The 127,497-nt window shown below is 39.6% G+C and overlaps 3 protein-coding genes across 7 annotated transcripts; 1 reads left to right on the top strand and 2 right to left on the bottom strand.

Moving 5' to 3' along the window:
- The first annotated feature begins 26,762 nt into the window (after nucleotides 1–26,762).
- Nucleotides 26,763–79,395, top strand: LOC103216281 (protein FRA10AC1). 5 transcript variants are annotated; one of them, XM_073019181.1, is made up of 16 exons: nucleotides 26,764–26,976; nucleotides 27,092–27,202; nucleotides 27,545–27,664; nucleotides 29,219–29,295; nucleotides 30,913–31,008; nucleotides 31,137–31,182; nucleotides 34,708–34,784; nucleotides 36,994–37,077; nucleotides 37,643–37,727; nucleotides 42,288–42,333; nucleotides 44,314–44,427; nucleotides 45,591–45,633; nucleotides 48,060–48,178; nucleotides 52,949–52,987; nucleotides 58,793–58,871; nucleotides 59,776–60,011. In XM_073019181.1, exons 4-16 carry the CDS (start codon nucleotides 29,219–29,221, stop codon nucleotides 59,816–59,818), a joined length of 948 nt encoding a protein of 315 aa, XP_072875282.1. In that variant the 5' UTR covers nucleotides 26,764–26,976; nucleotides 27,092–27,202; nucleotides 27,545–27,664; the 3' UTR covers nucleotides 59,819–60,011. The 5 variants fall into 5 exon arrangements, 4 of the variants coding, with proteins under 4 accessions (XP_037865203.1, XP_072875282.1, XP_007961785.1 ...); XM_007963594.3 differs by lacking the exon at nucleotides 27,092–27,202; XR_005244176.2 differs by lacking the exons at nucleotides 27,092–27,202; nucleotides 27,545–27,664 and adding an exon at nucleotides 61,303–79,395 and having other exon boundaries at nucleotides 26,765–26,976; nucleotides 59,776–59,881.
- On the bottom strand, nucleotides 64,230–67,604 carry LOC140712417 (cone cGMP-specific 3',5'-cyclic phosphodiesterase subunit alpha'-like). Its single transcript, XM_073019182.1, has 4 exons — nucleotides 67,533–67,604; nucleotides 67,017–67,100; nucleotides 66,481–66,631; nucleotides 64,230–64,303 (listed from the first exon to the last, which is right to left on the bottom strand). Exons 1-4 carry the CDS (start codon nucleotides 67,596–67,598, stop codon nucleotides 64,245–64,247), a joined length of 360 nt encoding a protein of 119 aa, XP_072875283.1. The 5' UTR covers nucleotides 67,599–67,604; the 3' UTR covers nucleotides 64,230–64,244.
- A 13,721-nt stretch (nucleotides 79,396–93,116) lies between the features above and the next one.
- On the bottom strand, nucleotides 93,117–116,864 carry PDE6C (phosphodiesterase 6C). The gene is made up of 10 exons (XM_007963598.3): nucleotides 116,385–116,864; nucleotides 108,798–108,950; nucleotides 108,602–108,691; nucleotides 107,514–107,654; nucleotides 104,089–104,163; nucleotides 103,038–103,102; nucleotides 102,868–102,934; nucleotides 100,438–100,485; nucleotides 94,861–95,010; nucleotides 93,117–94,267 (listed from the first exon to the last, which is right to left on the bottom strand). Exons 1-10 carry the CDS (start codon nucleotides 116,862–116,864, stop codon nucleotides 93,878–93,880), a joined length of 1,659 nt encoding a protein of 552 aa, XP_007961789.2. The 3' UTR covers nucleotides 93,117–93,877.
- Nucleotides 116,865–127,497: the final 10,633 nt, after the last annotated feature.

Raw genomic sequence — 127,497 nt, 5'->3', positions numbered from 1 at the left:
CCTAGGAGGCGGAGGTTGCAGTGAACCAAGATCATGCCATGGCACTCCAGCCTGGGTGACACAGAAAGAGGGAAATTGAAAGTTTTCAACATGATCTTGGAGAAATTTAAGAGCTAACAAACACCACACCAAAGACAGCAGAAGACAATTTGATGGAGATGAGTGATTTCAAACTAGTGCCGGATGAAGAAGATGTACAGAAAGCAGTTCCAGAAAACAAATTGACATTACACAATCTAGCAGAGTGATTCTGATCATTCATGACTGCTTTGGACTTTTTTTCTGTCATGGACCCTACTAAGATATAGGCACTGAAACTAAACCAAATGGTGAAAAAAAGGATTGGTACCATATAGAAAAATTTTTAGAGAAATGAAAAAGCAAAAATCAAACAGAAATTATAATGTATTGCTGTAAAGTTACACTGAGTGCGCCTGGCTATTCCACCTTCTCTTCCACCTTCTCCATCTTTTCTGCCTCTGCCACCCATGAGACAGCAAGAACAACCCCTCTTCTTCCTCTTCCTCCTAAGCCTACTCAGCATGAAGATGATAAGGATGAAGATCTTTATGATGATCTACTTCCCTTTAATGAGTAGTAAATATACTTTCTCTTCCTGATGATTTCCTTAATGGCACGTTTTTCTCTAGCTCACTTTATTATAAGAATACAGTACATAGTAAATATATCATACAAAATATGTGTTAATCAACTATGTCATTGGTAAATCTTCTGGTCAACAGTAGGCTATTAGTAATTGAGTTTTTGGGAAGTCAAAAGTTATGCGCAGATTTTTGACTCTGCAAGGGGTTAGCACCCCAACCCCTGCATTGTTCAAGGCTCAACTGTAAAGTAACATGTGATTGTGAAGGGTTTTTATTAACAATTTTAGGCATTGTTGTCATGTAATGGAGATGTTTGAGGGCCATAGGGAGAACCCCTAGAACTTTCCAAATCACGCCGATTAAGTGGCCATCTAGTCACACGGTTATTGATTTTCACCTTAGTGTAAGAGCACTTACTCCCTTGTTACCTTAAATTCCTTTTGCCACCCATCTGGTTCTCCAGTTTCTAATTAAAATGTGGAAGTTTCATGAAAATTCGGGAGGAACAGTTTTAATGAAATGTTCGCTGCAGTGGAGCAGATTGTGCTGCTCGTCCGAGGCAGTTCTCAAACTAATTTAACTCTCAGCTCTGTAGACTTCATACAGAAAGGCAGGGGAAGCAAAAATGGAGCTGTGATGAATGATGCCAGTTGAAATGCCTCATGCTTCTGACTCATTTCAGAACCATTATCATTTCGATAGAAACATTCCCTCTACCCTCTATATTTTTGCGAGGAAACATTATTAGAAAAGCGAGGTCCAGAGAGAAGCAATGCATTAATATTGTGATAAGGCTTAAAGACAAAGCAGCACCGGCCATCCAGAATTGTCTTGGTCACTGGATCAAAGGGAAGAAATAGCATTGGAAAAGACGGGAAGGGAAAAGTCTACATACCTAAAGCAGGGCAGACACCGTATAGTAATAAATAGCTGTTACTTACTAAATCTTTACTCTGTGCATGACATTGTGATTATAAATAAATGTTCTCTTTTGATTCTCAGAATTGCTGAATTAATCAGGTGAGGCTCACAGCCATAACAAACATCCCCAAATCTCAGTGGCTTGATATTGTAAAGGCTGATTTTTTTTTTTTTTTTTTTTTTTTTTTTTTTTTTTTTTTTTTGAGACAGAGTCTCGCTCTGTCGCCCAGGCTGGAGTGCAGTGGCGCGATCTCGGCTCACTGCAAGCTCCGCCTCCTGGGTTCAAGCCATTCTCCTGCTTCAGCCTCCCGAGGAGCTGGGACTACAGTCGCCCGCCACCGCGCCCGGCTTATTTTTTGTGTTTTTTAGTAGAGACGGAGTTTCACTGTGTTAGCCAGGATGGTCTGAATCTCCTGACCTCGTGATCCGCCCGCCTCGGCTTCCCAAAGTGCTGGGATTACAGGCGTGAGCCACCGCGCCCGGCCTTGTAAAGGCTGATTTTTACTCATGGCACAGTATGGGCAGAAGGAGGGGGAGGGACTCAGGCTCCTTCGTGAGTAAACTCACCCTCCCTAGGACCCTGAAGTTCTTCACTGGATCTTCTGCATCTCACTGGCAGATGAGGGTAGAGGGAGCAAGTTCACATGGCAGGGACCCCATGGGAAGGTTCTTAAGGTCTAGGCCTGGATATAGCATGCATCACTCCTGCCAACATTCCATTGGCCAGAATGCAATCACATGGCCTGCCTACCTGCAAGAAAAGTTGGGAAATGTGCACTAGGAGTGCGACCAGGAGGAAAAGGAAAGTTTGAGGAACACATAGTCTCTGACCTAAGTACTTATCATTACCCCCATATTACAGATGAAGCTGAGTTTTAGACAGGTAAAGCAACTTGCCCAATGGCGCATAGCAAGTAAATGGCAGAATCAGGATAGGTCTTTGGCATGGTAAGTTCTTGGAAGAGCCCAAGAACCTGAGTAGAAATTATTGAGCTTTGCAAGTAGAGCAGAAACTGTCACATTTACTGAGCACAATCTCCAAACCTGGGCTTTTTTTTTTTTTTTTTTTTTGGAATTTGTGACATTTTAGTGAAATATGTAGACAGTACAGTTTTCAACACTATAATGGAAAGATAATAGCGGGAACAGGGTGAGGACAAGGTAATCTAGAGGTGGTACCTCTTTAAGTACTTGATTCCCCCAAAGGTTCAGGTCTGGTCCCCTGGCTTGCTCCCCAGGTGTTAGATGATAGAACTGAGCTCATCTTCTGCTGCACCCAAACCTGCACCCTTAACCACTGCAGCCTCTCTCAAAGATTTCTTTAAGATTCACTTGTTTAACAGCACCTACTTTGATATGGCTACAGGGACATCACTACATTTTAGACTCGGGTGCAAGGCATTAGATCTTACCCCACCACTTCCCTGTCCCACAGAGCAGTGGTAGTCCCAGTGTGTCACCTGAGGCCTAAGGTGATGAATTTATTTCCCTATGCTGTGTTCAAGCCATGTAGAACTATCAATATCCGCATAAACTCACCATGTTCTCTTGACTCCAGGCCTTTGTACTCATTGTCCCCCCAGCCCCAACGAGTCTAGAATCACTGATGTATACCTAGATGTCGGCAATTTTCTTTAGCTACTCAGGTGGTTCTATTTTATGGCCAGGGTTGAAATCCAATGATCTTGTCTAAGCCAATCATGGCCAATCGCATTCTCTGTGGCCAGATCAGTGAATGAACATACTCCTTATCAATCAACATAGATAGGATTCTGGGGAGTCAATTCTCATGATATGATTACCATCAGTTCTCTGATTGTCATAGACTGTCTTGAGTGTATTTTCAAGGGCCCCTTGTATTGGTCATTTCTCATACTGCTGTAAAGAAAAACCTGACACTGGGTAATTTATAAAGAAAAGAGGTTAAATTAGCTCACAGTTCTGAAAGCTGTAGAGGAAGCATGGCAACATCTGCTTCATGGGAGGCCTCATAGAGCTTTTACTCATGGCAGAAGGCAAAGTGGGAGCAGGCTTCTTACATGGGAGGAACAGGACCAAGAAAGAGAAGGGGGAGGTGCTACATACTTTTAAACAACCAGATCTCATGACAACTCACGCACTCGCTATCACAAGAACAGGACTGAGGAGATGCTATAACTCATTCATGAGAACTCCGCCACTATGATCCAATCACCTCCCATCAGGCACCACCTCCAACACTGGGGTTTACAATACGACATGAGCTTTGGTGGGGACACAGATCCAAACCATATCACTCCTATAACACTTTTAGCTTGTTCCTATCGTATAATTATTCTTTGTTATGCAATAGGCCAGCCTGGGAGCTGCTGTCCTAATGATTTGGAAGACTGTCTACTCCTATGTGCCATTGTAGCTCAGTAGGGCACCCTAGGGTCACCGCCACTCTGCAGGACACAGAAGTGGTGGCAGTGGGTTCCAGTTCTCTGCACCAAGTCTAAAATGTGATAGAAAGGGGAACTTTCAAAGGCATTTTGGTCATGTTCTGAGGAAAGAATGACTGCCGCTTTAAATCTTGACCCCTGTGTACACCATTTGGCCCTCAATATAAAATCCATAAATAACCCTGCCTTTCTACGTCTCCCAGCTCCCCGCCCTGCATGGATTCTGTGTCTAGACAAGTGAAGGTTTCTTGTGGCTGCCCCTGAGTTTCCTGTTACTCTGTCTTTGGTCACACTGTTTGCTTTCCTAGTGTGCTCATCTCTTCCCCTTCCAAACCTCCTCAAACATTACCACCTTAAACTAAAGCTAAGGGTTTCTAGGTTCTCCATGGGAGAGTGCAGTCAAGAAAAGGGTTCTAGGAAAATTTTAGGGTGTGGATGCTGCATCTGTTGATCCAGCCACTTAGGCACCATAGATGTACCTTAGGGACAAAGTGGCTCTGTGTGTGTAAACTAGAAGTTCGGCACCCCACAGGTGCTGTAACATCAGAAGCTCAGACCTGATTAGTGCAGGTGTTCCAAGGGTGGGCACAGTCCCAGAGCAAGAGAGAAAAAGAGAGAGAGAGAGGGAGAGACAGAGAGAGACATACACAGAGAGAGACCATTTCTTACCTAAAAATCTCTAAGAATCTTTTAGGACTGTCGATAGTTATCTGTCTTGATACTGTAGTAATGTTAAAGGAAATAGAGTCTCATTCTAGATAACTGAACTTTATGGTTTTTGCACTGATGTAAAGCAACACAAACAGCAGACAACAGAGCTCTTTGGTGGACTCACCAGACTTTCTGGTTTCTTCTATGAGGCAATATTAACTAATTAACAATGAATAAGTTAATCACTTTGGACTATCTGCTCCTGGTACTTCTATCAGGATACTTCGTGGGACAAGTACCCTGCAGGAGTAGGATGGACTCCCCTGATCAATAAGATGGACTTCAGTCATTACGGTTTGAGCACTGTATTAGTCTATTTTCATACTGCTGATAAAGACATATGCGAGACTGGGTAATTTATAAAGAAAAAGAAGTTTAATGGGCTCATAGTTCCACATAGCTAGGGAGCCCTCACAATCATGGTGGAAGGCAAAAGGCACGTCTTACATGGTGACAGGCAAGACACAGAATGACAGCCAATTGAAAGGGGTTTCCCCTTACAAAACCATCAGATCTGTGGGACTTTTTCACTACCACAAGAACGGTATGGGGGAAATCGCCCCCATGATTTACTTATCTCCCACAGGGTCCCTCTCACAACACCTGGAAATTTTTGGGAGTTACAATTCAAGATGAGATTTGGGTGGGGACACATCCAAACCATATCAAGCACTAAAACAAATGAGACCTTATGTTGCACCAAAGGTAGATGAAGGAGGACATGCCAATCAAATTGATGAAATAAACCACCTTTAATTTTGTGTTTCGTTTACTTCCTCATATTTCTGATGTACTGAAATGATTCAGTAAGTGCATATTAAGGGCTTGTTGTGTGCTGGGCACTCTTGAAAGTGCTGGGGTGTGGCAGGGAACTGCCATTCAGGGAACAGAATGGTCCCTAACCTCAAGGAGCTTCTGGTCTGTACCTAGAAGTTCTTGCTCTGTTTGCAGAATCTCTCTTTTGCTGGTATCTGGCTGTGATAGAGGGAATTCAAAAGCAGCTTTAAAATGTTTCCTGCAGAAGAACAGAGCAGTAGTTATCAGAATGACAAGAGGAGAATTGCTACTTTGACACCTACAAATTGAAGGATGGATGCCTTTGTTTCACATCTGTTTTCTCCATGTGAGAAGCAGCCAGCTCCACCGATTGTGTACTTGTTGAGGGTGACCAATTCATTTTTCTCTCCTGGAAACATGTAATTTAATGTGAAGCATCTATTGATGAACTGCAAGTATGAAGAATTCTCAGGATAATGTACTTGATTTTCCCCTTGAAATGCAATTCACATTTATTAAGTATCTTTTCTATATGAGGCATGGAACAAGGTGCTCCACGCACATAATCTCATTTAAGCCTCACAGTCGCCTCTGAGGTAGGTGCATCATTAGCCAGCTTTTATAGACAGGATAAAAGGAAAAAGAGGAAATGGTAGCCCAGGGTTCCAAAAAGTGCAAATTCATTTCCAGTGGATGAATACGCTTATGATCTTTTTTCTCTTAGATGGGTTATGATAAACATCTTTAATATTAATACCTGCCTTACATTTGCATAATTCTTTCAACTTTTCAAAGCACCTCTTTTATATTTGATTTGATGCTCTTGCTAAGCCCTATGTTGGTAACAGTCTAGAACTCCTTGATGGTGTCTCTTTGAGAGCCTAATCTCTGCAGAGGAACTGGCTTTTGTTGCATAGCTAAGGTTCAGGACTAAGCTAATAAAAATCTTGCTTCCAGAAATCTAATCTACATCTTCATTTGCAAGGTCTCCTTGGGATGGCGTAACCTGCTGTTTAGTAAGAACATCAGTGCTCTCATACCAGTGATTACTGTGGTTACATCTGCCTCAACATTCTCTAAAGCCTTAGATTTTAGAAATATTGGTGTCTTTACTACCTTGTCCTTGTCTGGATCTTCCTGTCATGCCTGAGTTAATGATAGCCAAAGGGAAAGGAATGAAATAAAAAGAAGGAAAAAGACAGCTCTGTGAGCTTGTACAATGAGGTGCATTCATTCTCGGAAAAAAAAAAACAAAAAACCCGAAACCAGCCTGAATGAAGAGGGAGGGGATGGTGGCAGATGAAGCATAAAGCAGGTGCTTACTTAATTGCTGCAGCTGGTGCCAAGTGTTTGGCATAATTTTTCTCCTTATTTTCAATTATTGGCACTGTTACTCATTTTACTTTTTAGCTGAAGCATCTGAGAACAGTCTAGGAAGCTTCTCTGCTCCTCTCACTTTTACAGGAAAGCAAGCAGGCATTTTTTTCCCTGAAAATATTGTAAATAAACACAATCCTTGAAATTTTTTCTTGTGCCCCAAAACAGCTCATCGACTACAGAAGGAAGAGAAATTGGCTTATATGCAACTTGACGTTTTCCTTCTGCCAAAATTACTATGGGTTGAATTTTTAATTTATTTCAAAAGACGATTCAACTGTTCAACCTCATCTATGTGATTTTGGTTTCAGAATAGCATGTCTGAGCCCAGAGCTTCCTAAGCTGTTTTCTTTTAAAACAGAGATTGTTCAATTTTCCAACTGACGTGCCATATCCATTTTGCTATTTGACTTTTTTCTTTTAAGTAGTGAAGCTAAAAGTTGTAAAAATATTGGATGAAAGTCATTTCATGCCCTGTTATTCCACCAGTTTTTAAGAAGAGTAAGCACCGTGCCAAAACCTTATACAGGACAATGTGCAGAAAACAATACAAGGACCCATGAGGAATGCAAAGACAAATTAGATGTGGTGTTTTTCTTTCAGCAGGTTTAGTCCTGAAAGGAGAATAAAATGAGTACAAGGAATAACCTAACAGTTTTGAGGGAAGTAACAATGATATGCTAAAAAAAAAAGAAAAAAAGGAAAAAAAAAGAAAAAGCACATGTATATCAATTACTTTTGATGGCAGCTCTAACATAAAGAAAATAAAAATGTTTCATCTTCCTCCCTTTTAAAGTGATTCTGCTTAGAGAATGCTATTTGGTCACTGTATTTAAGGTGACATTTGAATTCTGAAGCTTTTATCTCCTATTGACTCTATGAGAGAGAGAGAGAATGCACATGTGCACAGTTTAGAGCAGAACAAAAATATTTTTATTTTAGAATTTTGTTTCTGATTGCATTTCAGGAAGAGGAATGGAGAAAAATTGTGCCCCCAGAGGTCACTGGGAGATGCTTTCTCACCTTCAGCCATTGTGTTCCCGAGTGCTTAGCCTGGGTAACCCCAAGGTTCCTTTCAATCTTCATAGTCTGAGTGTGATGCCGCACATCTTGTCCTGAATGAATCCAGTGGCTTTCCCATAGGGAGCAAAGGAAACTGAAGGCTTGAGGGAGTATCCAAGGTGCCAGGAGGAGTAGGGAAGAAAGAATGGTACTGGGTGAGATACTCTTGGGCCTCTCGGTTTTCTTAACTTCCTATATAAATACTTCATCATTTGTAGAAAGCCTTAAGTTCAGAGTCATTCACAATTTATACTGGGTCTGATTCTTTTTCATTCCCAGTGTAGCATTGGCTTTTAAGAATGTAGAAGCATGGCCTAGCCAAAAAAAAAAAAAATATATATATATATATATGATTTACAGGCTAGTTAGAGTTTATGCTGAGCTGTGTCGGCAAATAAGCCTTTAAGGTAAATGAAGTAAGTACTAAGGAACCTCAAAAGGAAATTGGGGAGAGTGTGATGTGAGAGTGAGGAATGTCATTTCTCTCTGCGGTTCTCTCCTGTCTAATTTCACAGCCAGCAGCCTGGTCCGGGCTCTGATTAACCACATTTCCTAGGCTGCTGCTGATGCTCTAACAATCTCCAATCTTCAGACTGTTCCTGTCTAGTTTACACATCATTGTCCTTCCTCAAACACTCCCTTCACCAGGGTGCTTTCCTAGGCAGTGATTATTATGAATCCTTGTTACCTGGTACAACTCATCTCTTTTGTTTATTTACTTATTTATGTATTATGATTACATATATTTAAAGTATACAGCATGGTGTTTTGATATCCATAGAGCTAGTGAAATGATTACTACAGTCAAGCAAATTTACACATCCACCACCTTGCATGGTTACCTTTTTGTGTGTGTTTGTGGCAGAATCTTCTAAAATCTACATTAACAAATTTTCAGCATACAAAACAATATTATTAAACTCTAGTCCTCATGCAGTCCATTAGAGCTCAGACTTATTCCTCCTACCTAACCACATGTTTGTACCCTTTGACCTACATCTCTTCATTTTCTCCCAATCTCTGCCCCTGGTAACCACCATTCTACTCTCTATTTCTATGTATTGGACTTTTTAAATATCCTACATACAAGTGAGATCATGCCATATTTTTCTTTCTGTGTCCAGCTTATTCCACCTAGCATAGTGTCTATAGGTTTACACATGTCACAAATGGAGATATTTCCTTCTTTTTTAAGGTTGAATAATACTTCGTTGTATACACAAGAATTGCACTACACTTTCTTTATCCATTCATCCATTGATGGACACTTAGATTGTTTCCATATCTTGGCTATTTTGTGAATAATGCTGCAGTGAACATGGGAGTGCAGATTTAGCACTATGAGGTGCTAATTTCATTTCCTTTGGGTATATACCCAAAAGAGGAATTGGTGGATCATATGGTAGTTCTATTTTTAAGTTTTTGAGGAATCTCCATACTGCTTTCCATAATGGTTATACAAATTTACATTCCCATCAGCAGTGTGTGAAGGTTCCCTTTTCTCTACACTTTTGCTAACACTTGTTATCTCTTGTCTTTTTTATAATAACCATTTTAATATGTGTGAGCTGGTAACTTACTATGGTTTTGATTTGCTCGTCTCAAATCTTTAGCCCAGGGTTCATGGTTCTTCATCCAGGAAGCATGGTATTAAAAAATAGGAGACTGAGCTTTAGTTTTGGCCTTTGCAGCTTTAAAGCTGTATGATTTGGGGCAAGTTGTTGAACTTGAACTTCCCTTGCCTTCATTTTCCTCTTCTGTAAAATGACTTGGGATTGAGGTCTCCAGCTCTAAGTGATCTCCTGGAACTGCTGGTCAAACATGGCCATTTTGGTATCACGTTTCCCAGGAGTGCCCAGATTCAAATAAGCTAGTCTGTGGTCCTATTAGCACCTACCAGAAACTTGGCAGACCTTGGGTCCCAAGTTTTGGTTTTAAAAATGTGGTCCCCATAGCTTTCCAAGGCTACCTTCCGTTCTTCAAGGCTCCAGACAAGTCAATGGCCTTAAGGGCTCTGAACAAACCTAGGTGCTTCCATCCTATCTGTTCTGGCTGAGTCATTGCCCAGAAACCCCTGGTCCCTTACATTTACCCCATGGCTATCAACTCCAATGGTGGTAACTTCAAAAGCCATATTGTTGGCTCCAGTGGCCTTTGCCAATGTGTTGATTTATTTTAAAGCTCCAATTGTTCCCCCAAGAGTATTTTTTTAAATTTTATTTATTTATTTATTTTTATTTTTTGAGACAGGGTCTCACTCTGTCATCCAGGCTGGAGTTCATGGCTCACTGCAGCCTCAACCCCCTGGGCTCAGGTGATCCTGCCACCTCAGCATCCTGAGTTGCTGGGACTATAGGTGCTCACCACCATACCTAGCTAATTTTTGTATTTTTTCTAGAGATGAGGTTTCGCCATGTTGCCCAGACTGGTCTCAAACTCCTGGGCTTGGCTGAGTATGGTGGCTCACTCCTGTAATCCCAGCACTTTGAGATGCTGAGGCAGGTGGATCACCTGAGGTCGGGAGTTCAAGGCCAGCCTGTCCAACATGGTGAAAGCCCATCTCCACTAAAAATACCAAAAAAAAAAAAAAAAAAAAAAATTAGGTGGGTGTGGTGGTGGACGCCTGTAATCCCAGTTACTTGGGAGGCTGAGGCAGCACAATTGCTTGAACCTGGGCGACGGAGGTTGCAGTGAGCCGAGACCATGCCATTGCTCTCCAGCCTGGGCAACAAGAATGAAACTCCGTCTCAAAAACAAACAAATAAACAAACCAACAAACAAAACAACTCCTGGGCTCGAGTGATCTGCCTGCTTCAGCCTCCCAAAGTGCTAGGATTACAGGTATGAGCCACTGTGCCTGGCTCCAAGAGTACTTTTTTTTTAACAACATAATTTTCATCATATACATGCACTCTATTATAGGCTATTTTTTTCATTCAACATTATATCACGGATACTTTCTCTCATTGTCCCATGTCTGGGCAGTCCTGGGAAATGTGATATCAAGATGGCCATGTTTGACCAGCAGTTCTGGGAGATTACTTGGAGTTGAATTCCTGGTATTGTATTAACTTTTCACCTAATGTTGGACATTAAAGTGTTCAGTCTTTGGTTATTATAAATATCCCAATACATATAACCTTTTGAATTATTTTTCTAGTTGAGACTCAGATGTGTTGTTATTGTGAGATATAACTTTCTTACTTTTTATGTCATGCTGTAGTTTGGCGATCTTCCTCATGTCCCTAGCTGATTCTTAGGCACTCCTCTACAGCCGGTGTCCCTGGCCTCAGGCTCCCCTGCTACCCCCATATTCAGCAGATGGCCTTGCCTAGGGCACTACATAACTTTGTCTCAAAGATCCTGCCTCTACAACTATTCCCTAATTTAGTAGTTCTCAAAGTTTAGGGGCATCAGGAACACCTGAAGGGCTTGTTAAAACACCGATTGCTGGGCCCTCCTCCGGAGTTTCTGACACGGTCCCACGCCGGGACCAAACGTAGTGAACAACTGCTCTAATTCTTTCATCTGATCTCAGGGGAAACGGTTTAGATTATCTGACTCCACCCCATGACCTGTCCTCTGAACCTCTTTCCCATCTTCACTGGGACCAAGCTACCACTCCTAATCTGTTTCCTTTCAGTGGCTTCAATACCTGCACCTTGGAACCCTCCCTTACTCCATCCTTCAAGGGCTCTCTTATTACTGCTATCTCAATTAACCTTTCACTTTCCAACATTACCCAACTCTAACCACTAACCCAAAAATCTTTCCTCCTGCTCCTGGTTTTTCTGAACTTGAACTTGTGGTCTTTGCCTGCTGCTTCAGCGTCTTATCCACGTACTTCCCTTTTCATTTCCAGAAATTTCCCAAGGATGCTCTATTGAAATTATCTGGAAAGTTAAAAATGACTCCCTTCTTTCCAAAATCGATGGCCTTTCCTTATTATGTAATAATAGCAGCCAATATTAATTGACTTCCAATTGTGTTCCAGGCGTTGTGCTAAACATTATATAGACAGAAACAGAAGTATCTCATGTGAAGATTATTATGTCAATCTTATGAGGTAGGTATTATTTTAGAGATGGAAAAAACTAGGTTCAGAGAAGTGAAATAATTTGCCCAACAGACCAAGTGAAGGAGCCAGGATTGGACTCAGCTCTGCTTCCATGTCCTATGTGTTTAAACACTTCCAGAATAAGCACAGACTCCCTGAGCACCTATTAAACTGCCAATTCCAAGCTCCAGTGCCAGAGGCGCTGACCCAGGTGCGCCCAGCGCCTGGGAATTGAAGTTATTAATAGTCCCCCTAATGATTCTGATATGTGTGATCCCAGAACCACACACATTTTGAGCAATGGTCCCTCTGTATTCACATAAAATAATTGGCCACTTCCTCTCCTTAAAGACTTCGCTCGGTTGCTATGATACAGTTTTTTTTTTTTTTTTTTTTTTTTTTTTGTCCCTTGGGCTCTCTGATTCTGTTGTTCTCCATCTCATTCTCTCTCTCCTGCCCATATCACTGCCCCCCAGAGTCTGTGCTCTGCCTGCTCCTCCCTCTGCTGTCCGTCCCCTGAAGCCCATCCTCTTGCTGTGCTCCAACTCAGGCAGATGGTCCCCAACCTAGTGCCAACCTCCTGGCAAACGCCATGGAGCAGCATGAAATAATTTTGGAACAGCGAAGAGCTACAGTCCAGGCCCTGGACAAAACTGTGAGACAGGTGACATTGATCCTGGTGCCCCAGCACCCCACTGTGCCCTTGGTCTTTCCTCTTGTTCATAAGATCTCTGTGCCTTGCAGTTTTCTAATCAAATCAGTTCAGCCAAAGAGCTGATCATTTTACGCTCTCATTCTAATGTGTTAACTCTCCAAGTCATTTGCATTTTGAAAGCCTTTTATCTCTCTTTGGGGGTTCAACTGTTGTTCATGTATTGAAGACTTTTTAGGCTTCACTTAGCAGATAGTGGGAATTTAGAGGGAAACTGGGACTGAAGAGCAAGGAGGAAGGTGAGCAGGTTTGGAAGCAGACTCTTTCTTCCCCTTGAAATGTTTTGAAGTTTAGAGCCAAAAGCAGAGAATAACACTGCTGGGAGGGCAGAACTTGGCCTCTCTTGCCTCTTGCATATTCCAACGCCCCGAGCAGGAGCAAGCCATAACTGAGTTGCTGCAGACCTGTCCCTGGAGGTGCAGAAGATGAGGACAGACTGGAGAGCTGGCGGCTCTGCTGGCTTCCTGCCACCCTACACTCGGAGTGGCTGACCTCTTCCTCTTTCAAGTCTCAGCTTAAATGTTCTCTCTTCCAAGCAGTCAGTCCTGATCATGCTTACGGGGGCCCTTCCTGGTGATTCTCTGCGTTTGGTAGTTATCCTTCATTTCATTGATCATTGTAATTATTTTATTTACTAGTTCTTCCTGTCTCCATTTGTAGAGTAAGGCTAAAGAGGGCAAAGACCATGTCTGCGTGTTCCCTCTGTGCTCATAGCACAATGCTAGTTCATAGTCTATACTGAGTATTTATAGTAGGAATGGATGGGTAGTTACACCTCCACCACCAGGCACTCAAGAAATAGTTCTTGAGCTTAACTCAACCCTCCCCCAGTAGCTATCCTGGTGCTGAAAGACTTGAGGCGATCAGAGAGCATCATGCTCACCCCACTGCTGGGATGAGGTGGGGAGTGCAGGGAGGTGGCGTCAAGAAACGTTAGGGAAGACTTTGAAGTAGGCAAAAGGATTACTGGGTGTCCTGTCTGGAACTCTGTTGAGTTTACATTTTTATGTCTTTGAGCTATTTTACAACCTTGTAAATTGTAGAAAACTGACAGTAATGCAAATGATTATTTATTTAGTTAGTTATTTTTATTATACTTTAAGTTCTAGGGTACATGTGCACAACGTGTAGGTTTGTTACATAGGTATACATGTGCCACGTTGGTGTGCTGCACCCATTCATTCGTCTTGCCCATAGAGATGCAAATGAATTTTTTCTAGTGGAGGTGCAATTGGATGGACTGTGATGAGGAGAGACTGGCAGAGGAAGGTGTTACCAAACCAAACTTGGGTCTACTCGGCCCGTGCAGCAAAGCAAAACACTGACACTGAGATTTGCAGCGAGAAAAAGAAAGATATTTATTGCAGCGTACCAAGCAAGGAGAATTGGACAGCTAATGATTAAGACCTGAACTCCCAGATGACTTACAAGCAAGGGTTTTTACAGGCAAGGGAACATTTCAGGAAAGTAGAAGTCGCAGGCAAAATCATAAATACCTGGAGGTTATACATTCATTTGGACCAAAAAGCATGATATCTTCAAGCAAGAGCTTACAGGTCATAGGTGGGTTCAGAGATTCCTTGATTTGCAATTGGTAAAGAAGCAAGGCTTTAGCTAAAAAACTTGGGGCCAGCAGAAAGGAATGTTAAGTTTTGGCCTTTAGGTGTGATGCTCTTCAGGCCCCTGAGGAAGAAAATTAGAACAAAGAATGGCAGTCAGAGTGTAGTTCTCAGCTTCCCCTTATCCAAGATCTACAGGAGGGAAGTCAGCATTTTCTATCTGATGGGGCTCCAGGTTTCTGAAAAAACAATTCAAGGTTCTGTCTTTAGTTTCTATAGGGAATGAAACATTTTGTGACTCTGGCTTACTTGGATGGCCTTTTTTTTTTTTTTTTTTTTTTTTTTTTTTGAGACAGGGTCTCACTTTGTTGCCAGGCTAGAGCGCAGTGGCACGATCTCACCTCACTGCAACCTCCACCTCCCACGTTCCAGTGATTCTCCTGCCTCAGCCTCCCAAGTAGCTGGGACTACAGGCCCCTGCCACCATGCCCAACTAATTTTTGTATTTTTAGTAGGGATGGGGTTTCACCATGTTGGCCAGGATAGTCTTGATCTCTTGACCTCGTGATCCACCTGCCTCGGCCTCCCAAATGCTGGGATTACAGATGTAAGCCACCACGCCTGGCCTAGATGACTATTGTTTAAGTTTTTATTACCTTCTTGCTTTGTGGATGATTCATTTACTTCTCTAATTGCTGGTTGAAAGGTGCCTGGAATCTGCCTTGAATGGATTCAAAATTTTTCCTTTATCTCTGGGGTTTGGGGCCTAGTCTTGCAGCCTAGTTCACATTTCAGCTCAGTTACTAGCTGTGTGACTGTGGAAAAGGTAGAGATAACTGAGTTGGGGCATCAGTTCCAACTGATGACAGGCGCCTAAGAGAGGTCCCTGCTCTGTCTCAGAAATGGGGTTAGTTTGGAGCAGAAACTCCAAAAACTCAGTTTTGGTCACATTAAGTTGGAGATAGCCATGAGGAGATGTTAAGTGAGGAGGTGACTATGGGAGTCTGGAGCTCAGTAAAGACGTCTGGGCTGGAGGTATTAATATAAACTGGGACACGTTGGCATGCAGATGGCCCTTTGAGCCATGGAAATGGCTGACAGCATAAGATGGAGAAGAACACCCAATCTCAGCCCCACAGAACAGCAGGGGCCTGAGAAGGCAGTCTCTGAAGAAGAGAACTGAGTGTGGGGTCATGGAGGCTGAGAGGGACTAGTGGCCTCACTCTTGCCCTCTAACCACTCCCTGTCCAGTAACCTGGGGTCAATTCAGCTGCTACTTAATTTTTGTCATGTGAGAGGGCAGCACCCAATACATAAGGGTTCTGGTCATACACAGAATGTTTTTAACAGCAACAGCACAACAGCATGCTTCTTCTTATTATTATTATTATTATTATCATTATTATTATTATTATTATTATTTGAGAGGGAGTCTCCCTCTGTCACCCAGGCTGGAGTGCAATAGTGCTATCTCAACTCACTGTAACCTTCACCTCCCAGGTTCAAGTGATTCTCCTGCTTCAGCCTCCTGAGTAGCTGGGATTACAGGCATGCGCCACCATGCCCGGCTACTTTTTGTATTTTTAGTAGAGGGGGGTTTCACTATGTTGGTCAGGCTGGTCTCAAACTCCTGACCTAATGATCTGCCCACCTCGGCCTCCCAAAGTGCTGGGATTGCAGGTGTAAGCCACTGCGCCTGGCCGACAGCATGCTTGTTGTCAGAAATTTTGCTAAATAGGATAGGATGCATAAGAACACTGCCAAGTAAAAAGCAAATATGCACTTAGTGAGGACAACTTTTTATTTAAAAAGATTACTCCAGGAGAGAAAGGGACTATTGCAGTAGGGGAAGTGTACTATTGCAATGGGGAAAATACTGAGACTGTAAGAAAGGGACTCTCTCTTGAACAGAGAAAAGTAACCAAGGCTAAAAACAACAGGGTGTGAGGAAAGGGAATGAAAGGGTGGACCGATGGGATAGTAGGCCATACAATGTCTTACTCTGAGGCCAGCCTCTTCTCAGGATTGGCTGTGTACTGGCTCAGGCTGGGCGGTGAAGGGGTGGGCCAAAGTGCAGGGACTTAGAGGAAAGAGAGAAATTGAACCGAAGTTTGGTTAACAAGTATTTTGTTCAATTGCTCAGTGGGGGCAAGCAGTTCAGCTCATCATTTATTAGGTAAGGAATGGAAATTTGTTGGTTCGGTATCTAATTTTGCTGTAGGTTAAACACAGGGCATCTGTGCATCTTATCTAAGTCATATGAGAAAGAGTTGTTCTGATGGAGAGCAGATGAGTCCCAAAATTGGGGCTTAGCAGGGGAGGGTTCTTGGCTTCATGCAGGAAAGAACTCAAGGGCAAGCTGGTGGTGTTAGACAGCAACTTTTATTGACGCAGCAGGCAGTGTACAGCAGCAGCAGAGGTACCAATGGCAGTGTGCCCAGAGTAGCAGCTCAAAGGCAAGTCTGCAGTCATATTTATACCCACTTTTAGTTACATGCAAATTAAGGGGAAGATTATGCAGACATTTTTAGAAAAAGGGTGGTAGTTTCCAGGTCACTGAGTTGTAACTGAAAGGGGCTGTAACTTCAGGGTGTTGCCACGGCAATGGTAAACTGACATGGCACACAGGTGGACGTGTCTTAGGGAGAGGTGCTTCCACTTTGTCCCTGTTTTAGCTAGTCCTCAATATGGCCCAGTATCCAAGCACCACCTCCAGAGTTGAGTCCCACCTCCTACTTCAATTCTTTGCAGTAAGCTGTTTCTTAGAACATGCAAAACAAAGTCGGTGTTGGGGGATGGGAGGGGTTTACTTTACCCTTCACTGCCTTCCAGGAGCAAAGGGCTTCAGTGAAATTCAATATTGTCAACGTGCTCTGGGATGTGAATTCTATCCCTCCAGTCTGAGTGACACCTTCATCTTCTCAACCAGCATTGATATTCCTGCCCAGGAACTTAAGAACTGCCCCTTGCTGTGGTCCGGGTCTCAAGGCTCTTCTCTTGGGAGTTTAAGACTTTTGTGTCTTCCCTTGAAGGCGTCCGCATGCCCCTGTGCCTGGCTTACCTGCAGCCTGTCTAACCCCCAGGAGAGGCATCCGAAACAGCACATAACCTCTGCTTCCAAACCACCAGCAGTAAAGGCACAGTCCTGAGGCAAACGAATCATCACTTTGGAAATTTTGCAATCTATGGACTGAATTTATCTCACAGAAGTATTTTTTCCACAGGGTATTTTGCTGTGATTTTTAAACTTGAATTAGATACCTATATAAAAAATCAGGATATTGAATCTAAAAATCTGAATTTTTAACTTCTCCTGAAAAGTAAATTGCTCCAGCAGTTCTGGCCTGTGTTTCTATTGTATGCTCCTACACTGTTTAACAAAAGTTCTGACAATAAAATTTGTTATTTAAAAAGTTCTATTTATGAATACAAGTGTTACTTTGAGTGCTGTTACTTTTATACAGCCTAAGTGAGGAGGAGTACAAATTGCATCTTCTAATCACCACTGTTCCCTGAATCTATTCAGTCATTTATATTTTCTGTGGGCGTTTAAGTATTTCTATTTCCTACCACCAGTTGTCACTTTCAGTACTAGGACAACTAGTCATAGAGATTTTACTTTCAGATAATTTGTTAATCAAGGCATCATTTAGAAAAATTGCTTACTGTTTATTTTGAATTGTCTGAATACATAATAATGATGACATGTATCCTTAAACACATGACCTACTTCACTGGACATTTTACTTGATCATCCCAGCACACTCTCTGCATGGTCAACTTGGCGTTCATAAATTGTGAGATCATGTGATATGGTCAACTCCTACTTGGAGCTTGCTTATACCTTATATAGGGAGAGGGGCTGTGGGGCATCACTGGTGAGTGTAGGAGGCCTGAAAGGAAGTCCTATATCTCCCTCTCCTTTGGACGCAAAGGCAGCACAATTTGGAGCCCAGAGTTAAACTGTGTTTTCAGCATTGTGAACACAAGTGTAAAGTCCTCTGTCTCTGAAGCCTTTCCTTGCTCTCTCTTAGGATTAGGGGCTCCTCCCTTGTGCCCCTGTAGCTTTCTGGGCCTATTCCTATTACTGCCCACCCCATTGTATTGTAATTACTTGTTTCTGTGTCTGTGTCCTACCTAGAGGTGAGTCTTGAAGATGAGAATGATGTCTTTCCCATGATTATAGCCCCAGGCCCATTGAGGCCTTGAGGAATGATCCAGAGACACAGCACTCTTCAACCTTGATCATTACAGTAGGTCTCCTCACTTTGCATTTTCCTAAGGGAGGCATGAAACCTTCATACCTGCAGATATTATATGACAGAAAATAAGAGCATCAGTTTCCCAGTGATGTTTAGCGTTCCTGGTTTCTGCCTCTCGTCTCATCTGACCCGGTAAGTGTCTCCCTATCTCTTAATCACAAGCCTCCTTATCCACAACTGTCTCAGAGAGGGGTTTACCAGACATCCTGTCTCTGTTCTCATCTCCTGGGATCAGGCCAAAAATGACAATCAATTCATTTGGCTAATTGGTATACTGCTGTCTCTCCACTTTTGCTTCCCAATGTCCATTCCAGGCACAGGATTTGTGCAGTGCAACCTCTCAGGCAGCCTGCTCCAGGCATTTCCATAAGCAAGGGCTTGACCTTTGGCCAGCTTGCAGATCACTATTGGGCTGTTTTGTCTCTATTCAAGGACAGAGCTTTACTATGCAGGTGTGGCGCTACCTCTTTCCAGATCTGAGCTTACAATTGTACAGAAAGTGCGGGCTGACCTTGCCAAGTGTTCAAGGCCTGGGCACTTTCAGTCCTTTGGATGCTGACTAGAGTCTTTCTCAGCATTTACAGAGCTCCCACGGGCCTCTGTCTCAATGCCTACAGGAAATTTGTCTTTGAGGATGTAAGCACTTATGTGGCATAATGTCCAAGGCCCCAGAAAATTCCACCTATCCACTTCCTTTCATGCCTGAAGTTGTTTAAATCACCAAAACTTCCATTTACCAAAGTTTTAAAAACCTCTAGGAGCAAGTAAGTTTTTTAATGTAAACTTTTTATTGACTATCACACTCATACATAAAAGTGCACAAATTATGGCTGTGAATGAACCACTCATGTAACCAACACCTGGACCAGAAACAGAACTTTGCCATGTCCTCAGAAGCCACCCCTTCTTCCTTGTATCCCTTTGTAGTCCCTTCCCCTCCCCTCATCAGGGAAACTACAATCCTAACTTGGAAAAAGATAGATTACTTGTGCTTGTTTGTTTGAATTGACATATACAATTATAAGTATTTACCCTGTACAACATATTGCTTTGAAGTACATATACAATGTGGAATGACTAAATCTAGCTAACTAATATATACATTACCTCACATAGTTGTCATTTTGTTTATTTGGTTTTGTCTTTTATATAAATGGGATCTTGTCGTATGTACTCTTTTGCATATGTAATGCTGCTTTTGCTCAGCTCAATACTCATGAAATTCATCCATGCTGTTGCACGTAGTTGTAGTTTGTTGATTTTCATCACTGCATAGTATTCCACTGTGCAAATAAACCACCATTTACTTAACTATTCTAATGCTGATGGACATTTGGGTTGTTTCTGGATTTTTATATGCAAATAGAAGTCTTACGAACATTCTTGTTCTGGTCTTTCAGTGAATACATATACACTTCTCTGTTGGAAATACATTGAGGAGTGGAACTGTTGAAACCTAGGATAGGCACAATCAGCATTAGTAGGTACAAGGTACTATCAAACATCTTTTCCAAGGTAACTGTACCAATTTACACTCCCATCACCAGCATATAAGAATCACAGTCATGCCACATCTTCTCCAACACCAGATCTGTATTTTCCATTGAGCCATTCTGATGGGTGTGTAGTGGTAGTGGTGTGCTTACTAGATATTTATCTGATAACTAGTAAAGATGAGCACTTTGTTTTATGTGCCTTGGTCATTTGGCTATCTTTTGTGTGTATATTTTCTGGTCAAGTCTTTTGAGAATTTTTCTATTAGGTTTCTGTCTTTTATGTAATAATTTTTTTTTTCTTTGAGACCGAGTCTCACTCTGTCACCCAGGCTGGAATGCAGTGGTGCAATCTTGGTTCACTGCAACCTCTGCCTCCTATGTCAAGTGTTTCTCGGGCCTCCGCCTCCTGGGTAGCTGGGATTACAGGTGTGTGCCACCATGCCCGGGTACTTTTTGTATTTTTAGTAGAGACAGGGTTTCACCATGTTGGCCAGGGTGGTCTCAAACTCCTGACCTCAAATGACCCACTCACCTTGGCCTCCCAAAGTGCTGGAATTACAGGCAGGAGCAACCATGCCTCTTGGGCTGTCTTTTATGTAATGATTTTTAAAGATTTTTATATATTCTGATAATTTGTTGGATATACATATTTTAGATATTTTCTCCCACCCTGTGTCTTAACTTTTCATTTTCTTAATACAGTATTTTAAGTGAACAGAAGTTCTTTATTTTGTTTTCCTTATGATTAACTCCCTGTGTGTCCTATTTAAGAACATTTTTCTTGCCCTAAGGAAGTTATCATATCATGAATATATTTTCCTATATTTTCTTTGAAATTGACTTTTGTATACAGTGTGAGGTAGAAATCCATTTTTTTACTGTATTATTCAGTTGACTTGGGTCTATTTATTGAAAAAACTATACTTAACCCTATACCATTAATCATAGGACTAAATTATGTATATAGGTCTGTTTCTGGATTGTATTTGAGAAACAGTTAATTGTTAAACTTTTTCTAATTATTTTCTCAAGTAGCATTTATTATGTACTTACTATGAATGAGGCATCACATTATGCTAAGCATTTCACCTGTATCGTTTCATTTTAAATTTCATCAATCCTCTATGAGATAGGAACTGTTATTATCCCTGTTTATAGATGTGAACATCAAACGAGTTACCCAAGTTCTCCTAGCTAGTACATAGCAGAATGCAGGTCTAGTTGACTTTAAAGTACGGTTCTTTACTGTTTCCCAGAGCAGCCTTTGAGGGGGAAAGGAACAATAACATTTTGGGGGTTGGTGGCGGAGAAGTGATGGATAGGAGTGAGGACCTATAAAAAGATGAACAGGTGAAGAATGAAGAAGTAGAGTATGCTAAAAACGAAGTCTGCAAGTATCACACTTTTGCTTGGAAGAGGTACTTTAATCGTTTGTGTGTTTTGTTATAGTGTCAAATCCCCATTTGAAGCCAACTTATCATTTCCCCAAGACAATGTAATTTTTTAGTCACCTCCTCCATTTTCATCAGAGGCACTTATGTTATTTCAGTGTCTTCAGTTTTGGAGGGACCTTTCACTTCTGTATCCTTTGTGCCCTATACTCAGTGACTCATATCTTTTATCACTTATTTCTTCAACTCACTCTTAAGTGAAATTTTCCTTTTCCATTCCCACCACTTCCTGCACTCTATCTATATTGCCTCCTCTTTAAAACAATAGTGAACATTTAAGTGAACATTTACTGAACATTTAAGTCTTACCATGTGCCAGGCACTAGCCTAAACACTTTAAATGCAACATCTAATTGATTCTCACAAGAATACTGTGAAGCAGTTACTGTCATTATTCCCATTTTACAGAAGACGATGAAAACTTGAAGAACATTAAGTGATGCTCAATGTCACATAACTGGTAAATGGCAGAGCCAGGATTTATATATAAATTTGATTTCAGATATCTACCAGTCCAAACCACCACTGTATTCTTTACAATACTTCCCTAGCTCTAAACTAATCTCTGCACCCTAGCATTTAAGAATGCCCCAAATCTGGCTCTAATCTCTCTTCCTGATCTTTCTTTCACTAATCCTTTTCAAAAATTCTTCTCCAGCTCAAGTGATCTACTCAAATTCCCCTAAGGAACCTGTGGATATTTCCACCTCTAATCTTTTACCGAAACTCCCTTGCCTTGACTGCCCGCTCCTTTCATCTCCTCTCCTCTTAAGATCTACATTTAAGTCATAACTTAAGTCCCACTTCCTCTACAAAGCCTTTCCTGCCTCTTACTAATCCCTCTGTCTCAATTTATCTGGTACCTTTCCTCCATAGAAATAATTTCTAATTTTTTTAAGTATCACAAACCACCACGGGTCTTATTGAAAGGCAATATGTATGGTGGTCAATAGTGTGAGCTTTGGGCTAAGCGCTGTGGCTCGCACCTGTAATCCCAGCACTTTGGAAGGCCGAGGTGGGAGAATAGCTTGAGCTCAGTAGTGTGAGATCAGCCTGAGAAATATAGTGAGACCCTGTCTCTACAGAATTTTTTCAAATAGCCAGGTGTGCTGGCAACAGCCCATGGTCCAGCTACTCAGCAGGCTGAGGTGGGAGGATTGCTTGACCCTTGGAGTTGAGGCTGCAGTGAGCCATGACTATGCCACTGCACTCTAGCCTGGGCAACAGAGAGATAACACACTTTCTCTACCTATTTCTCTCTATATATACATATATGTGTGCGTATATGTATGTATATATTTAGTATTAGTTCTCACATTGCTATAAAGAACTACCTGGGACTAGGTAATTTGTTAAAAAAAAAAAAAAGAGGTTTAATTCACTCACAATTCTACAGGCTGCACAAGAAGCATGGCTGGGGAGGCTTCAGGAAATTTACAGTTGTGGTGGAAGGTGAAGAGGAAGCAGACATGTCTTACATGGCAGCAGTAGGAGAAAGAGAGCGAAGGGGGAGGTGCTACACACTTTTAAACAACCAGATTTCTTAAGAATTCTATCACAAGATAGCACTAGGGAGATGGTGCTAAACCATTAGAAACCACCCCCATGATCCAATCACCTCCCATCAGGCCCCACCTCCAACACTGGGAATTACAATTCAACATAAGATTTGGGTGGGGACACAGAGCCAAACCATATCATATATATATGGTGTGAGCTTTGAAGTCAGTTATATTTGTGCCCCCATTTGCCTACTCATGACTCTGGAAGTGTTATATAATTTTTTAAAAATATGTTTTCTTATTGTACAATGGGGATAATAATAGTACCTACTTCATTTGTTCAATAAATATTCTGAGCACCTATCATGTGTCTGGCACTGTGCTGAGCACTGGGGATTCCACACTGAAAAAAAGAGGTATGCTTCCTGCCATTGTGGAGCTTGCATCTCAGTGAGGGAAACAGGGCTAAATTATTACTGTGTATGTAGCTAAGTGCAATGAAAAGTAATGTGCATATTATCAGTAATCCTATCTAGTCTGTGGGAGAGGTGCTCATAAAAGGCCTTTCCTTCACGTAAGTTGAGTTTTGAAGGATAAAGAGGAGTTAGGGAGGCAAAGAGAAAGGGTTGAAGACCATGCCGGGTAGAGGAAATGGTAAATTTGAAGAGGCATGCATGTTGAAGAAACAAAGAAAGCCCAGCGTGGCTGAGGTCTCATCAAATGTTATGGAGGTTAAGTGAGAGAGCAGATGGTTCTGGATATTAATTGGTATATAACAAACAACCTCAAAGCTTAGTGGCTTGAAAAAATAATACTTACTCTGATTATTAATTTGCAATCTGGGTGAGACTCAGTGAAGTTACCTCATCTCTGCTCCACTCCAAGTCAGCTAAAGAAGTAGAGTGACAAACCCAGGCAGAAGCTCTATCACCTTTTGCAACTTAGCCTCAGAAGTCTCTTAGCATTACTTCTGCTGTAGTCACTGACATGCCCAGATTCAAAGCTGTGGTCATACGTATTAGCTTACCATAGAGTAGTGTTAGCATCATATTATTAAAAGAACATGTTTAATGGGATATATTGGTATATTTGGTATATAATGTATATATTGGTATATTTTTGGAAAATGCAGTCTTCTCAAAGACATACAGTATTAGTAGAATGCACATTCAGCCAGTCGCAGTGGCTCATGCCTGTAATCCCAGCACTTTAGGAGGCCGCGGCGGGATCACTTGAGGTCAGGAGTTCGAGACCAGCCTGGCCAACATGGTGAAACCCTGTCTCTACTAAAAATACATGGTGGCTCACACTTGTAGTCCCAGCTACTGGGAAGGTTGAAGCAGGAGAATGGCTTGAACCCAGGAGGTGGAGGTTGAGCTGAGATGGTACCACTATACTTCAGCCTGGGTGACGAAGTGAGACCCTGTCTCAAAGAAAAAAAAAAAGAAAAGAAAAGAATGCACATTTGCTGGGCGCGGTGGCTCACGCCTGTAATTCCAGCACTTTGGGAAACCAAGGTGGGTGGATCACCTGAGGTCAGGAGTTCGAGACCAGCCTGACCAATATGGTGAAACCCTGCCTCTACTAAAAAACACAAAAAAACAAAAAACAAAAAATGAGCTGGGCGTGGTGTGCGCCTGTAGTCCCAGCTACTCGGGAGGCTGAGACAGGAGAATTGCTCGAACCCAGGAGGCAGGGGTTGGAGTGAGCCAAGATCATGCCACTACACTCCAACCTGGGCGACACAGCGAGACTTGGTCTTGAATTTTTTAAAATGCACATTCATAGTTTATATCAGAATTATTACTTGGTATTATCACCACCATCATCACCCAACTTCCCTCATCCTCACCATATACTTAATATAGTATTTTGTTGCTTTGAGTTACACAGCATTAGTGCACATTTAAATTTTTCATATCCGTTGAAATAACATTTTATAAATTAGGAACAACAGGTTCATGCACTTACTAGACACTTGGCATATGATAGAATATATTGTTGTAGTTACTCCACATACTGTCTTTCTTACTAGTCAACCTTCAAGGTAAGGAGTTGCTGTTACATGCCTGTAACTCTGATGTCTGGGACAGTGTCCTGCCCAGAGTAGGCACTTAATAAATGTTTGTGTTTTTTATTGTTGTTGAGCTATAATTGTGAACTTGAGATTTCCTAAGCAGGTAGGTTTTCTATCCTGTATTATTTTTAGTTCAGATCATGCAATCTATGCCTAATATATATTTTCTATTTACTCTTTTTCAGTAACTGCTGTCTCAAAGTAAAAAATGGAAATCTTTGACTGAATGGACTGGTAGCAACAGATCTGAAATTCTTAGAAATGTTGGAACCAGAAGCTACTTCCCACACAATCCATGAAGTGGGGGAGAGAGAGAAAGAGAAAGAGAGAGAGAGAAACTGGGTCTTGCAGAGAGACAGAGACAAATACTACCCAGTTCTTGACCCTCACCAGGTTTGTGGCTTTAGGTTCTGTGCCTCTCTTCCTCATGTGTGAAATGAGGCTAATAACACAGCAGCACAGGGTTGTTGGAAGAGTAAAATGAAGCAACAAACAAGAAGATGTTAGGGATGGTAGAAAAATGCTAATAAATGTCAAATATGGATAGAAAGGAAATTGAATATGAGGTACAGGTCTGTTTAATTTTATTAATAATAAAATAATTATATATTTACCAAAAAAGAAACTGCTTGACAAAATAATTCAATATACTATAACGTTAAATTCTAAGGCTTCCTGTTGCTTTAACTTTTTTTTAGTAAATGTTTTTGTTGAAGTATAATCTGATTGCATTTTGGAATAATTTAATTTACAATAATTTAATTTATCTTATAGCCTTTTAAGATCACATTCACTGCAATGGGTAAAGCAGAATGTATCCATAATTTATTGTCGGGGTTAGAGACTTGAACTGATAAGGATATCGTTATCTACTGTTTAGGGCAAAAGATGTAAAATGAGTGTGCATTAAGTGCCAAGGTTGTCTCTAAAAAGGGCCCACTGTAAAAGCCAGAAGCGTGCCAGTTCAATTCAACAAATATTTAATTAGCACTTGTGATTTCCAAGGCACCGTTTTGGGTACTGAGGAGGAAGCAAAAATGAATAGCTGCTAATGCCAGCGAAAGACAAGACATGAACCAAGCAACTAGACTGGAAAGAGTGGGGCGTCATGATGTAGAAAAGGCAAAGCACAGGAAGAACCTAGTGGCGCTTAAAATAATCCAACTTTTCCTGCCTTTTTTCTTCTTTTTAAGATTCTATTTTGGATCCCTTTTCGCACGTGCCAAGTCGCTTGTCGGCAGAGAATCCTCAACCCTGAGAAATCTCTCCTCCCTATTCTTTCTTTCCTCACAAATTCGATGAGCTCTTCTGCCATCAGCACTACTTTTGGAATGGTATCTATTGTGTGGGTGGTGAAACGATGGAAAGATATTTTTGTTCTAATTATGAGAACTGTTTTACTGGGGGAAGGAAGGAGAGGCTGATCTGAAGCGCTGATGAGATGCTCTGCGAGGATCCTCCGAGGAGGCGTTACTAAGGTTACTAGAGAGAGGACGGCAGGTGATAGGCAGGGTAAAACAAAATATATTTTCAAATGAGAGGCGTGGGCTGAGCAGGAAGCAGTGCCAGCAGTACTAGATGCCGGATTCCCTAGAGGTGAAAGGAAGGCGGTCCAGGGAAAAACTGGGAGCGGCGACTTGGCGAAAGCTGAGCGCTTCTTCGTCCCTTCCGGGCCGTTTCTCCCGCTGCCCTTGTTTCCCGGAGCTGTTCTGGCTGTAGCACAAGATCGGCGCACTCGGGCGACGGTGCCATTTAGATGTAACACGTGGTCGTGTAGGACCGGAAGTGGTGCCCAGTCGGGACCCGTAGGGAGAGGCGGGTAGCGGGCGACGGCGGCGGCGGTTGTGGGGAGGCTGCGCGGCCGGGCGCATGGGACCTGTCCTGCAGCGGCTCTCTCAGGCTGTGGGTCGTCGCTGCAGCTGCCGGGAAAGAAGGAAACGACGACTCCGGGGGCGAACTTGGCACACAGGGAGGAAGGGAAAGGGTGTGTGACGAGGGCTGTGGGTATATTTGGCATCAGGGAGAAGGACCTCAAAACTTGCTTTTCATATAGTACTAGTTGATTGTCGGTTTTTGTTTGGTTTTGTTTTGGATGACAGATTCTGGAGACACCTGGCATCTCCGTTCTTGAGTTTCTGCCGGCTCTTGTCAGTTGATTCGTAGCCTGCAGCGAGTGAGAGCTTTTTAGTTCAACCAGTGAGTTAAGAAAGGTATGGGTTGGATGGAGCGGCCAGCTAATAAAGAAATGGGAGAGTAGGAGCGAGAGTAGGAAGTGGTGTCCTGGGGCGAGGGACAAGATGATGATGATGATAGTTAACATTTATTGGGTTTCACTATAGAAGACAACGATAAAACCCTTTAGATGAGGTAACTCATTTAATCTCCATTCCTATGAGGTCAGTCATCTTACTAGCCTCTTTTTATAAATGAGGACACTGAGGCTTGGAGAGGTTAAGGAACAGGCCCAAAGAAAGACAAATGGAAAGTGCAGGGCCAGGCTGTGAATTCTAGTAGGCTGATCTCAGAATATATCTCTCAACTCCACGCTACAGCTGACCCCGATCAAGATGGAAAGAAAGTGAGGACATAGGACAAAGAGTGAGAGGACAATATGGCTTGAACAGATGTGATAAGACAGCTGGAGTTGACCTAAAAAAGGGTGTAAAATCCAGGTGTGTAAGGCAATAACAGATGTAAGGGAGGGTAGAGTTGGAACTGTGGCTTTCTAACCTTCGTCTCCAACCTTAACTAGCATCTTCCTCTAGGATTTTAGTGGGACAGAGAAGAGAGGTATATACCCACACACCTAAGTTTGAAAGTGGAGTTACAGACTTTAAAGGTTGTTAAAGATTTAAACAACTTAAAGATTATTTCTCGTAGCTACCTTATTTAATAGATGAAGTCCAGGGAGATGAAATGACTTATTCAAGGTAGCCAGGACTAGAAACATGTCGTTTATCATAGATCCAATGCAATGAAGTTTAGGGAATTCTTTCCTCTTTTTCCTGCTGCACTTGCTGTCGTTATATTAGTTTTAATAATTTGATATATCATTTAACCTGGACTGTTCCTTCCAGCCATGTAAATTAGTTATTTGTGACATCAAATAGTCAAATAATCCATCCATCCATCTTAGTGTGTGTTCCAAATTCAGTGTAAAGCTGGAACCAGGAACTTCTAATACAATTGAGTGACAACTGACGTCTTCCAGCATTTCTAAGAGTTTCAGTTCAAAAATGAAGTCCCAGCATTTTGGGAGGCTGAGGTGGATGGATTGCTGAAGCCCAGGAGTTCGAGACCAGCTTGGGCAACATGAGGAAACCCCTTATCTACAAAAAAAAATTTTTTTTAAGTTTGACAGCTGTGGTGGTGCATTCCTATAGTCTCAGCCTGGAGAGACTGAGGTGGGAGGATCAATTGAGCCCAGGAGGTTGAGGATGTTGTGAGCCATCATGGTGCCACAGCACTCTAGCCAGGGCAACAGAGCAAGACTCTCCAAAAATAACTAGATAAATAAAATGAGACAAGAGAAAGCTGACTAGTCCAAAGGGAAAGGTGGTTTACCTTAAAGAAACTCAAAAGAAAGTGGAAATCTCTACATATGTTGAAAAAGATTACAGGAAAATTTTCATCAATTGATGATGTACTGTTCATAAGTACTGTAATTCTCCTGGAATGTAGTAAATCATATTCCAGAGAGGAAATTTGGAGTAGTTGAAATTGTGGGCACAAGAATCAAGTAGAGCAGATTAGCCACTTACTGGATTTGTAAAATAGATTTACTTTACTTTGATTACTTCTTTCCTAAATGAAGATAACTTTCTGACTTGCAGAATTAGAAGCATTGTTTGTAAAGTACTTAACACAAATGTCTGGAACAAAGTTGGTGATAAACACACAGTGATTACTACTACTCTGAATCAAAAGTGAAGCATTGCTAAACCTTGTAAGCAGTCACTGCAGCTTCTAGGCCTGGTTTTCCATGAAAAGATCAAAGAGTAGCCTTCTTTGTTCACCTAATGACAATTAAGGGTGAAAAATGTTGATGCATTTTCTGAAAGGTGTGTCTCTTATTTAAAAGTGAATGAAAGTTTTAGATGGCTAGATGGCCTGTGAACAGGAATCTGCCCACAATGATCCTTTAAAACTGTAACTTATTTTTTAATTATTCTGTTTCCTGGACAATTGGCAACCTAGATTCTACATAGCTTTGTACTCCTTTACAGATGCATGGCCATGGAGGCTACGATTCTGATTTTAGTGATGATGAACACTGTGGAGAATCCAGCAAAAGGAAAACAAGGTAAGTAATTTTTTTTATTGATCTGTTTCTCACATCCTTTCTAGATTAATATGAAGCATAAATAACTAAGAGTGAAATTTTTGAATTGTGTTTACATGTGAAGACAGTTGCTCTAGTGAAGTTTTCATTAAATTAATACATTGATTAAAAATTGGAGAACAATTGTGGGAAAAATAAAACATTAATTCTGTGAAGGGGTTTATTGAAAGGGAAAGAAGAGTTTCAGATTTCTGGAATCTTATCAGAAATCAGTGAAACCTTTTCATTGCATATATTTTTCATTCAACTGTCAAGGACTGTTTATTTGCAAATGTAGCTCAGAAGGGGCGTGAATGGTGGTCTTTTGCCAGTACTTGCCTTCAAAGTGAAGTTAATATGGAGGATGAAAGTATAATGCAGCACAGTTCTTATGGATACATGAATGAGCAGACTAAGAGGTCATGGGAAGAAGCTCAAGGAAGGTTTTATTGAATTGCAAGAAACAAGAACTCTTAGCACATAAAGCCTGTGCATTATAAGCAGGATACGTCTTGGTGGAGCTGCTGTGCGTAGGAGCATTGTTCTTAGCTTTCAGTGCATAGAAACTCAGTTTTATACTTTGACTCAGGAGTGGTTGACTGATGTATACTAATCAGACTTACACACCAGGCTGTTGACTAATTTTTGCTAAGCAAACTTATAGAAATTGGCTTATCATTTCACACTGAGAGCAATATATTAGGCATACTCACAGTGTCTGAACATTTTTGTAGGATACTTAGTCTTTGTGATAACTCAAAGGATAGTACTAATTATAATTACATTTTTGATGCTTTACATTTTCTAGATTTTTCATTCAAAAATATTACTTTGTAAGAACAGAATTTGAGCAAATCTAGTTGGATACTCTGCTCCAGGATTATATTCATCACTGTAACTAGGGCTGATCGTCTATGGCAGGGTGTCCAATCTTTTGGCTTCCCTGAGCCACATTGGAAGAAGAAGAATTGTCTTGGGCCACGCACTACAGTGGAGCACACACAGTTGTGAATCTGTTGGCTCACACTGTTGGCCTGGAGCAGTGCTGGGCCTGCATAAAATACACTAATGATAGCCAATGAGGTTAAAAAAAATTGTGAACAAATGTGTTAATGTTTACAAATTTGTGTTGGGCCACATTCAAAATTATCCTGGGCCACATGAGGCCCACAGTTTGGATGAACTTGACCTATGGTTGTTTTCTCTATAATCAGCCTTGCTTTTTGCTTATTATTAATTACCATAAACTTCCTTATCACTATGTTACAGATAGAGAATTAAGAAACAAAGAGATATATAATCGAGTCTTATTAAGATTAAAGTAGTAATTGACAGAATTAGGATTTGAATCAGGAACCTAGGTGATATGACACTAGAGTCCATGCTTTTGTTAGTTTCATCTTCCCCATGTTATGGGTATTAACGTTAAGGTATTAATTAAGCTATTTAAGGAAATGTAAAATATCTCATTGAAGATCAGTGAGTCTCCTTAAAGCTAAGACTTACATTCTTTAAAGTATATTCCAATTATGAAAATATAAAGAATTAGAAAATAACCTTTGGAAAAAATGAACTCTTATTTTCTTCTTAATATACCAGGACAGTTGAAGATGACTTACTGCTCCAAAAACCATTTCAGAAAGAAAAGCATGGAAAGGTGGCCCATAAACAAGTTGCAGCGGAATTGCTGGATAGGTATGGTATTTCAATGTCAATTCTATTTCTTGGTTTAAGTTGCTTCATCAACTATGGACTAAGAGATTTGATTATGTTAATTTGAATATAGACATTTTGAATTTTCTTAAAAAAATTTGTTTTAACAGGGAAGAAGCAAGAAATAGAAGGTTTCATCTCATAGCTATGGATGCTGTATCCTTTTTGTATTTCCAGATTTTTATAACTAGTAGAATATTTTAAAGTCTGCTTTTTTGTTTTATAAAATTTTGTGAAGTCAAATAGGCCTTTTTATTTTTAAAGATAAGTATTTAGTGATGTAGGATTTTGCCATTTATACTTTTGGGTACAATTCTCTTTTAGTAATATATAGGAAAGATTTAGAGACAAAAATAATGAAACATATTACTAGTACTCTATAAATAGGTTTATAAAGTACATGAATCTGCAAATATATTTTCCTAATTGTTTTTTCAAGCTTTCAACATTTCCTTTTCCTATACTTCTTTAGTCTCATTTTAATTTATGTTTTTCCTACCTGGTTCTTTGCTATTTAAGGTCTCTATAAAACTTGTATTTAAAATTAGGTCTATCCAGCCTGTCCCTGGATCTAAGGAAAAAGTAGAAATAAAATGAGGCCTGCCTGTGGACTGTCCTCAGGCCTGCCATGGCTTTAATTTTTAGGCATGACTTAAAGCTATCTTTAAGATAAACCCTGCCTTCTGGTTATAGCCATTTCTCAACTCAGTTTTTTAATAAGACTGGCTAATGACGCTTAACTGCTACGCTGGCCATCCATACTGCTGTTGAGAATATTGGAGAATTAAAGAAAGACCAAGCAAGAACTGAAGTATCTTTGGGTATTTATTGCTGTGATCAGAATTGGGAGAAGGAGACAGTGTCAATTTGATACGCCCCCTACCTGTAATCATCTGTTTCACTGTGTTATTCCAATATTTTTCTTTAAGTTAAAGAAGTACCGTTGTGTCACTAATTGATTTATTCCTCTTATCTCCTAACCCAGTAGCTTAGCTTTTCCATGGATCTCACCTGCCATTTGTTCCTTTAGCATTTAAACATTTGCTCTGCCTTCTCTGACACCCACTGCATTGGGGGCACCTAGTTAGAGCCTGGTGAGAGTGAAAGTATAGACACTCCTTTTCTGGCATAGGTGGAGATGGAGCCACAGTTTTTTGGTTTGTTTTTTGTTTTGTGTTTGAGGATTTATTTTATTTTATTTTTTTCTTTATTTTATTTTATTACTTTAAATTCTGGGATACATGTGCGGAACATGCAGATTTGTTACATAGGGTATCCATGTGCCATGGTGGTTTACTGTACCTGTCAACCCGTCACCCTCGCCCGTCCCTGCCCACAGGCTCCAGTGTGTGATGTTCCCCTCCCTGTGTCCATGTGTTCTCATTGTTCAGCTCCCATTTATGGGTAAGAACATGTGGTGTTTGGTTTTCTGTTCCTGTGTTGGTTTGCTGAGGATGGTGGCTTCCAGCTTCATCCATGTCCCTGCAAAGGACATGATCTCGTTCCTTTTTGTGGTTGCATAGTATTCCATGGTGTATATATACCACATTTTCTTTATCTAGTCTATCATTGATGGACATTTGAATTGGTTCCATGTGTTTGCTATTGTGAATAGTGCTGCAATAAACACACATGTGCATGTATCTTTATAATAGAATGATTTATATTCATTTTGGTATATACCCAGTAATGGGATTGCTGGATCAAATGATATTTCTGGTTCTAGATCCTTGAGGAATTGCCACATCGTCTTCCATAATGGTTGAACCATTTTACATTCCCACCAACAGTGTAAAAGCGTTCCTGTTTCTCCACAACCTTGCTAGCATCTGTTGTTTCCTGACTTTTTAATAATTGCGATTCTGACTGGGAGCCACAGTTTTCTTTGGGTTGTTTGACAAGAGTAAAGTAGTTATTGTCTAAAAGTTGTCTTGCTGAACTGACTCTTGGTCATTTGGTTAGAGAGAACAGGCTTTTGTTGAGGCTTTTTTAGTCCGTGCCTGTTGGTGTTTCCAGGTTGTCAGCTTCTTTACCTCCAAATCTAGGATATATGAGACAAAAAGAAAACCTAGGGAACTTGCTATCATGTCATACCATAGGTCTTCAGGAGGTCCCTAGTGGTATGCCTTCTTCCCTCTACCTTTTAGAGTCTTTTTATATTTGATATATAATTTACAAGAATTTTAGTTGTTGTTAGTATGAGGAATAGGGAGAAGTACATCTTTGCCTACTCCATCTTCCCGGAAGCAAAAGTTCCACCCGCCACCTGTTCTTGTACATAAAATTATATTGGAATACAGCCATGCTTCATTTATATGTTGTCTTTGGCTGCTTTCATGCTAAAATGGCAGAACTGAGCATTTGCAACAGAGACCATATGGCTTGCAAAGCCTGAAATATTTACCATCTGGCCCTTTGCAGAAAATGTTTGCTGACCCCAGCTCTAAGAGGTTACATGATTTGCCATGGTCACGTGACCAGTTAGTGGTAGATCGAGAGCTGGAATCCAGATCTCCAGATATTTGGCTTTTCTTTCTGTCTCTCTCTCTCTTTCTTTTTTTTTCCCCCCTGAAATAGTAACTGGTTTGTTACAATATAAAAATATCACTGTCTGATTAAATTGTCTATTAGTACACATTATGATCAATTAAATCACTGTATATCTTTAATGTAATAGTCACAGAGTATTGTAGAAGGCGAGGTTAGCTATTATATGCATGTTTGGCTCTAGAGAGAGAGCTGTTGAGCTTTTTAAAACAGTAAAATGCTCATATATTTTGTTACACTGCTTTGAAAGTAAACATGGCATTTTATTCTTTGAATTTAAAAGACAATATAAAAACTGATTTTTTATATTTGCTTTTTTTGAAAGTTTAATGTTAGGATTTCATATTATAAAAGTTGCATCTTCTACTTAGAGGCTTTATCATTACTAAAATAGATAAATTATATTTTATGATAATGAAAGATAAATTCTACTCTACTTTTAGAAACTATAATTTTTAAATTTTTCATATTGTGATTATTAGAATGAGTGGTGGTAGGAGGCTATATGCAGTTCAGCAATAGAATAAGAAGCTGTCTTTCTCCCCAGATGGAGATATATTTTTATCACAAGAGTAGTGTATGCTTGAAAAATATTCAAAAGAAAGCCTCTACTTTACAATCTTCACTTTCAACAATTTAATATATACCCTTCTAGATTTTCTGAATGTATAAGCATGTATACTATGTGAATACTTTTATATTTTATTTTTATTTATTTGTTTACTTTTTTGAGACAGAGTCTCGCTGTGTTGCCCAGGCTGGAGCGCAGTGGCCTGATCTCGGCTCACTACAAGCTCCGCCTCCTGTTTTCACGCCATTCTCCTGCCTCAGCCTCCTGAATAGCTGGGACCACAGGCACCTGCCACCACGCCTAGCTAATTTTTTATATTTTTAGTAGAAATGGGGTTTCACCGTGTTAACCAGAATGGTCTCGATCTCCTGACCTCGTGATCCGCCCACCTCGGCCTCCCAAAGTGCTGGGATTACAGGCATGAGCCACCACGCCCAGCGGTGAATATTTTTTAAAAAACTAAATAGACTCATACTATGCTTTTTTTTTACCCCCAATCGGCAATATATTATGACACCAAACAACTCCTGAGAGAATAAAATCCTTAATTTTTTGCATTTCAGTATCAAAGACATACAAAGTTTGTAAATGACTACATTTTATATTATGGTGGCAAAAAAGAAGATTTCAAGCGTTTGGGGTAAGTATCAGGAAGTTTACATAGAAGGGAATGTGGGTTATGGAGAACTTTAAAGACCCACAGCTACTGTGCCTTCTGATTCTGTCATTCTTCCCTGCTTTCTATTCCAGTTTGCCTTTTTTTTTTTTTAAGATGGAGTCTCACTCTGTTGCTCAGGCTGGAGAGCAGTGGCTTGATCTCAGCTCACTGTAGCCTCTGCTGCCGTGGTTCAAGCAATTGTCCTACCTCAGTCTCCCGAGTAGGGATTACAAGCTCCTGCCACCATGCCTGGCTAATTTTTGTATTTTTAGTAGAGACGGGATTTCACCATCTTGGTCAGGCTGGTCTTGAACTCCTGACCTCGTGATCCACCCGCCTTGGCCTCCCAAAGTGCTGGGATTACAGGCGTGAGCCACCGTACCTGGCCCCAGTTTCTTTTTTATATTATAAGGTAGAGATACCATCCACAGGTCCTAACTGAGTAGCTCTTCATGAATCCAATTTCTTTGAACAGGCCTCAGGTAGACTCTATACGTGCTGAGCTGGGCACAACCCTGGTGATAAAAGGATATGTGAGGTATACCATGTGTCTTCTTGGCAAGGATCTTTGAAATAAGGAAATTTTTAGACCTTAATGTTTGGGATTGCTTTTTAAAAAAGGTAAACAGCACATCAAAGTCCTTCCCATGTTTGACTCTTCTGTCAGAACTTCTTGTTTTGTTTTGTTTTGTTACTGTTTTTGTGTTTTTTTGTTTTTGTTTTTGTTTTTTTTTTTTGAAAAGGAGTCTCACTGTCGCCCAGGCTGGAGTGCAGTGGCGCGATCTCGGCTCACTGCAAGCTCCGCCTCCCTGGTTCACGCCATTCTCCTGCCTCAGCCTCCCGAGTAGCTGGGACTATAGGCGCCCGCCACCTCGCCCGGCTAATTTTTTTGTATTTTTAGTAGAGACGGGGTTTCACCATGTTAGGCAGGATGGTCTCGATCTCCTGACCTGGTGATCTGCCCACCTCGGCCTCCCAAAGTGTTGGGATTACAGGCGTGAGCCACCGCCCCTGGCCTTGTTTTTGGTTTTTTAATTTTTATTTTTATTTCAATAGTTTTTGGGGTACAGGTGGTTTTTGGTTGCCTGGATAACTTCTTTAGTGGTGATTTCTGAGATTTTAGTGCACCCATCACCCGAGCACTGTATGCTATTCCTAAAATGTAGTCTTTTATCCCTCACCTCCCTCCCGGCCTTCCCCCGCCTTAAGTCCCTAGAGTCCATTATATGACTCTTTTGCCTTTGCATCCTCATAGCTTAGCTCCCACATGTCAATGAGAACATAGGATATTTGGTTTTCCATTCCTGAGTTACTTCACTTAGAATAATGGCCTCCAGCTCCATCCAAGTTACTGCAAAAGACATCGTTTCATTCCTTTCTGTGGCTGAGTAATATTCCATGGTGTGTGTATATATATACACACACCACATTTTCTTTATCCACTCATTGGTTAATGGGCACTTTGGTCGGTTCCATAGGTTTGCAATTGTGAATTGTACTGCTATAGTGTGCACAGGTCTTAGAACTTCTTAGTTTTATGTGAGGTTTTTTTTTCCCTCTAACAATTTTCTGAGTTGGTAGTGCTCTGAGAAACTTTAGTACCATCTCATTTACCCGCAATTTATCTCCCCTATCAATTTATCCTGTATCTCCCAATAATCACTTTTTTTTTTTTTTTTTTTTACCCCCAGACTGTTAGCATTTTATTTTGAAAGATCAATCCCTTTGGCTCTCTTCCTCCTTTACTCAGTCTTCTACCTAGGAAACTGTAGTAAAATGAGATATGGAAAACTTTTCATATTTTTTAAAATTAAATCTCAGCAGAGTGGTGTTTTATAGACTTTTGGTTAGATTCTGAAACTTATTTTCATTCACTTTTCTTTATTCATTTAGTGTTTAGTCAGGTTTCTCATTCTAGCTTTGGTAACTTAGCACCATTTGTATAATTGAAACCAATGCTACAGACAGATTCCTTATCCATTTAACTTGCTTCTATAGTACTGTTTTTTATAAGTACCTTTTGAAAATACTGAAGTATTTTTATAAATATATGAACAAATGTATATACTCACAAAAGAACTATATTCATGTGTTATATTTTTAATAAAATTTTCCAAAACTCACAGAGCTATTTAACCTAAATTTGACTACTTTTGTTTTTGTATTAAATTGAAAAAGTTCTGTTTTCCAGGGAAAATGACAAGACAGACTTGGATGTTATACGAGAAAATCATAGATTCCTATGGAATGAGGAGGACGAAATGGACATGACTTGGTAATTAGCCATCAGAGGCATAATGCATCAAATGCTTTAGTCCTGTTTCTCCTGTTTTCTGAGTGGTTTTTTGTCACTTAGTCAAGGTGTTCAGCCCCTTCATAGAACAGTTCAGAATCAAGGACATAAAATCATACCTAGGATTATTTGGTTCTTTTGGTAATTTTTGGCGGTTTTAACTGACTTCTCAGTGTTTGACTTAGTCTTCAAAAACATTATTTTTTACAGTATTGTGTGTTATCTTGTAATATGCTATTATATGCTGCTGCTTTAATTTTTAAAGTTTTGGAAAAAAGTCATACCTGAAAATGTTTTTTTAAATCCAAACATTACAAAGGGTAAACAGTGAAGAGTGATTCTCCTTCTCATTTGTGACTGTCATTCTCCAATTTCCCTCCCTGAGTGAACCACTTTTGATAGTTAGTATCCAGATATTCCATGCACATGTAAGTAATAGTTCTCTTAAAACTTTAATATTTATGTCATATGTATTCTTTGACATCACTTGAAAGTAGCAGACCGTGGTTGAGTTTCTAAATGTATATTTATATTTTTATGGATCTAGGGAGAAGAGACTTGCTAAGAAATACTATGATAAATTATTTAAGGAATACTGCATAGCAGATCTCAGTAAATATAAAGAAAATAAGGTATGCTTTCCACATATTTATAGAAAGAGGTTCTTATTCAAGTAAAATACTAACTTTTATTATACTGTCATGCCCCCCCCCACATTATTCTTTTAAAGATGCTAATTAGACTCAGTTGTCCTGCATTTATGATGTGTCATTTGAACCATTTAACCTCTGCAGCTGTGGAGTTTACAAAAGGCCTATGGAAATTTAGAAGGAAATTTATGCTTTTTTTCTTTTGTGAGCTGAGGCATGAAAAGTCTAAAATTAAACACAAGTGGATATTGGATCCTGTTTCATCCTGACTCTAGTCTAGAGCCTCTAGTGATTGTGATGAATTATTTAACTCTACAGAATAATGTCTTATTTCACAGATGATGTTTGAAATTGATAGATTTTAAAAATTGATTACCATTTATAGAGATCCAGATGTACATCTTCTATTACGTAAATGTCTATTCTAGTAAAATTAACATTTCAATCAGTGCTAATTAGTAATGTCAGATTTCCTTTCCCACTTTACATCTTACTTTAGTTAATATTTTTATTTTTGGTTGGGTGTGATGGCTCATGCCTGTAATCTCAGCACTTTGGGAGGCTGAGGCAGGAAGATTGCTTGAGGCCAGTCGTTCAAGACCAGCCTGGGCAATATAGTGAGACCTTGTCTCCACAAAAACTGAAAAAAATTAGTGGGGTGTAGTGGTTCATGCCTATAGTTCTAGCTACTTGGGAGGCTGAGGTTAGAGGGTTGCTAGAGTCCAGGAGTTTGAGGCTGCAGTGAGCTATGATCGTGCCACTGCATTTCAGTGTGGGTGACAGTGAGACTCTAAAAAATAAAAAGTTATTTTTATTTCTATCTCAAACGTCAAATTGTGGCTGGAAAAGGTGACCCAGGAGCAGATCTCAGTTAGAAATGTGAGAGGAGGGAAGGTTGCATAAATATGTGTTGTAGATACTATATGTTTGTATTAAGACAAAAACCTGTTTAAAAAGCTATCTTATATTTATGTATCATGAAGATTTCTTTGTCATTTAAATCGTTTGATCTCATTAGAACCAGGTTTATTTAATAATTTTTTCAGTAGTGCCTTTAATAAGTGTGTTGCTTCACAGTTTCTTATAGAAAGTAGTAATAATGTTCATTTTGTATACCCTATTTATAAACCCATGCACTTAATATATCCCCAAAACTTCTGTTTCTTATAAACTAGTTGTGGACTCTAGTTCACAGCTGTCTTCTCTGTACCGCATCTGATTCAAAAAGCACCACAGTAATTGGAGTTACCTAAAGTTACTATATTGTAAATCAAGTGTGAAAATTATCTCTTTCTAGGAGCATGTAACAAAGGAGCTTTTTCAGCCCTGGCTTATTCATGGATTGTTCTTAAGTTGTTGGGTTTTTTTTCTTTTAATTTTCCCCATCTCCTAATACCATCATAATTCTTCAGTATTTTGTTGTTGTTGTTCAGTATCTATTGAAACTGGACTAGGTACTGTGGATTAATAGTACTCTTAAGAAAAAACTAGTCTAGTTGAGGGGAGAAAATATACATAAATAAAAATTAAATAATTGAGTTCTCAGTTTTTTAAAAAATAATACCACTAGAAATTGTACTTTAAAGAGAATAAGCTTGAAAAAAAATGTATTTTCCTGCTAGAACATGATGAGTGATCGTATTTGAGGGTAAATGCAGCAAGAAATCAGATATGACTCACAGATTCTGAGCACGGATGCTGAGGAAAATACAGAATTTGGAGGGTGATTTTTTTTTGCTGGGGGGAAGATAATGAGTTTGGTTTTGGTATACCATGTTCGAGGTGTTGGAGAAAGAGTAATGCCTTTGGTTCCCTCACTAGGATGCATTTTCTCTTCCCTTTATTTATACAAAGACAGTGTATTATTCACTTAATTAAAAACAGCTCCTAATATATACAGTAGATTCTTTTAGAGCATTTTTAGTGAATTTCCATCTTTGCCTCTTACTCCTATTCCTTTCTTTATTGCATTTCCCCTTTTTAGTTGGATCAATGTATCAGTTAGGATTAGGTCCAGCTGCAGGGACAGAGAACACTCCCCGAAAAAAACCACTGGCTTGAATGAGCTGGAAAGTTTATTTTTCGTATACATAAAAGTTCAAGTCGATGGTCATAAAGTCAGAATCGTTGTTTACTGCTTGCGTACGTGACCTCATTGTGATGAGTGCAGAGTGAGAAGAAAAGGAGGCTCAGCACCAAATCCTGAATAACTTCAACTTTAATCCAAACTAGGACATTTATGTCAGGAAAGAATATACAGTCTTTAACTAGTAGGATATAATGTAATTTGTTTTGTTACATTTATTATTTCCTCATAAGATTATAACCTTCTTGGTGACACACTATTTTAATAATCACTTTTTATCCTCAGTGGAATGCCAAGCCCATTAGATAGTTGCTTCGTAAGTTATCTGGTGAATAGATTAATGAATGAAGAAGAAAGTTTGGAAACTATTACTGTTACACTTGGCTGTGCTTCAGTAGACATCCTCACATATGTTGGATGCAAGCAATCTCCACATACATATATAGGCTAAAAAATAGAATTAAACAGAGTTATCCTGAAATTTTATTTTTTCCCCTAGATTTGGAGGATTTTATTTTTGTTGGGTTTTAATCAGAATATTTTGAAATATTTTGAGCCTTTATTTGCATTTAAAATACAAAATTGCCAAATTCAAGTAATAGATTGATGATTTTTTAAAAAAAATAATTGAAATTGCCAGGCACAGTGGCTGTTGCCTGTAATCCCAGTACTTTGGGAGACTGCGGTGGGAGGATAACTTGAGGCCAGGAGTTCAAAAGCAGCCTAGGCAATATAGTGAGACCTTATCTCTATAAAAAATAAAATTAGCCAGGCAGGGTAGCACATGCCTATAGTCCTAGCTATTTGGAAGGCTGAAAACAAACAAACAAAACAAACAACCCACAACAAACTGAAGTTAGCAAGGCATTGAACACTTTATCTGAATCCTCTGTCTTACTATAGCAATCCTGTGAACTTAAGGTTGTTACTATTTCCATTTTTATACATGAAGAGGAAGTACAGAAGTTAAGTAACTTTCCCAGGGTTAAGACCTAATGAGTGACAAGAGCTTCTTGAGTTGGGTACAGGTATGCATGTTTCTAGACTTGAGTGGTTTTTTGTTTGTTTGTTTTTGTTGTTTGTTGTTGTTATAGTTTTTGTTTGTTTTGAGACAGGATCTTGCTCAGTTGCCCAGGGTGGATGGAATGCAGTGGCATGATCATGGCTCACTGCAGCCTCTACCTCCCGGGTTGAAGTAATCTTCTCAAGTGTATTTTTTGTTTGTTTTTAATTTTTAGAGCATTTTTAGGTTTACAACAAAATTGAGCAGAAAGTACAGAGTTCCCATATACCCCCTGCCCTCATGCATGCATAGCATCTCCTACTGTCAGTGTCCCACACCAGAGTGGTACATTTGTTACAATCAGTGAACCTACATTGATACATCATTATCATTTGAAGTCCATAGCTTACATTAGGGTTCACTCTTGATATTGTACATTCTACCGCTTTGACAAATGTGTGATGATGTATGTCTACCATTATAGTATCGTAGAGAATACTTGCACTGCCCTAAAAATCCTCTGTGCTCCACCTGTTCATCCCACCTTCCTAATCCCTGGCAACTACTTTCTACTTCATTCATAGTTTTGCCTTTTCCGGAATATCATATAGTTGAAATCATATATATGTAGTCTTTTCAGATTGGGTTCTTTCACTTTGTAATATGCACTTAAGTTTCTCCATGTCTTCATGGTTTGATATTTCTTCTTACCACTGAATAATATTAATTGTCTGGATGTACCACAGTTGTTTATCCATTCACTTAATGAGGAACATCTTGGTTGCGTCCAAGTTTCGGCAATTAGAAATAAAGTTGCTGTAAACATCTATATTTAGGCTTTTGTGTGAACATTAGTTTTCAGCTCATTTGGGTAAATACCAAGAAGCATGATTGTTGGAGTCTACTAGTTACTATTCTAAGTGCTTCATATGTATTATCTCATTTAAACTTCTTTAAACCTCTATGAGTACCAAGGAAGTAGGTACTCATATTTCTACTTTACATATATGAGGAAGCTGAGGCAAAAAGAGATTAAATAATTTGCCCTGTACTATACAGCTGTTAAGTGGTAGAGCTAAAATGCAAACATAAATAATCTGACTCCAAAGGCTGTACTTTTTGTACTAGAATATACTACCTCTTTACTATACCATAACCTCTTTTTTTCATGTCAGTCTTACAGAACAGGACATCTTATTTGTTAACTTAGGTATCTTGTGGTCTGGCACCTATAACTTTTAAGCTATCTTAAAGTCGGTTGTTCTTAACAGATAAATTGCTAATTGTTCAGTGTATTTTCTTCAAATCCTATAAGAAGAGAAAAATCTGTCGTGGGAATTACATTTATTTTTTAGGTTGGTGAATGTCATTGTTGGTTCCATGTTTAGATTTCTGTATAATTTAAATTTAATTTAAATTTACATTGACATAAATGTAATTTTTTTATTGTCAGTTTGGATTTAGGTGGCGAGTAGAAAAAGAAGTAATTTCAGGAAAAGGTAATTCTTTAAAATTTTTACTTTTTAATAGGATTAACTTATTTCGTTAAGCTTCTGAATTGGAGCAAGAAATTCTTATCTACAAAAGTAAAATTAGAGAAGGTGTATTCATGGTACATTATTAGCAAAGGACAGAATATAATGCTTTAATAATTATTACCTTTATAATTTTGCCTTTAGAACATTCAGTTGAATGTTCTACAAATTTCTAAATATGTAGAAAATATTTAACAAATTAAAGATTTCATAGCAAGACAACTTTCAACAAAAAGAAAGCGTTATTCTTTTCTGTTCTTTGTTAATTTTTGGAATAATGAATTGGTATTACTGTTTTCAACCAAATCCACATTTTGAAAGTAGAAGTATCATTTTAAACCCAATAGAATTTTGGGTCAGGCTAGTACTCATTTTTGGAAGTCCCTGAGATTGAGCCCAAATACTTAGTCTAATAGCAAAAGACCGGACATTTGGTAGGCAATCAGTAAATGCTTTTTCTATGCATTATTGTAAATCTATTCATAATATTTTTCCTGGAAATTGTGTATCTCCGTACTGTCTCTTGCTATAAAATTAGCTCCTTACTGAGTAATTGCATTTTAAGTGTTAAAGTACTGAAAACTATGTAGTAGCATTAAGGAAATAATTTTAAACTTACTTTAAAAAATATTTTAAATGGAAAGATTGCGTTTTTAAATGATTAAATATTTATGCTATCATTGTAGCTCATATATATCTTCCATAAATTGGATATGTTAGGTGTGAAATTGGATATGCCATGAAACAACATTAAGGAAAAAGAATAAATTTAAAGCTATTTTAACTTTTCCTAGGGTTATACTTTAGTGTATGTTTTTATCTAAAATAATGAGAAATCCTGAAATGTCTATCACAATTTTAAGATGATGTACTTTTATTGAATGAGATTTTCAGGTGAGTTTATAATGTTACCTTTTAAAAAAAATTGATGGGTAGTCTCTACATTCATATAACTGAATAAAGGACTAGTTAGGGAAGGAAAAGAAAGCTACTGTTGTGATTTCTTTTATAAAGTTATAATTTGGTTACTATTTTAACAAAGCCTTACCTACTAAAAATATAGATTTAATAAAATACTCATTTGGAATGAGTTTAAAAGGCTGATTTAGAAATCAGTCTTTTTAGGGTGTAATTTTCTAAATTCATTTTGATAATTTCTTAATTTTTATGAAAAAAGATTTGCTGGTTACAGATTTGCACCTGTTGGCGCAAATTATTGTGATATAAATTAATAAAAGTTTGTCTTGTCTTTTTGCCAAAGTAAATTACTGTTGAGTCGTTTCTCTTTTTTTCTCTCAGGTTATCAGTTAGTCTTTTTTTGGAGGTTTTAATATACTGTGGACGTGGTGATGTGGGTGATGTTAATAATAGTGTCAAGTTATACTAAAATTTAGAGTATCTGGTTTGACTACATATTGTACTTCGCCTCAAAGTGCTAGAATTTTTAATTGTGTTTTCAAGGCCATCTGTGCTAGTATTTCAATGTCATTATGCTAATACTTAAAAATATGAACTTTATTATGACCGTTAAATATTGAAAGGTTTCACCCAGCTATAAGTGCGTGTACTTTGGAAAGTGTGTTTTTTTCTTTTGGGGTATTTGTGAGTACATTTTTTGTTTGTTTGTTTGTTTGTTTCCTTAAACCAACTTTCTGAGAAATATGTCCATTCTTTAATAGTGTCTTTCCAAAGTGTAAGATTCCCTAATAGGGAGTCCCTAAAATGTCTATCTAAATACAGTCTATCAAGCAAGAATTCTGTGACTGATTTTTTTGGTAACAGGACTTTGATTCGATACTTGTTTACAAGTTGGTTGAACGTATTACTCTGGCCAGTTTTTAAAGGCTGACTATGGCTAAGTTACATATTTTAGAAGTGCATTTTAGGGATAATACTAAATATTGTCACCAACTACCATAGCTAATATTCCTTTCCTTTCTGCAGGTCAGTTTTTCTGTGGAAATAAATATTGTGATAAAAAAGAAGGCTTAAAGAGTTGGGAAGTTAATTTTGGTTATGTTGAGCATGGTGAAAAGAGAAATGCACTTGTTAAATTAAGTAAGTTGATTTTAGGGGGGATACGATTGATTCTTCCAAGTTTGTCTTTAATTTAAAATTAAAAATATATAGACTTTAAAATTCGAATACAATTTTTAACATATCTTTCTGGAAGTGCTCTTTTTTCTTGGAACTTCCCAAAGTCTCAACTTTTGAGCCTCAAATTTTTACATTTTTAGCATTACAATGGTGTTTCAGTAAAAAGAATTCTAATGTCAAATGTAAACTGGTAATTTGTAGAGTGGGGCTCTGTCCCCATTCACGTGAGAATGCCACCACATTACATAGCTAGGAGGCACAATATCAGAAAAGGCAGTGTAAAATCTCACATTAGCTGATTACTCAGTGATATTGTTGTAGCACAGATAATAAATAAATTCACTCTGTTTGACAGTATTAATAAAGAAAACTTTAGGAAAGCGTAATTGTTCTTGACCTCAGTCTTAAAACCATAGGGAATAAATACTCCAGAATATAGCAGTTTCCCTTAGGATGCATGTTTTAGAGTCTGTCATTCTTTTATTTATTTTTTAAGCTAGTCTTCATGTGTCAGCTGTTTCTCTCCCTCATCATATTATTGCCTTTAGCCTTCTCTGGGTTCTAAGTAAATGTGCCTTCAGAGTTTCCTGCTCATACCTAATAAAAGTCAAGAACGTCCCCACATGCTACTTATGCACGTCAATACAGGCTGGTTTCTGAGTTCCTTCTGGAAGTGCTCAAGAGGAAAAGTCAGCCAGTGTGAACTGAGATTAAGGCAAAAAAAAAAGAAAAAGGAACTATTTGAAAAGTTCCTTTGCATTTGAAAGTTCTTAGAATACTTCAGAGGAAATGACTATATCCACATTATTATTAGATATCTTTGATGTGAGACACATGTTAACGTGCCTGTGGAACACAGTTTGTTTTTAGAACAAATTGACAACACATTTTTCTAAAATAGTGTTAGAATGTTTTTGATTCCTCAAGCAATCTAGTATTTTTATTATATGTATGTGTGTATGTATTTGCATTTTTGAGGTGATGAAGGTCGGATTGTTTTCTTCAGATTGTTTCCCCTCTTATAGTAATGGGAATATAAAGAAAGTGCAAATTTATGATATTAAAACTAGATTAGCAGTGTGGTTATTCAAAATCAACCATTCATTGGTGTCTTTTCTTTTTAGGGTTATGCCAAGAATGTTCCATTAAATTAAATTTTCATCACAGGTAATGTCTTTTAAAATGCCATTCTTAATGTTTGGTAATCCAGGACATAGTCATTTACCTGCACTAAGTGTCTAAATGTAAACTTGGGTGGTTGATGGTTGAATTGGTTGATCATGTAGAAAATCTGGCATTGTCGTATGGCTACGTAAACCAGGAGTTGAGAAGTCCACCATGCCCTATTCTTGCCAAGCAGTTTTAAATGTAAAGGCCTATGTAGGTGGGGTGGTAGATGGATGTTAGAGTTTTTAGTTTGGAGCCAATGTCCTGACACTTTAATGTTAGAAATTACGTTGTAAAGCAGACTTCATAAAGCAGTTCTTGTGTCTCATTTAGACAGTGTTTTAGCTGGAGTTTGCTGTTCTTACAAAGGATTAGACACCTCTATACTCATTTTAACGTTAAAATCAAGGACAGGCGTGGTGGCTCATGCCTGTAATCCTAGCACTTGGGGAGGCCAAGTTGGGTGGATCACTTGAGGTCAGAAGTTCGAGACCAGCCTGGCCAACATGGTAAAACCCTGTCTCTACTGAAAATACAGAAATTAACTGGGTGTGGTGGCAGGTGCCTGTAATCCCAGCTACTGGGGAGGCTGAGGCAGGAGAATTACTTGAACCTGGGAGGCAGAGGTTGCAGTGAGCCGAGATTGAGCCACTGCATTCCAGCCTAGCAACAGAGCGAAACTCTGTCTAAAAAAAAAGAAAAGAAAAGAAAAGAAAAGAAAAGAAAGTTAAAATCAGGCTTTTATTGAATGAGCTTTACTGTATCTGCCACATTGAATGTGTGGGAATACCAGTGACCTGCAGTCATGGGGTTTGTAATCAGACCTGCGTTTTTAATCTCAGCTTCTCCACTTACTAGGCTTCCTCTTGGACAAACTGCTTAACCTCTGTAAGACTTAATTTTATCACCTGTAAAAATGAGGCTACTCAGGCTATTGTGGGGAATAAAGGAAAGTGCATGTAAATTGCTTGCCACAGTACCTGGCATTAAAGATGTTCAGACTGATTTTTGCAACTTGCCTTTATGATGGTCAGGTTTTATGCCCTGAATAACAGTTAAATTAGTTCAACTTTTGCAACTTTATAAAATGTATACATAAGCATATTAATTTTAGAATAGCTTTCTTTTTTTTCAATCACATGGGTTGTCAAAAAGTAACAGCTTTGTCATAAATGTGCCTATATAGTACTTTAGCTGTTAAAAATAAATGTTAAATAATATTTTTAATTCTTAAAATTAGAATTATTTTTATTATTTTCATTATTCTTTATTTTTTTGAGACAAGGTCTCACTCTATTGGCTGGGCTGAAGCACAGTGGTGTGATCATGGCTCATTGCAGCCTCAGCCTCCTGAGCTCAAGTGATCCTTCCATCTCAGCCTCCAGAATTGCTGAGACTACAAGTGTACATCACCACACCTGGATAATTTTTTTTTAAGTTTTTGTAGAGATAGTGTTTCCCTGTGTTGCCCATGCTGGTCTCAAACTCCTGGACTCAAGCAGTTCTGCCTCAGCCGCCCAAAGTGCTGGGATGATAGGCATAAGCCTCCACACCGAGCTGGAACTTTTTTAGATTACTGGAATAGCCTAAACCTTTATTTCCCCTTCCCATCAGTGATACTGAAAGAAACCAGAGATTTGTTTTGACCTTGACTTTTGAACTTCATTTCAAAATGGAAATGATTCTTACGAAATAGGCAAAAGTGGTTACTGCATTAAATACTATTATAGCATTTGGTATATGTCTCTATCCTCCTTGCCAGTCCCAATTTCAGCATTATCACCTTTTCCCATTTAGTATTTCTTTTTTTAACCTATTAAAATTAAGTAATTGCTTGCCAACCTTGTAAACCTGGCCTAGAAGAGATAAAATGGCAACAATAAGAGTATAAATTATAAGTGGCCTGATGTTGATATATGAATTAACAATAAGCCCTTTCCGTTTTCATTCCATTATGCTTTTACTATATTCCTTTATTCTTAAGAGAAGAAATTTCTATTTACTGGTGGCTTAGAGCTGTTCAGCAGTTTCACCTTATTTGTGCTTTTTTAACATGTAGGTGGATATGGATTATGTGAAGAGAAGTGAGATTTGTTTTTGTAATTTTGTTTTAAAAGGCTAAGTGATAGAATATAGCAAGAAGAAAACAAATACAATTATAATTTGTATTTACTATGATTGTATACAGAACTTATAGAAAATAATTATTTGTCTCAGTGTTAAGACTTTATTGTCTTACAGAATAGTTTTAATTAATATACTAGCCTAAAATATTTACAGACTCACTTAACATTCCTTATTATATAAATCACATTTAAAAAATAAGTATTTTAACTGATTTTGGTTTTTTGTTCATATGATGGTTTTTATTTTTGAAAAGGTCAGTTGGAAAAGTTAACTTTAATTTTATATTGTTTAACATAAAGGAGAAAAGAAATCAAGTCAAAAAAAAGAAAAGATAAAACCAAAAAAGATTGTGGAGAGTCATCACGTAAAAAATCCAGATTATCCTCTGCAGAAGAGGCCTCCAAGAAAAAAGATAAAGGTAAAAGGAAATTAAGATAAAGCATCTACTCACATTTATGAGCATGAAATATAATCTGCCGTGTTTCATTCATCTAATTGGTGAATGCAGTTAGAATTTTATTTTATGGTAATTGAGAGGAAACTGAGAATTTAGATATGAACTTAAAGTGACTTACAGGAGTTTTAAGAACTCCTCTAAATTAATTAAGGGTTAATTTTAGTTCATTTTTGGCAGATAGTATAATATTGCCAACAGTTTTCTAATTCCTGGCTTTGTCACCTACAGACTTGTTACTTTGGATAAGTCACTGAACTGCTTTATTTCTCTTATGTGTATAGGGGTGAGGTGAATATCTCATGCTGGTCAAGCTTGTTGTAGAAACTCAAATGAGAATGTGAAAGGCACTTTGATCAGTGCCTTTAAACAGTCTGTAATCTATAAATCAATATAAAATTATAATACTGATTTTATTTATAATGCCTGTGTGATTTTTTTCACTAGTTTATGAGGTTCTAGAAATGAGAAAGATTGTCATGTATCTGTGTTCTCAGAACCTAGCATAGTGCTGTGCACATATACTTAGAACTGCCTGCTTTTTCCTCAGCAGTCCTTAAGCTCTCTAAGACTCAATTTCTTTATGTGTAAAATGGTCATGATTCCTTTTAGAATTGTTCAGAAGTTGAAATGAGATAATTCATTAAGCAGTTTGCATAGTACTTGGCACATATTAGCTATTACGAAGGTTACTTCTAGTTGCTTTTTTTGTCCATAATAAAGTAGAGTCAAATCAGCTGTAATTTATAGTGAATCATACTTAATCTAGATAGGTAATTGAATTAGATTCAAGCCAATGTTAATACAATATTTGGACAGGAGAGGGCTCTCTCGCTCCAGCTATGAAGATCATTAGATATGTTGCATTCTTAGAAGCATTTACTTCTTGCACATCATGATATATTCATTATGTAGCAGAGTTTAAATCTACATGCCCTTGTGATACTGCCTACTCCCATAGCTTCAAGTATATGGTGTCACCAAGCTTTAGTCTTCGTAAAATTGATAGATGGTGAGAGGAAGATATTGTCATTTTATTGCTTATTGAGAGGTGGCATTTGTAGCAGAATGCCTTTTTGTCTCTATGTTAATTATTTTCCCCTCTAAGGTAAATTTTAACCAATAAATGTTAAAAGTATCTTTTGAGTCTTAAAAAGTTATTTATCCTTATATGCTGGTAAAATATTTAATATGTCACTTAAGAAATTTGTTGCCCTCATTGTATTATATGTTTATTCTCATCACAACTGTGATACCATGTTAATCACTGCATATTCCAAATGAAAGAACTAGTCTCTACTTTATAAAATGTTACTCAGTACAATCAAAATAGATGAGGTAGATGAATACTGAGGTTCAGGGCTGGGATTGCACCCTTCATATTATGCATACATATGCATGTGATCTTCCGTATAGACATTTTTCCTTTAGTGTTCCATCAGTAGATGACACCTATGTTGACCTAAAAACTAATATCAGAAATCTGGGGATTATCTTTGATACTTTCTTTCACCTTATTATTTATGTTTAATTTGTCACCAAGTCCTGTGAATTTTACCCCCAGAGTACGTATTTCTGAAGTTCTCTCCACCCCACTACAAACCTCTATATTTTCTCTTACAGGCTACTGTTATATTCTCCTTATGGGTTCCGCCTCTGTCCTGCCATTCCACCTTCCCTCCTCTTAATCCATTCTCCATAAATCAGTTATTTCCTGTTGTTTTTAGGCTGATAACCAAAATCCTGGACAAAGCTAAAAGGATCTGTGGGATCCAGAACTTGTGTACCATACAAGGCTTGTTTCTCACTACTCCATACCTCACGTTCATACTCCCCCCATGTAGCCTTTCAGTTTCTGCAAAATGTCAAGCCTCTTTCAATTTTAGGGGTTACATGGATGCTGCATCTTCTCTTCCTAAAACCCTCAGTTCTATCCCAGCTCATCCTTCAGGTCTAAGCTTTTAAATGTCTTTTCCGATCCTTTCCTAATTTCATCCCCCACCTTGAATCTAAATTAGGACTCTCATATGTAATGCTGTCATGGCTCCTAACACTTTCCATTATTACACATATGACGATGTAAAAGCCAAAAAGAGGCAGAGATTCTTCCTACTTTGTTCATTGCTATATCCCTGGCACCCCACTAGCTCATGTTCAGCATAAATAATAGTGAGAGAGTAAAAGACTTTGAAGATTCTTCAGGGATAGAAGACCAAAGCCAGGTGGAATTGAGACATCTCTTTCCTATGTATTCTCTATTTAGAGTGCCTTTGAAAGCAAAGTCTCTAGAAATACAGCTTTTTTACCCCCAACTTGTATGGTATATAACAGAAAATAACAAAATTTTAGCAAACTTTTAGGAAAACCATGTGGAACTCTTTTATACCTTATCTGGGATCATCTAGAATTAGCTTTATCATTGATTTGATTCTTTCTTGCCAGACCACCTTAATTTGGACCAGACTTGAAGAGTAATTAATAAATGCTTAACATCTCAGCTGCGTTCAGACTGTTGGCATGCCTCAAAACAACTTCCTTTAATTTTATTTCTATCTTGCTGGCCTCTCCTTAGCTGAAGCTTTTTTTTTTTTTTTGGAAGACAGAGTCTTGTTCTGTCATCCAGGCCCCAGGCTGGAGTGCTGGAATACAGTGGCATAATCTTGGCTTACTGCAGGCTTAACTTCTGAGGCCCAAGTGATCCTCCTTTCTCAGTCTCCCAAGTAACTGGGACTACAGGCCCACATTACTACACTCAACTAATTTTTGTTTTTTGTTTTTTGTTTTTGCATAGACAGGGTCTTGCTGTTTCCCAGACTGGTCTCAAACTCCTGACCTCAAGCAGTTCTCTCACCTTGGCCTCCCAAAGTGCTGGGATTACCAGCATGAGTCACCACACCCAACCCCCTTAGCTGCTTTTAACTGAAGTTCCTTCTCAGTCTTACATTTAGCTGTTAGAGTTCCTCGGTGCCCTTACCTAGATTTCTCTAGTTTCTCTCTGTACTCCCAGTGTAATCCCATCAACTCTCATAGCTTTAGGTTACTGTCTTAGAAAATGTTAAATAAGTAATAGATGGATGAACTAGGTAGTTGAATGAATGGATAGAAAAAGTAAGAAAAATCAATAACTGACTTTAAGGACCAGTCCGCTTTAGCAGGTATGGGGAGAACAAGATATTGAGGTAGACTGTCTTGGCAAAATGTTCAGAATCTTATCTGTCTCACCATCACCCCTTTCCCAAAAGCTACCTCATCCTTCAGGTTTCAGCTTAGCTCAGTTCCTTGGAAAGGCCCGTCCTGGCACCCTTTCACTTCACTTCTCCAAATAAGATGATGTTCCTCCTACATATTCCATAATACCTCTCACTTCTCCTTTAGAAATACATAATATCCTTGGAATAATTTGTTTATTTTCTATAAGGGAAGGGACTGTGTGACATGTTTACTTTGTTATCTCTAATTCCTGATAGTGCTTGCTCCCATAGTAGGCATTCAATAAATGTAAGCGAGTGAATCAGTGAATTCAACCACATTTTCTCAAAGTCAAAGGAACTTCAGAGATCAGTTCTGGAATCACGACTGAAAGGATATTCTTTAGTTTTGCTTTTCAAAGTATGGTCCTCTGGGCAGCATTTGGGAACTTGTTAGCAACTCACAATCTCAGACCCTTCCAGATCTACTAACAAGTTCCCAGGGTGAATCATATGCACTAAAGTTTGAGAGGCACTGCTGTGTATCATGTGATTGTTCTGTGTTGGTTCAACATTTCCAGGGAAAAGGAACCCACTACTACCAAAAATAATGCTTTACATTTTCAGGTAGTTGTAATTGCTAGCATGTTTCTCTTAACATTCAGCCCAAATCTACAGCTTCCTCCCTTTGGGCCTTGGGCCTCCAAATTAAGCCTAACGTCTTTTTTACCTGTAGACCTTTGGATATTGGGAAGCAGGTATCATGTTCCTCATTAGAGGATGACAGGAAAGAATACATTTCCCATTTCCTTACCCTGTAGTTCTTATACTCTTCACCTGGTCTAAAGGGGCCAAAAACTTTGGGTTATGAGGCCTCCTATCCAGGAACATTGGAGGAATTGTTACTATCTGTCACCTGCCCTTTTTTACTTTATCATCCTTCAGAAATATTGTCCCTGAGGTCTTATTGCAGGAAGCTCTGTATCATGGTGATTTTTTAAAAAATTACACTGATAGATCTTCAGTGCCTTTCTCTCTCTCTTTCTGTCACTGGATGACCATTGTAGAGCTGAGAATTTTTGTTTTATGACATAATTGTATGTGTTCTTTCAGTTACTGAGAACTAATGCTCATCTGCGTATGACTTTAGAAAAGATACTATGAAAAGCAAGTATTTATTTGTAAACTGCTTTCAAATGTTGAACATCTCTATAGGTAATAAATTATTACTTATATTGCAGCTAATCTGTGAGGTTTTCTTTTTAGCAATATGAGATTTTTTTTTTGCAGGTATTCATTATTTTTTTAAGTTTTGTGCTGGCTATTACAGACCAATGAGAACATAAGATATGATCCCTGCCTAAAAGAATGCAACATTTTAATTAGGGAGATAAGACTAAGGAACATGAAAGATTAGAAAACAGTGAACTGCTTATCTGTAAGACTATAAGCAAACTAGAATATTGCTAAGAATTCTGGTTACAGCTACAATGATTGCACTACTACAGGATGATACTTAATAAATCAATGATGTTTCCTTTATCAGGACATTCATCTTCAAAGAAATCAGAAGATTCTCTAAAGAGTAAGTAACAAGTATTTATTTAATAAAAATATGCATTTGAGGTATTTGCAATTTAGATTTCCCATGAATTGTATCTTGCTCTGATGTGAATAATTTTTTGTTTTTGTTAATTATTTTTATACATGAGAAAAACTGTAGAAAAAAGGCCAAAAGTGTATAGGATTTATTCCCCAATTAAGGGCATTAAGAAGTTTCTTATTTTAAGTATAGAGAGCATTAAAAATTTTTCCAGTAAATACAATGGATATATCTTTCAATTTCATGTTATAAAATGTGAAGGAAGAAAGATAAAGGGATGAGGTTGAAATGGATTTAAATTAGTCCTATGGTTTTCCCTAGTTTGGATCAAAACAGATTGGATTTCGTTGAGTATTTACTGCAAATTTTATAATTTTTTTCCCTGAAATATTCCAAAAAGTATTCACAATGACTTATAAAAACATACACAATACATTTTTTTAAGGTTAAAAAAGTCAGAATAATGGAAAAATAAGGTAGAATAGCAATGTAAAGCTACAGTTATACACACAATTGTATTCCAAAAAGTCCTGCATAATTGCAAAGATAGATCACAGATTTGTCAGTGTTCTTCCTAACAACCAAACCTAAGAGCGAAACCAGCAGTAGAAAGATTAATTGTACCCATAAGATAATAATGAGAACTCCTAGAGTGTTCAGCTTTTTCCTGGCAGTTTTGAGAGAAGAGTCTTCTATGGGTTTATAAAAGGGTATATCCATTTGTGTCGTAACAAACAGTAGCTTTGAATCTAAACGGTAATGCAGTGTTGAATTTTTTAAAGACTTGTAGTAGGCTCAAGGCCTAATAATAAGGTGTAGTTCAATAGCATATCTAATTCATTTTATACTCTCTAGACTTATTTCATAGAAATTTAGAAACTTGAGATTTCTAGGCTTACTTGATTATTTTCTTTTATGTTTTTGGAGACGGAGTCTTGCTCTGTCACCCAGGCTGGAGTGCAGTGGCACAATCTCGGCTGACTGCAACCTCCGCTTCCCAGGTTCAAGTGATTCTTCTGCCTCAGCCTCCTGAGTAGCTGGGACTGCAGGCACCTGTCACCACGGCCAGCTAATTTTTGTATTTTTAGTAGAGACGGTTTCATCATGTTGGCCAGGCTGGTCTCGAACTCCTGACCTTGTGATCTGCCTGCCTTGGCTTCCCAAAGTGCTGGGATTACAGGTGTGAACCACCACACCTGGTCACTTGGTTATTTATAAACCTAAGAATTAAGAAAAAAATTTTTTTATGACTTTAAGATTTATTGTGGCAAACTCAGGGGAAAAAGTTCGATAATTATTCCAAATTCCAAAACTCAAATATAAACATTATTTGCATTTAGTGTAATTCTTAAGAAATTTTAAATATTCAATGATCAGAAATTTTGTACTGAGAAAAAATAGAAATTTTAAGATATTTCTTGTTTAAAAATTTAGTGGAGAGGGAGATGATGGAGGTAGTCCTCTAGCTTAGGAATATAGCACATTCCTTATAATTATTTTGCTTGTACCAATTTTGTTTTCAATATATTTGAAGTGTCTTAAAGCACTGACACTTTCTCTGCATGTAAATTCTAATTTATCAGGAAGTCCTTTCCTAAATTAGGTAAAATGTAGTGACAGTTTCAAAAATACTGCCAAGTATAAGATCAGTGGACCAGTGTTATCTCAGAATGAAATCATAGGTACATACTTCAACAAAGGTGTACACAGGCTAAAGTGGGAAAGTGTATTTTAGTTTTCATCCATTTCCAACAGTGAGAGGTATGAATGTTTATGTAATATAGAAAAAATTCCCCTTTTTCAGTTCTAATTTTTTATTATTAAAAAATCTTTTGGGGGAAATTCTTGAATCACTGATTTATATTATTCTTTTATTTCTTCTGCCTGCTTTCTCCCTCCCACTGTCTTTCACCCCTGCCCTCTGAATCCTTCCCTGCCTCCTAGAAGTAACACTTAATGCTCTTTTACCTCCCCTCAGCTAAGTCAAATTATTACTAGTAGAAGCAGGGTGAATACTGTGAAGACTATATCCAATCTGAGAAACCTGTAGCTAGTTTGGCCTTGAAAAAGCAAATTATCCACTTCAAGCTGACCTGCTGTTTGGCAGCCAGAAAGTTATTTACCATAGTAAGCAGGAAACATACACATTGTTATGGTATGCCAACCCCAGATATCCTCTCAGGCGGTCAGTCATCTGTATTACATGGTCTTGGCAATTTCAGACCTCACATTTTGCTATTTATTTTATTTCCATTTGGACAATACGCAGTTACCTTCTTAACTCATTTGACTTCTGGATTATTAAAACCAAATCCATGGAGAAAAACTCAATTTCTGTTGGCACAGTAACAAGTGCTTTAGATATGTTACCTCATTTAATCTAATAATGTGCATATAATATCCTCATTTTGTAGATGAGAAAAATCAAGACCTAGAGAATGTCTTTAAATGAATGAAGAAACTCAATTTTTAAAAATTATATATTTAAAGTGTACAACTTGATGATTTGCTGCCCTTTTAACAAATTTCAAGTATTGTTATCTGTGGTCACCTTGCACATGAGACCGCCCAAGAACCAGAGAATTGAAGCAAAGTGTCCAAGGTCAAATAGTGGCAAAGCTGGGATTAAACAGAAGTTTATAATTCCAAAGTCTATGCCGTTTACCTGTATCATCAATCAATAACTGCTTATCAGTGAAATCAACTGTATGTCTATTCTTTATACCCCAGTTTTGGCATATGCATTGTACAGATCCACATTAAATGATTTCATCTGTCTGTGTTTCACTTCTGTCTGTAAAATGAGTATAAAGAGGCCTACTTTGTTGGATTATTATCAGAATCAAATGAGAAAACTTATGTGTAAAGTATGTGCCTGACACAAAGTCCTTGATAACCTGTAGTTATCATTGTTATCAGAGAGAAGAAAAATACAGACATATAAATCCTGTGTGTGTTCTCTGGAATTGATGAAATCAAAAGTTAAGTCTGTAAAAATCTGACCTGTCCATTTGTTACCATGATTATTGGAGACATTTGCCATTGCTTCAGTAGGGCAAGTTACTAGTTACCATATAATATCCACAAAAACCAAGATGATAGGCCTACTCATTATTCAAAATATGTAGGGAAAATTGTGTACAATTTATTTAGGCACCACACTCTAAAGGGAACATTGAAAACTTGAAGCAGGTCAAGAAGAAAAAAACTGAGATATTGCGAGAACTTGAAATTATGTTGTAGGAAGAATGCTGGAGTAACTGCAGATGTTTACCTGGGAGAAGAGTGAAGGGATGGGAGGGAAGAGGTGAGGAAGTAGACATGGAAATTACTGTATAGAAATTACTGCAAGGCTTCTACTCTGTAAGAGACTTATTTTTCATGACTCTGGGTTGGCAGAACTGCCGAAAGACAGATTTTTGCCTTAATTTAAGGAAAAACTTGTCCCTTAGAACTGCCTGACAAAAGAAATGGAGAAATGGGCTGCTTCTGGAGTAGTGAGTGTTCCAGCATGAATTGAATTGGCACTTGTTAGTGGAGGTGTTGCAGTGAGAGGTTCATTCATTGGATAAGTGTTGGATTAAATGACTTCCAGGTTCCCCTTTCAACTCAGAAAGTCAGTGACTTAAATTCCGATCCCTACTTACCAATAATTACTGAATAGATTTGACAGTGATGCATTCTTTTGTGTTGCCTGTTCTTCCAATTGTTATGTCCTTAGTAACACCCCTCCCGCCCCTGGCAGGTTGTAACAGTTATGATAGCAATGATTTGTAGTGACTGCCAACCCTCAGGGAACCAGGATACTATAGATTCATAGGGTTATAAGGGACCGTAAAGGTCATTTAGTCCAGTCTTGTAGACTTGATTCTTTAGGGATATCTGGCCACTTTTTTAATGGGTATTTTTTACGACAGTTATTTTATAATGTTACTCTAAACTGACCTGATTTTTTAGTAAAATTGATTGACTGGTATCAGAAAGCTGGTGTAAGAAAGCTGGCATGTGGGAAGTACTCTTGGAAGAGAACAAGATAACAGCTGTCCACTTCTAAAGGCCTTGTAGGTTTTGTTCTCTGGCATCATTAACATTAGCAGAGTAATACACTAGTAATAACCTTACTAGGCCTAGTTAGTTTTTCTCTGCTTTCTTTATCTCATATTAGTGAGTTTTCATAAAAATAAGAGAAGATTTTAATTCTTTTTTTCCTTCACATTATCAATTTGGGATACTGGCCATTCCAGTGATGGCTGTCATTGAGCCAGGAATCTTGTTTTCAAGATTAAAATTTTATCATTTGTATGTAGATCATTAGAAAACAAAATGCCCTCCCCCCTTTTGCCATTTTTGCTGGAATTGGTGCCAGAATAGATTCAGTTAGGAGCAAAGTTCAGACACACATGTTGATTCAAGGATCAGAGTCCAACAGGTAAAAGGCTAGATCCACCGTAACAAATCAATGCTCTTTTATTTTTATGTTGTGTTTAACTAAAGGACATTCTGTATTGACAGGCCACATTTGTGCCACTTCTTTTTTAGACTAATAATCATTATTGGAGAGGAATTGTTTGCTAATGTAACTACTTTGTGGATTATAGTGTTACTGCATGATAATTTTGCCATATTTTTTAAATTTTAGTTGACTAATAAAGGTGATTTATTTGAAACATGTCTATTTTGTCATATTTTTATATGTAAATAAAGTGTCTTTATTGTTTTTACTGATTTTGAAGGTAATTCATGCTCATTGTTTAAAATACAAACAATTTGAAAATGTTTAAAATAGAAAGTAAAAGTATTCCAGGCCCACAGGTAATATAATCACTGCTAAATTTGGTTGGCTTTTGCAAACTTATAATACATATATAAAATTACATGTATGTATATAATGTGCATATGGTTTTAACATATATGTTATACTATGCATACTTTTTGTAACTTTAAAAATTTGATATAGAGTGGACATTTTTCTATTGCAGTACATACAGATATGCTAATGTTTTTAAACAACTGTACAGTATTTATTTAACCAGTCATTAATCCCTAATTGGTGGGGAATTAGGTTTTTTTGGTTGTTGTTCTTATACAGTGTGCATCTTTTTACATATGTATCAGAGGTGCTTATTTATATATGTAAATAATCAAATTCCTAAAAGCAGCGTTGCTGGTCACAGGGTATGTGTTTTAAACTGATCTATATTGCCAGATTTTTCTCCAGAAGAAGGTTTACAAAATTTGACTCCCAGCAATGTGTGAGAATGCCAGTTTCTTCACTGAAACACAGGCTTCCTCTCATTATGTAATCAGCATTAGTTCTTTAAAATGTCTGACAATTTTTTTAAAATAATTTAACTAGCTGGTCTTACATACTAGCTCAGTTCTTAAGGTGCTAATCTTAATGTAAACATGTTCTCTACAAATGTAAATCTTAACTTGCATGTCTTCTGTTAACCAAGAAAAAGAAGAAACTAGATCAGAAACAACTATATTGCAAGAGATAATTCACTTATAAGAGTTAATATTGGAATTGCTACTTTAACTCAGTGTAATTTAGAGAAATTTCCATGAGACTTAAAATCCTTGGCCTTTTTGCTGTGACTCTTTGTATCCCTTGGCCTATTTATATATGTTTTAAAAGAATTTATTGTACATGTGAGAGTGAATTCCATTTTTAGAGAGCCATAAAAGTTGAAGCTGAGTTAAATAAAAAGTTAATTATTGGCGAATAGTTCAAAATGTGTTTTAAGTATAATAGATTTTTAAAAATCATCTCTTTTAAATGAACAGGAAACTCTGATGAGGAAGAAAGTGCTTCAGAATCTGAACTTTGGAAGGGTCCACTACCAGAGACAGATGAAAAATCACAGTAAGTGCTGATATTAATAGATAATATGTACCTTTTCAATCAGTTTAGGAAGCTATAACCATGGCTTTATTAATGGAAAAATACAACATCATGGTGATCTATTTAATGCCAAGGACTGCCTAGCCTGGTAAGATTAGAGCTTATTTCCAGCCATTGTCATAAGAGCCAACACGTCCAGCTTCCTCCTGGTAAATAAATCTCTAATCAGTTCACTTTAACAGATGACCCTCTGGTCCTTGCTTGGATTTCTTCAGAGGTAGCTGTTTCCTAAGCTTCCAGAGAAGCCTATTCCATCATACTATGATTATCATAAACCTATGCAAGGGAGCCCCTGGCACGGGAAGTACACTTCTACATTGCTACACTGTTATCACACTAGTCTTTTAAAAGTAAAATAATATTTACTGCTACAAATACATAATATATTTACTATGCTCAGTGTAGTAAAAAAAAAACTACAGCCTAAGGAGATTTACCCAATTCCCCTTAGTCATTTCCCGGTATATCTTAGGCTTACATTTTTCCTTAAAAAGTTTCTTTTTTATTCACTTCTTGAGCAGACTATAATTTAAAATGAGAATGAACAGAGAAGTTATAAAGTAAGCCCAAAAAGTAAAGAGAAGCAATGACATTTCACAAGTATTTCAAAGCAAAATTTTAGGTAATACATTTAGGGAGAGGTGCCAACATATGAAATATTTTTATTTTAATCAATCTGGGTATAGTTATGATTATTCTAGAAACTAAGAATTATTTGATGGCTGAATCATGGGAATATATTGATATATAGCAGAATCAGCCAATATGTTGACTTATTTTATTTTTATTAATCTCATATAATGTATCATGTAATTTTTTTACTCTATTTATCGATCTTAATATGTATGCTTTTTTTTTAAAATAGGGAAGAAGAATTTGATGAGTATTTTCAGGATTTGTTTCTATAAGACGAGAGAGACTTAATGTGAAACTTCATGAAGTTTTAAACTTCATGCAATTTGAAATTCCATGTAAGTTTTTATCTGCAAGTTACAGCTTGTGTGGTGTCTTTGGAAATAAAAATCCAGGTTCTCTCAGAATGTCAGATGCTTTGGAAATTCATTAGTTCAATTAAAGACTTTCCTGTCCTTTAAATATCTTTTCAATTGCTTATCTACAATTCTGTTTTATCTAGCTCCTAGAGGATAGAGCTGGACAGTTTCCATTGCTCCTACGTTTTGTAGGTTTTTTTGCACTGCCTTCATTATTTATCTTCTCTTGCCTTCATTATTTTATTTTATTATTTTTTCTTTTTCTGTTTTTTAGAGCCACCAATACTAGATTTGTTTGTTTTTAATTTTTTTCTTTTGTGGAAACAGAGTCCTCTGTGTTGCCCAGACTGGTATTCAAACTCCTGGCCTTATGCATTCCTCCCACCCTGGCCTCTCAAAGTGCGAGGATTGCAGGTGTGAGCCACCATGTTCTGCCAGTTATTTTAAATTACTAGGATTAAAGTAGATTATGTATATCTTTAACCTCTTTCTTTCCCATTGATAAACTGGCACCCATCTTTTAAGTACCTGCTTTCCCATTACCACCTATTTTCGGCTGCTTTTTGAGGTTTTTAGCTAGCCTGTCTCTTGCTTCCTTCTTAACCTCTACCACTTAAGAGAGTTTGTTATAATCAAATTTGACTTCCTAGTCTGTGGATAATTTACTATTAAGTAAATGATTACCACAGGGAGCCAGTGAGGTCGTAGTAGTCTAAAACAGTTCGTATGTTCACAAAACTGACTCCTCAGCAGAGATTATGCAATAAGATAATAATTTAACTGAATAATACGATGTGCGTATATCTTACCTCAGATACACTCATGCAAATATGAATATAATTCTGATATAGTTTGGCTCTGTGTCCCCACCCAAATCTCATCTTGAATGTGTACTCCCATAATTCCCACATGTTATGGGAGGGATCCAGTGAGAGATAATTTGAATCAAGGGGGCAGTTTCCCCCATACTGTTCTTGTGGTAGTGAATAAGTCTCATGAGATATGGTTTTATCAGGGGCTTCTGCTTTTGCATCCTTCTCATTTTCTTTTGCTGCTACCAAGTAAGAAGTGCCTCTTGCCTCCCACCATAATTCTGAGGCTTTCCCAGCCATGTGGAACTGTAAGTCCAGCTAAACCCCTTTCTTCCCCAGTCTCCGGTATGTCTTTATCAGCAGTGTGAAAATGGACTAATAGAACTTCTATGCAGAAATATATTATAAAATGTTAACTTCTTAACATAAGATCCTACTTGCAAGGGTCTATGGTGGTACTTCAGGAGATCCAAGCATTTTTAGAGTCTATGTGTAAACTTCTGTGTATGTTTTTTGGAGGAAAAGTACATAAATTTCAAATTTTCAAAAATCAGGTTTTCAAAAGGGTTTATTGATTTCTGAAAACAGGTAAAGATCTGCTTTTATAAAGAGCGAATGGATAGATATAGGAGAAGATGCTTGACTTGATGAATAAGAGAAAGAACATATAGAAAATGAACTGAACATAAGCAGGTATTTTATTGAAGATATACTATTTTAAACAACATTTAAACATGAAATGATTGGCATTAAACTGCAAAATAAGTAATTTGTTATCTTATTTTAAAATGGTTATTATCAGAGATTTTCCTTTTATTAAACAGTTGTTATTCATTAATTCCACAAATATTTATCAGGCTTCTATTATGTGTGAGGCACTGAGCTGGGCATGGCTGTAAAGGAACCATCTAGGAAGTAATTAGGCAATCATTTCTGAACCTGTTTCAGAAAAGTAAATCACTGTTGGGTTTATCAGTGTTTAACATTGATAGTCCTCTCACTTCTTGAAGAAATTGTTTTTTTTTAAGCTAACTACTTGTAGTGTGTAAAAATGAATCTATATTTTTGAGGAAAAAGTGTTTGAAATGTCCAGCAGCAAGACTGATATTAGTTGTATAATATATGCAGTTAAACATTGTTATGGTAAAAATATGTCCATTGTTTAGTGGTTGTCAGAAAATAAAATTCCTGCAAAATTAAAATTAAGAATTTAACTAGGAAGAATATCTAAAGACCCTTTAAAAATAGATCAGTGTATTTGATATTTCAAGTAGGTTTATGACATCAGGCTCATTTATAAATTTATATAAAATCACAACACTTAATCCACTTGTGCACAATGACAGATAATGGGAGTCATGTTTTTAAGGAGTCTTGAAAAGGCCTCTAACACGATGAGTTTAAATAGTAATTCTCCTACCTACCTGTCTCAAACTTCACTATAGTGCAGTCAGTGGTAGTCAGCAGACCACTTGTCTGGGGGTATTGAAGTTAGGCCTTCTTACACTCGCTCTTACACGGAGTTCATGTATTTGGCAGACATTCAGTGGTCGACATCTCTAACCTCAATACAATTTCTGGTGACTAAGGAGGGGAAGTTGTTTGAGCTGACTGATATTTTGGGGTCCAAAATTACATAAGGCTAAAGGAATAAAGTTTCTTACATGGTTTTTAAAATAATAGTGATTCTGGAAGTGGAGTTTCACAATTATTTTAAGCAGTGGAAATGAGGGAGCATGCATCACTTAGCTAAGTTGATTACTTTAATAAACAGTACTCATTTAATAAACAATACTCATTTAAGTATGACTTACTGTCATACCTTATTTATATCTGTTTGTTGTAACATGTATTCACATTGTATTCATTCATATTACTGAGTGCCTGCCTTGTGCCAGGCACTGTTCTAGGTGCCAAAATAGAGCTGTGAACAAAACAGACAAAATAGACAAAAATCTTTCCTCATAAACTTTACATTCTACTGTGAGAGAAGCTGTCTTGCAATTCTAAATACCTAACTTATAAAAATAAAACAAATGGTGATTCATTTCTTGGCTGCTCAAAATTGAACATGGTCTTGTCTATTACAAAATATGTAGGTTCATTGATCTTCAGTTCATTAGAATGTAGATAGCTTGTGACAAAAAAAAATCTACGACAAAATATATGGCATAACTATATTATTATTCTGTTTTCTAATTTTATCTATGATTATAGATAACTAAAGGAAGAAATCTTAAATTTTTCTAATATCTGGACAGACATATACCATGCAGTGGAAGTAGTTGATTGCCCTTAGTTTCCCTTAACAATTTAATATTTAGAATGCTTGGTAGGTAGTTCTATTAATCATTTTTAGAAAGTCATCTTGGTTGAAGTTTTTCCCCACTATTTTTGATAACAAGGTTCTTGCATAATCCAATCACATACTTCTTAATGCATAATATTCATTAGCTGCTTTAACTTGCATTACGATTATCCAGTTAGTATCTTGTGCATTGATACTCTTTTTAATGAAACGAATAGTTCTGAACCGTAAAAAATATTCTTAGTTACACCCAAAATAATTGATTTCAAACTTTGAAGGCGGAGTGTAGGACAAAGGCATAGTTTTAATAAACTGCCAAAAAATAGTTTGGTCATCATTCCATTCTCAAAGGTAAAAGTAGAGGAAAGAGATAAGCATTTCAGATGGAATAACATTGAATAAAATGACTTCATTATTTTCTATACCATATTTACAACACTATACATTCTGTATTGTGTTTACTCTTTTATTAAGACATGTTGAGAGTTTTTAGTTCAGGGAGTGGCTCGAGGTGTGAATCACAGTTACAAATGTTATGGGTGAATTGTGTCTCCCCTACCCCTCACCCATTTCATATATTTAAGTCCCAATCCCCAGTACCTCAGAATGTGACTGTATTTGGAGATAAGGCCATTAACGAGGTAATTAAGACTAAAATGAGGTCACATGGGTAGGCCCTAATCCAGTCCTACTGGAGTCCTTATAAGAAAAGGAGATTAGGACACAGACACACAGAGGGAAGACCATGTGAAGACACAGGGAGGAGATGGCCATCTGCAAACCAAGTTGAGAGACCTCCCAAGAAGCCAACCCTGCCAACTCCTTGATCTTGAACTTCCAGCCCCCAAGACTTTGAGAAAATACATTTCTATTGGTTAAGCGCCCAGTCTGTGGTACTTTGTTATAGCAGCCTTAGCAAATAAATACAATTAATGTTTTAAAAAAGAATTTGTGACTAGTTTCAGGATTGCATATTTTTTAATTTAAAATAAATTGGCACGAAAAATGTACCCATTTTTGTCATATTTTGCACTTTTGTTGAACTTTATTTTGCCCTTGGGGTTTTTGGGCTAGCAATATGTATTTTCTTCATAGTCACAGGGTAGTTTTTCTGAAGATCCTCTTACTCTGTTACTTGATGATTTGTTGAAGTTCTTTTGAATATTTTCTGGTTTTCTTCAAAGGTAAAACGATATTTGAAGTTTAGACCAGTTAGATTATATTACAACATTAAACATGTTTTGGACTTTTTGTCATCACCACCTCCTGAATCTTCAGCAGCTAGTAAAATCAAGGAAAGCAGTATTATTAGGAGTTAGTGGATATGTAGTGTTTTTATTCTAACACTCCCATGATAGTAGTGTCAACTTTATAGACTAGTCAGTCATTTTAACCTAGCAAGTACTGTGGATTTGACCATGTAAAAACTTAAATTCATATTCAGAGTTGGTCCATTCAAAAAATAGAATCTGGGTTGGGTGCAGTGGCTCCTGCCTGTAATCCCAGCACTTTGGGAGGCCGAGGCGGGCGGATCCCTTGAGGTTGGGAGTGCGAGACCAGCCTGGTCAATATGGTGAAACCCTGTCTCTACTAAAAATATAAAAATTAGCTGAGTGTGGTGGCATGCACCTGTAATCCCAGCTACTCAGGAGGCTGAGGTGGGAGGATTGCTTGAATCTGGGAGGCAGAGGTTGCAATGAACTGAGATCAAGCGATTGCACTCCAGTCTGGGTGACAGAGTGAGTGAGACTCCGTCTCAAAAAAATAAATAAATAAAAAATAGAATCTGATAAATGGTTGGCCAGTTAACATCTTAGTTTCTCACTGAGACAATGCAATCTGGAAATCTGAGCTTGATCCACAAAGCTCCATGCCTGGCAATACAAAATAATGATCTTAGTCCACAAAGAATTCTCTATGTAGTAGAAAAAAACTCAGAAGTAAATTTTTATGCAAATAAAGTGTAGAGCCATATCCAATGTCAGGGGTCACTTAAAGGACCTGATCATCTCTTCATAATAAAGTTGAGATAAAGGTTAAATGCAATAGTACTAAGAAATACCCTCACTTTTCACTTGCTGGGTAAAAATCACTTATCTTTTTGAAATGCAAATCATATCTTACTTTAAATCTCTTGAATGACACATGAACATTTTTAGCCCAGCTTTCAAGGCAATACAGTATCTGGCAGCTACCTGCACTACCAGCTTCATATGTACTTTGCACTCTTTGCTCTCTAGACTCCAGCCATATCAGCTTAAAAATTTTTCAATTGCACCAAGCTTATTCCTACTCCAAGCCTTTGTACGTATTTTCCTACTTTTCCTCCCCATGCCTGTTTTCAGGAAAGCCTTCTCCATGCCGCATATACACACAAGTGCCTTCTTTGAGATCATTAATTGTGCATTGGTTCACAATGTTTAGTTCTTCCACCAAATGGTAAATTGTTCAAGATAAAGGATCCCATCTTTCCCCAGGGTCTGCCTAACATAGGGCTTTCTAGAGATAAGACGTCTGATTCACATAAGTGGATGGATATCAAGGAATCAGAAACTCCTGTTTTTATTCTGTTGAAGGACATCCTTAACTTTGTTAAGAAAAGTATTTTCTCCTACGAATTATTTAAAATTTCACTAAATGCAGTAGAACTACCTAAAAGGAACATGTCAGGGCCTTTCCGCATAGAGATGATTTCTTTGTTAAGCAGTAACAATTGCTTACAAAACCTTTAGAGTGAGTAACTTTCAAGACAGAAATTAGCATTTCACTTTCAAGATGATGTTTTGGCTATTTGATGAACTAATAGTTAATCGTAAGCATTTTAAGAATCCAAAAACAACATTAAACTTGACAGAGTGACTTTAGGAATAGAAATTTCATGCCAGAAAAAAATGGCACAGGAATCTCATGCCAGAAAAACATCTCCCAATGTGGAGACATTTGGGAGACAGGCAATTTCAACCTTGCTCTACATGTAGGGCTTCCTTAAGCTGAAGATCTATAAAACCACCTCATTACATGGAGAAGAATATTAAACTCAGCGAGGTTAAGCAAGTTGCCCAAAGTCTCACAGCTAATGTATAATGTTGGGACAAAAAGTTTTTTCTTACCTAACCCTAATCCCACAGATTCTGTGGTTTTCATATTATTCCTAAACACCCAGTGTTCTGTAGAGAAGCCACCTTCTAGAAGGATAAAGAAGCCTAGTTCCAACCTCTACTTCAGCTGGACCAGTCAGTTCTATCTGGAGTTATACATAAGATGTTGTTTCTGGTGGGGCTTGGGGGGTGGGGATGGGGGGAACCTGAAAACCAGTAGTCAACCTCTTAAAATTATCACTCTGCACCAGTAAAGCAGGTTTTCTGTTTGTAGTGACTCTTTATGCCTTTGTCACGTGCCACTAAGCTCAGCCTAGCTTCTGGCTAAACTACAGGGAGCAAAAACAGAGCCCATCTAACCTTTTTCGGCTCCTTCTTCTTGCTTTTTTGCCTCCTCTTCAATGACCTTCATCTTTGCATCATACTCATCAGCTAGAGATTTCCATTCTACTCTGTTATTCTGAAGACCACTCAGCATAGGTGTGATTTCTTTGTGAAACCGTGAGAACTCCTAAAGAGAATTTTAGGTCAGAAACTACATAAATCATACAGTTAATTTTCAGGATCTTTCATATGCAGAGAATGAGCTGTAAGGAATTGTTACAGCTCTCAGAGCTGCTAGGATAAGTTTAACCCCGGGCCTGTGAAGTTTGGGGAAGAGACAGGTGATGTCTTTCCTGCCTGCCTAACGAAGTGTTCAATTTGCTCACATCTGAGTTCTCTCCTTTTATTCCAGCCCTGAATGAGATTAGGGTAAAACCTCAAACTGCTTTGGAGAAACAATGACACCCCTGATGGCTTTCCATATGGGTGACTTTTAAATTTTGGTGACAGTTTGAAAGAAAAATTTTCATCCAAATGTTTATATATTTAATTCAAATAATTTGCTTACTTACCTTATATACAAAAGTACAAACAAAATCAATAAATCCAACTTGAAGTTTAGGTAGTTCATCTCTCTTGTTTCTGTCCATCATAGGCTAGAAAGAGAAATAAATCCTTTTAAGACAGGTTTCTAAGATGTAGTGAACAAAACAAACTGATTTGTCCTGATAACTTTGGTTTTTGTTTTTGTTTTTGTTTTTGAGACAGAGTCTTACTCTGTCTCCAGACTGGAGTGCAGTGGCACGATCTCAGCTCACTACAACCTTTGCTTCCCAGGTTCAAGCGATTCTCCTGTCTCAGCCTGCCGAGTAGCTGGGACTACAGGCACGCGCCACCATGGCCAGCTAATTTTGTATTTTTAGTAGAAACGGGGTTTCACCATGTTGGCCAGGATGGTCTCAATCTCTTGACCTCATGATCCGCCCACCTCGGCCTCCCAAAGTGCTGGGATTAGAGGCATGAGCCACCGAGCCCGGCCTGTCCTGATAACTTTTAATAAGTAATGCATTTTTATGTCAAGGTCTTACAATGGGTTGTTGCTGCAATACTGTTCTCTCCAGATCTCCTTGTTCCCAAAATTCATTTGCAACCATAAGTGCTACCTGCAAATGAGAAAGGCTTGGTTCACTAAATCCACTTATGAATAGAGAACTTGAATTTTATTAGTACAAGTGACATTTAAGGATCAAGTTTACAGTCAGTGCTTGAGGCGCTATCAAACCATATGCTCTTAAGTTTTAAAAAGAGGTCATTTACAGATTATATTGAAATGGGAAAGGGGAGCTTTTTCTTCCTACTTCAGTGTTCTAGGCTTATTCTGGGAGTATCTATCTCCCATTTACTATTGCCGCCACTTCTCACCAATGAAAAGGAGAAATAGGAGGATTAAATATTATGCTTTAAGTTCTAATGCTTCCCAAGTTGTTCTTTGTCCTATCTGTTAGCATCTAGTATATATCTGTGAATGCACATGTGACATACACCCATTAGTATGTAGCTTTACCTAATTACAGTGTGAGGATATTCCAGCATTAATTTGTATCACTAAAAAAAAAAATTTATCAAGTTCATTGAACACCTGCTAGCTGCCTTTACATTGGCATGATCCAGGCTTGCCAAGAGGAATATGGCATGATCTTTTTCTTTAAAATGTTCACAGTCTAGTGAAGACAGTCATGTATACAATGTGGTTAAGTGCTATAACAGTAATAGTGTAAGTGCTATGGGTCAGGGAGAAGGGAGTAAAGATAAGTTTCATGAAGGAAGGAGGTAGCATTTATGTTGTATTGTCAAGAATAAGAGTAGCTTTCCAGGAAAAGAGGAGGGGAAGAATATTTGCAGAGATAAAATGGAACGTACAAAGCTTCCGTGAGTACAGTGTGAAGCAATGACATGGGAGAAGGTGATGGGAAATGATTCTGGGAGTGTGAGTTAAGGACAGGCAGTGACAGGCCATGTAAATTTTGCCGGGAAGCTTGAATTTGATTCTCTAGGCCATTGCTCTTTACTCTTGGAGCCTAGGGTTCCTCTGAAATGCTCTAGGACCCAAGAAGGTGGAGGCCAAGAGAGATGAAAGCTAAAGTAGCTTTGCTTTTTTCTCTTTTATAAAGTGATCTTTGGGCAAGTTTTGTTGGGAGAAAATAGACTTTACTTCTTTGGAGAAAAAATGTTGGAAACCTCTGGCAACGGGGAGTATGAGGCTTTTAAGGAGTAGAATGGCTGAGTTGAGCTCTGTGTAGAGACATCATGGCAGCAAGTCAGAGGATGAGTTGTGGAGTTGATGTGAGGATCTATTAGGAGGCTGCCACCACAGTTCTGATAAAAGTCTGAACTGAGGTACTAGCAAGGGTGATAGAAATGATTTTGAAATGAGGGAGATAAGCTCAAGCAAGACCTCAGGTTTCTAGCTTAGGTGACCACATCAATAAAGAACAGAGGAAGAAGAGCAGGCATGTCGAGGTGGAAGGAGAGGAAAGTGTTTGGCTTTGGACTTGATGGTGATAGAGTTCAGGACACCCTGCCCCAAAATATTTTAAGATGATGGAATTTGAGGAAACTAAAGCAGCAGGAAGATCAGTCTCACCTTCCCCCCACCTTCTCCCCTGAAGTAGGTCATAAAACCAGGTAAGGATTTTCTGACCTTCCCCTGGAGCAGATAATAAGACCTTCATTCAAGAGGTGCCCTCCCTATTCCTGGAGGAAAGGAGCCAGAGACACAAAGATGCCAAGAAGAATCTGAACAAATTGTCCTTGCTAAGCTGCCCCATGATTAGATCATACCCTCTTTGTTGAATTCAATTTCTCCGTGACTATCTACTTCATCCAACCTAGCATAAAATACACAAGTTTAACTGTTCCTTAGGGTCTTTGTTTCCTTAGGAAGGCTCCTGTATTACATGTAAAACAAATAAATGTGTATGCTTTTCTCTTGTTAATCTGTCTTTTGTTATAGGGGCCTCAGTCATGAACCTAGGATGGGTGAGAAATAGGTATTTTTTCTCCCCTACAATGAGTTCCAATTATTCTATCTTTTTAAAAAGATACAACCCACTTTAACAGTTAAACCCATTTAATTCTGAGCTCTCTTCTGCTTAGGGGTTTCCCTAGAAATTATTGGAGGAAAAAGAGATTTTTTTCATCCAATTAGTAAGAAAGCAAGTGGTAAACTAGTGCCTTCCCAAGGTGGGGGAAAAACTTCTGTGGAAGGCAACCTTAGACATCATGTCACGGCCAGTGCCTTCTTATAATTCACAGCACATTGAAGAATAGACTGTGGGAGCAAAAACACCCTTGATAGAGGAAAACACTAACGATGCATCCTGATCTTGTTCTGACATCTCATTGATACAGTTTGGCAATGTCCCCACACAAATCTCATCTTGAATTGTAGTTCCCATAATTCCCAATTCATGGGAAGGACCCAGTGGGAGGTGATTGAATCATGGGGGCAAATCTTTCCCTTGCTGTTCTAGTGATATTAAGTAAGTCTCACAAGATCTGATGGTTTTATAAAGGGGAGTTCCCCTGCATACGCTATCTCTTACCTGCCACCTCATAAGACATCCCTTTGCTCTTCCTTCATCTTCCACCATGATTGTGAGGCCTTCCCAGCCATGTGGAACTGTGAGTTCATGTCTTTCCTTTATAAATTACCAGTCTTGGGTATGTCTATTAGCAGCAGCACGACAACAGGCTAATACACTCCTCTATTTAAAAACTCAGACATTTCTTGGATAATTTTATATAAATTGTTTACAGTGTTTCAGTGTTAAAGAATTCTTTCAAGAAAGCATTTTCCTTCCAAAGTTCCTTCTATTTGCCTTATTCCAGGGCCTAATCAAATTACCTACTGTGTCTCACTAATGTTTATAATTTTTCAGAATCTGAGGTTGCCTAAGATTTTTAGGTAGACATTTACATGGGACCTAGGCAGTACCTGACAGTGTGACAGAAAAGAAAACTTAACTGGACTCACCTGACTTTGTACCTCCCAGGGTTTGGTGATAGCAGACAAGTCACATGCGGTCATCATCATTGCCCTTAGGAAGAAAACAAAAAATTTTACACTAGAAATAAGTACAAAATAAGTTATTTTTACAAAAAAAACAGGAGAGAAATACAATTTTAACTACCTACATGATAATCTCTTTTTTGGTTGGATCAACAGTTACATATTTGATGGCTTCTTCCTCAGTTTGCATTTGTTCACAGGCATCAACAATTTTTTGAAACATGGTTCTCTTCCTAGAAAAGATACAGCTGTGAGCAACAATTTTAGCATATGAAAACAGAGAAAAAAAATACATGCTTTTCAGATTTCATTTTCCCACTTTGCATTGTCATGTCCCCATAGCAAAGTCTACAGGGCCAGAAGATAAGACAGCAGAGAATGGTGGTATAACTTTGGCTCAGAAATGGCTTAAGGCAGAAAAAGCACAAACCATAAAGGGGGCAAAAAAAATAGGTAACTGGGAATACATTACAATGAAAAAGTTACATATAAGGCCAGGTGCAGTGGCTCACATCTGTAATCCCAGCACCTTGGGAGACCAAGGTGGGAGGATTGCTTGAAGCCGGGAGTTTTAAACCAGCCTGGGCAATAAAGGAAGACCCTGTCTCTTTAAAAATGAAAGTAAATTTAAAAATTACATATGATAAAAGAGACCATAACCTAAAAATAAAGACCGCAGACTGTGAGAAGATACCACAACACATAGCCAACAAAAAGTTGGAACCCAAAACACATGGATATTCAGCTGGTCTCACTGCTAATCAAGAAACTAAAAATTTGAACAATAAGCTATTATCTCACACTGATTATGTTAGCAAAATAAATTTCAAACGTGCTGAGTTCAAGAGTACTTCAGATATGGTATTTTTCTCTTCTTTTTTCTTTCTTTTTTTTTTTTTTTTTTGAAACAGAGTCTTGCTCTCCCACTCAGGCTGGAGTGGAGTGGCTTGATCCTAGCTCACTGGAGCCTTGAACTAGGCTTAAGGGATCCTCCCACTTCAGCCTCCCGAGTAGCTGGGACTACAGGCATGCTCCACCATGCCTGGCTAATTTTTTAATTTTTTTGTAGAGACAGGGTCTTGCTGTGTTGCCCAGACTGGTCTCAAGTTCCTGGCCGCAAGTGATCCTCCTGCCTTGGCCTCCCAAAGTGCTGAGATTACAGGCATGAGCCACCTCACTCGGCTGGAACTCTTGTACACGCGGGTGGGAGTGCTAACTGGCACAACTCAGGAGTGCAGTTTTGTAATGTAGCATGAATTGAAGACATGCAAACCCTACAGCATTCTCACTTTTACATTTCTTAGAGAAACTCTCATATATATACAAGGACATACAAGGCAGCATTGTAGGTAATGATGAAAAAATAGAAACAATTGAAATGTCTATGAATAGAAGAGTGGGTAAATTAATTATGAATATTCAAGAGTTGAATATTCAGTTAAAATGGATGCATTGGAGCTCCATTTATTATCAATGATAAGTCTTTGAAACAATGTTGCATGAATAAAGCAAGTTGCAGAAAGGTGTGTACAGACAGTATACTTAATGGACAATTTGAAAACACAGAACAGGTCGGGCAAGGTGGCTCGTGCCTGTAATCCCAACATTTTGGGAGGCTGAGGTGGGTGGATCATGAGATCAGGAGATTGAGAACAGCCTGGCCAACATGGTGAAACCCCGTCTCTACTAAAATACAACAACAACAAAAAAAATTAGCCAGGTGTGGTGGCACGTGCCTGTAGTCCCAGCTACTCAGGAGGCTGAGGCAGGAGAATCACTTGAACCCGGGAGGCGGAGGTTACAGTAAGCCGAGATTGCGCCACTGCAATCCAGCCTGGTGACAGAGTAAGACTCCATCTCAAAAAAACCAAGAAACCAAACACACAACAATACCATACAAAAACGTGGATGGAAATGATGAATACACATCAACGTCAGATGGTGATATCTTTGTGGAAGAAGGGAAGGGGTTTTTCATAGTGGAGTAGGTGTGGAATGCCTCAATGGCATCACTAGTTTTTTCCTCCTTATAAAGCAAAATCTGAGGCAAATATGGCAAAATTTAGCATTTGTTATATCTGGGCTATGGATATTTGGATATCCATTTTATTCTTAGTATTTGTCTTCACGTTGAACTATTTAATAATTAAATATTCAGGCCCAGTGCAATGGCTCACGCCTGTAATCCCAGCACTTTGGGAGGGCAAGGTGGGCAAATCACTTGAGGTCAGGAGTTTGAGACCAGCCTGGCCAACATGGTGAAACCCATCTCTACTAAAAATACAAAAATTAGCCAGACATGGTGGTGGGAGCCTGAAGTCCCAGCTGCTCAGGAGGCTGAGGCAGGAGAATTGCTGGAACCTGGGAGGCCGAGGTTGCAGTGACCCAAGGTGGTGCCACTGCACTCCAGCCCAGGTGACAGAGTGAGACCTGTATAATAATGTATGTAATAATAATAATAATAAATATTTAATGAAGAAGGATCAGAAAGGCATAATTTGACAATGCCCAAGCCACTGAATATTTGGATCCTATAACTAGTTCATCTTGTTCTAATCCGTTCTCACCAAGCAACTTTATAGTTCACTTATGAGAAAATGTGGAGATACTGAGTATCTGGTCTCCTTGGCAATACTACTGTTGTAAATAGGCTGGCTCTCTGCTATGTATGACTCAGTTTTGTAAGTTTGGTTAATGTGTGTCAATGCCACCAAAATTTTTCGGCTCCCAGACTTTGACAGAATTAAATTTCTGAGCCCAAAACATTAAAATACCAGATTCTGGACCACAGAGGATTCACCTAGACAAAAAGCCACCTTGAGAGGTCTCTTGGCTTCACTGTTTTGGCAAGGCACAAACTTGGCTGCATATTCTTCAATTCAAACTTCTTCGGCTAGCAACCTACTTAATATTAGGAGCTTATGTTTTTAAAATGTGTTCCTGGATGTCTAGTAAGTTTACTGGCAGGCATCTGTCTTGAAGATACTCTACTTGGTAATCCAAAAGGAAAGCAAATGTGTGTGTGTGTGTGTGTGTGTGTGTGTGTCTGTGCGTGTGTGTGTGAATAAATGCCTTTTAACATTAATGCAACAGATAATTTATGGAAGGCAAAACCACACAGAGTATAGGGCATTCCACTGTGCAGAGTTATGTACTTACTTGAAATATAAAGCCAGGTCAGTTGCTATTATTGCGACCTCGAACAAATGAATAACTGTTTCAAACTGCCGCTTATTTAGGTTCTGGAAGATGTTTAAACTCTGTAAGGTGAAAATTCACAATAAAATGCAATCAATAATTTGCTTCTGATTGAACAAATGAAACTGTGCTTAACAAGAAGAAAATCTAAAAGTCTTTCAACACTTTTTTGTTTGGTTAGTTTTTTGTTTTCCTCGGGTTTTTTTTGTTGTTGTTGTTGTTGTTGTTGTTTGTTTGCTTTTAGTTTTTATCTCATGGACTAAGTAAACCCCTCTACTGTACTTTGAGTAAGATAATTTAATTTAAACTATAAAAATAGATACTGTTAGCCAATATTCATGTCATTAGTATTTAAGTTTTTAGAGTAAATAAATGTTTTCTCCTAGGACCATTAAAATAAATAACAGTAGATTTAAAATGTGCTTGTATTAATTGAGGAGCTTTAATAAAGAATTTCTGGGAGAAGTCCAACTGTCAGACATGTTACTTTATCTACCAGGTAATTTTAGAGTGATCATAGAAACCATTGGTCTTTCAGAAATTACAAATTACACTCATACTCATGTATATGTGGGAAAAAATAATGAAATCCTTCCATGTTATCCTTAAAATATTTCATGCAGTTCTATTTTACCAAGACTTAACTAGACCTTTCTTCAAAGAGTTTCTCTTTACCTCTCTTCACATATGGATCAGCTTCATTTCTCAGTGTTCTAGAAAATGAGAATTAGGCCGAGCATGGTGGCTCATGCTTGTAATCCCAGCACTTTGGAAGGCTGAGGTGGGTAGATGGCTTGAGCTCAGGAGTTCAAGACCAGCCTGGGCAACATGGTAAGACTCCTGTCTCTACTAAAATTACAAAAATAGCTGGGTGTGGTGGTGTGTGTCTGGGGTCCCACCTATTCAGGAGGCCAAGGTGGAAGGATTGCTTAACCCTGGGAACTGGAGGTTGCAGTGAGCTGAGACTGTGCCACTGCACTCCAGCTTGGGTGACAGAGCGAGACCCTGTTTCAAAAAACAAGAAAGAAAGAAAGAAAATGAGAATATAAAGCTGGGGGTGGTTTCTTAAAGCCCAGTTATTCCAGATAGACCATTTTAGTCATACAGGCCAAATGACAGATATATAGTGATTTTGCCAAATTAATTTGACAGTTACAAAATACGGAAACATTCCACTGGAAAGAAAGAGGAGATAGTCTATCAATCTGTATGAAGAGAGAAGTACCATAATGCCAAAAACAATACTGGCCTGAACACCAAATAATAACAGTAAACACTTCCTTAGTTCTTCCTACCTACCAGGCTCTAAGTGCTTTGTGAATATTCTTAATCTCTTCACAACAGACACCAGCACAGAGAGGTGAAGTAACTTGCCTGAGGTTAAACAGCTAGAATGTGGCAGAACTGGTGTCTAAACCAGTGCAGCATGGTTCCAGAGTTTGTGCTCCTAATCTCTGCACCACACTACATTACCTCTCAACAGGGAACCCAGGTTCATTTCCTGGCTTCCCCACTTTGGCAGTTGTATAATCCTAGAGACTTAACATCCGTGAGCATTTGTTTTCTTATATAGGCATAATAACAGCTGCCCTGCCTAACTGCCTAGCACTTAGTCTATGCTCAATTAATATCTGTGGAATGCTGAATCAAATGAAATGACAACTGGGAATGCATTTTAAAACTGTAAATTGCTGTTAAAATGTATTGTTGTATCATTATTATTATTATGTAAAGTTGTGAGGCTAGCTCCAGGTAAAAATAGAATTGCAAACCTAACACCAAATATGGCTATCAGTCATTTCAGAAGATTGAAATATTAGAAAGCAATAATTGTACAAGAACTCATTTTTAGACACTATACTATGCCTTATGTAACTCTTCACTTAAGTCATCTTTTTATAACATTTTCTAGGACAAGAAAAGTGGTGTTTTACAAAGCATATATAAGTAATAGAAAAATTGTGATTTGTTTTGTCAACATAATGAGTTCATCATAGCAACTAAACTTTTAAAATAGCTAGAATGAAACACTGGGTGTTGACCAGTTTAAATTACAATAAACAAAAAGATTATCTGGATCAAAATCAATGTTTTTGTTTTTGTTTTTGTTTTGAGATGGAGTCTCACTCTGTCGCCCAGGCTGGAGTGCAGTGGCACAGTCTCGGCTCACTGTAGCCTCTGCCTCCTAGGTTCAAGCAATTCTCCTGCCTTAGCCTCCCGAATAACTGGGATTACAGGCACCCACCACCATGCCCAGCTAATTTTTGTATTTTTTAGTAGAGATGGGTTTTCACCATGTTGGCCAGGCTGGTCTCAAACTCCTGACCTCAAGGGATCCGCCCATCTCGGCCTCCCAAAGTGCTGGGATTACAGGCGTGAGCCACCGTGCGCAGCCCGAAAATCAATTTCTTACTTGGGACATTTCACAGAAGCCTATTGGACATATCAGTCCAGAATCTCTGAACCAAATCTGGATACAGGTTCTTTTCAACCTGGTCTGGATTACCAGGGAGGGGAAAAGTAAGTGGGGCCATTTTGATCCCTCTTAACCTGCCCCTGATTTTGGAACAATGATGGCCTTCCCTTTGGACTTGGGGTGATCCAGTGGCATACTGACATCAGGGAATCACTTTATTTGTTCACTGATGAACTCATTGCTATGTTCCCAAAGTAATGTTTATTATGTGACTCAGGTACATGCTTGGCAAATTAATAATAGTTAAAGCCAACCTTGATTGCTATACTAGGAAAAAAAGTAGGGGGAAGGGGGGAATGTGTGAAAATGCATTAAACTTTTAGACAAGTTAACATTTATAGCACATTAAATCATTTTAACAAGCAAAACAAACTGCTGAATTCAAAGAAATAATTCCTTGGGACGGAGACTTCCTCATCTCTACCAAGTGTCAGATTGTGCAGAGTATATAATCTACAACCAACCAAATAAATCAAATTTATTATGCACCAATTGTTTTAGTGCATATTGCTTAATTTGTAAACCTGGACACTTGTTGCTATTTAATAAATGTGAAAGAAAAAGCTATATATAAAGAAATACGTAGAAACATATGTGACAAATACTGTTTATTATACCTTTTTCTAATCCAAAATAATAAAACAGCTGTATTAAAGTTGACAGATTATCAAAAATTCTCTTACTTTTCAAAATGAGTCAATACTGGATTTTTAAAAATTGATATAATGAAGAAAAAAGGTTTATAGTCACCATTTCAGCACTGCTTCCTTTGTATATAACACTACAATCTGCATTTCATTCATACCTTTTTCTTCTCACTCATTTTCATTTTTATCTAAAAACATGTACAGGGCTCCTAATTGAAAAACTCTTTCTTAATTCTACATTCTTTTAGATTTTCTCTGTTCTCCCTTTCACACCTGAGGTTCTTGAAAGAAGAGCTTCTAATTGACTTATTAAGTTGTGGATATAGATTCATATAAAAGATCCCATTCCTGTTTTTGTATTAGTTGCTAGAAAGCACTTGGCCAAATTTGTGGCCTATGTCTGATAAACGTTTTGGCCAAATTTGTGGCCCATGTCTGATAAATACAATAAGGTACATTTATGTACCTTATCATACATATTTTGGGTATGTATGGCCTCTACTATGCTTCATCTCATTTTTATTTTTCTATTAGTCCTCATTTTCTTTAGTATTGTATATATTCTTCGAAGCTCCATCAAATCCTCTTTGGAACAAAGTGGGACATACACACACACATGCACACACATGCACACACACACATGCACACAAGTTGGTTTTTTTTGTTGCTTAGTAAGTAAACACAGACTCAATGATCCTTTAATTAGAGCAAGAGGTCTCAAGATGTGTCCAGCACACAGGAGAAGCAAGGAAGTCCTTTCAAGACCTACTTTGATAACACAAAACAACAGTGGAAGAGGAGTTGATGGAGAAGTTATGCTGATGTAAATTTGTATTGACTTCTGATATTCAATCTCCTAGACCAAAGAGATTGCCATAGGTAACAAGAAGTGAAGGAGGGAAGGCAGACAGCAATGACCAGATCCCAAATAGAGGGCCTGGAGCTTCACAGGCTTCACTCAATATGAACTTTACCAACTTCCAGGAAACAAAATCAAAGAGGTGTTGATATGGCTGTGTGTCCCCACCCAAATCTCATCTTAAATTGTAATCCCCAGGTGTTGAGGGAGGAACCTGGAAGGAGGTGATTGGATCATGAGGGCAGTTCCCCCACGCTGTTTTTGTGATAGTGAGGGAGTTCTCACAAGAGCTGATGGTTTTAAGTGTGCCACTTCCTCGCTCTTTCTCACACACTCTTGCCTGCCACCATGTAAGACATGCCTTGCTTCCCCTTCCCCTTCAGCCATGATTGTAAGTTTCCTGAGGCCTCCCCAGCAGTGCAGAACTGTGAGTCCATTAAACCTCTTATCTTTATAGATTACCCAGTCTCAGGTAGTATCTTTATAGCAGTGTGAAAACTGACTAATACAGGTGTGTTCCTTAGAATTGGTGAGAGAATGTTTGAGCAACAAATTGGAAGCTGAGGATTTCCCCAGCTCATTTCTGCCCTTTCTCCACAGTACTCAGCAGATAGTTGGCTCCATTCAGGGTAATTTTCAGAGGGGAATAAGTGCAAAACTTATGCGTAAAATGACCACAAGAACACAACATAATCCGTAGAGCCAGTGCAATTCCAACCAAAATACCAACAAGTTTGTGTATGTGTGTTGGTAAATTGACAAATCAATTATAAAATTTATATGAAAATGTAGAGTCAAATACTGGACTCAATTAAAAGTTGAACTAAAATAAACAGTAGTGGAAATTACAGAGCAAAATGTAATTTTATAAATATCAATAATGGTAAAAAATAAAAAAATTAATACCATATAAAACAGATATGTGGGAAAAAGTATACCAATTCCTTCATATTTCATAGAAGGGAGTTAGTAGATACTGTAAAGTTAACACATATAACCTAAAAATGTCAAACATCTAAATGCTTAGCTACAGCTTTTCATAATTTTTCATAGTCATTTGTTACTCATTTTAGAGGGCTCTTTAAGAGCTGATATTTCTTGTGATAAAGACACCATTATGTGAAGTTCTGCAATTTCTTCCATTTCAAAAACATTTCTTCTGTTAAATTCAAATAAAGTCAAATGCAATACCTTTTATTTAAGATAAAGAGATTCTACTTAGTAATGAAAAAGAATGAATTGGCTGAGCACAGTGGCTCACACCTGTAATCCCAGTGCTTTGGAAGGTCAAGGAGAGAGGATTGCTTCAACCCAGGACTTCAAGACCAGCCTAGGCAACATAGCAAGAATGCATTTCTACAAAAAATACAAAAATTTAGCCAGGTATAGAGATTCATGTCTGTTGTCCCAGCTATTTGGAAGGCAGAGGTAAGAGGATTGCTTGAGCCCAGGAGGTTGAGGCTGCAGAGAGCTATGACTGTGCCACAGCACTCCAGTCTGGGCAACAGCGCAAGACCCCATCTCTAAAAAAAAGAATGAATCATGGATATACACAACATGAGTAATCTAAAAATTATTATTCTGCATGAAAGAAACCAATGCAAAAGAGTGTGATTGATTGCATAATTATTCTAGTATTGTGCTAATTGTATGATTGCACTTATGTAAAATCTAGAAAATGCAAACTAATCCATAGCAACTGAAAACATTTCAATGGTTGCCACCTAGGGCTGGGAGTGGTGAGTGGGATGTGCTGTGAAGGGGCATGATATGAACAATTACTTGGGTGATACAAGTGTTCTGCATCTTGATTGTGGTGCTGGTTTCCCAGGTATATAAATAGTCAAAACTCATGGAATTGGGCACTCTAGAGATGCAGTTTAGGCTAGGTGTGGTGGCTCACGCCTGTAATCCCAGCACTTTGGGAGGCCAAGGTGGGTGGATCACCTGGGGTCAGGGGGTTCGAGAGCAGCCTGGCCAACATGGCAAAACTTTGCCTCTACTAAAAATACAAAAATTAACCAGTAGTGGTGGTGCATGCCTGTAATCCCAGCTACTTGGGAGGCTGAGGTGCAAGAACCTCTTGAACCCAGGAGGCAGAGGTTGCAGTGAGTCGAGATCACGCCACTGCACTCCAGCCTGGGCAACAGGGTGAGACTCCATCTCAAAAATAAAATAAGAGATGCAGTTTATTGTACATATACTTCAATGAAGTCTATTAAAAACCAATTCTGACTTTAAAAAATAGCTTGGGTAGTGGGATCACATTTTTCAAAAGTCCCTTCTCTCCATACTTCCTGTATATATCCACAGGGTGACTGCAATGAGGTTTATTAGACGTTAATGAAATATTGATTTCTGGATGGTAGGATTTGAAGCAATTTAAAAAATATTTGTCTTTGATGTTTTTCCTATTGTTTGAATTTTTATAGTGGGCCTGTGTAACTTTTGCAACTATTAATGAATATTGAAGACATATATAAGTAAGTAATATTCCATTTGTTTTTGAGCATTGTGTTGAAGACATTATGTGGAGACAGGTGCACCAGACGAGAAAGGAGACCTACTTCCCAGCCCCTGGCCATGGGCCCTCACTTGCTCAGCTGCTTTCATTTGCTCACGGAAAGAGTCTATTTTATTTTCCCTGACTATTAAAATGGCAATAGAAATATGAATTCTGCATAGCACACCCCAAACAGGTAGAAATGGCTTTAATTCATTCAGATTGTGGCTCTCGAGTTAGCTGAGGCCAGGGAAAGTACAGGCCGTTCTAATCTTCAGTGTGGTGCCTATGACGCCCACAAGAGAGTATTGCCAACGTGTTCTTGCTTTGCTAGTGGCAGTACACAAGGTATTTGATTTCTCCTTCACATTTCTATGTGTAAAATGGGGCAGGCTGATGGGCTTGGTATGAAAAAGCATAAATAAAATTATCATACACTTTGGAAAGAGATGTTCTGAATAATAACAGGATTTTGTTATTTATGCTGAGCAATATATTTTGTCATTTCTATAGTATATTCTAGTATTAAAATTTATACTCATGCAAATTCGGCTAACAAAGTTTCCACCCATTCATTCAGGTTAAAGCATTGATTTCTGTCTGGTTTAGAGTATAGGCAGTTCTGTTCCTCAAAGCAGTGGATCCATCACTGCTGGGATAGAAGGACATTGCAGTTCAAAGCCTTATAATATGCAAAACAAAATGTCTGAGTAGTGCCCACAAATGCTGAAATTACTGAATAAATCCCAAGGATTTCCCTTATTTAAAAAAATTAAAATTTTTAGTGTGTATATTTTCTTTAGACAATGAAAAAAATAGAAGAATTACATTGTCTCCCCAAAATGTAAAAAGAATATCTGATAGGTAACAGTCTTTTTGTGTGTGTGTCCAAGTTGACTGCTCATAAACAGGCTGTGTGTGACTGCATTGCCTAGCGACTCTATTGACAAGGCTTTAAAAGTCTGCAATTAGCAGATTGAATGGTATTACAGAGAGGTCCTTGAAAAGATGGTATAGATTACTGAGATGCAATATTCCTCTTTAGAAAGAATAATAAGTCTTTATATAGCCATCAAAGCCAGTTCAGACTGCAAAGTAAATAACATTAAAAAACTTCAGATGGAAAACTGTAACTCTACTCTAAACTTCAAAATCCCAGAAGGAAAAACATTTAAGATTAGGAGCCTTCCAGTGTTAAGCATTTAGATATTTGGCTGCTGTTTTAAAACTGTATTTTGTTTTAATAGGTAACTGTATGATTATGTGATACATGACATTTGACACTACCTCACTGTGGTATCATATAAACAGTGAGATTTACAGAAAATTCTTACTCAGAAACCAAAGATTGTCCCAACCAGAAAAACAAAGACTTTTACCAAATTAGGTAATAACAATTTACTCTTACATTCCTGAGTTACTTTCAGTTCCGCTGCTTCTTTTAATTCTCATAGAACAGGTGTTACCTATGCTGTGAATTCTGCTGCAGGGAGAGATTCTGTCTGCATATCAGAATTAAAAGTGTTCTGGTTCACAATACAGATTCCCAGGCCCAAATTCCAGAAAATCTGGTCAGTAAGTGGAGAATGGGGCCCGGGATCTGTGCCTTAATAGCCTGCCTTTCCCTGCCTTGTTAAATTAATGAGTCCGAAAGAGTTGGTCCAGGTACCCATTTCTGAGAATCACCATCTGGACTCATACAAGGTTAGGGCTTTGCCAAGAGCATTGCAGAATTAGAAATGCCACAGCAGGTTTGGGATGGCAATGGTGTTGGGTGCTGTGTCAATCGCAGATTGTTAAAACAACGCAAGCAGTTTTCTTGTTTTTCCATTTGTCTGCCCAGTTGCTCTGCCTTATGATATTTTCCTGCTTGACTTATGAAGACCATCTTGGATTTTCATTACCTAGAAGAATTTAGTATTCTCTCTAAACTTGGATATCTTTCTGTATATTCTCCCTGAGCTTTTAATAGAAGATTATTATTAAAACTGAGAAAAGCCCACTCTCCAGAGGGCTCATGTATCCTAATGAGCGTGTGATTCTAAACAAGTTCACTGCTTGTGACAAAACAGTGCTCCCCTCAATCTAATGACTCACCTGAATCATTTTTGGTTTGGAACATTCTTGTGTAATTAGACAACATCCACAACTTTCCACATGCCCATATATCCCTTCAATAAAATTGATCAAGGGAAGAAGAATGACTACGTTCTCTGGAAGATTAGTAGTACGGAACATGTGCAATTCACAATGAATTCAAAGGGCTCAGAGCCGCTCCTGCAGAAAGCCATCTCTGATCCCACCCTCTTTGCCCCTTTCTGCTGCCACAGTCTTCACACAAATGTGGTTTTTCCCTTTGGAACTCTCAGAGCATGGTTCAGTGCCTTTCTGATGGTGGCTAAGTCATGCCTACCTCCATGATATAGTTGGATCTATGTCCCCACCCAAACCCCATGTTCAGTTGTAATCCCCAGTGTTGGAAGTGGGTCCTAGTGGGAGGTGATTGGATCTTGGGAGCTGTGTTTCGTATGAATGGTTTAGCCCCATCCTCCTCGGTCACAATACTGAGTGAGTTCTCATGAGATCTGGTTGTTTAAAAGTGTGTGGTACCTCCCCGCCACCTCTCTTCCTTCTGCTCTGGCCATGTGAAGTGCTCGCTCCCCCTTCAGCTTCCACCATGATTCTAGGCTCCCTGAGGGCTGCGCAGAGGTTAATGCTGTCATGCTTCCTGTACAGCCTGCAGAACCGTGAGCGAATTAAACCTCTTTTCTTTATAATTACCCAGTCTCAGGTATTTCTTTATAGCAATTCAAGAATGTATGAATACACTCCACTATGAAAGCTTGACTTTCTTAAAGGCATAGACCATGCCCTACAGCATATGCCCCATGAATGAATAAGAAAATCAGTGACCATGTTACCTCCTTTCCCCTTTACATTTATATATGCCTGGGGTGCACAGAGCCCTTTTGCATCCACCATAAGTTTTTTCTTCTTTCCCTACAGACCCACAGAGATTCTGTGACTTTCCATGGCTCTCTTCACCTGTCTCAGCTACTTCCAACTTAGTTGTTCAAAAACTGTTTCAATATAGCAGTTTCTATCAATTGACTTCAATAAGGGTATACACTATCAACTGCTATAACTCAAGGCCACCCTTTTTCCAGGCATTTTCTGTGGGTTAGTGCTTTGATCCAGAACTTGGGTTTAACTGTCCTAAAGAGAGGTTTACGTACCTCATCCTGCAACAGAGTCTTACTGTACTCCAGGTGGTGCCTCTCCAAAATAGAAGAACCATGAAGTCTTGCTAATGGAGATGTGGATCTAGAAGGAAAACAACATGCCATGATTCTAGCTGTTTAAAAATTACACATAGGTTCCTACAATACAGAATCTTTATTGTTTCAGGATTTTTCTTAATGTCAGTCTTCTCCCTCCCCACTCAATTATCTAAGTGGTCAAAAATAACATATTGGAAAAGATTTTCTAGATTTAAAAGATGAGAATATGCTCTTTTGGAAAAAAAAAACAAACCCTGATTTGTTGAATGCATAAATGATTGAATTGTTTAAATTAAGGAGTTCAGCTCCATGTATCTAAATTCTTTAAGTTCCCTGGGGCTTATGGTGGTGGACTATGACTTATAAAACATATAGCAAACATGTGGAAGCCCATAGATTATCTGCATGGAACCAAGATGAAAAGCACTATAAGGTAACATTTCTCAGAGCCTCCCCTAAGACAGTGACATGAATGTAAGCTTAGAGTTCCCATTTATTAACAATTAGATCACAGTTTTATATAAGTAGGGGTCCCAGTCTTTTGTACCCTGTTTTTCTTCAGTGCCTTCAGGGTAAAAGAGGCTGACTTCAAAGGTCTAGAGATTATGTGAAGACTGTCATGAAAATATAGAATAAATTTTAAAGAAAGAAGAAATCAAAAACATGGCTGGCAGCCTTAGTAGAGAAGTTTTATTTATTTCATGGAGAACAAAACTTTAGTCTGGGAGAGGTCATTGCCAGGTTACTGGCAGGTCGGGGAAAGCAAATACTTTAGTTGGGGAATAATTAGGCCATATCTAATAAATATTACAATCGATCATAATTTTAACACATATTTAAACAACTACTCTGTGTTGGCATTGGAGATTTTTTTTTAAAAAATGAATAAATCCCAGTTTCTATAACCACCAAGCTGCTCTCTATCTTATGCGATCCATTTTTGAAGCCTCCATATATGAGTGAGAACGTGATATTTGACTCTCTGTGCCTGGCTTATTTCACTTAACAAAATAATCTCCAGTTCCATCCATATTGCAACAAATGACAAGATTTCATTTTTTTTGGTGGCTGAATAATCTTCCATTATATATATATATATATATGTGTGTGTGTGTGTATATATATACACACACACATATACACATACCACATTTTCTTTATTTGAAGATAGAGAGTAGTTTGATGGTTATCAGAGGCCAGGAAGGGTAGGGAGGTGGGAAGGATGAAGGCGGGTTGAGTAATGGTTACAAATATACAGGTAGGTAGAAGAAATAAGACCTAGTGTTCAATAAATTAATAGAGTAACTATAGCAAACAACAACCTATTGTATGTTTCAACATAGCTAGTAAAGAATAATTTGAATATTCCCAGCATAAAGAAATAAATGTTCAAGGTGATGGATATCTCAGTGACCCTGATTTGACTACTGCACATCATATGAATGTATCAAAATATCATGTACCCCAAAAGTATGTACTCTATTATGTAGCAATTTAAAATCTATATTTTAAAAAATTAATAAGGCTCAATTCTAGTTAGAAAGGAGTGGTATCTTTAATTCCTTTAGGTTTAGAAACATTAGTTTTAAAATGTTATTGGGAAGTTAGATATTCATCTGATCTCAAAATAACATTTTGCATATTACTTATCAATTGCAAAGGAGAAAATGTTCCTTTACATAAAGAGATCCGGCCGGGCGCAGTGGCTCAAGCCTGTAATCCCAGCACTTTGGGAGGCCGAGACAGGCGGATCACGAGGTCAGGAGATCGAGACCATCCTGGCTAACACGGTGAAACCCCATCTCTACTAAAAAAAATACAAAAAAAAAACTAGCCGGGCTAGGTGGCGGGCGCCTGTAGTCCCAGCTACTTGGGAGGCTGAGGCAGGAGAATGGCATGAACCCGGGAGGTGGAGCTTGCAGTGAGCCGAGATCGCGCCACTGCACTCCAGCCTGGGTGACAGAGCGAGACTCCATCTCAAAAAAAAAAAAAAAAGATCTTCTGGACATCATCCATAAATAAAATTCGTATCATGGGCTTCGTGACACAGTGCACTGAGAAGGACACAACATCATCTATGTAGTATTCCTGCCAAAAAATGTTTAGTCTGAATTTATTAATCAGGAAACAAGTGGTTAAATCCAAATTGAAAGATACTCTGCAAAATAGTTGGCTTAGACTCTTCCAAAACGTAACACACAAAAAGGTTGAGCAACTACTCCAGGTTAAAGGAGATTAAAGATATTTGACAACTAAATGCAAAGTGTGCTCCTTGATTAGATATTGAATTAGAAGGAAAAAATAGCTATAAAGGACATTATTGTGGTAATTGGAAATTTTTGAATAAACATTTTATATTAGATAATATTATTGTACCAATACTGAGGGTGATCATTGTATTGTGTTTATGTAGGTGAATGTCCTAATTCTTAATAAATGTATGCTGCAATATTTAGGAATGAAATCTAGTATCTGCAGCCAACTCACAAATGATTTAGTGAAAAAAAAGATTTAGTTGGCCACATACAGTAGCTCAGGCCTGTAATCCTAGCACTTTGGAAGGCTGAGGCAGGAGGATTGCTTGAGCCCACGAGTTCAACACCAGCCTGGGCAACATAGGGAGGCCCTGTCTCTACAAAAACAATTTAAAAGTTAGCCAGGTGTGGTAGCATATACCTGTAGTCCCAGCTACTTGGGAGGCTAAAGTGAGAGGATTGCTTGGGCTCCAGAGGTCAAGGCTGCAGTGAGCCGTGATGGTGCCACTGCAGTCCCTGAGTGACAGGGTAGACCCTGTCTCAAAAAATATATTTATTATTTATATACACACACAGACACTCACACACATACTGACAGTCTGCAGTCAGGAAGCCCTTCCGTCACCATATGCTCCTACAGTTGCGTTCACAGAGGAGGAATGATGAAAGAAAACCAGACCAATGCAGAAGGCAGGGTGTGGCTGCATGCATCTTTCCTGCAAACCTGGAGGCAAGATGCCAGCTTCAATCCTGCTACTTCCTGTAACCTAGGGAAGGTTTGATTTCATCTTTTGAGCTCATCAGTTAAAGTGGGGGATAATAGTACCTCCTATATGGCACCTCCCTTCACTGTGCTGTGAAGGTTAAAGGAGGCAGTAGGTATCAAGTCCTTAGCTTGGTCTCCAGCACACAATAGATGCTCAATTTGTTCCTCTGGAACTGAATTGGCTAGTATACTACTGATCAAGAAGGAGGACCAGAACTTCAATGACTGTCAGGGGACTTGGATTCAGGAGTGAGTGAGTGGCCAGTATAGGCTGGAACCTTTGAGATGAAGATGTCTCTTGCCTGAAGTCTGGATGGAGATCGTCTTTTCAAGACAAAGTCTAATGGTAGGCAGAATTGCTGAAGATGAGGAGTCACTGCATACAAAGTGCTTTTCGCTCAATGAAATTATATATGTGAAACCTGCCTAGTAGGCACTTTCTCAAGTGGGTTTCACATATGTAATTTCATTTGATTCTCTTAACAATCTTTGAGAGGTCAATACTTTATCCATCTCACAGCTAAGAAACTGAATCTCAAATAGATTAAATGACTTGTCCAAGATCCCCCAATCATACAATTAGTTGGTCCTCACAAACCCCAGACTCCAAAGACTGTTCTGTCTACAACACTTCACTACTTCTGGAGAGGGGTAGGTCATGTGTCAGAAGTGAGAATGAAGTGTGGCTGAGGCAGACAGACCACCTTAAAACCCATTATCAAGAAGCTGGGCTGGCCACGAGCAATGCTGGTGAATGAAGAGTGCCAATGACATCATAACAATAATAGTAATCATAATGCCTAGTGCTTGTTTGTTTGTTTGTTTTCTGAGACGGAGTCTTGCTCTGTCGCCCAGGCTGGAGTGCAGGAGTGCAGTGGCGTGACCTCAGCTCACTTCAACCTCTGCCTCCTGAGTTCAAACAACTCTCCTGCCTCAGCCTCTCAAGTAGGTGAGATTACAGGCACACACCACATTGTCCGGCTAATTTTTGTATTTTTAGTAAAGATGGGGTTTCACCATGTTGACCAGGCTGGTCTCCAACTCCTGACCTCGTGATCTGCCCACCTCAACCTCCCAAAGTGCTAGGATTATAGGCATGAGCCACCATGCCCAGCAATCATACCTAATATTTATTAACTGCCAAGATCCTATCTTGAGTTGAGGGCTTTATATCCATGATCGCATTTAATCTTTACAACAACCTTATGTTCTGGGTACCATTATTACAATTCTTACTTCCCAGATGAGAAAATCGTGGCTTAGAAAGCTTAAATAACTTGTGACCCAGTGAATCCAAATCTGCCTGAGCCCAGAGCCTGCACCCTTCTTATTGTACTTCCTTTCTTGGGGCAAGAGAGAAAGATGGCATCGATGTTAAGATAGAAGACCAGCTGAAGGAGAGTTTGGTAGAAGCAAAAAGACCAGGGAAGTGAAGGGTAGTGAGCCCAGGGGTAGTGTCCTCTAGCCTGAGCTGGGGAGTACTCCATAGGAGTGTACAAGTGTAAGCCTAACATTCATGTACCTTATGTATTTGTTTTTTATTTTTTATTTTTTTCAAGACAGAGTCTCGCTTTGTCGCTCCAGCTGGAGTGCAGTGGCGTAATCTTGGCTCACTACAACCTCCGCCTCCTGAGTTCAAGCATTTCTCCTACCTCAGCCTTCCAAGTAGCTGGGATTATAGACATGTGCCTATAATCCCAGGTGTGCCACACCTGGCTAATTGTTGTACTTTTAGTAGATACAGGGTTTTGCCATGTTGGCCAGACTGCTCTTGAACTGACCTCAGGTGATCAGCCCGCCTCACTCTCCCAAAGTGCTGGGATTACAGGCGCAAGCCACCGTGCCCAGCCAGATTCATGCACTTTAATATAGGAATTCAATACTCTGATTAAACAAAGTTGAGAGAAGAAAGCCCGAAGGCCTATAGGAAGAAGGCAGAGGCACATCTGGAAATGAAAACAGAAAGGAAAGGGAGATGCAAGCACCTAGAGAGAAAGAGCAATGTTATCGTGAAGGCAGAAGCTTGGGAGGGAATAGAACCCAGCCCTGGGATTTCCAAACATGGCAAAGACGGATTGACTGGGCCAAGAAATAGGGAGAAGCATTTTTCTCACTCTAGGTACCTTCCAATGTCCACCAATACAGGTCAACATTGCACATGTGTTCACTTACTTCATCTGGTACAAATTATTAGTGCCTCTGTGGTCAATATCATGGCAGAAAGCAGCAGCGAGCATGGCAAAGGCTTCAAGATCCGTATAGTATTTCTTTAATCTTCCTGTCTAAAAAAAAAAACATAAATACATATATCTATAATTTATTTGAATTAACATACCTCTCTACCAAGTGCAGCAAGGCCTGCCTGCAGTAGAGAATAGGCCCACTAGTTTTTGGAGCAAGTTCACTTTATTTGTTGTGAGTATTGTAGCATTGTGGGTAATGACTGAACTTCCCTTTAAGAAGGTAAGTATGTGAATGTCTGAGTAATCATCCCACCGGTGCTCAAGGATACCCATGTTCCCTGGAACTCATCTGCAGCAGAGAGGGGTTTGCGCCCTGAATTTTTAAATTACTGATCTAAAATGATGGACCATACCTATTTCTCACCATGCTCAAATGGGAAATCTGCAGGTTTACAAGGATTTACAACCCTCTGCACCTACCATCAGCAAAGTAAACATGGTCTGTCCCACGTTGAACCCATGCCGCCAATTGTGGTAAGTGACAGCTCGGTACCCTTTCCTCACAGTGTACATCCATCTGGTAAGAACCTAAAAGAAGACAACATCATTCAGACTTTGGAATAGAATTCTAAAGGTTAGAAGGTCTGTGGCAATCTTATCTAAAAAGATGTGTTGGTCTTGTTGACAGGGGTTAAGCTGATGTATTTAGAAAGTTAATAATAATTTAAAATTCAAACTGAGTCCATCTTTTGAACCACAGAAAACATCAGTGAAGCAGAGCCACAGAATCACACAGTATTTTAAATTAAATACCATCTGACCTCTACGGGTACTTTGAATTTCTCCACCACATTTATTTCAAAAAACAGTCGTATTCCACATTGAATCAATCCGTGCTCTGTAATGGGGAAGTCACTGAAGCGGAATTCGTACAGTTCTGCAGAGCGTGGGTCTGGCAAGTCCTCTTTCTGTTGAGATAAGGATGGATTGTTTCAGATTACATTCATCTGTTTTCCCTTCGCACTCCCATAGCCAACATTGGGTGTAAACCAAAATTACAATAAAAGAACACAATGTGTGATTCACTGAGCCACCATGTGCCAGGCACTGGATGATGCAGTTTGCACAGATAATCCTCACGGCAGTCCTACACAATTGTCTCCATTTTACAGGTGATGAAACTGAGACTTGGCTATATTAAAGACTTTCTAAGTGATGGGATACCATTCCAAATCCAACTCCAGTAGCTGTTTTCTCTCTATGATGCAAAATAAAATGTTTAGTTACAAAAGCCTTACTCATTTTCAATACTCAACTTTTTTTCTGTTCAGGAAATATTCAGTAAACAGTAAACGACTGCTTAATTCAATTCTTTTTAATTTTCTTTATGTGCTCAGTGACAGTTTTTCACTAGAATGTGAGCTCCCCGAGGGTGGGGATCATCTGCTTATTTGCTGCCATATCCTAAATCCGCAGGGCCTGTCCCATGAAGGTGCTTGGGAAATGCCTGTTGAATGAGTGGATGGATAAACCAATGATTGCCCTGCAGTACAAAGATATACTTGCAGACATTTTATTTAACTCACATCTGGTTAGGATTCCAGATTATGTGAAAAAACAGTGAAGTAGACACATGGCATTGCTGTGACTTGAGAATTAAAATTATGGATCTTGCCCTTAAGGAACTTAACTTATTAAAGTGACTATAAAATATAGATGAGTGAAAAGTAAGCACTTAGAAAAATCAGAGAGTATGGCCAGTGCTCCATGCTGAGGGACAAACTGAATGTCCTTGGACGGACAGGTGGGGAAATTAAATGAGGAGAGATGCTGGAGGGACATGCATGCAGCTGAGCTGGCAGAAGGAAGCAGAGAGATTCCATGTATGTGGGTGAGAAAGTGCCAAGAGGCAGAAGTGAGCAACGACTGTGTAGGTCTACCAGACAGACCTGCAGGAGCAATTCAGTTCAATGGGTATTTATTTGAACGTGTACTATGTCCTTACTGGCACACTGAGGAGGACACAAACATAGGGAAAGGCAGGACACTCCCCTTAGTTAAGTTTAATGTTTTTCAGGGGACAGCCATGCTCTATTTATGCAGATTTCAACACCAAATGGTATATAGCTATTTAAAGCAAAATTATGGTTTCCAGTCCCCCCAGCCCCTGAGCCTGGGCTGGCCCCTCACACTCTTGCACAGAACTGTTGCTATACCCAGAAAATCGGCTGAGCCTTCCCTGGAGCTAACATTAAAGTGCAGGCCTGGAGAAAGACTCACGTACATGAAAATGGAAAAATAATTATGTAGCTGAGAAATGATGCCAGGATAATTTTGGAGAACTCCTCTGAAATATTTGTTACATTCCTCAGTTTTATGCAGCAATGATACGGGATTTGCCCTAAGTAGATTTTACATTCAAAATAGGCTGGGTTTTTTTGTTTTTTTGTTTTTTTGTTTTTAGGAAGTCTACTGGTTCTTTGTCCACTTTATTGCTTCTACAACATGAGATCCTTCTTCCTTTACATAAGAAATTAGAGAATTTCTAGTGACACGGATGTCAGTGAAAGTTTTGTTTTCCAAGAAGATGTCTATTGTTGAGGGCAGGTGGGGAGAAGAAAGGGTGATCTTCTGGGCCAGGCTGAGAGGATGGTGCTCAAAGGGAGAGTCAAGCAAAATGGGAGAAAAGGAAACCTCAGATGACATGAAAACATGGGGGTGGGAAGTAAGCCCCGAAAAGGGGTCAAAGGCCAACAGTCCTAAGGTAGCAGAGCAAAGGCCCCGGATGGGAGGACAGAGCCCATAAAAGATGGAAAGGGAGAAGGTGAGATAGTCGATGTGTCTTAGTTTAGAAAGAACACTCGCATCACAGATTGGAAAGAGACAGTGGAAAACAGGTTATAGCAGTTAGTAAGGAAATTAAGTGTGATATTTCCATTTCAATCAGATGGAATTCAACCCTCTGAAATTCAAGGTCTGGGGGTCTTGGTAAGTATCCCAGGATTTCATGTGATTCCAGAAGAGCCACATTCTAGAAACAAGGGCTCCACCCTAATAGGAGGAATAAAACCAAAAAAGATCATCCCAGATGAAATCTAAAACAACTCTCTCATCTGTTGGAAGAAACTCTAACCCTCTTTGCAGGAGGATAATATCACTCAGAGCCCCTACAAGTTTTTATCTATAATATCTGATTTTTTATTTTAAAAGCATGAGGCATGCTTTAAAACAGGATCAAATGACTAGAACCCAGGTGTAAAAATGAACAGTAAAATCAGATCTATAGGTGATTCTGGTATTAAGATGAGTACCTTAAAATAATACACACCAATATGTTTTTTAAAATACAGGGAAAAATAGTCAAAATAGATCAAATGATGAAAAGTTTTAACACAGAGTTAGAACCTTAACAAAAGAATTAAATGTACCTTCTAGAACTGAAAAAAAAATCTCTGAAATTAAGAATTTATCGAGCGAGTTTAACAGTTGATTGGACACAACAAAAGACAGAATTAGTGAAGTGGGAAAGTTAATTTCAACCCGAAATAATAGGGATGGCCTACTGGCAACAACAGGAAAGAATGGAGCCTTCAGACTCCAGAAGAGAAGCTGGAAATGGCAGGGGGTGCCAGTGCCTAGAAGGATCCATGCTCCACGCTAACTCTGTCATGTCCTCTGGGGTGGCCATGGTGTCATCCAAAGCTATTAAACTGTGCCTTGATATCCCTACATTCTGTGCCTGAAGTCCCCTAAGCAGTAGTCTAGCCTAGCTGCAATTGTAAATTCTCTGTGGGAATTGGACCAGAGGCGACAAAGATGAAGAAAAGCAGGGAACCAAAAGATCAATCTTTAGAAGAATTCTTTCTTTTTAGCCTTGAGAAATATCAGGAAAGAGAAAACTCAATATTTACTTGAAAAACAAGAAAGCATGTCCTAATATATTATTGATTTCTATATTATCTATTTAACAGGCATTAAGGTTAGAAAGAAAACACTTACCAAAATTGCAACAAGTTGTTTTTCTTCACAGTCGTCAATTACATCAACATTTAACTTCTCTTGAAATTTCTAAAATGTAAAAGCAATTGAGGTGTGAAATTCCTAAAGGAAAAGATTTCCATCTGATTCCTCTACTATTACAATCTTAGTTAAGATATCTTTAAAATATGCAGGAGGAGGAGGCTGGACAGATCCCTGGAGCCCAGGAGTTGCAGGATGCAGTGAGCTGTGATGGCACCACTGCACTCCAGCCTGGGTGAGAGAGTGAGACCCCATCTCTAAAAATAAGTAAATAAATAAAATATACTACAATGAGTTCCATGGCAAAGATGCATTCTTTATCATGGATACAAAGACCTATAGCACCTGATTATGAAGATTTTTTTTCAAGAAATAATCTAATATATTTGATTTTTAAAATTCCCTCAAAATGGTTACAGTAGCTGGGTTTTTTTTTTTTTTTTTTTTAACAGGTGTGGGTTGTTTGCACATAGGAAAGAGCAAATGAGTGGTTTACATTTATTTTTCCATTAGCTTATCACAGTTCCCTTTATTCCCCCCAGATCTTCTCATCTTTAACATCTCAAACTCTCAAACTGAGTTACACTCAAACCAGTCTGCAAAACCAAACACCAAGACGCTCGCCAAAAACAACCCGCTCCAGCAAAACCACGCATGCGCACACACACACACACACACACACACACACACACACAGCCAGGGAAGTAAAAGAAATAGAGATGGTGGGCACATAATATTTTTGCCTTCATTTTGTGGTGATTAGAACATGGTTAGCAAATATCCACTTGCTCCCCCATCATCTATAAGGTTGGTCTTCGTAATGTGACTTTCTTTGGCCAGTGAGCATTTTGGTGAATGTGATGTGAGCGAAAACTTGAAGTATGCCTGCACAACTGGGCTTGCTCTCTTGCACTTCTGTCATCTCTGTGAGAAGGACATCTATCAGGTAGCTCCTGGTCCAAAAAGGATGAGAGATACATAGAGCAAACCAAATTCACAGCTTGGAGCCAAGTCCAGCCACTGTCAATCAAAGCCTGGTCAACCCACAAATGTGAGTGAGAGATAGAGGTTCATTACTGCATGCCACTGAGGTGTCAGGGTTGTTGTTATGCAGCATTATATGACAATAGCTGACTGATACACTTCCCTTCCTAAAATATATATTTTTTCTTGCTACAGCTCCCATAGCCCCGGGGCTATTTTGAATGAAGTGCTATTCCAGTCAAGCAGCTGTACTTCCAGTAAGGGTCTCTGTACACTGGGCCATCCATGTCTTCTTCCAACCGCTCCTTCACTGTCTCTCTCTCCCAGTCCAGGAGTAAACCATTCACATTTGTCAGACCCATGGGTAATTAGATGACTTCTAGAATATGTGGTTAGGTAATACCTTATGTCCACAGGACTGAATTTCTCACTTACCAAAATGGACTTAATTTCTTCAGGAGTGGCTTTGGTTTGGTTCATGAGCATTTCCTGAGCAATGTCCTTTCTGTTTTCTAGCTTATTCATCTTATCATAGGTGTCAGTATTTAAAAGAGACCATCCAAGAAATTGTGTGAGAGTCTGAAACAGATAAAAGGTGATTCCAGTTCTCTTCAGTTAAAGCAAAATTGGTTTGGAGGCAACAATCTGCATGCTTTTCTATCAGTCTCCCTTCCATCATCAACCACCCTGTTCCTTCTTTTAAATTAAGAAAAACATACTAATAATCAGCTTCAGACAATAAAACTGGCTGAGTTATTGCTGTTTAAAGTGTACTATGTACCATGAATACTTCGTTAGAAGAGAGAGGGGTTACCAACACCAGTATAATCAAGCAGGACCTAAAAATTAGGCAGGGTGCTGGGAGTAAGAATAAGAATGAGAGGCAATAGGAAGGAGGAGTGGGAGAAGGAAGAGGAAAATCATCTTTCCCATTTTCCGAGTATTATAACAAATTTTGGTTAAGCTAAAATTTTGTACTTTGGTAGAAAATGTTGCAGAGAATGTAGAAGTCAGGAAATAGAAACGACAAAATAACAGCGTATTGTTTACAGCTATGTGTGACTCATGTCTTAATGGCCCTTCAAAATATCATTCCAGAATAACAAATAATGATGCGCCTTCTCGTGTTTTGTGAATTGCATTGACTTCCATTATCTTATGATTGCACTTACCTCAGTAATGTATTCATCATGCTCATCGAAAGGTTTTCCATCCTTCCTGTTGTAAAATGTAGCCACTCCCACAATATCTTCTTTCTTGTTGACAATAGGCAGCGACAAAACATTCTTAATGACCCAACCAGTTTCATCTACAGGTCCTTTCTACAAATGAGAAGGGACCTCAAGTTATTATTATTATTTTTTGCCTTTTATTTTGAAATAATCATAGATTCACAGGATATTACAAAAGAAATGTACAGAGAGATTTCAGGTATCCTTCACCGAGTTTCACACAATGGTAACAATGGTTAGACAACTATAGTACATTTTCTACTGTCTTGTGTAACTATAGTACAATATCAAAACCAGAAAACAGACATTGTACAATCCAGAGCTGATTTGGATTTTACCAGATTTGTGTGCACTTACTTGTACATGCATATGTGTGTGTGTACATATAGTTTTATGCAAATTTATCCCTTGTGTAGATTTTCAACCACCGTTAGAATCAAGATACAACACTATTCCATCACTACAAGACTCCCCTGTACTCCTCCTTTCTAGCTACCACCCAACCACTTGCCACTTAGTTTATTTTTAATTTAAAGAAAGAGGCTGGGCACAGTGGTTGGAGCCTGTAATCTCAGCACTTTGGGAGACCAAGGCAGGTGGATCACCTGAGGTCAGGAGCTGGAGCCAAGCCTGGTCAACATGGTGAAACCCCATCTCTACTAAAAATACAAAAATTACCCAGGCATGATGGCGGGCACCTGTAATCCCAGCCACTCGGGAGGCTGAGGCAGGAAAATCGCTTGAACCCAGGAGGCAGAGTGCCACTGCACTCCAACCTGGGCAGCAGAATGAAATTCTGTCTCAAAAAAAAAAAAGGAATAATCATCTTTCAGTGTTAGATGTGCAATTCCTACTTTGTGTCAGAACATTGCTAGGGCCATTATATGTACTCTAGCACATCCAGTAGAGTGAACTAGAACCAAGTGTCTGTTTTCTGACAATTCTAACCTTTTCCCTTTCTTTCCCAAACCTTGGAAAGTGCTTCTTACCACTTTGTTACCTCACTTTTCCCTTTACACTTTTTCTATCCTCCAACACTTGTTTAGCTAATTCCTTGTATAAAATTCTCCTGTTGAAATGCTAGTGTGGTTTTTATTTTTCTGACTGATCCATGAAGATAGTCTTTCATTCTGTGGTGTGTTGAGTTGAGTAAACATTTGTCAAGGCTCTATGGTATGTCAGGATCTGGGGCAGTTGCTGAAGACACAAAGAATAAATCACAGGTCTTACCCCCAAGATGCTTAGGGTCTAGTGGAGGGATACAGGCACAAAAGTTTAGGAGTGTTTCTCAAAGTGTGGTCCAAGGACCATGTGCAACAGATTTGTTTTAGCTTGTTTCATTTTCCTTTCTTTTCTTTTCTTTTCTTTTTTTTTTTTTTTTTGAGACAGGATCTCACTATGTCGCCCAGGCTGGAGTACAATGGCACAATCTTGGCTCACTGCAACCTCTGCCTCCCAGGTTCAAGTGATTTTCCTGCCTCAGCCTCACGAGTAGCTGGAATTACAGGCACCACCATGCCTGGATAATTTTTGTATTTTTAGTAAAGATAAGGTTTTACCATGTTGGCCAGGCTGGTCTTGAACGTCTGACCTCAAGTGATCCACCTGCCTCAGCCTCCCAAAGTACTGGGATTACAGGCATGAGTCACCACACCTGGCCTGGGCATGCATCTTCAATAAGCTTCCCAGGTAATTCTGATGCCCTCTGAAGTATGAGAACCATGATGTAGCATTTGCACAGTATGTAGCTAAGGCAAAGGTAGACAAGCACTCAACACACCACATTGTTTGTGCTTGAAGACTTCCCGTGGCTTAGTCATCCTTACAGGCCCCTGTTAAGTCTTGGCTCTCCCATGAAGCCTTTTCTAATTTTTCTAACTCATAAAGAACTTTTCTGTTTTGGAATTCCAACTGCACTTATAGCCTGAACCACAATTTAGCATTTAGACTGAGCATATAATAAGTACTCAGTCTAAGTAACTTGTTACTACTCTATGTAGTCATTATATGTGGACTGAAAAGCAGAAGAACCAAATCTCAATGTCTGTGTCCTGATGGTCAAAGCTTTAGAAACAGATGCAGTGCATAGTGCTTGCAAAGCCTGCATCTTTGGAAAACACTGAGAAATATTTATGTACTTATGCCATCATACGGACCAAGGACAAAATCAATAATAGAAAATATATCACATGCATGCGAAAGAATTTCATGTGTATTTGTTAAAGCTGCCAAAATAAGCTTTGCTGACTGCTTCTCAGTGTTTCAGGAAATATTCATTTGCTACCAGTTCATATTCTTGTGTTTTGCCATTTGCTAGAGCTTGTTGACAGACAAGTGACAGAAGGAACCTAAGGTTTAAGAAAAATTCGTAGGACAAAAAACTGAGGAAATTCTATGCACTTTTCCTCCTGTGAATTGGGATCACTTTAACTGGTGTTAAAGGAAGACCCCTTAGTCCACTTCAAGGAACACTATGGCAGGCAGAACAATGGCCCCTAAACATGTCTGTATCCTAATCTCTGGAACCTGTGAACATGTTATCTTACACAACACAGGGGAACTAAGGTTGCAGATAGAAGGACGGTTGCTAATTAGCGGACCTTAACATGGGGAAATTAGCCTGGATGTTCCAGGTGGACCCAATGTAATTACAGTGATCCTTAAAAGTAGAAAAGAGGTTGGAATCAGAATGGGAGAAGGAGCTATGATGACAGAAGCAAGGTCAGAGTGATGGTGCTGCTGGCTCTGCCAGGGGAAGGGTCACCAGGCAAGGAAGGTGCGCGGCCCTGAGAAGCTGGAAAACGCAAGGAGATGAATTCTCCCCAGAGCCTCCAGAAAGCAACAGAGTCCCACCAGCACCGTAATTTTAGCCCAAGAAGACTCATTTTGGAATTCTGACCTCCAGAACTGTGAGATAATACATTTCGTGTGGTTTTAAACCACTCAGTGGCAATTTGTGACAGCAGCAGTAGGAAATGAATCCATTATGCCCCCAAGGAACATAGTCCGAGAACCACTGCCTCTGCAGGTTTGCTGTGACGGCAGTTCTTTTTGTATCACTGGCTTTTCCATCAAACTTCTCAGGTGCAAAAAGGAATCATAAGAATCACAGTGGGGACTGAGCAGGGAGAGAGAGAATCAGAAGATGGAGCACAAAAGGAGGGTGGTGGTTTGGGGAGGGTGGCCACCCATTCTAGTCCGCTCTGCAGAATGATGCACAGGTGACACCATTGAGGCGAAGTGGGGAGGGAGGCTGGGGATCCTGAGAGAGACGTCAGATAGTGATGCAGTCCCGACCCTGTGCAAGGGAGAAACGGAAGGATGGAAGGTTGAGGGGAGCCCCTTAGACTACCGTGCGGTTCTGAAACTGTTTGCAGAACTGTTAGGCATTCCTAGGGCCAAAGCTGCCTGGCAGGGGATCTGGCTGTCTTCCAGGAACAGGCCTGCTTTACTGTCCCTGCCACACTCAGTTACCAGTTGGGAGTGGCCCGTGGAGCCTGTGGCCTCGGCGCAGATGTGACCATGGATTTCAGTCCAGCAGCCACTGCACAGCTACACTTCCCACAGGTGGAGATCTGAGAAGCACATTTTCATGGGCACCACACTGATGTTTCCCAGAGAACTGGGAAATCCCTGTGGCCTGGAGGCTTATCCCACACTGGGGACTCCCCAAGGCCCCAGGCCTCCTCTCTGCCCAGGCCATCAGAGCACCTCAGAGCAGTAGCTGCAGTGGAGCATGAGAGAAAGCAAAGGGCCTCAGATTTCAGAGCAACCTGCCTTCTCCTGGGCCAGCTCCATCCCCACTCCCTGTTTAGACAATGACTGCTTAAGGTTCAGACTCTAGAAAATCATTGTCCCCCTTTTGCTGGCATGCATCCTATCCTGACATCCACCTGCCATAAATATAGGGGTCAGGCCTGGGCACAGCATGGTCACAAATAAGCTTCAATTGTAAGGAGGAAGGAGCTAGAGCAGCCATATGGTGTTTACATGTTTTCCATGTCAATCAGCAAAGGGAGGAGCAGGCAGATGCACGTAACGAAGCAAGTGTGTACAGCTTTCCCCAAGGCATGGTGTGGTTCTGCAGCTAAGGAGGCATGCCAGAGCCTGGGGAAGCCTGGCTTTTCCTAAGAGGCAGAGCTGGGGCTGTGTGTGTGAGAGAGACAGAAAGACCCCAACGGTACCCACCGGGGAGGGCAGTCTCCATTTCTGACTGAGATCAGAGCTCTAAGGGGATGTTTTTTTAAACGCAGGACAGAGAATAACAGGTGCCCAGAGGCAGAAAAGAAGAGGCTGCGGAGCCAAATGCCAGTTTATCTCTAACAGTCAGGTTGGGAGGAGGTGACGGGAAGGGAGTGGGTGGCAGAGATGACAGGTGAGGAGGGATGGGCAGGTAGAGAGGGGAGTGGCAGAGATGACAGGTGGGGGGTGACAGGTGGGGAGGGGGTGGTGAAGACGACAGACTGGCCCTTCTGGTGGGCTGGATGAACTCACGGCGGGGAGGGATCAGCTCAGGTCTGTAGACGGGTTCCAGCAGGAAGCCCTGACGGGGAGAAGTGGGTCAGCTAGAGTAGCACATACAGAGGCTGATTACCGAGAGCATCTGGTGGTAAGTGGAGGCAGATTCCCCAGGCAGTGGGTCTCTGCACAGTGGAGAAGGAAAGATACAACCGACTCTAACAGCAGGAGAAGCTCTAAGGACTCAATCAGAATTGTTGATTTTCCTGAGAACAGTTGCAATAAGCTGCAGGGAAGGGCTGCTGAGAAAACCACCAGGAGAGCTGGATTCAGGATGTAGGATGTAGCCAGCCAATCATGCATGCAGAGAACGTTTACTGAGCATGAATACTGTGCCAGGCACTGTTGCTGCCCTTAGATCAGGGGTCCCCAGCCCCTGGGCTGCAAACCAGTACTGGCCTATGACCTGTTAGGAACCAGGTTGTACAGCAGGAGGAGAGCAGTGGGCACTCCGGCGAAACTTCATCTGCATTTACAGTCACTCCCCATTGCTCGCATTACCGTCTGAGCTCAGCCTCCTGTCAGATCAGCAGCAGCATTAGGTTCTCATAGGAGTGCGAACGCTATTGTGAACTGCGCATGTGAGGGATCTGGGGTGTGCCATCCTTATGAGAATCTAACTAATGCCTGATGATCTGAGGTGGAAGTTTCATCCCAAAACCATCTCCCACCCCACCCCCATTCTGTGGAAAAACGGTCTTCCACGAAACCGGTCCCTGGTGCCAAAAAGGTTGGGGACCGCTGCCCTAAATGAGCAGGAGTGTGAGCAAATGGAGGAGTGGCAGGTCCCCTCCCTATCCTTCTGTCTTATCTTTCTTTTCCTCCTTCACTGAAGAATCTGCTACTTGCTGGCCCAGCTAGGATGAGTGGGAGATGGGCCCGTGTGTGCCTGTGGCCACACCTGAGCATCAGGCGGACTCTGGGGGTGGAGGAGAGGCCAGAGCATCCGCCCTCCTACCCCAGGCCCGAGAGGTGAGGCCTGCGCCGGAGTGCAGTTACCTGAAATGTGAAGTATTCATCCGCAGGGGCATTCATCATGTTACAGATCTGGAAGGCAAGAGGAGACAAATGTTCTGAAACATTGTGTGGTGGAGCCCTCTCGACCCACAAAGCAGAATAAGAAAGGACGCATTGAAAGTGAGGATTTCCCACATGGCTCTTGACTGCTTGCAGGCAAATGGACCTCAGCTAGGCCACAGCTGCTAACAACTCATTCAAGATGGCTTCCCTGCTGCTAATTAAATTACTGGAGGATACGTGGTACCGTCTCCGCCCCTTCCCACTCCCCCAGACTCTAGGGAATTCCCTCCAAATTCAAAGCAACAGGCTGCTCAGGCCAAGGAGAGGAGAAAGCTGAGAAATCCTAGCTCTGCTACAGCCAGTATGAGCAGCAGAGCTAGGATTGCTTTTTTTCTTCTTCCCAAAGTGAGATTTGGGTTAGAAGATGATGGCTAAGAGGCAGGAGGAAAAAGCCAGATAAGTTTTTAGTTACACCAAAGTAAGGATTCAGTGAGAGATATCACTTTAATTAGTGGAATTCAAAGACTGTTGCTCACATCTATAAGAACAAGAAATCACTCCATTTTGGGTTATTTTAAGTTTTCTGTACCTTGGGTCATAGTCACAAATGGATCTTAATAAAAGACCATGTCTTTCCAAGAGATAATTAAAATCATAGCATTTTCTTTCATTTTACTTTTTGTATTTTTTGAGACGGAGTTTTTGCTTTGTTCCCCAGGCTGGAGTGCAATGGCACAATCTCGGCTCACTACATCCTCCACCTCCTGGGTTCAAGCAATTCTCCTGCCTCAGCCTCCCAAGTAGCTGGGATTAGAGGCATCTGCCACCACGCCCAGCTAATTTTTGTATTTTTAGTAAGGACAAGGTTTCACCATGTTGGCCAGGCTGGTCTCAAACTCTTGACCTCAGGTGATCCACCTGCCTTGGCCTCCCAAAGTGCTAGGATTACAGGCGTGAGCCACCACACCCAGTAATTGTAGCATTTTAAAGCCAGAAGGGATCTTAGCAATTAAGTTCACACTTTAAAAAAATGAAGAAATGGAAGCCTAAAGAGGTTAAGTGATTTGTTTAAATCTATGGGATGGAACTAGAACTGTGATCTTCAGAACGAGTGCTGGGGAAATCAGCTCTCCTGGCTGGGAATTGGGGAAATCTTTGTCTTGTATCAGTTGCCAATATCCATGGTCCCAATTCTCCCGCCATGAGAGATTTCAAGCTGCCAACAGTTTAACAACTTGCTCACAAAAGTCCTAAAAAACTAACAATCTAACAAGATCTAAGAGGACTCCCTCCTTAAATCCCCACCTCACCAAACTCTGCCTGTCTCTCGGCCCCAAGGTCAGTGCTTTCTAAGAATGATTGAATGAACCATGTCTACTATTTTTGTAGTACGCTTACAAAGAAAACGCAAGAATATTTCAAAGTTTTTACAAGCATATATGGCCTAAGAATTTAAGGAATCTTTCATGCCACACATTAATTGCATGATCTAACTTCAATAAATTACATCATTTGATGGGCTGAGCATGCTTCAACTGTGTTTTTGAAGAGGCAAGAAGCAGCTTATTCTTCTTTTTTGAACTTTTCATCAGCAATATCTGTTTTAGTCCTTTCTTTGAAGAACATTATGTTCTAAATGTTATAAGAACATTTACAGGTGGGTCAAGACCTTAGAGGCCCAAGCTTTTAACTCAATATTGAAAAGTTCCACATACCACACCATCCCCACCCCATCCCCCTCATTTATGCTTTAAAAAATTGACTGATATACTTGAGATAGAATTAAACCCAGTCATTAAATCATAGTCATTGAATTCCAAAGGATATCTGAAATGTGTGTGGCTGCAGAATAAGAAATTGAGGGATGGAAGAATCTTCCTCATGATGACTAAATATTTTTGTGTAGAGTTCAGAAGTCTCCGGTTAACCTACATTTTAATGTCAAGATTCTTCTCTCCTTTGGCCTATGCCAAAGGAAGTGATCATCTAGCTTTTTGTTTTGTTTTGTTTTGTTTTTTTCCTATGGAGTTTTGCTTTGTTGCCCAGGCTGGAGTACAATGGCGCAATCTCGGCTCACCGCAACCTCCACCTTCTGAGTTCAAGTGATTCTCTTGCCTCAGCCTCCCAAGTAGCTGGGTTACAGGCATGTGCCACCACGCCCAGATAATTTTGTATTTTTAGTAAAGTCGGGGTTTCATCATATTGGTCAGGCTGGTCTTGAACTCCTGACCTCAGATGATCCACCTGCCTCAGCCTCCCAAAGTGCTGGGATTACAGGCGTGAGCCACTGCACCCAGCCCATCTAGCTTTTATTGGATGCATTCTTGCTTTCACAACTAGTATCTATCTCCTAGCTAACATGAGTTTCATACAATATTATTTAAAATTTGAATTTGTTCAATAACTTACAAATCCATTTTCAGCAACATATGTTGGCAACCCACTAATGAGCGTCCAGTGGTCTGCAGGAGGCGTCCTTGAGGAAGAGAAGAAGGAAAAAAATCATTGCAATATAGAGAAATGCAATGTGTGCAAAAATACAATGGCAACTGCGGCAGCAACTTCCTGTCAATACTCACGGAATCACTTTGATCTCTTCTTTTCCATGTAAAATGTAATCAATGATTTTATAAAAGTTGACCTCCTAAGAAAGAAAGAGGGTATTATGGGAATAATGTTATTTCCCAAATAAATCATTTTTCATTGGGGAACTTGTACTTTAAAACTCTTACAAATAGAACCTTATATCCCAACCACATTATATTATAACATAAATTATCAAACTACTTATATCCTGACTGCACACTTATAATAAAACCAGAAATATTATTGGCTGTTTATCTACATGCACAAGGCTAAAATAAATTTTGTTTTTAAAAAGCTGAATTGCCCCCAGTTTTTGGGGTGGGGGGATCTCTGGCTACTAAATTATCAGATAGTCTGTTTTTATTTTCAAGTGATCCCTTTTGTTGTCCAGAAATACCTGACATTAATAGCTTCACTAGAACAAATCACATAATTTCTCAACTGCAGTCAGTTGTACATCATATATAGTGAGCCAATAATCTCCTTTCATCAGTGGCTTATCTGAACAGGTGCCTCAGAAACAGGAGGTTACATTGCCAAAGCTGGAAGGGACTAGAGAATTATTCTCTCTGTTTCATGGGGCAGATGATGAACCTGAGGCCTGGACACATTCCATCCCCTTCTCTTTCCTGTGTGCTATGGACACAGGGGTTTCTGCCTTCATGAAGCTTGCAGTCAAGGGGGAAAGTAAACCTAACCCAACCCTTCCTTAGAGATTCTAATCCCACATATCTGAAGAAGGGCCCAGGTACTTCTTTCAAATGTTGTGCAGGTGGCTCTGATGCATCCCTCCCTGTTGAGAATCACTGGTCTACCAAGCCCTGGCTTTATAGAAGAGGAAATGGAGAGATTTAACAATGAGTTAAGGCAAGGACCAGTAGCTCTGCCTTGGGGCAGAGCTGGGACTAGAACCTCAAACTCCTTGTCTAGTGCTGTTTCTACTACTACAGGTCCTCCCAGGCCAGTGCTCTATGCACTGTGGCCTCTTAGTTTTAGCACCTGACACCATGCACAGACGGCATCAAGGAAGACATTTGCACATACCCTGCCATCAGGTGTCTTTGGACCTTTATAAGGCTCTACTTCTCCCAGCTTGATTGGCCATTCATCGTAGAATTCCTGCAGGCAATTAGATTTAAGTATCATTAAACACACTGTTCCATGACCTACCACATCTTATATGAATTTTCTGTGTTTGTATATTTTATGTTAATCTACATAATTCTGGAATTTTAGTGCTGAAAGATCTATAATTCCCAGCAATACTGGTTAGGAATTTTTGACTGTGAACATGTTACTTCACCTTTTATATCTGTAAAATAGGGATAACAATAGAATTTGTACTAAAGAATTGTTGTGAGGATTAAACGAATAATACATATGTAACATCTACCCTGACACATAGTTCAAAGTACTCAATGTATAGCAATTCTTTCATAGACAATTAAGCTAAATCTAGTTTGATTAAGAGGCTTGGCCAAGGTCACACAGAGTGGTCAAATGTTGGTTGCTTTACCCAACATTCATTCTTCGTCTTTTCCTTGCTAGCATAACCTGATATGATTTCAGTATCAGGTGGTAATTTTCCATCAGACCACAGCCCATGTGTGGCCTACATGAGGTGCCTAGATCAGTTTGACGGCAGGTATGTGGCCCAGCTCTGGAAAATGAAGAAAGGGGAGAAGTCTGCTGAGAGACTCTGGCAAAAGGTATTCCTCAGATGAAAGCTGATGAGAGTGACATTTGGAGAAAATGCCTCCCAGTTGTGTCATGTCTATGTGCCATTATTTGAGCTGCAACAGCCATCTTTCCACCATAAGAGGAGGCCTCACCAACATGCTGCAGGTAGCAGAGACCTTGCCAGGAAGAAAGAGAAAGCACCTGGACTTTGACAACTGCACTGATCTCTGAGTCAACCAGTACTAGTGCTGCCCTACCTTGTTAAGTGGGAGAATAAATATCATATTGTTAGAGATGCTTTTAGCTGTGTCTGATACTTCTTACAGACAAAAGAATGCTAACCAACATACTCAGCTAGAAAGTCCCAGAACCAAGATCAGAACCCAGCTCTCCTAGTGCTTCATCCTATGTTTATCCACTTAGAACAACTACTCTGAAAAAATAACTTCCAATCACACAAATATAAAGAAATATAAACAAGGCCAGGTGTGGTGGCTCATGCCTGTAATCCCAGCACTTTGAGAGGCCGAGGTGGGTGGATCACTTGAGGACAGGAGGAGTTCAAGACCAGTCTGGCCAACATGGTGAAATCCTGTCTCTACTAAAAATACAGAAAATTAGTGGACGTGGTGGTACAGGCCTATAATCCCAGCAACCGAGGCATGAGAATCGCTGGAACCTGGGAGACTGAGGTTGCAGTGAGCCAAGATCATGCCACTGCATTCCAGCCTGGTGACAGACTGAGACTCTGTCTCAAAAAAAGGAAAGAAAAGAAAAGAAAAAATATATCAATAATATGGTATCATTAGTTATTTTGAACTAGAAGGGTAGCAACAGAATTAAAGAAGATGACACAAGGGCATTATATTGTGAATAATATTAAATGCTTCAATATTTCTACTTTAAATTTTTTCAGAATACAAAAATCTAAAGTTGGTAAAGATAATATTGATTTTCCACCTACTATGTAAATTCTAGACACTATATACATATAGTGTTTATATATAAAAATATATCTCTATATAATCTCTAATTCTTACAATTGATAAGAGAGATCTCCTCATTTTGCAGATGAAGAAGCCAAGAATCAGGTAGGTTAAAAGATTTGCTGACAAGAAGAACAAAATCAAAAAGCTGACACTACCTGACTTAAGATTTGCCATAAAGCTGCAATAATCAAGACAGTGTGGGATTAGTTAAAGAATGGACAAATGAATCAATGAAACAAAATAGAGAACCCAGAAATAGACCCTCACAAATATAGTTAACTTGGACAAAGGAGCAAAGGCAATGAACAAAGGATAGTCTTTTCAACAAATTGTGTTGGAACAACTGAACATCTACATGTAAAAAAAAAAAAAGTGAATCTAGAAACAGAGCTTGTACCTTTCACAAAAAATAACTCAAAACGGATTATACACCTAAATGTAGAACACAAAAGTATAAAAACTCTCAGAGATGACATAGAAGATCTAGGTGAACTTGAGTTTGGTGAGACTTCATAGATACAACATCAAAAGCACAATCCATGAGACAGAAAATGTAGAAAAATTAGACTTAATTGAAATTAAAACCTTCTGCTTTGCAGCAGACACTGTTAAGAGAATGAAAAGATAAACCACAGACTAGGAGAACGTATTTGCAAATCACATATTTGGTAAAGGACTTGGATCCACAATATACAAATAACTCTTACAATTGAATGATAAGAAAACAACATAATAAAACGTGGGCAAAATATCTGAGCAGATATCTCCCTAAGAAGACATACAGATGACAAGTAAACATATGAGAAGATGCTCAACATCATATGTCATTGGGGAATTAAAAATTAAAACAATGAGATACCACAACCGATACCCCAAATACTGACATTAGCAACTGCTAATACCCAAAATACTGACATGAACAACCGCTGGTGAGAATGTGCTTCTGGTAGACATGCAAAACAGTAAAGTCACTTTGGAAGACAGTCTGCCAGTTTCTTACAAAGATCAATTAGTCTTATAATATAATCCAGCAATTGCCCTGTTCGGTATTTACTCAATTGAGTTGAAAACAGAGACACATATAAACCTACCTACAATGGTTACAGCAGCTTTATTCACAATCACTAAATATTAGAAGCAGCCTAGATACCCTTCAACAGGTGAATGGATAAACAAACCTGCCATACAGTGGAATAATATTCAGTGATAAAAAGAAATTAGCTATTGAGTCATGACAAGACATGGAGGAAACTTAAATGCATATTTCAAAGTGAAAAGCCAGTCTGAAAATGCTACATACTGTATGATTCCAACTATATGGCATTCTGGAAAAAGCCAAAACTATAGAAACAGTAAAAAAAAAAAAAAAATTGGTGGCTACCAGGAGTTTGGGGGGGGTGAGGGAAGGTTCAATATGTGAAGCATAGAGGGCTTTCAGGCACTGAAACTAGTCTGTCTGATACTGTAATAGCAGCTATATAACATTATACATCTGTCAGAATTCAGAGAACTGCACAAAGGATGAACCTTCATGTAAACTATGGGCTTTAGTTAATAATAATATATCAATATTCATTCATCACACCACACTTGCTGAAAACCCATACTGCTAGGAAGTGGAAAAACCAAGATTCAAGCCTACATCTTTTTTGCTCCAAGACACACATTTTTACCACTGTTCTTGTGATCAATCATGACTAATTTTTACATAGTGTATCTGTTTTTTGAGGATCACATTTCCTGTGGTGTATGTTTTATAGGCAATGTTAGATGAGGCAAAATGTGTAGAATAATAAGAACCTTCTCCTTGGTCATGTCCAGCAGTCCAATGGAGTATCGTTCACAGTTCAGATATGTTCTAACTGTGTAGAGCGCTTTGTGAAACTGTCGCTCAACATCTGTGAGTTCTTCAAATACTTTATTGGCTGACCACATAAGGATCTGAAAGTAGGTATCAAAAAGAAAACAGTTAGAATAAAGTATGCTAGAGAGAGAGCATTCGCCACAAGAAAACATGAGGTGCTTCAAATAAAATGAATGCATATCGTTGGAAAGTGCAATTCTGATTTTGAACACGTGTACGTCCAACAAGCTACTCAGATCCTCTAGGTGAGATGATGAGTAGACCTTTGCAAGACTGCGGGTCTGTGGAGAGAGAGAAGCTATGATTGGTCCTTGTGTCTAAATGTTTTGGCTCCAAAGGGGAAGTGCCCTGAAATTGGATGCAAAGATGGTCCCTGGGCGGAGAATCCAGTATTGGTGGCCCACTGGCTCCTGCTGGCCCTCATGTGGAGAGAGCCACCTACTTCCTTCCATGCACCCTGAGCTAGTTGGAGGTAACCTTACCTGGAGAGTTGGAATGGGAAGGGACCTCCCTCTCAACCTCTACCTGTGCATTGTACTGGTGAGGAAACTGAGGTCCAGAGAGTGGGCCAGACTCAGGTATCTTGGGTACCAATATTGCTCTTTATCCCTCTGTCTCTTGGAAGCAGGAATAATGTGCTCCTCAAATTAATAGGTTTCCTATGACCCAGGAATTGCTACAAGCTTTATGTGAGAGGTAATCGCTAATAGTCACAGCAACCATCTGAAGTAGGTACCATAATTGTCATCACCATTTCATAGACAGAAATGCCAAGTCCACTTGGGATCTAGACTGAAGAAAGCCAAGCCAGTAGTGCACACAATTGGAGAGCTTGCGGTGCAGGGGAGTGTGGGTGGGGAGAGTGGCAGGAAGATCATGAGAGGACACTTGGGACTGAAGTTTGGGGGTCTGCTCCACGTGGCTTAAACCCCCAGGAGGAATAGGAGGGGTCTGAATTTGTTGTCTCTGGGCGGCTTTGTCAGAATAGGTCAGCGTGGAATGATTAATGCTGCCTTCCTTTTACCTGGCTTCTTCGGGATTCAATATTGTACATGTAGCTGGTATGATGAAGCTTTAGGATGACAGACACAAAGTTGAGGTATTTGGAAAAGACCTACAGATGGCAGAGAAGAATAAGTTACAGTTGTGATATCTTTTATTTGGTTATGCAACAAATAAATTTCCTGAGCCTCCAACCAGATGCCCATGGTTAGCATTACCTCTTCATCCTGTTTGGAAAATTCAGATGCATTTACTTTGTTAACTGCCATGATCACAGCAAGAACTTCCTTGCCCATCACGATCGGGGTTGCCAGCAGGTTCTTAGTGACATATCCTGTTTGCTTGTCCATGAAGTCAGAAAAATGGCTGTTCTGAAAGAGATAGTCACACATTTGCCAAAGTGGCACAGAATCGTAGAGTGGTAGATCTAGGGATGATAACAGATCATTCTCTCTCATTTAAATGCTACCAACAGCTAACCAGGGCTCCAGTACAGTGGTCCCCAGCAAACAATCCTACTCCACCTGCCATCCTATGACTGCATAGAATGGAATTGCCCATTTCAGAATAAGCGCTTCCCACCTGAGCTATGACCTATTTAGGTTAGGCTGAGGTTGGGCCAAAAGAAAAGAGGTGATGAGACAGCCAAGTGGACAGTGAGGTGCTAAGAGGAACAGAGGGGAAGGCACAGGGTTACAAGAGACAGCAAGTGCATGCAGGGAAGGAGAGCACAGCTAGGAATACAGACACAGTTCATAGAGTGCTTCTCTCTCATTACAAAGGGAAAACGTGCACTTGAAATCATCAACCCATATGTCATAACATAAAGCAAAAATTATCATTCCCCCCAATCTAGCCTACTAAAAGAAATCTGTGCTAACTGTTGGTGTGTCTCCTTCTATGCCTTTCTCTGTGCCTGAACAAAGAATTTTCTATTTTTTCTAAAATTTCCTTTTCTAATTGCTTATAATAGTTTCATCACCTAACAGTGTCTTACAGACTTCCCTGAAGACCAGCACATATGGATGTGAACTCACCTCTTGGATTCGTGCACACTACTCCACCCTGGGTGCTGTACAATCCACTCAACTGTCCTCTATTGATTCTGCCTGTTTATAGTTCTCCCCACTACCAACAGTACTGCACTAATCCTTCTTACTTTTATTTTTATGTGATAGGTTCCCAAAAAAGGAAATCCCTTTTGCTGGATCAACAGGAACATACAGTTTTTATTTCCATAGATTACTTTGATGAAAGGTTCACATTCCGTGGCTGGGCGTGGTGGTTCACGCCTGTAATCCCAGTACTTTAGGAGGCTGAGGCAGGCGGATCACCTGAGGTCAGGAGTTCGAGACCAGCCTGGCCAACATGATGAAACCCTATCTCTACTAAAATACAAAAACTAGCAAAGCATGGTGGCGCACCCCTGTAATCCCCGCTACTCAGGAGGCTGAGGCAGGAGAGTCGCTTGAACCCGGGAGGTGGAGGTTGCAGTAAGCCAAGATTGTGCCATTGTGCTCCAGCCTGAGCAACAAGAGCAAAACTCTGTCTCAAAAAAAAAAAAAAAAAAAAGGAAAAGAAAAAGAAAGGTTCATATTCTAACTTCCACTGACCCTGTGTGAAAGGACTGAGGACCACCCTCTTGCCAGCATCAGATGCTTATCAGGTTTTTAATGTTCTACCAAGCTTATGTCTTTCATTCCTATTTTTTTCTTTCTTTCTTTGGGAGAGAGGAAAGTGGATCTTCCCAGATTCAGGCCTCTTAGATTCAAGAGACGATTCTAATCCACTGGCCACTGCAGAGGCTAAGCGATGAGTCTAGAGAAGTGCACAAATGGAAGGGCTCGAGAAAAAGGTCGAAGAAGGCAATTATCTTATTAGCTGTCATTTCAGAGAATAGTCACTTAAGGTGAGTTTAGACCCAGCCTTCCTTGGGTCATGACATTTTTCCCTTTGCACCTAGGACTGCAATGAGAACTGAACTCTCAGCCTTAACTCTGAGACTCGTTGGCCAAAATTAGTGTGGTGTTCCTTCCGCAGTTGTATTATTTTCATTTCCCTGTGTGGGCAGTGCCTCTAAAAGCAGCACAAACCTTGGAGACTGGATTCTGTCTGGTTTCCCGGAGAAAAAAAATGTAAGAATTTTCTGTGTGCATTTCCAGGCCAGAGTTTCCACCAGGGAACAAGGGCTGGCTGGCCAATAGAACTCACAGAGCTCAAATGAGATTAGCAGTCCTGAGACATGCCTCAGAATCACCTGCAGATTAATGCAGCAGATGCACTGAATCCTAATCTCCTACAGTGGAACCTGCACTTTTACGTGGCCCAGGTAATTCTTAGGCTCAACCCAATGGGGAATCACCAGGAATGGTGCTGCTCTCAGAGGAAATGTGTGATGGAAAGGGGATAAAGGCAGCCCCTCAGCCCAGATCTCTTCTATACCTTTCCCAAAGTGGAAACACACAAACCAACTCTTTAGGCGTCAGCATTGCATAAAGGCAAGGAAGGTACTGGAGTCAGACTTGCTTGGCTGAAACTGAGCCCCAATGTACTAGCTGTATGGTCCTCAGTGTGTTACTTACCTTCCATGTCCTCGTTTTCTAATCTGAAAATAGGGGTAACACTTCCATCTACTGTCTAGAATTCCTGATGTGAAGATAGAATAACAAAGTATAGGCTGAGCACTTAGGAAAAAAAAAAAAAGTGTCTGGCACATAGTTAGATATTCAGTAAGTACTGGGAAGAGAAACTTAGTACTTTTCTAGGCTTTCCTGAATGAGAAGTAGTTATTTTGCAATTACCATTTTGCTTCTAGCTTTAATTTTTCTAGCCAATTCAAATCACTGAAGAAATCAGATGCCTGTAGCTGGATGTAGGCCTCCCACACCGCGGAGCAGCCTTCCTCCAGAGAGCCAGCACACTCCCTCACGCCACCAAGAGCCACATTTCTTTTCTATCCACTTTATCTGTCACTTCTCTGTTTCCCCATAGGATCTTCACCCTCAGACCAAAGTGTCTGCAGGCTTTGTTACATTCTTTCTCTTAATCCGCTGCTTGTCTAGGCCAGCTCCCATTGTTTCCCTTCCACCCTGTTATCCACGCAGATCATACCACCTTCATTTACACAGCCTGGGCACTAAAGGAGTCATCGAAATACCAGAAACATGCACCATGGGATGAAGTTAGCCAGGACTGTTTTTTGTTTTTGTTTTTGTTTTTGTTTTTGAGACGGAGTTTCGCTCTTGTTGCCCAAGCTACAGTGCAATGGCGTGATCTTGGCTCACTGCAGCCTCCACCTTCCGGGTTCAAGCGATTCTCCTGCCTCAACCTCCTGAGTAGCTGGGATTACAGGCGCTCACCACCACACCTGGCTAATTTTTGTATTTTTAGTAGAGACAGGTTTTTGCCATGTTGACCAGGCTGGTCTCAAACTGCTGACCTCAGGTGATCCGCCAGCCTCAGCCTCCCAAAGTGCTGAGATTACAGGTGTGAGCCACCGTGCTTGGCTGGCAGTACTTCTTTGCAAACACATTTCACTCTGCGACTTCAAGCTTAAAGCCATTTTATTCCAGATTCTAAACACAAGGAAATGTTCTTAAGTTCAATGGACTGTTTTGAGAAAATGGCTTGCAAGTTTCAAAATTTAATACTTGCTTGTTATTGCATCTGAAGGCCCTAGATACACCAGCCATCAAGTTACAGGATGGATGTGGGGAACGGGTTTTTGTGTTTTATTTTCACTAGCTCAAAAAATCTTTAGTGAAGTTTCTTTGCATAAATCCTGTGTGTGTCCCTTGATGGTTCTTCAGAGAAGCCCTTGAAGGCAGCTGGAGAACATTGTTTAGAGCAACAGGAGGCCTGATCCCTCATCAGATGTCAGTATTGCTAAATCCTGATTAAATACCCTTAACCCTTGAGATCCATGGCAGAAGTAGAGGAAAAAAGAGGAAGGAGGACTTTTAAACCACAGTCAGAATCAGAATCACCCATAGTTTATGGACAGCTTTCCCAATAGAGAAAGAAAGAACTTAAAGAGGATAGTTCTCAGTTTCCTGTTGTTAAAAGTCTTCCTCTCAGCACTTTGGGAGGCCTACGTGGGCAGACCATGAGGTCAGGAGTTCGAGACCAGCCTGGCCAACAAGGTGAAACCCTGTCTCTACTAAAAATACAAAAAGTAGCTGGGCATGGTGGTGCGTGCCTGTAATCCCAGCTACTGAGGAGGCTGAGGCAGGAGAATGACTCGAACTTGGGAGGCAGAGGTTGCAGTGAGCCGAAATCGTGCCATTGCACTCCAGCCTGGTGACAGAGTGAGACCCCTTCTCAAAAAAGAAAAAGTTTTCCTGCCTTCAACTTGTTTTAAAACAGGCAATAGTCATTGACCCTTTTTTGGCCAACCATATCCAGCTCCTAAACCCCTATTGGCATAATGACAATATTATCACAGCTATCATTTATTGAGCATCTGCTATGAGTCAGGTCCTTTATACACATTTAATCTGTACATTTGCTTATCTCCATTTCTTAGGGGTAGAAACTCCATCACACAGTTACTAAGTCACAGACATGGATCTGCACCCAGCTCTGTCTGATGCCAAAGCCCTCTCCCTATACCAGTGGCTTCCCTGTTACCTTCATGGACCCTCCAAGGCTAGGAGTAGGTAGCTCTGTACCTTTGTCTAGGCGTGAGAAGTCTTTCCCTCACCTGCGCCCACACTGCTAATCAGAGGAAAGTTGTGTGTGGTCAGGGGTGTGGTAGAAAGAGGGAGGCCTCCAAGACCTGAGTTATTGCCCCAGATCTGCCACATCCTGTCTACCTAACTTTGAACGATTCCTACTACATAAGCTGGAAATAAAAAACATGATCCTTGTCAGAGAACGGTGTTTAAATTGCCAAGTGCAATGAAAAGAGGAAGAATTAATCAGATATTTCATTGGAAACATTAGTTTCTACTTCCTTTCCCGTTGCAAATCTTAACCGCAGTGGTTAAAGCATGTGAAACTGCAGGGGTGTAAGGTAGGCAAACAGAGCACTGGACACATACTCAGCTACCTCTGTTCCAACCCTTCTCATCCACAGACACATACCATGGACGCCGGGGAGATACAACTCCTGTGGCCTCAACTTCCTGTCCTCCATTGGACAGAGTTGGGCTAAAGACTTGATAAGCCCCTTCCGTCTCTAATATTCCACAGTTGATTTGAAATTCACTTCCTCCTCCTGTATCTGCTCACCCAATAGACCAGTGGTTTTCAACATTGGCTGCATATCAGAAGTACTTGGGGGAGGTTTTTAAAAATACCAATGCCTGGGCCGGGCACACTGGCTCACGCCTGTAATCCCAGCACTTTGAGAGGGTGAGGCGGGTGGATCACCTGAGATCAGGAGTTCAGTACCAGCCTGGCCAACATGGTGAAACCCCGTTTCTGCTAAAAATACAAAAATTAGCCGGGCATGGTGGCGCACACCTGTAGTCCCAGCTACTCAGGAGGCTGAGGCAGGAGACTTGCTCGAACCCAGGAGGCAGAGGTTGCAGTGAGCCAGGATTGCATCATTGCACTCCAGCCTGGGTGATGGAGCAAGACTCTGTCTCAAAAATAAATAAATAAATAATAAAATAATAAAATAAAAATGCTAATGCCTGAATTCCAATTTTTGAGAGTCCGCTATAACAGTAAAGCCACCGATATGGTTTTGTGGATTGTGTTTGTTTTTTGAGACAGCGTTTCATTCTGTCACCCAGACTGGAGTTCAGAGCGTGAACACAGCTCACTGCAGCCTCAGCCTCCCAGGCTCAAGCCATCCTCCCATCTCAACCTTCCAAGTAGCTGGGACTCCAGGCACACACCACCATTCCTGGTTTATTTTTGTATTTTTGGTAGAGACAGGAGTTTCCTATGTTGGCCAGGCTGGTTTCGAACTCCTGGGCTTAAGCCATTCACCTGCCTTGGCCTCCCACAGTGCTGGGATTACAGGCATGAGCCACTGCATACAGCTTAATGTGGTTTTAATGTACAGCCAGAGTTGGAAATCCCCGCTCTAGATGGAAAAAAAATGAAGTAGTTGAAATGAAGAACCAATGAGGCCTCTGTCTTTCCCGTAAGCACAGAACTGTATCTGTCTTCAACACACATTTCTCTGTGTCCCACCCAGAACAGCCAGGAGCCCTCCAGAGAAGAGAGGAGAGACTCCCCACTCCCAGATGAAGTGCTCTGTCCATGCCATGATGCCCACCATGGACAGCCGCAGACCAAAACCACCTCCAAGCAGCTCCATGCTCTTATTTCCTTCTCACCACGGAGAACTGGGCTCATCAAAATATAACAGCAGAAATCATTTTACCCATCTCTTCTTTAAAAGCCTTTCAAAAAAATTCCCGAATGTCACTTTTTAAAGTTTGGTGTGCTAGTGGGGATGGGCTCAGTTCAGGACCCTCAAGGAGCATCTTCCCATGAGAAAAACCTCAGGATGTGCGGAGATTGCCTTCCAGTTGGTTGTCTAGAGAACTTTTCCCTAAGGACGCGCATCTGTTTAGACACCGGAGCCGCAGTCATCCTCAAAAGCAAACTTAACCCAGCTTAAACTCACTGAAAGGAGGAATTATTCAGGACTGAAGGCCCTCCCAGGCCCCATGGTAACCCTTGCACCTGAGCAGTGTTCTGTGGTGGTTTGCAGAGAGTTGCTCATGTTTGACGACTTTCATACCTCTTGGGTCCGTGTGACCCTCCCCCTGTAATCAGCTTCAGGAGGCATTTAGGAGATTATCCTCCTGCCTCTCCAGCTGCACTATTCACCCCTGCACAGAAAGCATTTCACAGGCTGTTCCCATTCAACTCTGTTCCATCATAATCCACTTCTCCCTTTTTTGTTAATGGTAAACCGTAATAATGGAACACATGTGTAGAGAAGGAGCTGCCAGGAGAATCTCCAAGCTGGTACCCTTGATTATTGCTGAGGGGAGGGATGATGGGTGATTAGCATTTCCTCCTTTGGTTTATTTGTATCTTATAATTTTTAAAAAATGAACATGTATTCTAATGGTAAGAATAAAGTTTTTCTACTTCTATAAGGGTCATCTCAATGCCTTGTATTTGTGCAGTATGCTGTTGGTCTTCAAGAGGGTCCAAATGTCCCACTTACATTATTGGAATTCATTCTTGAAAGATCTGGGTTATGGAGCAGTGGGAGTGGTCAATTGCACTTAACCATCACTTAAATTCACATATGTAATGAATTCCAAATTTGAACATCTGAACTTTCAAATGGCATCATTTTTTTTTTTTTTTTTTGCACATTTGGTTGATAGATGAAAGCATTGATTTACTAGCAAATCCATCCAAAAAAACCTGAATGCTTTCAAAGGACTGTGAATGAGAGGCATGGGGAGCAGTTGACAAGTTTTGGCATCTGGGCATGTTGGCCCATCTCCCTGGTGGGGTGGTTTGCTTTGCTGGTGTTGTGAAAAGGAAAGTCCTCCAGAGCACTGGAGGAGGTGTAAGGGAGGGGGTGTGGAATACACCAGGTCCAGGTAGGATCGCCTGATAAAATGCCCAGCTTTACATGGGACATACTTACACTTCAGAAAATAATAATTCATTGTTTATCTGAAATTCAAGTTCAACTGGACAACTTGAAATTTCATTTGCTAAATTTGGCAACACTAGGCCTGACTGATCCTCTTGCCTGCCACCCACATTCCCGCGATTATTGCCAAACTAATGCCACAAGGATAGCACTATCTCTCTTTCCCATTGGTTCCTCCCTGACCCTGCCAGGACCTCTTTCCCACTGTCATAAGGCCACCTACCTTTTTCACATCTGGGACATTATGAGTTTTCTTCGTGTGAGCAGCCCAACCCACTATCCCAATGTCCAGTGGAAACACAACTTCTTTGTCAGGACCCACCAGGTTGTCGTCAAAGTTGGAGGTGGGGGTGACATCCAGCAACCTAGAGGCCACCTCAGGTATGCCGTTCCGGGACCGGCACAGGAACATGCTGCAGCGGTCAGCCTGGAGCAGGTGGGCCAGCCTCTGCAGGGCCCTGTGAACCCCCTGCTCTGGGGTGCCCCCCTCCTCCTGCACAGTCCACAGCAGCTCCAAGCACAGGGCCGACTCCTCCACCTGGGTCAGCTCAGAAAAGGACATGCTGGACTGGACTGGCACCTGGCTGTTCTTGAAGATTTCTCCCAGCACCTCTACCCGCAACTTCCTGTCAAAGTACTCCTTGGCAAACTGAGGATTCTCCTCCAGGTATTTCTCCACGGCATCTTGGTTGATCTCACCCATGGTGCGGCTTACTTTGCTGCTGTTGTTCAGAAAGGACGACCTTCAGAGCACTACCTGAGGCAGAGTGATGAGAAGGAAATACATCCTTGTAGAAATTACTGAGGAAACCGTAAATGGTCCCTCATAGGACTTCCAAAGGTCAAGCAGAAAGCAGAGCTTTCAAACTGCCTGTAACTCTTGGGATGTGACAGAAGGCCCTGGCTTAGGGTGGGATTCAGGAAGCAGAGGATTAAAGAGTTCTTCAGGACACTAAATCCCTGAGCATTAGGAGCTCATAAGTCCCCAGTGAATCTTCAGAGCATCTTAGATCAGCCCAGCAAATAGCAAGCTGAGGTGTTCATTCCAGAAAAAATAACTGAATGCCGGCTGCTGTCCGCAGCACGGAAGAATCACTGACATATGCATGAATGACATGACATCGGCAACAATTGGCACCTTGAATCATTCTTGCATGATAGCTATAGGAAGTAAAACTATTTAGACCTCAGAAGTGCTTGGATTTTTTTTGTTTATATAGCAACTTCAATGAACATCTGGGGAATATGGAACCGTTTAGCGTCACCAGAACGTAAAGGTGAATATTAATCTTTCCTTTTCTTAAGTCTTTTGATCACCAAGGTTGCTTGGCCTCCTCTTTGAAACCCTCACCTCTCAATCTCCCTCACTTTAGAAAGCTTGACCTCGGAAGTGTTTTAAAGGAATAAACCTCAAGCTTATTACTAAAGAGGTGAACATAGCAAAACATTTGTCAATGATCCAAACCTAATCAAGTCATGAATTGAATAATAACCCTTGTCGAGAGACTGTAATTACAAAAAGTAACCTACATAGTTACTAGCTGGGTTTTTCTGCTAAGTATATTATTTAGGATTTTGTTTTCAATAGTAATAGCCAGACATCATGCGATTTTGCTCCAACATAGAGTCTACTAAATCTACTAGATGATAGATATCTTGTTTGTTGCTAGGATCCTTAACGTCTCAGGAGCTACTGGCATAGAAAGAACACTTACCACTACTTAGTTTTATTTAATGTTCACTTTACTAAGCTTTTACATCTATTAAACACATTTCCTCAAATATTTAAACACTATTATGCAACTAATAATTCAAACTATTAATTCATGAACCAATTGCCTTCGATACTTACATGTTGGTTTCAAACTTAGTCAAGGTGTTTTAAACACTTCAATAAAACTACAAACCTAATATGACAAATTCTCTTAAGCGGAAAACACACACATGTTACAGTGACTCTAAAAATTATTGTTACACCCACATTTAAGTTTGCTTCAAAAATAGAAACCCTATGAGTTTCATTGAGTTCTCTAAGCTTTACCTCTCTAGAGAGATACTAATTTTTTTTTTTTTTTTGGTTGAGACGGAGTCTCGCTGTGTCGCCAGCCTGGAGTGCAGTGGTGTGATCTCAGCTCACTGCAACCTCCGTCTCCTGAGTTCAAGCGATCCTCCTGCTTCAGCCTCCCAAGTAGCTGGGACTACAGGTGGGTGCCACCACGCCCAGCTAATTTTTGTATTTTCAGTACACACAGGGTTTTACCATGTTGGCCAGGCTGGTCTCGAATTCCCAACTTCAGGTGATCCACCCGCATCAGCCTGAGAGATAGTAATCTTATTGGTCTTAAAAGAAAAAGAGATCCGTTGAGATTGCACATTCCCTGTTGAGAATTGAGAGATTCTTGGTGGGAAACATGGTGTTCCCAGGGGTACAGAACTCCAACAGTCATTTGTTGAGTTATGCCACTTCTTATGATTGAGTTTCACCTGCTACCTCAAAGCACCTTGTCAGGTGCACACATTTTCTTGGACTATCCTATGTCACACTCAACTCTAGTCTCAGGAGGTTCCTCATTGGATGACTATTTACTTCATAGCATCCTATTATTATAATTAGGATAATGCAGAGGTATATTTCCCAGGAGAGAGTTGAGTCAACTGAGTCACCCCTCCTATGGGACCATCCTCCTCATCTAACAATTTTGGGCACCTTTTCTACCTATTTTGTGTGACTCATGGCACAGTTCCTACTTTTCCCAAAAGTGTGTGGCATACTCACGATTTCCTGGTTTCATCCTTCCCTCCTGAAACAGAGAGGGAAAAACACATATTTGCATTTCATATACAGACTTATACTTAGAAAAAACAAAATGCCCATATATGTTCATGTTTCATAATCTTATAAAAGTGAATATTAATTTGAAAAAGAAACATCCTATTATAGTCAGCATTCTTTTGTTTTCATAACTAGTTAGAGATTTGTTCATTTGTTCATTCTTTGTTTTTTTGGTTTTTTTTTGAGATGGAGTCTCCCTCTGTCACCCAGGCGTGATCTTGGCTCACTGCAACCTCCACCTCCCTGGTTCAAGCGATTCTCTTGCGTCAGCCTCCGAAGTAGCTGGGATTACAGGTACACGCCACCACGCCTGGCTAATTTTTTTTTTTTTTTTTTTTGTATTTTTAGTAGAGACAAGGTTTCACCATGTTGGCCAGGCTGGTCTTGAACCCCTTAGGTGATCTACCCACCTTGGCCTCCCAAAGTGCTGGTATTACAGGTGTGAGCCGCTTCACCTGGCCTCATTTTTTCCTTCTTTCAACATTCGTCTATTGATTGTTATAAGCAAGGCACCATTCTAGCTATTGTGATAGAGACTTCAAGTTCCCTTTATATTGTATGATTGTTTCCTTCTCCCAATTATATGGGAAGATTACTCTTTCCCCCTCGGGTACAGCCATATGACTGATTTTAACAAATGGGTTGTGGGCAGAAATATCACTTTCAGACAGAAACAATTAATTGCCAACGGGAGGCTCTCCAGGTCTCTGTTCCCTCTACTACCACATCAGTTTCAGGTGAAAGGGCTCCTGAATCCCAGAGTGAGGATGTTGTGTAACAGAGGCCCCTGCTGAGCTGAGATGGACATGTAGCATGATGAGAAATAAACCCGTCTTGTTTTCAGCCTCGGAGACATGAGGGTTGTTGTTACTGCAGCATCACCAAGACAATTCTGACAGTTACATTTCTACTGCCGGGGACCTAGGGGGATGACAAGCACTTGTGGCATGGGAAGGGAGATAAGACTAGTGCATAAAAAGCCATGAGACATAGAACAGAATGCAAGTCATGCTGGAAGTGAGGTACATGCACACGGCTATGGGAGTTCACGAAAGGGATCATATCTAGTGTGGCTGAAGACAGGGTAGAAATCGAGAGTGTTCAGAAGCAATAGCATGGAGTGTAGGGTAATACAGGGAGGACAGTGAGAGATGCCCCTGGAAAGGTGGGTGGGGCCCAGATTAGAAGGGCCTCAAAGGCTAGACTGAGGATTTTGAATCCTGGAAAATTTTTGAAGTGGAAGGCAACATTATTAGTGTTCTTCTTTACCAACTTAATGAGGAAAATAACTTGGAGGAAAACAAAATACTGGACATTGGGATACAGATTAAGATATTTTATTGCCTTTGGCTCATTATCAAACAACCTAAAAATGTGTATAGGCTTTGACCCTGTAATTCTGCTTTTACGAATTCATCTTAGAGAAATAATTAAGAATGTATGTGATTAATACAGTTGCAAGGGTGCTTCTTATGAGTGTGGGTATAAAAGTAAAAGACTAGAAATAGCCTAGACACTCAATAGTAGGAGGTTGAGTAAATAAATGGTGTTAGATCTCTAAAATAGAAAGCTACACAGCTATTAGGTTGGTACAAAAGTAATTGCAGTTTTTCCCATTACTTTTAGTGGCAAAAACCGCAATTACTTTTGCACCAACCTAATAATATTGTTAGTCTATTGATATGAAAAAATATTTATAATATGCAGTTAATTACAAATAGTATTGCAGCATGATTCCATTAATACACACAGAAAGAGGCATATATACCAAAATATTAAATGGAATTATTTCAAGGCAGGACACAGTGGCTCATGCCTGTAATCCCAGCCCTTTGGGAGGCCGAGGCAGGCAAATCACTTGGACTCAGGAGTCTGACACCAGCCTAGGCAACATGGCAAAACCCCGCCCTACAAAAAAATGCAAAAATTAGCTGGGCTTGGTGGCACACACCTGTAGTCCCAGCTACTTGAGAGGCTGAGATGGGGGGATGGCTTGAGCCCAGGAAGTAGAGGCTGCAGGGAGCTGTGATTGCACCACTGCACTCCAACCTGGGCGACTGAGCGAGACCCTATCTCAGAAAAAAAAAAAAAAAAAGTTATTTCAAAGTGGTGGGATTCAAGACATTAATTTTTTTCTTCTTTTTTGCTTACCTGATTTTTATACAGTATCGACGATGAACATATATAATTTATGTAATTAAGAAATTCAGTCATTCATCAATAAAGATTTTGAGGTTATCTCTGCAGTCTATGGGTGAAGTTGCTTGGGAATGAAAAAGAAAAGGACAAATGTGAGACACGATCCAGCAAATGTGTCACGACAATTGACAGGACGAGGCAATTGATTAGTTAGTAAAAGCACACAAGACAAGGGGTCACTGTTAACTACTTTGAGTGTTGAGCAAAGTTATGGACTGAATGTGTTCCCCTAAAATTCATCTGTTGAAATCCTAACCTCCAGTGTGATGGTATTAGGTGATATGGCCTTCAGGACGTGACTAGGTCATGAGGATGGAACTCTCACAAGTGGCATTAGTGCCCTTATTAAACGGTCCTCAGAGAGCTCTCTAGCCCTCTTTCTTCCATGTGAGGATACCATGAGAAGATGGCTCTCTGTGACCTGGAAGAGGAAGATGGCCATCACTGAACCTGAACGTGCTGGCACCCTGACCTCAGACCTCCAGCCTCCAGAACTATAAGAAGTGAATTTCTGTTGTCTATTAGCCGTTACGTCTATGACACTTCGTTATAGCCACCTGAACTAAGACAAATGACATTTTATCAAAGATTTTTAAATGGATAATATTAGAAGCCTCCTTTTAGCACACACACCAATAGCCTTTTCTTTCTTTCTTGTTCTTGACAAAGTCCTGTGATTTCCATGGCTCTTCCTCTTGGGATAGTTCTTTGCAGAGCTTCTTGCCAGTGTTAGCAAGATCTTTGTGTCTCTTATTGGCTATCTGCTACTAGGCAGTGGAAAAAACAAAATCAATTTCAGAAAATGACATACTTCTTTTTTTAAATGTCTGATTCAGGTGGTACATGTGTAGATTTTTTATACGGATATATCGCGTGATGCTGAGGTTTGAGCTTCAGTTGAACCCATCACCCAGATAAGGACAGGGAGCACAGTACTCAATAGGTAGTTTTTCAACCCTTTCCTTTGTCCTTTTGGAGGTCCCAGTGCCTATTGTTCCCATCATTGTGTCCATGTATACTCAATGTTTAGCTCTCACTTATAAGTAAGAACATGTGGTATTTGGTTTTCTGTTCCTGCATTAATTCACATAGGATAACAGCCTCCAGCTGCATCCATGTTGCTGCATAGGACATGATTTTGTTTTCTGTATGGCTGCATAGCATTCCATGGTGCATATGTACCACATTTTCTTTATCCAGTTCACCACTGATAGGCACCTGGGCTGATTCCATGTCTTTGCTATTGTGAATAGCGCTGTGATAAACACGTGAGTGCAGGTGTCTTTTAGGTAGCATAATTTATTTTCTTCTGGGTTTCTACTGGATAGATACCCAGTAATGGAATTGCTGGGTCAAATGAGAGTTCTATTATTAGTTCTTTGAGAAATCTCAACACTGTTTACCACAGGGGCTGAACCAATTTACAATCCTGCCAACAGCATATGAGTATTCCTTTTTCTCCACAACCTTACCAACATCTGTTATTTTTTGACTTTTTAGTAATAGCCGTACTGTCTGGTGAGAAAGGTTTTGATTTGCATTTCTCTAATGATTAGTGATGTTGAGCATTGTTTCATATGTTTGTTGGCTACTTGTATGTCTTCTTTTGATAAATGTCTGCTCCAGTCCTTTGCCCACTTTCTAGTGGGGTAATTTGTTTTCTTCTTGTTGATCTGTTCTTTATAGATTCTAGATATTAGTGCTTTGTCAGATGCTTAGTTTGCTCATATTTTCTCCCATTTTGTAGAGTGTCTGTTCACTCTGTTGATAGTTTCTTTTGCTGTGCAGAAGCTCTTTAGTTTAATTAGGTCTCACTTGTCTAGTTTTGTTTTCGTTGTGTTTTCTTTTAAGGACTTAATCATAAATTCTTTGCCTAGGCTGATGTTCAGAAGAGTATTTCCTAGGTTTTCTTCTAGGATTTTTATAGTTTGAAGTCTTACATGTAAGTCTTTAATCCATCCTGAGTCAGTGTTTGTAGATGGTGAGAGGCAGGGGTCAAGTTTCATTCTTCTGCATATAGTTAGCCAATTTTCCCAGCACCATTTGTTAAATAGGATGGAAATGACGTATCTTAAAATTTAAAATTACCAAACAGATCACTTAGAATAAATTTTTAACATGACAAAATGTTGACTTCACTGTTTAATTTTTACATCAGTGCTTCTGATTCATTCAAAGCATAGATTTGTTGTTCAGTTTTTTTGGATAGAATATTAACTGATGGAGAAAATGAGGGAAAAAGTCAAGATCTTAGATGCTAATATTTTTAAATGACAATAAATTTATTTAGATAAACTCCGAAATGATAACTAAGTCAATGTGAAAAGTCCATTGCATTTACATAGAATTTTTTAAGAAATATAAACCACCTGGTAACAATAGAAGGATAATAAGAACAGATAACATACAAAATATATACTCGGTGACAGGCACCCTCGTAAGATCCTTACATATATTATCTTATTTTATTTTATTTTTTTTGAGACAAAATTTTGCTCTTGTTTCCCGGGCTGGAGTGCAATGGTACGATCTCTGCTCACAACCTCCGCCTCCCAGGTTTGAGCGATTCTCCTGCCTCAGCCTCCCAAGTAGCTGGGATTATAGGCATGCACCACAATGCCCAGCTAATTTTGTATTTTTAGTAGAGATGGGGTTTCTCCACGTTGGTCAGGCTGGTCTCGAACTACCAACCTCAGATGATCCTCCTGCCTCGGCCTCCCAAAGTGCTGGGATTACAGGCGTGAGCCACCATGCCCAGCCTGTCTCATTTAATTTTTACAATAATCTCATAAGGTAGGTACTATTATTATTTTACAGGTGAGAAATTGAAGCACAGAGAAATTAAGTTAGCTTGCCCAAGTTCACAGCCAGCAAATGATAGTAACCTACTCTAAAACTACCAGTTTAAATATGGTTAAATTTAAAAATGTGCCTGTGAGGTGAACTAGACATTGTACTTGATGCTAGAGGGGGATATACAAAGATTCTTTCTTTGAAGATTTTGAAATCTAGACAAATATCATACAATGTTAAATACTAATACAAGAGTGAAATAAAAATTCCAGACAATCTTTTTAAAAATCTACCAAAGAATGATTTAACTTCCTTAAACTTTCTGTTTAAACAGGTTTTCAGTAGTACTCTATATAAATAAGCACATGTAATTTCTAATTCCATCATTGTTAAAATTTTTTGCTGTAGTAAATGATTTCTACAGGAAGTTATGTTTATACAATAGCCAAAACATATGCCTACGAGCAAAAATCAACAATATCCTGGGTTAATTAAGTGTATTTCGCATTATTGTACTGAACCCACTCTTCAGTTCCACCTTAGCCAGATTATCTGTTCCTATAATTACCCATCATGGAAAGACACCCCCTGTAGGTAGTAATTTCAGGCACATCTGGCAGCCAGCTGCACAGGACCCTTCCTTATATTGATGGGTATAACCAGGTATCTCAGAGACAATTCGGTCGGTGAAAATCGTATTATTTTTATCCAAATTGATGAGACAGACTGATGATTTTGCAACCACTGAGAACACCGTATTGAAAAAAATTAATTTATCTCTTTGTACCTGAAAACATGGACTGACTAACCTTTCCATTTTTCAGCCAATTATTCTGACATCTTTTAAATGCAGTCAGAAGATAAATACTGCTCCATTTCCTTGTTTTTCATTTTTCTTGGCCTCTGTTCAGATGTGGGTATAAATGTTACTTTGTATAAAATGGAGCTGGTTGGAAGTGCTTAATTTTCATGAGGGTAAGGACATAAATGTCTTGCATTAGTTATTCTATCAGTTATAGTGAAACTTTTTTCAGTCTTTTTTTTTTTCTTTTTTTTTTTTTTGAGACCGAGTCTCGCAGTCTCACTCTGTCGCCCAGGCTGGAGTGCAGTGGCGTGATCTTGGCTCACTGCAAGCTCCGCCTCCCGAGATCACGCCATTCTCCTGCCTCAGTCTCCCAAGTAGCTGGGACCACAGGCACCCACCACCACGCCCGGCTAATTTTTTGTATTTTTAGTAGAGACAAGATTTCACCGTGTTAGCCAGGATGGTCTCGATCTCCTGACCTCATGATCCGCCCACCTTGGCCTCCCAAAGTGCTGGGATTACAGACCTGAGCCACCACGCCCAGCCCTTTTTCAGTCTTTTTTAGGAGTTGGTGACTTGTTTGATGCTGTTAAGGTTAAGGTAACATCAACTTCTGTTACAGGTAACCTCTCAAATCTCAGTAGCTTCATCCAGTGGAAGCTTATCTCTCGTTCACATAAAGTCAGTCATTGGTGGGAACACTGGCAGATAAGAGAAGACGAGACAGGATGTGAACAATTGAACAGACAGCTTTTCTGAGCTCTGCCTGGGAGTGACACAGCCTCTTCCGCTGGCCAGAAGGCTCGTGACCTTAAAGAGCTTCGGAAGGTGGGGACAGCAAAGGCAGGGGCTGGCAGACGTAGTCCCCAGCTTTACAGCATGGAAGGGGACTGCAAATTTTTCGGTGAAAGGCTAAGTAGCCACCTCTGCTACAAGTACTAAATCCTGAGAAATTATATATTAGAAAGGGTGAACTCTGAACAGGTCTTTAAAAATAAATGTTTTATGGAGCTTACGTAGAGCGACTAATTTCAGTAGAAGAAATTATATCTATTGATCAAGCACCTACTATGAACAAGTCTCTTGATATACCCAGTGGAAAAATGAGGACAGTGGGGGCAGGTACAAAGATGAATGAAACATGGTCTGTCTCTCCATGAAGCATGGCAAGGAAATGAATGAAATTTTGTGTACATTATATACGATCTATAAGACGTAATTTAAAACATAATTTTACCTATAGAAAAAGGAGCAAGTAAAATATTTGTAAAGGAAATATTTGCTTTATTTTCTGATTAACATTTTCACCATTGAATATTTTAAAAACACAAAAAGGCACAAAGAAACTTTCAGTGTCCCTAATCTTATCACACAGAGATATTCACTGTGAACATTTTTCCTTTTGACATTACATATACACACATTTGAAAAGTTAATGTATGAGGATCTTTTTCAAAGTACTGAAGTTAAGAACATCAGTTGACCTGAATTAACTTATTTGTAATTATGAAGAAATCTTAGAAAGAAAGCCAAAATAAACTGTTTTTCTCTGCTGGTATCTGGAGCACTAAGGTCCATGATTTATCATTAAAAGAGGAGGGGCAGAGGAATGGTTACACCAACTTTATTTTTCCACCTCAAATTTTTACTCTGAAGCAACCTTTAAACACCCAACAAATAAATGAAAACATGTTGCTGCATCAAAACCATCATCAAAATGCACTGAAATACCCTTCATTATTCAACCTACAGTATGTGCAAGGGCCACCAGAATGTGTTGTAGGAGAAATGACTGAAAGGCCAGGGGGTATTAGGAGCACGTTTTTGGCAGGAATAGCTGTCCAAAGTCAGTTGGGCTAAGCTAGGAGCTCTCCATCACTAAAGAACTTGGAGCAAAAACTGGAAGACCTCTCCTCTGGAATGCTGAAGAGGGGATCCAAGCATTGGGCAGGAGATAGAGAGGTACCCCACAATCCTTTCCCACCCAGGGTACATAGATCCGCACCCCATAGGGTCCTGCAGGAGAGGGTCTGAAGCAGACCTTATTTGAGCTGTTTGGGATTACAGTCTTCCATAAAACTGGCCAAATCAGAAGATCTCCTAGTTAGCTTGTTGTCCAGAAACAGGCTTTCCTAGCTCTGCGGAGGTTAGGAGTTAAAAGCATCACTGTTGGCTCCCCAGACACTGCTGGGACTCAAATGGGTGCAAGAGTGAAGGAGAAGGTGGGAAGCAGATGGAGAAGCAGGGAGGAAGGAAGCCACAGGTGTCATCTTTTCAGGATGCTCAGAAGTAGCCCCAGTGCCCTGTAGATAAAGGGTTGGTGTGAGGACCAATCAACTCCTTATTTCTGTTTGGCAGCTTCCTACCTCTTCCCTAATTTTCTCTTATTTCAGCTCTGGCTGCAGCAAAATGGCCCAAATTGATCTCGAATCTTTCTGATTTAGGCCGTGGAGACACAACTGATACTGTATGGAAGGAATCTTAAGAAGAGATACTTCTTTGCCACATCATGAATTCTCATTCTGTCATTCTCATCCTTTGACTGGCTGCTTTGATCAAATGAACAGAAAAAAACAGGGTCAGTAAATTGTGCCACCACACAGGCAAAATACCTAAACTACTCACAGTGTTTTGATTCAATTGGCTATTGACGTTATAGAATGTTGTTTACTCTTCTTTGTCTACTCCCCAGCCAACAAAACAGTC

Source organism: Chlorocebus sabaeus, chromosome 9, assembly GCF_047675955.1.
Source record: "Chlorocebus sabaeus isolate Y175 chromosome 9, mChlSab1.0.hap1, whole genome shotgun sequence".
NCBI lineage: Eukaryota > Metazoa > Chordata > Mammalia > Primates > Cercopithecidae > Chlorocebus > Chlorocebus sabaeus.
The sequence above is the reverse complement of the archived record's forward strand: the minus strand, read 5'-3'. Positions and strand labels throughout refer to the sequence as shown.

Bases quoted from the DNA above. Each gene is read 5' to 3' on its own strand.
- LOC103216281 (XM_007963594.3), top strand. From the start codon at position 29,219: ATGCATGGCCATGGAGGCTACGATTCTGATTTTAGTGATGATGAACAC. The intron at 31,183-34,707 runs GTATCCTTTTTG...TTTGCATTTCAG, and splicing joins ATCTCATAGCTATGGATGCT to TATCAAAGACATACAAAGTT. The intron at 34,785-36,993 runs GTAAGTATCAGG...TCTGTTTTCCAG, and splicing joins GAAGATTTCAAGCGTTTGGG to GGAAAATGACAAGACAGACT.
- LOC140712417 (XM_073019182.1), bottom strand. From the start codon at position 67,598: ATGGTTGCAAATGAATTTTGGGAACAAGGAGATCTGGAGAGAACAGTA. The intron at 66,632-67,016 runs GTAAGTAAGCAA...AATTCTCTTTAG, and splicing joins TTTGTACTTTTGTATATAAG to GAGTTCTCACGGTTTCACAA. The intron at 64,304-66,480 runs GTTAGATGGGCT...TGATTTTACTAG, and splicing joins AGAAGAAGGAGCCGAAAAAG to CTGCTGAAGATTCAGGAGGT.
- PDE6C (XM_007963598.3), bottom strand. From the start codon at position 116,864: ATGGGTGAGATCAACCAAGATGCCGTGGAGAAATACCTGGAGGAGAAT. The intron at 108,692-108,797 runs GTAATGCTAACC...TGCCATCTGTAG, and splicing joins TTTCCAAACAGGATGAAGAG to GTCTTTTCCAAATACCTCAA. The intron at 103,103-104,088 runs GTATGTGCAAAT...TTTCTTTCTTAG, and splicing joins CAAAGACACCTGATGGCAGG to GAGGTCAACTTTTATAAAAT.